Source organism: Phaenicophaeus curvirostris, chromosome 1 (genome assembly GCF_032191515.1).
Source record: "Phaenicophaeus curvirostris isolate KB17595 chromosome 1, BPBGC_Pcur_1.0, whole genome shotgun sequence".
Taxonomy (NCBI): Eukaryota; Metazoa; Chordata; class Aves; order Cuculiformes; family Cuculidae; genus Phaenicophaeus; species Phaenicophaeus curvirostris.
In genome coordinates this window covers 111,678,641-111,822,819 of record NC_091392.1, presented here as the reverse complement: position 1 = coordinate 111,822,819, position 144,179 = coordinate 111,678,641, and the positions used below count along the sequence as shown (strand labels likewise).

General features: G+C 42.3%; 3 protein-coding genes across 7 annotated transcripts in view; 1 reads left to right on the top strand and 2 right to left on the bottom strand.

The window, feature by feature from the left end:
- The window catches only part of HUNK (hormonally up-regulated Neu-associated kinase), a 58,673-nt gene extending 9,275 nt beyond the window's left edge, over positions 1–49,398 (bottom strand). For both annotated transcript variants that reach the window (XM_069871081.1, XM_069871070.1), the window contains exons 1-8: positions 49,153–49,398; positions 29,400–29,692; positions 20,858–20,913; positions 15,277–15,412; positions 13,338–13,465; positions 7,844–7,979; positions 3,125–3,293; positions 1,958–2,041 (exon numbers count right to left, since the gene is read on the bottom strand). In XM_069871081.1, the coding sequence (XP_069727182.1) occupies positions 1,958–2,041; positions 3,125–3,293; positions 7,844–7,979; positions 13,338–13,465; positions 15,277–15,412; positions 20,858–20,913; positions 29,400–29,692; positions 49,153–49,398 (1,248 nt within the window). The remainder of the gene's footprint in view (positions 1–1,957; positions 2,042–3,124; positions 3,294–7,843; positions 7,980–13,337; positions 13,466–15,276; positions 15,413–20,857; positions 20,914–29,399; positions 29,693–49,152) is intronic.
- A 30,309-nt stretch (positions 49,399–79,707) lies between these two features.
- Positions 79,708–130,456, top strand: SCAF4 (SR-related CTD associated factor 4). 4 transcript variants are annotated; one of them, XM_069871028.1, is made up of 21 exons: positions 79,708–80,058; positions 91,520–91,603; positions 93,022–93,066; positions 93,941–94,102; positions 98,890–99,025; positions 101,436–101,575; positions 102,120–102,303; positions 102,633–102,723; positions 103,227–103,274; positions 104,386–104,494; positions 104,845–105,012; positions 106,485–106,570; positions 107,774–107,964; positions 109,792–109,892; positions 110,924–111,037; positions 112,482–112,638; positions 114,162–114,316; positions 120,160–120,322; positions 120,450–120,530; positions 120,627–120,815; positions 128,637–130,455. In XM_069871028.1, the coding sequence occupies exons 1-21, from the start codon at positions 80,029–80,031 to the stop codon at positions 129,470–129,472; spliced, it is 3,270 nt and encodes a 1,089-aa protein (XP_069727129.1). In that variant the 5' UTR covers positions 79,708–80,028; the 3' UTR covers positions 129,473–130,455. The 4 variants fall into 4 exon arrangements, with proteins under 4 accessions (XP_069727129.1, XP_069727145.1, XP_069727138.1 ...); XM_069871055.1 differs by having other exon boundaries at positions 79,733–80,058; positions 102,120–102,296; positions 102,623–102,723; positions 128,637–130,456; XM_069871044.1 differs by lacking the exon at positions 103,227–103,274 and having other exon boundaries at positions 128,637–130,454.
- A 2,988-nt stretch (positions 130,457–133,444) lies between these two features.
- On the bottom strand, positions 133,445–139,078 carry SOD1 (superoxide dismutase 1). Its single transcript, XM_069871015.1, has 5 exons — positions 138,918–139,078; positions 137,734–137,827; positions 137,177–137,246; positions 134,857–134,971; positions 133,445–134,038 (listed from the first exon to the last, which is right to left on the bottom strand). Exons 1-5 carry the CDS (start codon positions 138,990–138,992, stop codon positions 133,928–133,930), a joined length of 465 nt encoding a protein of 154 aa, XP_069727116.1. The 5' UTR covers positions 138,993–139,078; the 3' UTR covers positions 133,445–133,927.
- Positions 139,079–144,179: the final 5,101 nt, after the last annotated feature.

The window sequence follows — 144,179 nt, the reverse complement described above, 5'->3', positions numbered from 1 at the left end:
CGCGGGAGTGAGGCGGAAGAAATTCAGTCAGCTCTTGAAGCTGACCAGCTCTACTCTCCCTGCTATTCCCATGGCAACACACAGCTACGCTCTCAGTGCAGCGTCTGCCCAGGGACCAGTGCCTCCTGTTCCTCTCTGGAAACGGAGGATGATCATGAACCAATCTGAGCTTATAAAATCCCTATCCCTGAGTCCCAGTGGGCACCAAATGACCCTAGTAGCATGAGCTAGACACTAGCAGGGCTGTGTCCCCATCCACACGAAGGCATTTTCATAGAGATGTCTGCCATGGTGACAAATGGCAGTAGCATCCCGGGGTCTGTATTCACCCACATGTGCTGCTTCAACTGTCCTGGTACACTAAGAGTAACACAATCCCCTTGTGTAAAAACAGCTAAAGTGATACAAAACATGCCTTGTGCTCAGTTATGCCCATGCACAAAGAGAATATACTCTATTATTATCGCAGTGTCTGCACTGTGATTGCATCAAGGTAACTATTTCAAGAAAGAAATGACACCCCCTCATCCTCTAAATAGCTACACTGTGTACTCTGAGTGCAGGAGAGGCTTGGGAGGAAGCCTTTACCCCTAAGCATGTCTACAAACCCAACTGGGGTTATACAGTGGCACTACTGTCAGTTTTCAATTATTCTTCTGGAAGTCAAATGCCAGTTTCCTTCTAGGGGTGTGGGGACTTTAGGGCTGCCACCAAACCAGACCACGTGTTTCTCTCTTGGCTACATGCGGGTGCACAGTCAGGCCTTGCTGCAGACTCCCCTGCACTGGACAGGTTCACAGAAGCTGTAAGTTGATGCCTTGATGGCAGGCAGAGCCACCCACAGCTCTCTGTACAGAGAAGTGACACCAACAGCTGCAAGAAGATGGCCCAGAAAGCAACAGGATGCCCCATGTGACACCTACAGCATTCACCTCCAGGTTTCCAGGTGAAGGTTGCCTTGCAACAGCTTGGAGTAAGCTGTTAAAGAGTATTTTGAAATACTATAGTCATTGAGTCTACTCACTGTTTTAAGATAAGGTGTATTTTTAATTCAAACAATTAGAAGCAGTTTGCCCTGATATTTTCATCTGGCTTGCAGTTCAGCTTGTCTTGCAAGCAGCCTTTAAAATAAACAAAACTAGCCATGATACAAACCTGCTCCTGCAATTAGATCATGAAGAGTAGCTGAAGAGTAGCTTTTGAAATAGGTAGACTCTTCAGGAATATTGCTCTTCGCGTTGGTAGGTAAGACTTCCACAGCTCATGCTACTCTTGTAATTTTAGTATTTGACAAAGAATCAGGCAGTGAAGAAATATCCAGCCATGAGAAGACTCCTATTATTTGACATGTTTTCTTTTAAGACAAACTACCTTCTCTGTTTGCAGGCAAAAAGACTGGAGACCAACAGAGCAAAAGGTACTCTGGTTAAGTCTTTTCTCTAGCCAAGGGCAGTCCCTCATAATGCAGTGGACTAGTTCTGCGTCACTTCTGCAATGAAGCAAAAAATACTAACCTGGGCAGAGTTTTACGCTAATCAGTTTCACTGTTCCTGGTAATCAAGCCAGGGCTGGCCCAGGACACCAGGAACACCAGGTGACCAGGAAGGGTCACCATGGCTGTCACTCAGCTTTCTGCCCTACACCACCACCAAGGTCTTGAGAGTCAAGGCAACAGCTATAGTCTTGTTACAGCGTCTGGCTACAACTTGTACCCTAAAATGAAACCACAAAGCCCCCTGAAGAAGTCTGCATTATTTTGCAAAACAGAGCTTCTAAAACTTTCATTTCTTCATAACAAAAAAGAAAAAGAGGAAATTATTTGTCCTGCACAGGCAAGACCACAGGCCTTTTTTTTCCATCCACAGGTCCAGAAACCCATCGCCTTAATCACAATTGCCAGGGATCATCAAATTCAATCTGCTTTTGAAGTACCTTAATGTGCTTCAACAAACTTTACCTCATAGGAGTCTTTATTTGCCTTGTATTTTTCTATCTGGTATAGCTGGTTCTTGTGGCAAATATTGTCCTGGCCTTCAGGCTTCTGTGGAGAGAGAAACAGGGAAAAGTAAAGTATGTAAGATAATTAGAGAAAAATAACATTCAATTATTGTTTAATGGACTCTATCCACAGTTGGCATTCAGTGGAGGTGCATCACCTTACAGAGAGGGTGAATTTGGCCCACTACATTTTGAATGTAATTGATGGCATCATCATTAAATCAAGCTTGCTAAAAGAACTGAGAAAACAAAAAAACTAAGAAGCTGTTGTCAGAATGGAAGGCCATTGGGGATAATTTCTCCAAGAAGCAAACACATCAAGAAGAAAGCTCCATACAACCCACTCTCCTGCCCATGCAGTCGCGTAGGAGCCTACAGACCCTTAGCCAGACCACAAGCAGCTGTGTGGAGAAGCCAAAGGAAGGGAATTTGCCTTTGTGTGCTGTGCCAATCTTGCTCTCCAGCAAGTACCACGCAAAATGTGGCCTGAGAAAGCAGCTCCCTGAGATGCACAAGGAAGAATGACATGTGGCAGTGAACTCCTGGCTTAGTGAAAGCTGCTCGGCAATCCCATCAGCAGTGTTTCTGACCCGCAAGCCATACTCAGGGGCCAGGAAGGCTGGCAGGAGATGAGAAGACTTCATGTTCCTGTTTTTTTTCATGTAAAACTTTCAACTAAGTTTTCATTTAAAAACTAAATAAAATCTTAATAGCTCTTAAGCTTCCTCTTGACTTCCTGTATCAAATTACACTGTTATTGATATTTCAAGCAGTAGAATCGTCTCAACATGCGGTCACAGTATGTCACTAGTCACAAGGCTCTGCTTGACAAGAGTTTGCTTTCTACAGGGCAGCTGTCTAGCTGGAGGAGATCTCCTATGGAAGCAGGGACTTGTGAGACATAAAGCCTATCAGCAATTATCTCTGCAACCTGACATATTCTTATCTGAAATACTGTTATTAGTTTGCAAGGAATACTTCCCATTCATGGTTACTCCTATAAAACTACAAAAAAAAATACCTCAGGTAGAGCCTTTAAGTCAAATGCCATCCAGCAGGGAACATTTTAGAACATTTTTATCCTCCTCCCCACTTGTCCAAAGAACTGGCATCAAGCAATACTTACTCTAAGGCTTGCCAAGTAGCGCTCCAGCTTCTTATTAAGTAGAAAGTAGATGGCAAGCGTGTGACTTGCCCTGTTTGAGAGCACAGTGTTGATTACATCGCTGTTCTTGTAGCCGAGCTTCTCAGTCATATGGAGCAGCACGCTTTGGCTGAGGTCCTCAAGGTGAATTCTGCACGGAGAGAAAGGCAGAGCACGCCATTCGTATCATCTTCCCAGCGACAGAACTTAGTCAGCCACAGAAGACATGGCAGAGAATAAAGAAGAGGCCTGAAAGGCTCAGTAACCCAAGTGTGATTCACTTTCTTCTCTCGTGACCAGGTATGAGAAGGACAGACTATTTAGTAATCACAGGCACTGTGGAAAACTGTGATAGATGAACAAACAGCACATTTCCCACCAAGTCAGAGGGACCTCACAGTTCTACCTGACCTGAAATGGCACCATGCTGCTCAGGATGCTGCCATTTGTTACCCTGCATTTGACTGGTGAAGACCATCAAGATCATCTGGCTGGTTTTGAAGGAAAAGAGGTAAAATCCAGCTGAGGTAGCTATGTTTTGCCTTCTGAAATGACCTTTTTCTTGTGATCAAACACCACAGCATTCAGCTTCACCTCTTACCTGTTGCACAATGTTCTTGCACTAAGTAGCCACAGAATTTCATCCCAGAGAAGGAGGACATACTGTAAGGGTTATTACAGCAGCTTGCAAACTGGTAGAACTATTCCTATACTTGTGTCAGTTAAAAGCACAAATACAACACGTTTATATATGTGCTGTCTTGTAAAGTCTGTAACAGACTCAGTCAAGGCAAAAAATAACGGAGTACAGCAGCCTTGTGGAAATGGCCAAGCACCTTCTCAGTCTAAGTTAAAAACAGATTTTCCAAAGAGCTCTGCTCCTATTTAGACCTCTAAATGTGCTGGCCAGCTTCCCAGATGTGCCCGTCAACTCTCATCCATCTCCAAAGAAATGCTGGGTTTCATTTGGTTTCTAAAGGATATTTGTTGCTCCTAATATCTAGCTAAAGCAACTTAGGGGAGCTTAGGTTGTGGGCTTTTTTTGCAACTTCCCCCTTCAAAAGGACCATTCTCCACTTTTCCCACTCCTGCCCTGCTGTCCCCCTGTCCTGTGCACCGGTGATGTGACGAACGGCTGTCAACAGTCTGGGTTGACGTAGAGGACTTACACAAGATGTAGAACAGTCTGGAAAATCTCAAGTCTTTCCCTTTACTCAGTATGCTTATTAACATTCATTCTGCAGCTAAGGAATGCTTGAGGTTTTCTTGAGTTCAAAAGCAAAACTTATCTTGGCCATTGCACACTAAAGCATCTGGACAGCAAAAGAAATTCAAGCAATTTCTACTTCGAGCGCTCACCAAAATGGGAAATTTTTGCTTGCCTTTGGGGAATTTCTTTAATAAAAGTAAGCTTATAAAAACCCTAGGAGGATATTCTCGTGAAAATGCAATTTCTGCTGTTCTTCTGCCTTGCCTCCATGCTCTCCCTTTTCCTACCAAATTCTTGTCTTGGGAACAACTGGTGGTATGTCCAACATAGTAGAAGAGCACTTCAAGAACATAACACAGCTTCTTGCTGTTATAAATGTATGATTGAGAGAAGAATTGATTCTTTGAAGATTCCATAGTACATTTTTTCAGAACTATTTCGACACATCTTAGCCAAATCTGGACACCAACAAAACTTGAAGAAACTTTGTTGAAGTTGACTTCAGTGGCACTTCTTGAGGCATGCTCAAAACGAGCCTAGCAATGCCATTAAGTAGTACAGATTCATAAAGTATTTTCCCTGTTAGGCTCCAGCGGGACAAATTCTAGCTAGGTTAAGCCTGTGGCATAAACTAATTAAGCTAAGGAAGTACTATCCAAAGAATGAAGCAAATTATCAAATCTGCATGGCTTTTATCCTTTACAGTTTCACATAAAACCTGGGTTTGGATAGAAGGAGTACCTACTTTTCTCTTGTTTTCAGTCAAAATCATGACAAAAGCAGTGCAATGAAAAAGGAATTAAAAAGTAACTGTTTTTTTTTTTTCAAGAGCAAAACATACGTTTCCACATTGATGATCCCTTTAGAAGTGCTCATAACAGGAAGGAGTTATTACTACTACAAAGATGATCAGAGGGCTGGAGCACCTCCCATACGAGGACAGGCTGAGAGAGTTGGGCTTGTTCAGCCTGGAGAAGAGAAGGCTCTGGGGAGACCTTATAGCGACCTGCTAGTGCCTGAAGGGGCTACAGGAAAGCTGGGGAGGGACTGTTCACAAAGGCTTGTGGTGATAGGACGAAGAGGAATGGGTATAAACTAGAGAAGGGCACATTTAGACTAGACATAAGGAAGAATTTCTTCACCATGAGGGTGGTGAGGCACTGGCAAAGGTTGCCCAGGGAAGCTGTGGCTGCCCCATACCTGGAGGTGTTCAAGGCCAAGTTGGATGGGGCCTTGGGCAGCCTGGTCTGGTGGGAGGTGTCCCTGCCCATGGCAGGGGGGTTGGAACTGGATGATCTTTGAGGTCCCTTCCAATCCTAACTATTCTATGATTCTATGATTACCATCACCATATATGTATCTACGCATGAGCAAATATACACCCTCTCTACAGTTCAGTAATGCATGTTTTTCTGTTCTTCCATTTGATTTGCTTGACTTTAGGAGGGAATGATTAATGAGCACTCCATAAATAAAGAGCACTGCACAGCTATTCCACCTAATAGAGACCAGCCTCTTTTGTAAAGTACCTACCTAACTGCACCAATAAGCAGGTTCTAGAAGGGATGCTGCCACCACAATCTGACTAAAGCCAGACAACTGCAAGCTAAGAAGTCAAAACCAGAGGAAAGAAAACATACCTGCAAGAATTGTGGAAGCACATTAAAGCTATATTTCTTTCTCTTTTCCTCTTTTCTGCAGATAAGACTCACACAGCAAAAAAATTACCCATAGAGCTCTCAATTACACCTACATTCACTTAACAGATGCCACCTTTAGTAGACTGATTAGACTCATTATGACAGTGATTTCATTAGCTTAATGACTCATTCAGTTTACACTTGTTTTCCCTTTCTTTACCATACAATGTCCATATGTACTATACTTCAGCACAGTCCAATGCACCATGGAAACTCAGATCTCCTTTTGTTGCACAGCATGCTACGCAAATTAACTCAACTGCCCTTAAATTTGGGGCAGTAATGTTGAGATAATGAGTCTGCCTGTTCTCATTCTTTTTCCTTGCAAAACAATTGTTCATAGGGGCTGTTTTTACATTCTGACCATGTAGGTCTGGGGATTGCAGGCAGCTGGACTCACATTTGCCCTCCCTGTTTCAGTAGATGGCTCTGGATGCCTCTAGGCATCCAAGCTGCTCAACATCTACCCAATACTATTTTGAGAGTGGGAGATATGTTACTCTTCTCAGGTCAAAGAAAGGCATAGTCATAGTGCTTTCCATGATGTAATACTTAAAAGTGGGAGACACTGGCAAAGCTGTGACCTGGGCTGAATACTGAAGGCTGGCTGTACGCATGGCTTGAGCATGCCTACGGGACCAAGCCCTGCCAGGCACTGACACGAAGACATGGCTGGTGAACACCAAATCGGTTTTGGGTGGAGAACAGTGGCTCAGGAAATCAGACAAAAGTAAGTTGTCATGCCTCCAAGCACACGCTACATCTGGTATCTGAGTAAACTGCAGAAGCGAAGTTAGATCTAGAAGCTAGGACTGAAATTTTGGGGTACTATCAAATTTTAAGCACAAAGATTAGTTTAAGCTGCTGTCTTTGCCTTAGGATCTTGGCCTGCAAGCTACTAACTCATACAGCGAATCCTTCAAAGGTACTAGATTGTGTATGAGACACAGCTGGAGGGCTTTGATACCGGAAGGAGGTTTTATCTGATCAAATACAGACATATGTTTCTAAGTGAGTTGCCTGAGGCTCCATTTACAGTCACAAGAGAAAAACTCGGATCTCCTGGGCACAAAGTCATCCTATTGCAAAATCAAAAAGAATCAGATGAATGATTCCATAAAAAGTGCCCTTATTTCTCTCCATTGACTGTAACAAGAACCCAGACTGGCTGGCTCTCATGTCAACTCTACACTGCAGATGTTTAAAGTCAAGCAAGATTATTTCTAATCAAAGTGGACCACAAGTATCTTTCTTTTCTTTTTCTCTAAATAGATATTTGACTGGCCATGAGATTTGTTCTCTGTTTGCATTTAGTCATGCATTCAGCATTGCACAGATATTCAAGATCAACAAACAACAAAGCAAGATCATTTAATTCTGACTTTTCTTACCACAGTTTGCATATTTACTTAATTCACATATCCTCACTTACACATGACTGGAAAAGTAGCTCGGCTTTTACTGACAAACAAGAAGATCAGAACTGATGATCTACTTGTCACTCATATCCGTTCCAAGGTCTGGAGCCAATTAATATGATCTGCACCCCAGACTACCCTGCAAATAATGCATCGCATGCCAACTTCTAATGCAAAGTATTGGTTTTGGCCATTTTAAGCAACACATACACAATGCCCAATTTCAACAACTTTTAGGATGGAGTCCCAAAAGCATCCCCCAAAATGCAGTGGGATGCTGTCACACAAGTAATAAAACTACAATGCCACAGTCATGTATATGCCACAATGTATACGTGCTCTAGCAGGCTTTCTCCACTACTTTGCATAGTACCTGTTTGGATATGTGACATTAGGTGGTGCTCTCCCAGGGTAATTCTCATTAAGCCATCGATTTGCAAGTGCCTGCTGGATGTTGGGTCTCTTTGCAGGATCTGGCTCTAGTAGAGATCGTAGAAAGTTTACGGCGGCTGTGAAGAAATCAAGAAAAACAATAGTTATGTTGTATGCTTTATGACTTAACACGGTAGCTGAATTACTACAGGTGCGAAGCTTGATCAAGAGTACACTAAAAAAGAACATTTTCTTTATGGTATGTTCTAATGTACTTGAGTAAAAGGAAAACCTGATAAGAGATCAGTAAGTAAAATAAACAATGATTTATAGTCACAATGATTTATAGAGTCATAATGGAGAGGAGAAAAAGCACCTTTTGTTCCAAAGCTTGTTTGAAGTTTCAGAGCACGTTAGCCAAAACTTAGTTTTTGTATGAGGACAAGAGGCTGGAGTCAGGTCAGGGCAAATCACTCAATCTGTGTTTAAAGCAGAAGGAGATGGACTGGGGGTGAGTGGAGAGAAGGGATGCAGAGCCGGGAAGAAAGACACGGAGAATTGGGCTCCCTTTGACATTATAAGGACAAATTCTCTCCTGGCTTCCATCCAAGCTACAGTTGTGGGAGGTTTTAGCCAAATTAAAAGAGTACAGTACAATTAACGGGCTTCGTTCTGTTTTCAGATACTGAACTTTCATCTTCCGGTGACATTCAACCATCCCTTGGGAGTTTCTTGCAAAAACCCTCAAAAGCACTTTTCTGAATATTTTTAAATCATGTGCTTCTTATACAGTTAGGAGCAATGAAATAAAGTAATTTGCATAAAGACTCACAAGAAGCGCTTATCTGAGCTGAAAATACTCTGTTTTAACAAGGTCTGGTCTTTATTCCTCAAATTATCAAGGCTAAATTCAGCTTATCAGCTTTAAGATAGCAAAGAGTCAACTATGTTCTCTAAAAGTTCCTGCATGAAAGATAAAGAAACCTTTATCTGGGAAAACCAAGACTGGGCTGATTTTGTAGAGGAGATAAGTCAAGTGAGATGATGCCAAGTGAGTCCCAAAAGAAGTCAACAGCAAGCAAGACGCCGAAGTGATTATTGCAGCACAGTTTTCTCAAGGTAAAATGGACAGGACTTTGGGGGCTTTTTTCCACCTTATCCCACAGCAGAACTGTGGTGTCCGTCCTATGCTCGGCACCACGCCACCCCCTACTCTGAAGCAGAGCAGCCACAATGTGTCTTCTCCACTAGCAACAGAGCAAAACCCTTGTGAATCCCTGTTCCCATATGCAGTTTAAGGAGAATAACACACCTGCTGTTAAGGCCACGATATTCTCATCTGTAAAGGGCATCAACCTCAACCCCCTTCACAGGTTCCCCTCTGTGAGACCGCTGCCCTCCTCTGTGTTTGCCTGACTGTCCTCCTCAGCAATTTTATCTCCCCACACCCACCCACATTTCCCCTCATCCAGAGTACGTGACAGGGTAGCTGTGCTGATGCACCGCAGCAGGGCGTCAGGCAAGAAAGGGGGAGCTCCTCCTCAAATAAATCAGGGTTAAACCCAATAAGTGCCAACTCCTAACAGCTTGGGTAACCTCAGTGTTCAACATCCTGCAAAGATGAAGTATCAGCTGGAGAGGGCTCTGAGAGGCTATCGGTTTCAACACAGAAGCTTGGATGTGGAAGAGACAGTGTCACAATCATGTATTTACTGGTTCAGCTAGGCATCGGCTGGGTTTTTTTCTAAGCTTTCTCTTTTCAAATAACTGATTTATGTGAGATATTTTGCTTAAATCATCCCTAACATTTTTGTTATTTTTCTACAACAGCAATATTGTGGAAGCAGGAGAAAAAGCCTATATCGAAGTTCACAGAACTGGTAGAAGTGTCTGCTCTCTGTGTGCCCCGAGTGTCCCCCAGTCATGCCTCTTGGGCATGGAACCGTCCATTATGGCAAACAAAAAAACACTTGTTCTTCCATTTTATCTTCTCTTTCTCCAACACCTCCTATATCTCTGTGTTAGAAATCACATGTAGTGCTTGAGAGCAAAATACATGACCTCGCCCCAAACTATCATTCTCCCCCTCCATCACCACCACCTCAGTCCCCAAATCAGTGACTGCTGCCTTAAAAATCTTAAAATTTTTAGCCAAGTTAAGAGAGTAGAGTAAAATTAACGGGCTTCATTCTGTTTTCAGATATAGAACTTTCAACTTCCAGTGACATTCAACCACCCTCTCAGCAAGAGGCAGGCTATTTAAGTGAGGCTTGTGAAGCAGCACAGAGAACACAGACCCAGACTAGGAGAAATTAATTCTAAGGAGAAGAGTCCCCTGAGGAGGGTCCCCGGCCAGGTGAACCTGGGCGATGCAGACGAGATGAGTAACAGCACTTTTGCTGAGTTGAGCTGTCAGATGGTATGAGGAGGAGAGAAGACTTTCCCAGTTAGCCCTGTGGCTGCAGGACAGCAAAATCAATCCCCCGGGAAGCAAACATGAAGCTGCCCAATCAATTGTTGGGCCCACTGTGCCCGAAAACATTTTTCCTGCTGCACCAAGCAGACTGGTGAACAAAGGGTGCTGTGAACCACTCTGCCAAGGCCTCATTATGTGAGACCTTGTTTACGATGAGCTGGAGGACAACACTAATCTAATTAGCCGATGACCTGTACTCAGTGGAATTTTGTTCCCATGGTGTAATTTTGGGGCAAACTTTGCTCTTTTGATAAATGTGAGACCAGCATCGTGAGAAATTACGTTTCTCTTAACTTCCCTTGATGTATAGAGCCAAGCAATGACCAGAAACAGAGCATGCTTCAACAGAGCGTGCTTCAATGGGGATTACAAGACCTCTGTTGTCTTCATGTTTCTTGGTATGAATGACTTGAACTTAGTGTCTTGCTCTGACTGTGAGGGTGTGCCTGGTTAAAATGAGGAGTACGGGTGTTGCTTACAAAACCAGCTGGAGAAAATGCAATGAGGTCATTTCACAAGCCATGAGCGAGCTCCACCTTACACAACCCTTCCTCCAAACTACAGGTATGGACAGACGATGGCTTTTCTTCTCATTTCCATGTCATTCCACTGCCCCAGATAGAAGAACATGAACACAAAGAAGCGGTAAATTGAGGATAAAAAAGGAATGCGTGCAAGGTGACGACCAGCTTCCTGAGCAACTGAACTCTGGCCACCTAAAATCAATAATCGCATAGTTGTGCTGTTTAAGAAGCTTCACGAGAAACGTTTTCCTAAATGGGAAAATCAAACACTAACTCCAAATTTTCCCTGTTGCTACACCGTTGCTTTGAGAGCTCTTGGTCACCCAATGTTTTAACTAATACAAATAAACCATACTCTTACTTAGTGATAGGACTGGCTACTTTTATGATAGGATTGTGCATTCAGTTACTGTGAAATTAAATACTGAAAGACAGTGTACTAATGAAGCAAAACAGATTCCTGCAAAAGATCTCTACTCTATATACAAATTTACAGAAAAAGAAAACTTGATTAAAGAAAAAGATACATAAACCTAAGAAGTTAATGAACAGAGCAATTTGCAGAGCAGAGGAACAGAGTTTCTATCTACTGAACCAAAGCCTAACAATGGCAAGAACAAATGTCACCTTAAATCACAGTTTGCCATGTCAGTGAACACACAAGGCTGCTGACTTAGATCATGAACTAATCTGCACCTTTATTCACAGTGAGTAAAGGTTAACATGTTTAAATCCATTCCATTAATTTCCCATCATCTCTGAAAGCTGAAGCTGCTCTAGTTCTAACAGGATGAACAAAACACCATTTTCACTGGAAACCATGGTGTCAGTGAGCTACAAATGCTACAGACATGAGTTTGTGCGAAAAATTGACCTCCATTATAAAATGGTAGGATGAATGAAACAGTAAAATGAAATGTGTCAAATGTAATGTTATCTTTTTTGCTATCCAAGGTCTGGTCGTCTACAGGACTTTCGTGGGTGATTCAGCCTCAAACACTTGAGTTGGCCCAGTGAGGTCGGTGAAATCTCCCACTTAAAGATGACTGAAAGAAAACAATGACAGGAGAAACTGTCCATTGGTTCAAAGAAACTACGCTGCCATCATGTAACTGCTCTTTATTGGTAAAAACTTACTCTAGGAGGTAAGTTTGGTAAATTTTTTTCCAGACCTTGCAAATATTGACTATGACACGCAAGTCCCTGAATTCAAGAGTAACTTTGCAATCGATGCAGGATTTGGCACCTAGATCAGTGCAGCACAAAGCAGTCTGTATAATCTTTCTTTTAATTTACCCAGCGGGGCTTTGGAACACGTGCTAGAACATTAGAATACCCATTTTGTGCAACTGAATCCTATTGGGAAGTCTCCAGAATGGACTAAATACATCAAATAGACAGAAAGGCTTGCAGCATCCCAGCTCACTTGTAAACCTACCACTTTACATCATGCCAGCAATATGAGCTGCTGGCAAGAAAAGTGTACTTCATGCAGATGCTGAGTGAACAAGGAACAACACACTTCACTTGATCCACAGACAATCTGTGTGTGAAAACCCTTAGCTACCTACTTCTTCTGTATGCAGGTAAATCTACACTTGGAGAATTCATCTTCTGACACAAACTCCAAGGATTTTCTCTTATCCCTCATGACAGTAGTCACCATCCTTAGTGTACCGAGTGAAAATACATGCTCTGTTCTATTTTCTCTACTTGCAATCTTTCAATTTTATGGAATGTCCCTTGTAAATAGTCTGCCAGATAAGGAGAACACAAGCTCTCCACGAACAACAAATTTAGCATACAAAAATAAAACCCAACTACAAAACAGAGTTTGCTCCAAATGCCCATAACAATCTTGCTATAAGCCGAAAAATTATTCTGTTGCCTAGTGACATGGCTTTGAGACAGGAATTAATATTTCTGATACTAATACAGTAACAACTTTGCATTTTGTGAACACACAAAGGTTATCACAGGTCACTGTCCCAAAATAACCCCCTGTGCACATGTCATAATAAATGTTGAGTGTTAAATAATTTTGTTTCATAGATACTAGGTAACAAAATTCTTTAACAGTGAGGTGATTCAAGGTAGCTTATCATTCAACCCTAGTCACGATAATGCCCAGGAATTTTCACTGCAAAATAACATGTTCATGTATTCTTATCCTACGCTAAAATTTTCTGAATGTACAGAACCTACAGAATCTACTCTACAAAAGCAATTTCATAGATTTTCAGATTTATTCCTCTCTCATATTCAGCACAACTTTGTGCTTCCCTAGATTACTTACAGAAGTCAAAGTAAAAGAAGCTACACTAGAGCAAATCCTGCAGATCTTCTGGAGGCTAAAATGAAAAAAAGAAAGAAAAAAAAAGAGTATTTTTCACTATTAGCGTGCCATGTCGGCAGCATGACTCACAATCCAGAATTCAATGCACTGGTTCTGACCAGCTGGATCTGAACAGGTCCCAGCACACCCCCTTGATTACCTGTAGAGAGCTGAGTTGGAAAAGGGTTCATTTCTTTGTCCACCATTTTCTGGTATAAAGCTCTCAAGCTGAATGGCTCCACGGTAAAAGGTAATGTTCCAGTCAACATTGCGTACATGTTCACCCCACTAAAAGAAGACACAGAGAAAAAACCAAAATTATCAGGAACAAACGAAAACTTAGGTTTTAGCGACTGTACTTAATGTTTAATGTCTGACAGCTATTAAAAAAGACGTGTTGCAATGATTTGGGCAAGAATTCCCAGAGGTTTGCGCATGGAGGGTCACACAATGTGTAGGACATAAGCTGGGAGCTGCAGAACTGGGCCAGCTCTTAAGCAACTCTCCTGCTAAATGCCGAGCCACAATTAAGTGTCTCCTCAGGCTGCATAAACACGCTGCTTTTGGAAGCCTTGTCCTGGTGCTGCCCTGGGTATGGAATGACTGCCCACTCCAACGGGGACAATTCCAAGTCCTGCTTTAGCACTCAAAGATAACCTCCACAGCCTCCGGTGCAGCCAAACATCACGTGTGAACTCTCATTACTCAGAGCAAGAAACTTACTGCTTATTTATGCCCAGCAAAGTCAGTGATGAAAAGAGGGTTAGGCACTCTTGTTCTTTTTCCTCTTAGAAGGGCTTTTAATTCAATTTGAGTGGTATTCCTCCCTTTTGAGAACTTGTTTCCTCGATCTGCTGAACGTATGTGAATAGAAAGAAACTAAACTCCTGTGCTATCCTGAACTGTGATCACAGCAACCATTTGTTCAGCTATGAGGAAGGGTAAGAGTTAAATGTGATTTTTTTTTTCTTTTGATTAAAAACAACAGCAGGACATTATTGCTGGAGAAGTTTAAAAGGTTTACAAAAATGACTGTGCTCTGTTTGCCTGCATTCCTCAGAGCTGGTACTATTTCCCTTGATGTGGTTGGGTAGCCCACTGCTGGAGTGAAAAATTCAGTAGCCCTACAACCATTTAGCTGAGAGTCCCCTCAGATGGCAGACTGCAAATTAAGCTTCAGCGGGGCAAGTTAGAAAGAGCCTTGAAGTGCAACAGGGGACCCATCGGGTCAAACTGAAAGATGAGTTTGACCTAAGTCCTAGTCCAATGCATAAACTCTGGCCAATTTTTCTTAGAAGTAGTAGTAGTGCTTATACAGTGCTTCAAATTTTCCAAGCACTCAAAGTACTTCGACGTATAACTTCTGTTATTTCACTGAGATTTATATAAATATTGTTATCCCAACTTGGTAAAGGCAAATCTACCAATACTAATGGAAAAGCTCAATCTCAATTAATTGCAGCAAATTCCTTTCCAGGACTGACAGGGATAACTGTTACAATGTCCATGGTCAACAGGAGGGTAGTGGAGTTGAACAGTCTAGAATAGTACTGCAGAAAAATTCACTGACTCGAAAACATCTCCGTAGCCTCCTCTACCTCTGGCAATGGGGACTTCTGCCTGTTCTTTTGCCTGAACACTAGCAACCTCACAAAGGCTCACAGGTTTTCTGGCCACTTTTGTTTCCCCTTTAACAACCATGCTTTCAAAGCCATGACATGATTCGATATCACATTTCCTGCCAGATGACTGCAGATAGTGCACAGAGCCCATGTGAGGGCCTGAGGATCCTTTGATGAAAACTTAAGAAGCTGTTGACCCTCTTGTGCCTCAGCCATGTCTTCTACTGTGTCTGAACACCATTGATCAACAGTTGTGCTTTACTGCAGTTTCTCCATGCTGTATGTTCCAGCAATCTATATGCAGGTACATAAGTGATGCAATTCAGAACAAAATATCAGCGCAATTTAGTTCAGAGAGTCATGCTAATTAAACAGATTTTCTTGCTCAGAGTAGCCAAATACCTGAATAATGCTTCTCATTCGAGGAGTGCATAACAATGACAGTAATAATGACTGTGAACTAGAGAAGTAACTCACATGGACCAAACGTCTATTTTGGGCCCATATTTTTTCCTTGCCAGAAGTTCAGGGGCTGCATATGCTGGGCTCCCACACTGGGTGCTGAATGGATCAGAATAACCCAAGATGCCTGCACAGTTGCTCAATCCAAAGTCTGTGAAAGGCACAGAGACAGAGTTATGAAAGAGACAGATACAGTAAAACATCACTAGAACACAAGGGGAAAAAAAAAAATCCACTTTTTTTTTTTCCAAAAGCTAAGCAATGAACTGCCTAAGAAAAAAATGATCCACATGCAAAAAATTTCTATAATTTGTTTCTCTGATGGGCTACATAACTAGAGATTTCCACAAACAACAAAAAAGTCTTAGAATACGCACAAGTACCTATTTCATATACAAAGAAACTGCATTTCACTGGGTACTGGATGGCAACAAGCAGAGCTGAGCTTGTACCAGGTACTACATGATGTGCATGGGGCAGAAAGCTACCTTGGGCTATCGTAGATTCCATACTGCTGCAGTATGTTACCTAGAGGCCAAGTGGTATTTCTTCAGCACTTTCCTCTAGATTGTGTAAATGAGCCATCAGACGTAAGGCGGGCAGGGGGTGTTGCTTTCTGGGACTAATACAGCGATGCGCAAACGCACAGGGTTGCAGAGTCAGCATTTCAGCTCCTGGAGCAAGGAAGGGAATGTGTCAACTTGGCTTCCCCTAACCAATTTCTGTCTTGAATTACTGTATTTCTGGCCCCTGGGTGCATCCGATGCTCTTTTGCTGGCAATAGTAACGAGGCACTGGCAAAAGCTGGCACCACGAGTGGAACAGAGACCAGAGGCAGCCTCTCTGCACCAAAGAAGGCTGCAGTTTCCCAAGTACTCTCAGCCAACCCAACCCCAGGCTGGCACCGAGAAGGGTGTTCCTGCAATCTCATCTGCTCCAGTGATGGAATGGCTGCAAGCTGAGCTGGGTTTAGGACCCATGGACCTTCAAAAACAAACCACTAAGCAAGGGAAGAATGGCAGAGAGAGTTGCACCAGTGGCAGAAGCAGCTGGGGGCAATGTGCAAGGTCACCCTGCCTAGGAGTGGGAGAAAGCAATTAAACCACAGCCTGAGAGACGACATGGGAAGGCGAGGAGAGGTTGCAGGGGGTCTTAAATGTGAAGTCAAACAACTTGATGTGATAAAGGTGAAAAAGGCAAGACAAGCTTGCAAGGGGGAGAATGACATGGGCAAAGCTGGCAGGCTGGAAGAACAGACTTTGCTGCAGGGACACATATCAAGGAACGGAGGATCTAGAGAGGCCACAATCAAACATGTTCACAAGTATTTATAACTTGTTATTGATGACAGCTGGAACAACAAAAATACTGCTATTAAGAACACTGACATCTGTTTTGTTCCTCTCTTTTTCTGATCCAGTCTTCTTATAATTTCCCAGAATGCAGGCATGTTTAAAATGAAAATTGCCTTAAACATAAACAAGGCAGTCAGGAGAAGACGACTGCTGAATCCTCTGCCTATAGATTTCTGTCTTGCATCCATGTGCCTCATAAAAACAGCAGCTTTCTGGGTGTGCTACCCACCTGCCTGGGTGGGCTAAAAGCCTCACATCTTGCAGGACAAATATAGCAGGCAACAGTTGAGCCCAGAGTTGACTCTCCCTCCACAGAGTCATTAACTTGGGTCTGTCCCCCTTATCCGCCTACTTATTTGCACAAGACTTGAAGAAATAGCCTGTCCTTTAGCTAAATTTGGCTGAAATCAGACAGGAGCTCCTCAAAGTATTAGAAGTGCCCTGACAGGGTGGTCACATAAGCCTTGGTCCTTTACAAAACCGGAAGAAAAAAATAATGCTGCTTACAAAAAATACAATTATAAAGATTGCCACGTGAGCTGGAGCGCCCAGCTGGCTGCACAACATTTTCCACTCGACTGCCTGCATCTCTGAGAGTGAGAAAAACACCAGAGACAAGAATCACCATATTTAACATCCGAAGAGGCTCAAAGGGGTTTTGCTGGAGAATAATCTCAAAACTGAAGGTAGGATCAAAACAATTTCCTTGCCTCTGATGGAAACCAATTGTCTCTGGACATTACTTAATCATCTCTGCTAGGTATGTATTCTCCCTGGGTCTTATAAAAATATTTCCAAGTATCCATTTACTTAATTAACATATTTATTAGCTGTGTCCAGAGATGTGTTATGTCAACTGTAAAATACTTCTAAAAATTTCTACAAATAATATCTCCACACAATATTATTCATGGCCTTTACCCTACCCACCTCAAAGTTACTTGATTGCAATATAAAGTTTTACAAAGTATATAAGGACTATATTCTGAGATGGCATAAATCAACATCCCTTTATCATTATCAGTGGAGGTATATTCTGGCGGAGGTTTTCATTAGCTCATTTGCTTAAACTATAAAAATTTATTTCACTTTTTTCAGCTCACTTATTTAATCTAGGCTGGTATACTCTTTCTTGTGCCTGTTGAAAAGCAGAATACGTACAAATGCATGCATCTTAGGGACAGTGATTTTACTGCAAAACAAATGGGAATATTGTTATTAAAACTGTGGTAGCACATCATGATCACAGCGTGATATTTATTAAGGATGCACTGCAGATCCTGATAAGAATTTTACTGCCATTCCTGCCTATGTCTTGGGCTTCCTTTCAATAAGCTGAGCTAATTACAGAATTCAGATCAAAGGCCACACTTGGTTTTCCAAAGTAAATATTATGACATGGAAATTCCACCACCCCCACTGTTCATAGTATCGAAGTATCGCATTACGCTACTACTCTAACGCCTCCAGGAAATCAACAGTAGGCTATGGATATATGGCTATGTCTGAAGCTGTGACAGTTGGAATAGCAAAAGAGTTATTTACTAACAGAAGCCTTAGCGCCAAGTTTGTAGACCGGTTTGACCAGCAGAGCTCCACAGAGCTCAGCAGAGCTGTATATCGGCAGGATCCTTTAGGAGCCACAGGTCCTTAAGCAGGATGTCAAGGACTTCACATGGCCTGTGAGGGGCTCTTCAACAAACCTTTATCAGACACCTACCACCATGGGCTGCTAGATGAAGAGAATTGAGTTATTTCCAGCATTTCCAGTCCTGATATTCTTAAATTTGAGATTTAACAGACAGCTAAGAAAAGTGCATTTAACACAGAAAAGGGAATTTTTCTAATAATATTATCTAAAAACATGTTATGAACCAACTTGTCACGTAGCTAAAGGGAGCAAGAAAAAAGCAAGGTGCCATTTAGCAGCTGGGTGAAGAAAGGGAATCAAGGGATTCAGTTCTCAATGAAATGCATGAACAAGCAGGGACTTTCAATGTCGCTCCCTGGTACATATTTAATCTTCATTTTATCTTTTCTTTTTCCTTTATGTTGGGTTTTCTTTGTCTCACAGTCACTACAAGAGCGATATTTTTATCAGATTCTAGTGTATTTGCAGCTGCATGAGACATGGACACCAATCTCCCACCCCAAAGCAGTTAATGGGAGCTGGTTTTGTAGCTGAAAGTCTCTTCTCCCAAGCATGAAAAACAGCACATAGTTCCTCAACACATGTTCTTCAATCCTGAAGAACCTTCCTTTACAGGATATGTGATGACACAACCAAACCATCTCATTTCTAGAAAGACAGACTACATAAAACATTGTATTAAGTGCTGAATGTGAGTGAGGAAACAGGCAGGGAGGAGGAAGGAAACTAAATTATCTGGTCTATAAATCATCTGGTCTATTCTACCAGCCAAAGATGAGTGCTGTAAACTTTTCTTTTTCCTGGGAAAAGCTGGTGGCAATGGAAAGCTGCGTGGCAGTTCAAGTACTACTTCTGCTACCACCTGGAAAATAGGTATCGGTGAGGAAAGGTGGCCCAGGGACCTAAAGCCAGTTTTCAAAGCAAGCACAGTAGACAGAGCACTAAGAACAGAAGCACCACTTCTTCAGGGTGAACAGCCAGAGCTCACCAGCACCACTAGTGACATACAGCCTGAGCTGACTGCAATGTTAAATCTGGTTTTACTTACAGCAAAATTATTACTAATAAAGCAACCTTTATTTTTCTATAACATACCCAGTTGGACAGTGGGATTTAATTGCTTTGTTTTCAAATACATACTGTGTACAATCTGCTTTGCTCAAAGCATCACGCTGCAAACCTAAGGACAATTTATTTCAACACTAGCAAGGCTATGGGAGATCAAACTGTCTCTTTTGTCTATTCTTCCCACACCACCCCCTGCGAGGAGACCTTTCTACATAACCGAAGAAAATGAAGCTGCAGGAACAGTTCTGAAGTAATTTTTTGGCGTGCGAGTTTTAACTGTACACGTATCATCTGATTAGGCCTGGGTTCGGATGTCAGTTCACATACAGTTGTGTAATCAAACTCCAAGAAAGTTATAGAAATTCTTTAAATCTATCAGGTGTTCATACAGCACTGTTGCAAACCATCTGGTCTCACTTATCTGGCTAAATCAAGATAACGGGTGGTATCCATCATTACTGATGAATGATTCATGGTAACATATCGGTCTCCTCTTGACCCGTAGCTGAGGTAATGCAGAGTTCTCTTTTGCTATTATTTTCCCAGAGTCAGTTGATTTGCTACAGAGCAATGACTAAAAGTCCTGGTAGTATTTCCAAGGGTTGAATTCCTTAAGTAAACTTTGAATATTTCAGATTTCACTAACCATCCTTCTCTTGTTTGTTTGGAGATGCATGTGCTTTATACGTTACAAGAATGTCCATTTGACCTGAATGTTAAGTGTTTTTCAACACTTTCCGGATCTTGAGACCTTCTGATGAAACAAAGCCAGTCGAGTTTTTAAGTCTGCAACCACAGACACTGCTGTAGGCAAAAGGGTAAGCGTGGAGATAAATATAAACAGACATTTGCGACTTTTTTTATGAAGGGCATACTTTCTTTTCAATGCCCACATTAACATTAGTGGGAGTTACGCAAAGGCAATGAGAGACTATATCCGCTGATGATTAATCTAGAATGTCTGCATAACTTCAATGAATCAAGCTCTCCGTACAACTGATACCCAAATACAATGAAGACTCTATCATTGATCTTTTTCATATTTTAACAGCCCTCTAAACCAATTTCGTATTGGGTGCTGGAAGCAAATGTAACAAATATAAATATAGGATCAATTTTTGCCAGCTGCTAAAAATGTGTGTAACTCCCACTGACTTCAGCAGAAGCATGTGCATATGGGGGCAGAATCCAACCCTTAGTAAATAAGAAATTATCAAGATAATAAAATAAAATAAATTACTTCTGTGATGCCAATTCTTTAATTCTTTTTAAAGTTCTCGATTTGCAGATGAAAACTGTTGGTTAAAAGATGAAGGATTATGCCCATACCCAGTTAAAGCTGAATTATTTGGAACACTTTTTTCACAAGATGCTGTCAGGAACAGCTTGATTGCTATCTATATTCTCTCAGCTCCTCTCTGCAGCAACATTAGCAGTTGTCACATGAAGGCTGATGAAGTCTCAAAAACTCTGTATAAAACTACCAATTTTAATTACTGGAATTGACAAACTGGTTTCATACCAATAAGCTTGATATTGTTGTCTTCATCTAGCAACAGATTTTCTATCTTCAAGTCTCTGAAAGAAATAAAATATTTTGAGTGAGCCTCCAAAATAATGAAGCAGCTTCCCATCACTCTCATCTGTGTATTTACAAGATTCATGTATAATAATGCACATAATGAAAGCAGCATACACAGTTCCACATTCCAAGCAGAAAGCCCTGTGCATTGTCTCCCCTCCAAAATTACCAGTGCTTTCATATACAGTTTCACAGGTACAAAATAACTTTATAAACATTTGTCAGTATATCCTGTAATTAAGCAGGTTCTTTTTCTCACTTACTTAAAAGTTTGCAAAAACCTTATACACTGGGAACATTTCAAACATATGTTTTTGGAATTGAAGGTCACTTTCTCATTACTTTTCACAGCCAAGGGCTCTTCACTTGCTCTAGCTGAAGAATAAACGTGCTTCTGCAGAGATTTGAGGTATCAAATGTCTGCCTTCTGCTACTGTCTACATGGGAGACCAGAACCAACCTTCACTGGGGTGAAGCACTCAAACTCCCTACAGAGGTGGTCAGCATCAGTATTCCTGTACACCAGAGGTGAAAATTGAGGCTGAGGGTTTGAAATTACTTGCCCAATGCCATCCACAAAGCCAGTAACAAAGCTGAAAGAAGAAGCCACGTTGAGTTTTCTGAGTGCCATGTTATTGCTTTGTCTACTGTGCCACCCTGCCAAACCCCACAGAGCCACAGCACAGATCGGGCCTGGACCAGTTCTAGGAAAGGGAGGATAAAATGAAAGTGGTCTCATTCTACAAGATGACTAACCCTCTTTCTGACGTGTATGTCAGCACATCATCCACTTTACACGTGCCCATTCATCATTTAAGAATATGGTTGTGCTTTCCTAAATCTCATTCCACCCACGAAAAATAACCCCGAGATTACACACACACAAAACCACCCCAAAACCCCCAAACTGTACAGACTATGCATTAAGTATAACATGAAAAAATCATTTAGATTGTTACGTGACTTGTCTGTGACTTCTACCATTTGGTTTCTATCATTCTTCATCACAAGAATGTTTCTCCCATCCAGATATAAAATACTTCTAACAGTTAGCATGCCAGGATACCAATAGCTCAGGCAGTGATGCTTCTCCCAGCATGCTTTGGAAAAATCTGGGTAATAAAGCCATCAGCTATAATTATGGGAAGTCTGAGACATCCATGGTATTTTGCCTTGGTAAAGCACAGGGAGTAATGAAGGATGCTTCTATTACAGATGAAGATTTAAACTTAATAAAACAAGACAAGTAAACCAACCAAACCAAAAAAAGTACTTCCACAAGAAAGGATCTAGGAAAGAAAAATAAATTGTTGTGACCAACTCCAAGTCTTTTTTAAAATGTTCCTCTCCATGCTGTGGTTCAAATAAACCTGAGGCAGAAGAGTACTTGCAGATAGGACGCCACTCACTTCATCAATAGGACCACAAGGACATTGCCCAAACAGATGTTTCCACACCGCAGTGAGCATTTATTGCAGATTTTCCTTGCTTCATATGTGAAAAGAAATAGGGGAAATACTACATAAATCTACTGAAGGAGATTATTTTACAAATTTCAGGTATTCCAAGGTGACATCCAGGCTTTCTAGGGTGTCCAGCTGAACACTTGCTGAGGAGAGATGCCTTCTGCACCACTCCTCTTTGCAGAGAAGCAACATAACTCAGTCAATAACACACCAGCCTGAGAGGTGAGCACCGGCTTCAGGCCACGCACCCCATGAACCTAACTGGCACCCACAGCACCCTCCCCATCCGTGGGAGATTTCATGTGCTGCGACAGCGCTGCAGAACCACCGCCCTGCATGCTCCAAAAGGAGCTTCCCTTGTAGGGCAGCTGCCATCGCCGAGAAATGTCTTGGTACAAGGAGGACGTGCCCTGCCAGATGGATCCAGATCAACCCACTTCTGCTTCCCTCTTCTGCCAAAAAAGGGCTTATTTCTTCATGTCTCACGTCTTTATTGCTTGCAGGTGGAGGTTTTCACAGACAGTGCGACTGGCCTCTAGGAAGACACCGGGGCTGGGAATTTAACAGGGGAGACTGCCAGAAAACACTATGGAAAGAGGGAAAAAAACCAAGAAATCCCTCAAAAACTAAAACTAAAGTCAAATCAACAGAAGCACATGGGGCTTCAGGTCATACACTGCAATGCTCAGTATGACATCTCAAAGCGAGGACAAACGCCACTAGGAAACTGAGTATATTAAATATTAGCCAAGAAGAGGTAAGACTTAAAAATAAAAGCATAAGAACACAAGGATGAAAGCTATTAGCTGAGGAGACAAGACACACAGGCAATTAGAATAATAAATGAGAGACAGGATGGCTAAAAATAAACACAAGAAAAGGTATTTAAAAGGATTCGAGGTTAAAAAAATAAAGCTAAAGGTAAATGTTACAGGGCATTTTAAAGCTATCAGAGGAAAAATATCCAAAATTTAAATATAGCCTCACTGTAGAGTACAATCAGACTTGGATAATTAAAGATATTTACCCAAAAGTCTATTCTGATCAGTTTTGCTGGTAAGTGGTAACTGATTTAACAGTCCATATGCACCATACTTCTGTTAATCATGTCAATATGAAAGCAGTCTTTTTGGTTTGACACCAGGAGCTAGAACAACAGGTTTTTACTCCTTGATACAACCTAACAAGAAAGTTCCACTTGAACCAGCCCTAGGAAAGTGAAGCAAAAGCCGGATGAAATCAAACCAAAAATACCCAGATTAAACCAACCTGTGCCTGCGTGTCTGGACAAGATCCACATCCATCAGAGAGAAGGGTTATGCAGTGAATACTTTAAGAGACTTACATAATGCACCAAATTACACTCTTTAAAACAAAAAGTGCAGTGGTACAATCCAATTACATATCTGCTCACCCTACAGAGAGATAGGACCATTTCTCCAAGGTTCCTCAATGCTTTCTTATTATGTCAGTTCTGTCCAATTGAAACATTAATTATTTTTTACAAAGAGGCGCTTATCCAAGTTGCTGCTTTGTCTCAATGTTTGGGATGGAATGGAATGGAATGGAATGGAATGGAATGGAATGGAATGGAAAAAGTAGCACTATTGCACCTGAAAGTGCTAAGGAACCCTGAATTTTATGCACTTTACTATACTACTATACTACTAAACTACTATGACCCAGCACTTGAATCCTTCTTGAAGTCAACGGGAAGACCCAAAGCATTGAACACATCAGGTACACATGCTGGTCCCTGCAGACTCAAGGATTCTCATAATTATGCACATGGCTTGGACTTCTTGACAGGTTGCTGAAGATGGATGTAGCTGCTTTGCAGCTGGAAAGGCTGGGCGAGAACTCCCTTACACACCCAGCAGCACACTCCACACTGCGTGGGACTGAGGGAGGAAGAAGAGACACAGTTGCTGGAGACCTTGAGTTTCCCTACTGGAGACAAACCTGATCTTGTTCCTTGCTGTCCTGGCACCTCCGGAAATTAGACTAAAGGATTATTATTTTTAACTCTTAAGCAAATTTTTGGCATTCATTGTTGAAAAACTTCAAAGTATCAGAGCACAAACTCAGTGACTGAATACCAGAACAAAAACTTTTACCTTTTTCTGAGGGCTTAGTTCCATGACATGGGAGAGTCTAACTATGGTACACATTAGTCAAATCTATGAATAATGAAGACACTCAAGAGATCAAACTGCATTACCACAATGAGAAGAATCAGCATATATTTATGCCTTGTCAGCATGCAAAGCTAGTAGCATGCAGTCATCATTCCCTGTATTTGAAAATACGCCTGCTTCATGGGATGGTTTATTTGGGATTTTTTTCTTCTGTGGATGGTGCTGATCTTTCTCTGGCTTTGCTTAGAGCTTCACAGACCACTTTGGGAACCCCAACTTCAGCCAGTGATTCCACCAAGCAACATGAGCCTGATACGCCAGGCTTCAGCTGGCAGCTCAGCATGCTTTTGAAAGAAGCTTATTCGGTGCCATCAGACAGCGAAATCGAAGTTTTTGCATTTCACATGTTCTTTCTTGTCTAGGGGAGGAGGGATGAGAAGGAAGATTTTACTAGCAAGCTGCTGCAAAGCAGCATTGGTCAGCTGCTGTCTCCTGCATCTTACTTTTAATAACAACAGCATCATGAAAAATTACTCCTTAACTACCAACCCGCAAGCCAACTTTCCAGCCCCACACAAGAGCTTGAAGTGAGCTGGGAAGGTTGAAGAGATTTGGGTTCATCATCAAAGGGTTTGTTATCAAAATATTATTTCCTAAGCCTGACACTTTCATCAGACATGATATCACTGAATTCAATGCAGCTGCCTCTGTAGAAGAGGAATTCAGTCCATTGTGCTCACTAAAACAATGTTTAGTTTGTTTACAGCAGAGTACTCCAGGAGAGAATGCCCGAAGGTAATTTAGAAATCTGACATAAAATAGAAAGACAAACCAGCTTTGCACTTCAAAAGGAGACTTCGTTCTGTAGTGCAGGATCTGTCATAAATATTGCATCAGCAGCCAGAGTACTTAAAATTAATAGGATGGAAGTTATCAAAGCCAACATGTCAAAGCAGCAGGTACCCAGGCAGGAATGCTGTAGCACCCTGAGCAACTGCATCATTCGGCACCACCTTACTCTGCTAGGGAAAGAGATCAGGGAAAAATAGATAAACTCTGCTCAAAACCTCAGGGGGTTTTGTGTCTTTCAAACTCCTGCTCTGCTTTTAATTACAAAATGGCAGTGGCAGGTATGAATATGCTGCCACGAAGAAAGAAAAAGGGGGAATACAGAAAGCTATCTTTGCTACCAATATATTATTAAATTCTTTTCTTTGACATCCTGACAGTAATTGCACTGAATGGGATTGAATTTTGTTAAAATTTCTTTAAAAGGCTTGTTGAGAATTTCCTGTGGGACACAGTGGCAAGCACCAAGGCTTTCACTTCATATTCTCTCTGTTGTCCTTACACTCCCAAGGGGCTTATTGTTCATCCTGCTTTTTGACAGCATGAAGGCCTATGTAAACACCCTCTGAAAAGAGAAAGCTTCACCAGATACTGCCATTTGGGTTCATTTTCCTCTGTCAGAGGGAAAGATAAATATTCCTACCTGATTCACAGCTGAGCTTGTTATATTTTTAGCAACCACCCCGCTCTTCTGATAGAAGGAATGAAACACAAATGATTACATGAAATTATATTTAGAATAGCACCATTTCTTTTTTCAGTGAGTGGCCAAGGAGTTCTGAACCCTGGACACCCCCCAACAAAGATTCAGCTCCTGCACTCGGGAACTTGCAGCCTTCATCCATCACAGGGGATGAAATATTTATAACTTAAGATACATCTAAACAGTCAAACATGAGGTTTGGGGTTTTTAACCTCTCTAAATAAAATTAGGTTTCTTGCAGTTTTTTTTTTTAATTTCAGGCTGTTTGCACATCAGTGCCTCTTAACAGAAGCATTTCAATTGAATTCTGGGTCCCAGCTCTTATCCAAAGATCAGAGTGGTTTTATGTCATGCCAAGACTTGACTGTAAGTCATGAAGCTTAATGAGTAATACTAATCAAATAATGTAATCAAATTTCATGCAACTTATTTCATTGGGCTTTTTTTCATCCTGAGTTATAGAACAGTGCAAGTTGTTCATATTATTCTCTGAATAATTCAAACAAAAAAGCTGGTGACTTTTATAATAAAACAGTCGGTGAATACTTTTCAATGTCCTGCCGCATTCAATGTGAATGATGAATGCATTTGGAGAGAGACAAACAGTAGACTGTTTCTGCCCTAGGATGCTGTGTTTTGTTTCATGCGCAGTGAATGAGAACACCCACAGATCACCACGTAGATGAAACTGCTGTTATTTTTACCTGCTTTAAAAATAACAACAATAACAACAACAGAACATTCCCATTCCATCCAGGGTGAGAATGAATCAGACTTCTGTGCTATTTTTTTCCCCCCTTTTCAGTTGGCGATTGAGAAGTCTGTTTTTAGAGTCGCCACGGTCAAAAGCCCAGATGCTGAAGGACAACTCCTGAGGTAACTATTATTTTTTCTCCCTCTCTTGCTCACAGAGAGCCAGCAGAATAAACCTGGATCACGCTGCCAGTGTTTTTCCTGCATATCTATGCTGCTCTGCATACCTTGCTTGCAGAAAAAGTCAAGACATTGAATGGCCAAGCTAGAGAAAATACTTGCAGATTTGCTGCCTGTGATTGTCAAATTTTATCAGTTTAAGTAGAATCGGACCTGCACATTATCCAGATGAAGACTCAGAAGGATGAGCTCCATGCCATGGTTTGAGAAATGAAGTGGATGGATTACGCTGCCCTTGGGGTAAGGATTAATCTTACACCACAGGGTTGGATAGAGAGAGTATTTCCATGTCAGTATTTCCAGGGTTGCTTGCTCTCTCCACTCACCAAAGTCCCTCACACTTCAGTCTCTGTGAGCTGTGCTTATGTTCACAGAGACAGCGGAGAGGAAGAAGAGGTGAGGGCCAAAACTGCTGTGAGCACACAGCACCCCTATGGGAACTCATGCTCAGGCTCCCTCTGGACCCCAAAGCTTTGCTTTCTTCCTACCACAACAGCTTGACGACTCTAGCTCACACTAGCTATTTTGGTACAAAATCTGGGTTTGAATCCTCTCTGAAAAAGAAGGGAATCAAAGCCAAACTGCCAACCCCTCAGAAGCGGTTCAGCCACTGTGCAGAGAGTAAATTTTTCAGAGAGAGAAACTGCTGCTGAACTTAATAGTGCTGTTAAAAGCTAAATGTGTTCATCTTGTTCCTGACAGGCTTTCCTCAGCCTGTTTACATTCATCCTTCCTCTCTCTCTGAACACACTGGATAGCAATTGATCCTTTCAAGCAATAAGTAGACTTCTTCCTTTTCCACGCCCCAAACTGTGGGGTTAATAATTTAAAGAGGTCAACAGTTTAGCTGCTGATAAAGAACCTGGCAGAATAGACCTGGTGGCCGCTCAAATATTTATATTACAGTGATACCAGAAATTTAGCTCAAGATAAGACCTCAGTACACCCAAGGCTGTATATGCACATAGCACCTATCCCTAATGGATCACAGGGAACACACAGAGAGACTGAAGACAAAAAAAGCAGTTTTCAGATCGCATGGAGTTCTACGAAGCCAGACACACCCAACAGCATTACACAGCGGTAGGCAGCTCAGCACACAGCTGGGCACAGCTGGAGAAGCTGGCTGTCGGCTGCTTTAGGCAGGTTGCCAGCTGCCTGCACAGCAGTGGACGAGTGTGTACAACAGCTCTCCATCTTTTACAGAGTCATTGCAGTCAAGCAAATTAAGACCCAGATCCTCAAAAGTATTCAGGTGTCTAGCTCCTACTATGTGACTACATAATCTAAGAGGACGGGGCCTACACAACTTGCTCAGCATCATACGGGAAGTACGTGGGAGTCCAGACTTAACACCAGTTGCCTCAAATTTAGAAAGTGGAGCATCCTTCTCAGACAATACCCTATAAATACACCGAAGAAAAGAAAAGGAGACAAACTGGCTCAGACCAGAGGTCCACGCAGCGCTCCATCCTCCTATCTCCATAGCAGCCAAGAGCACGTAAATGGAGAAAGGTACAGGGATAGGCAAACACGTGTGATTCCTCCACCTGCACTCTCCCAGCCTCTACCACATGCTGCTCAGGGACATCAGGCAGAGGTAGCTACTCCTGATTCAGCAACCATCCACAGACTTCTCTCTGATGAACTTATTTCCCATGGAGACAAGGTAAACTTCTAGTTCCATAGCATACTCCGGCAAGGAGATCCACACCCTGCTTATTCACTGGTTGAAACAAGGTCCTGAAGAAAGACAGCAACATATTGCAACAGCTGTGGATCTCTCCTGAGAAGATTCCACGAGATGAACTGACCATCTACATACTTTGCATTGTAACTTACAGTTTTCAAACTTGAGGAGTCCTGTCAAGGCAATATAACAAACTGAAAGAGCAGAGTAGCAGAAGAAAGGGACTTCCATGGTCCCATTCACGCTTCATCCCAGCTGTGTCACTGTAAGGCTTAGGGCAAATCAGTTCATCTCCCTATACCACTGTTATTTCCACCATTAAAACAACAGGCACAACCACCTCCTCAAAGAAAGAGGGAAATGATTCATTAGTCGATGTTGGCACAGAGCTTTTAAGAGGCAAAACAGTGTTACTTGCAGGGAAAGAGCCTTAATTTTGCCAAGCACGGGCTTGTATTTAAGGACATGGAGTCAGCATGGTTCCCATGTGCCAACCTGAAGCTACAAACTTATTTAAGTGATTTCTGCAGATACTTTCTAATGTATCAAATATGAGCATCTAAACAATATAATTAAGATTAGCTAAAAAAAGCCGTCAGGAATATGTTTTTATAAGGAAATCTCCTTACTATACAAATAAACACCAAAATACCACCTAGAGTCTCCGAGATAAATGTTACCAGAGAGTATTTTGAAAGATTACCTGTGAACCACTCCTGCCCGGTGAAGATGTTCAACTGCCAGGATAAGCTGCCGGATATATTTGCGCGCTTCATGCTCCTCGAGTCTTTTTTTCTCATAGATCTTGTGCATTAAGTTACCACCAGGGCACAGTTCCATGACAAGGTAGTAGCTGTTTTCAGTTTCCAGTATATCCAGCAGCTGAGCAATATTGGGGTGGCGGATCATTTGCTGGATCTGACCTTCCCGTCGCAGATTCTTGGTGACATAGGTGTCCCTTTTGGCTCTTTTCTTGTCGATTACTTTCACTGCCACCTAATGAGAAAACAGAGGAGAGGGGGTTGTTAGCAGTCACACCACTGAGTTACTGCTTTAACCTTGTATAAGCAAACTGAAAAAAAACCCAAAAAAACCCCCAAAAGGATGCGATTTTCAACTATGGTTGATATATATATACACTATACACTATGCTTTCAGGCACAACTGCCCAGGTCAGAAAAATAGACATTTTTCTCTGACCCACTGACAATTTCATTCTTTATTCTTGTGTACAGTGACACACAAAAGCTATTGCAAGGAAACTGGTTACAAAGGAGAGGAGATGATCTTATTAACCACACCAAAACACTTTGTACATGTAATGCTGGGCATTTGTTTCATCCATTTTCCCAGAAAGTCTTCAGCCTGGTGTTTACAAGATTTAAGTGTCATTGTGGCTTTTCCTGGCTGTGGATATAAAACTTGAGATGATATGTTTCCATGACAAGTTTCTTAAACTATAGCCAAGTGTTAGTTTTGCATGATTAAACATAATAAAAACATACTAAGAAAAACAGAATGATTTTGGTACTGCTCTCTTGGCACCTTTCTTTTTCCTCTTTTAAAATGTACAGGAAAGATGATCCCCTTATGACATTTAGAGCCAAGAAACTCAGCAAAATCCACGGCAAAACTTTCTTTTTCTAACGCAAGTTCTCAGTGGCACACCTGCTTACAGCTGCTCCAGTCAACTAAAGTCCATCATGAGAGTATTTATTAAAACTAAGGAAACAGCCTACGACACAGCACGTGCTAGCACCTATCCAAGTCTTTTCCTTATTGCTGGTGCAGAATGCCCCGTGAGAACAAAAGGATGAGACCGGCAAGGATGCAGCTGTTTTTCACTCTTAAAAGTACCTGGTTCCTTTTACTGTTTTAATAAATTCACTAACTAGTTGCAATAAAAGTACCTGCCTTTTTCTGCCTCAAATTTTATAGGCACTTATTTATTTATTAAGATTTCTTATTTAGATTGGGTGCTGCAGGCTTCCAGGTCATCTGCACCAGACAAAGATTAAACAGCTTGTGCCAGGCTGAACAACAAAAGGCACCATGAAATCCTCCTCCTGGGCTCCTCATTTCCTCTGAGCTTTGCAACAAAGGAAGTCCTTCACTGAACACACCAGGATCCCACAGTTTGCCCATTACTACCAAAGTGACAGCTGCTTCTTTGTCATGATGAAAGGGAGGGAAACACGGGCGCTTGGTATTCCTGTGTGACACTGAATTTTACATGATGCAAAAGAGTCTTGTTTGCATGGGTACAGGTCCAACAAAACACACAGAAAATGCCACATCTCCTTCCCCGCCACAGATGGAGAGACAAAGATGCTGCATCCGCATGTTTGCTGTCTGCCTTGATCTGGCCTTGGATGATCTCCCGCGTTATCTAATTCCTACAGTGAGAAGGAATATCAAATGTGGGGAACCCCCTGGAGTTTTATTTACCCTAGCCTTAACATCCAGACAACAGCACAAACCCAACAGGCTTCCCTCCATCTCCAGCTCATACAACATCCCTCCTCACAGGCAACTAATTTATTACTCACAGCAAACTCACTTCCAATTATGGTCAACTACATTGTGACAAATGCGGGCTGGTGGGCTTCAGCAACAGGGAAACAAACTTATTCAAAATATATTCTAGCCACCTTCCTAGCTTGTGAAAGTGTCAAGCCACCCATCAAGAACATGACAGCTCCCAGTCTGACTAGCCTTACCTTTACTTTTTCTACAAGTTAAGGAAAGGTAAATTAGCAAATGTTTTGGTTTTCCTTTAGAGAACAAAAGCCACAAAAAATATGGTCTGGAAATATGACAACAAAACCAGATCCACAACTTTTGACACAAACACCTTGAATCAAAGTCAGGTTTTATCAGCAGAGGCCGTGAAAAATAAAACTACAGGAGCTGGGGCTTCATAGTCTGTTCTAAGAGCCAGAAGCCAGTATCGCCGAGCATGTTATTAGCTGGATATGTTTCTGCTGGTAGAAGATCATTCTGATGAAATAACCTTCATAAAGAGATAAGGCTGAGCCTCACACGTGAGACAGCTGCCTGGGTGAACCCCAGGGCAGCATGAGGACCATAAATGCCTGGAAACTACATTCCTGACTAGTCACATTACAGAAAGAACATTTAGTTGTAAGATAAAGCAACAAGTAAATCAGAGCTTAACTTCACTATTTTTGAAAGCCTCAGGTGATTCACCAAGGAAACTGTTTTAAATTAGTAGGTTCTTATAGCTGATGAGATAGAACTGAGAACATAGAGGTTTGCATGGATTAGACAGTAAACCACAAAAGTTATTCTGGTGAGGACAAACAAATTTATGGGTTACAGAAATATGAGATGCCAGATTGTTTGCTGGCAGCACAACACAATCTCTGCAAAAACTAAAAAAACACAAAATTATCTTTTCCACAGCTGCAGGATACAAACATGGAGCAGTAACAGTATGGAGCAGTAATCTGTTACCATATCAGTAAATCATTCCCAATTCATTGACCAAAACCCAGCACAATACTACACGTGTGCACATCTGCTGCCCAGGCTGAGCACAGCTGTGCAGACACAGCCAACTATGTGCCTACTTGATGACTTTTTTACTATCACGAGGATTTAGCTTTCTGTGTATTTTCTGTGCCCTAAGGACAAATTCTCTCCTCTGTTTGGACAGATCCTTGGTCAGGCATCCTACCTACCCCAGCAGACAAGCAAAGCTGCTCTCAGAATCACCCTTGACTCTGAGCTACCTTCCCCCCTCCAGGCCCCTTGCTTTGGGTTTGAGATCAACCAGCACAGCTGACAGAGCTGACAAAGGTGGAAACAACAGGGTTGTTTTTTTTCTGGCAACAGCTTTGCACAGGGGAAAGACTGAAAAAAACAGGCAAGGCTATGGCAGACTTGCACCTCCATCTCCCACACTAGGCATGAAACTAGCTTTAGTGTGATATTGATCGCTCCCAGGACAGACATGAGTGGAACCTTGCTTCCTCTCCTAGGTCTGTGCTGCAGCACAGGGCACCCACAAAATATCTCACTTCTCCCCACTCTCCACCTCAGGGGCCACTCAGGCATCAGGGTCTTTAAAAAAAACTCGATACATTCAAAGAATATAAATTGTAGTTGACCCAAACACACAAGCAGCCTACCAGCTTTCACAGAATCACTAGGTTGGAAAAGACCCACTGGATCATCGAGTCCAACCATACAGATGGTCTCCATAACAGCTTCTAGCTTTTGTTCCTCTCTGTTCCTCTTGGGTCTTCTTCCTTACTACTCCTTTCATAGACTCACAGAATAGTTTGGGTTGAAGGAACCTTAAAGATCATCCAGTTCCAACACCCCTGTGATGGACACCTCCCACCAGCCCAGGCTGCCCAAGGCCCCATCCAACCTGGCCTTGAACACCTCTAGGGATGGGGCATCCACAACTTCCCTGGGCAACCTGTGCCAGTGCCTCATCGCCCTCATTGTGAAGAAATTCCTCCTTATGTCTAGTCTAAATCTGCTCCTCTCCAGTTTATACCCATTCCCCCTAGTCCTATCACTACAAGCCTTTCATTTATTCTCCTGTTCTCTAATGCCCTTTCTCTTGGACTGCAGTTCTTTTTGCTTGTGCTTCCTTGCCGGACCACTTTGCTTTCCTAAATTAAATGCACCTCATGGTACAAGGGTTGCGCAAGGGGGTCCACACTCCCAGGCAGAGCTCCTGTAGGGGGTGTTTACATTTGTTTGGGTTTCTTGGATTTTCCTCTGATTTACAATTTATTCTGAAGCATATAGAGAAAATCTAGGGATCAAACTCTACACTCAGTTACCCCAGGGCTGACTTAGCTAAATATCCCCCATTTTGAGCTCACACAGAGTTAAACCAAGGTAAGTGAAGACCAAATATGCCCCAATGCATTTAATATACACAGCCTCCTGTATGGTGTAGATGTGTGTGCATACACCTGAAAATTTCATTCATGCAGAAGGAAAAAGCATTCAGTAGAGAAAATGCTGTAGATGTTAGATAACCATAAAATAAACACATTCAAACTTTCACACCCTATTCAAGACATGCCAGTTATTCAGTTTTACTTCCCCAAGTTTCAAGTAAAAGCTCTTTGTCTTTGTGTAATACCTATCTCCTAACTTGAACTCTCGGCCAGTACTGGCATAGAAATAAAAAACTAAATTATCAAGCAAGTAATTACTCTGAATATGTAGCAACAGCGGCTCTTGACATTCAACACCGCTTTCGGCTAAACCTTTGCTGTGTAAACAAATAACTAGTTTAGGTTATTCTGTGTTATGAGATACAAAGATGAGTAATAGGCCATATTTTTGGTTCCTGAGCCTTAGAATTACACTGTTGGAATGAATTACTTTCCTGAAGTTTATGGTGTGACACATCATATGAGCAACTGCTGCTTCTCTCCATCGTTGCACTAAAATAGTTCAGGTTGGGCTAGAGCAATGCAGAAGCAGAGGTGAGGGGGAAGCACAAGCACCACTCTTCTCCGGGGCTCCTTGGAGGAGATGGTGACATTGCTTACAGAACCAAGCAGCTAAAACACCATCAGCAAATATAGGCACGTGTCATCACCCAAACAAAGGCATGTGTTTGACACACACGGGCTGAGGATTTTTGCCAGCTAGTGTTTTAGGAGGGTTTGTGAATCTGCAAGAGAGAGGCGGGGGTGGGGTGGAGCTGACTGGCACCAGACTGCACAAAAACAGTCACAGCAAGGCCCTGAGAAAAAGCAAGAAGAATCATAGAATCATAGAATAACCAGGTTGGAAGAGACCCACCGGATCATCGAGTCCAACCATTCCTATCAAACACTAAACCATGCCCCTCAGCACCTCGTCCACCCGTGCCTTAAACACCTCCAGGGAAGGTGACTCAACCACCTCCCTGGGCAGCCTGTTCCAGTGCCCAATGACCTTTTCTGTGAAGAATTTTTTCCTAATGTCCAGCCTAAACCTCCCCTGGTGGAGCTTGAGGCCATTCCTTCTTGTCCTGTCCCCTGTCACTTGGGAGAAGAGGCCAGCACCCTCCTCTCTACAACCTCCTTTCAGGTAGTTGTAGAGAGCAATGAGGTCTCCCCTCAGCCTCCTCTTCTCCAGGCTAAACAACCCCAGCTCTCTCAGCTGCTCCTCATAAGGCCTGTTCTCCAGCCCCCTCACCAGCTTTGTTGCTCTTCTCTGGACTCGCTCCAGAGCCTCAACATGCTTCTTGTGGTGAGGGGCCCAGTTTAAAGGATTAAGCATTGCCTGGAGAAATCTAGGAGCCAGGGCACTGGTTGCTAGATCACTGCTGAGTCCAGAGAAAATGCATTTTGCATCCTCTTTGTAAACAGTCCTGCCTCAACAGAAGAAACTGCAACAAAGCACAGAAGGTGGCTCACACACATCCTAATCATGCCCCAGCATAGCATCAGTATGTTCGTGCCCGAGGCACATTTCGTGTTGGGCAGCTCCACAGACTGCTGCCCTGACAGCACGGTGAGCCCGCGGAGCTGGCAATGGGTCTCCTGTGCCAGGCAGGAGGAACCTCCAGGTGCTCACTGGGCAGAAGTCAAAGTCATCTTCTCCCCTTTTCTTTTTGCCAGCTATTTGTAACCCTGACAGCAACACTTGGAAAAATAATGGGTCAAAAAGTCGTGCTTTTGTTACTGAAGGAAAGATATTTGGTTTAGTATTTGATAGGTATGGTTGGACTTGATGATCCGATGGGTCTTTTCCAACCTGGTCTATTTAGACCATTGCCTGACTACTCAGCACCAGTGTCATTTGATCAAGACTGCAGCTCAGTCTTACTAAGATTTGTGGATTTTTTCCTTCAGACCAACCCTCCATAAACACTCCTTGGTGCTGGAACTCTCCTTTGAAAACTTATATTTTTCAGCTTCTGTTGTGCTTCAGTATGAAGCCCAAAGCATGGTATGCCTACAGTCTACTGCTGATGGGAAATCAAATGTTGGATACCAGGATGAAGCTGAACACAGAAACATAATAACATTGGGGGTGGGGGGGTAGAGCCAAGCCTGCTGTACAGCCTATTTTCAACCGCATACAAAACTGATGGAAGGCAATCAGCCTTCTGGTTTTTGGTTGGTTGCACCCTACCTCCTCAAGCTGCAAAGAGCTTTACTCAACCCACGGTTTTACATTAAAACAATCTATTCCTCTACCTATTTTTACCTGGTGAATCTCAAGCTTCAACCAGTTAACACATCATAATCCCACCTGAATAAAAAACAAGTAACAACCATATGACCGGCAGTGACTTCAGTCACACAGAACATTAGCGCTCAGGGAACCCAGGTCTGAGTTCAGCCTCAGGTTTCTTGCTTGCCAGATTCGATGTCTTTGCACAGACTGTTTCTTGGCAGTGAGATGCACCTCAGTGGCAGCAAGCCTTCCTGTTTGCCGGGAAATGGGTTTTCTCAATGGCCTGTTTGCTGAGTCAAAGTCAAGAGGTCTTGAACAATATTCATGTCAGATGCTTGCAATAACAACTAGAAGAACAGTTTCATAGTCAGGGCCCCAGCTTGGCAAATAATGTTATAACATGTTTAACTTCACAAAGAACAGAAGATGGCATATGACCTTGCAAAATCAGGGTATGACATTTTAAGGACTTCTGAAGAGTTCCCCTCACTTACCCAACCACTTGAATTGCTTCCTTCTGCAAATTCTCTCCTAACTTTAAATAAGAGGAAGGCAGTTCTTGCAATCCTCTGCCAAAGGGAGCTGAATTGAGAGGAAACTGGTTTGAATAAGAATCCAGCAAGCACTGTGGGATTTGGCCAGGAGACCAACATAGCACAAGAGAAGCAACTTCAGCTATTGGAGGGACAACCCCCCTACTCTGTTCATTCTTCTTATTATTTTTTTATTCTTCTGTTTTTTTGCCAGAGTCTACTTCAGGAAGACCTGCTGGAGATGATGCCAAGCCAGGCAGGAGCCCCAACTCTCAGTACCATCCTGGGCCATAGGCCATGCACCCTGACCATTCAAATGAAGTTCAGAGCCACAGGCTATAGGCTGCAGCTGGAGGGACAGTCAGTGGGAAGGCCTGAGACTTGGACTTTTGCACCTAAATTCACAAACCTTTACTGACTAGTTTAAGCTTAGCCAGGAGAATAAGACGAAAAGCCAGACGACGTAGATATTTTACAGCCATCAGCAGCGCAAGCCCATCTCCAGCTTTTTTTTATTTTTATTTTTTTTAAGTGCCCAAGAATGTTCATGCAATGAATTAATTTTCTTTTCTTCCTTCCTTTCAGCGATAGCTGTCTGGCATCACTTGTAACTTGCTTTGTATTCACCACTGTTCTCACCACAAAAATCTGAGCTTAGTTTTCCAAACCAGCTGGTGATTTTGGGTGGCCAATTCAAATCATATTAAACAGATCTAACTTTGAAGCCTGCACAATTGTCAATGCAGTCCTGAAAGCAATCCCTTCAAGGGTATCTCAATTTGGCCAACCAACCAGCCAGGCATCTAACAAGTTGCTTTTCACAACTGAATCCAAGGATTTGAAAATGCCGGTTTCATTCACTGGGTGGTGTTTATTCTTCCTTTAGTTGTTACCGCTTAGCAAATTTTACAGTGTTGCAAAGGAGTAGGGGTTTTTTTAATACATCAAGTTCCAATACCTTAAGAAATAAAGCATTAAGGAAAAGGGTCACCCAAGCAAATGCAAACCAGAAATCAATAAACTGTACACCTTCAGGAAGGACTACACGTGTTCCAGTCAAGACAGAGAGAAATCACCACTCTTCTGTTAGGACAGTCAGACATGGATTGCTCAAGACACCATCACAGAGACACAAACTTAACTTTCACCATCGGACTGAACAAAATGAAACTGTAAGAAAGGTAACATGCTTGCTGTTAGGCATTTGCCAAATTACCTTGCTCGTAGCATCCAATTCAGAGACAGTCTGAAAAAAAAGGCTCCCAGCATGGCATTTTGGGAGACACTTGCTTCTGCTGTGTTCAGTCTCTGACAATTTTTGTTACTGTACTTTGCAGGACAGCTGAATATGTAGTTTTTCTTTCGTATTTGTTCTGATATTAGTAAAACTGACAATCATAAAAGGCATAGAGAAGTCAATTCTGTTGAATTCACTTTTCTTCTGAGGCTCTGACGGCGTAAGCCAGTTTGGGGCTTAGCAATACATAAAACCAGCTGCTGTAGAGACGAGTACAGATAAATGTCTCAGCAGGCAGAAGGCCACTCTCTCCGTTAGCAGACTAGACACAGTCAAGAAAGCTTGAAATCAGCCCCTGAATAAATATAAACTCTTCCAAATAAGAAAGTAGCTCCAAATATGCTTATGCATATACTTCAGTGTCAAGGTAGTTTAAACAAGAAGAATCAAATTGCCAGGGGATAAAAAGAACATCTTACCATTACCTACAATCCAAAGACAACAGTATCCAATAACGCAGAAAAGAATTCAGGAGTACTTTAGATAAGCACATGAATGCAACCCCTCTTGATGCCACGGCCAAGTTAAACGTAATCCCTAAAAACATAAGCAGGATGTATTAGTTAAAGCAAGAAAGATATTAATTACACCTGTCCAAGGCACTGGGGACTATTATTAAATTACTGTATCCAGTTGTGGTGCCAGTGATTAAAAAATTATGTTAAAAATCTGGAAACGGTTCTGAAAAAAGCTTTGGGAACAACCTGAAGTTCAAGAACTCTTTCATAGCAACTGACTGAAGCTAAAAATATTCAATTAGGAGAATGTTAGGCACTGACTTGATGATTTTCTGCAAGGACCTACACGAGGGAAAGATTTCTGATAGCACAAAGTTCTTTAATCTAATAAAATAAAGATTAAGTTCCCAAAAGGTAAACTGGGCAAACTCAGGCTATAAACATGATCCAAGATTTTATTTTATCTTACAGATATGAATGCAGATCTTGAATTTCCCTCCCCCTCATCCTTTAAAAGTATGCAATGGCTCAACGTAACATTGATACAGATGCTCCTGATGAGATCCTCCTCAGGCTTGGATGATTGCTGTGATCCCTTTGGGCTCCTTTGCCTGTACATATGCAAAGAGTCTCCGGTCCCTACAGAGAGTGATGAAGGACAAGGCATGACACAGGAGGATGGGGACTGACCTAGGCAAGCTGCTCTGGGAGCTGTCGGCAGTCACATCAAGGGATGTAAATTTTGCAGGCTCTTTCTGACATTCTTGCTGGAGCTCCCCAACACAGAAGACATGAGGTGTCATGAGGAGTCATGCAAATATTGATGCTGCTGCAGACAGCCCAACTCGCCCACGGCTCTGCTGTCAACCGTATCAGTGCAGTTAGATTAGTGTTTCCATGGGGAGACAGAGTTTTCACGTGTCAAGACACTGGTGTTATTAAGGACATACTACGGGGTTGCTCCGACTATACTAAGAGCAAGGGCAGACCACATGAAGGTTTCACGACAGTCAACATTGCAAGGCTGTGTGCACTGACTCCTCAGGGCTTCCTCACGCTCTACTTTAGCACCTATCCACATGGTACAGCATTCCCCACACTTCTGCAGCTCTTCCTTCCCCTTCCCATTTACTTCAGTCAGGAAAGAAGGAAATAAAGGGGAGGTAATTGCTAATCTAACACACAACTAATGCCCTGAGTGTCGTGGTCCATTTCCATAGAGTGGATCAGCTTCACTGACAGAGAGCCATTCTCAGCCATATTTCTCTTCAACATGCTTTTTACTTCATGTTTTATTTAAGAGTAACTTCTTAACACATTTCATTGGCAACTATTGTCATCTGGACATACTTCTGCTCTGCTGTTTCCATAAAGCTGGCTGCCCCTTTCCTACTCATCTGCTTCACTCCCTTTTCAAAGAGCTGAAAGAAAGATACATTCTTATCTGCTAGTGTCTCTGCCACCTGAAATGGCAAGACCTTTAGAACAGAGTGACCAGCAGGAGATGGTTTTGAGGCAAGGGAGGTGCCGTAACACTGCCCCTATCCAGCCACTCTGAACAGAACCCCCTATGAATCATTTTCCCTCAGTGCTGTGTCCAAAACAGGAGGATTTGTACCACAGGCAGGTGCCAGAGGGTTGGAGCACATCCCTGGAGTCTCGGGAGGAGGAACCTGAGCACCTACAGTACAGTCCCATCCACGGGAAGGAATGCAGGAGCTGTCTTGAGCCTGTCATGGAAGGGATCTGTCTCACCTTTGGCAGAAAGAAATCAATTCCAGAGACCTTTCAGTGCTCTCTTGGTCATCTAATTAACGGAGCAGCCCTGAGGGAGAGGAGTACATTTTTACCTCCCTGGCTTCTAAAGATATCTACACAAGTCAAGAGAGATTATGCAGAGACCGATGGAAGTAGTGGCAGCAGAAAGCCAGATGCAGAGATATGCGAGGATGCAGTAAGGATATTCCAAAAGAAATCCTTAAAAGCTTGTCAAGGCCAGCCTCTGCACTGGAGAAATCTTCTGCAAGGAGAAAGTGTGTCTCTGAATGCCTGGAATGGCTGGGTTTGCCTTGCAATTGACATGTACAATATTCATCAAGTATCACTTTCCAAATATTAGCTGTTTTTCAGAAAAGGGCTTTTTGACCCCTGTTCATAAGGTAAGGCTGACACGCTGAAACACTACCTTATCACTCAGTATGAAAAATCTTTTGAGCTCAAGGTATGATCAGCTCACGGGACAAGTATTTTTCAGGGCTTGCCACACAATCACCTGGGGACCACTGACATGTAGTCGCTGCAGCAGATGGAAAACCTGTTCAGACTACCAAGGTCCTTACTTCACATGAATGGAAGCTGATGGCTACTCACAACCCCTCACAGAGGAGGTCAGCTGGAAAACAGGAGGTCCTCTCCACCCAGATGTGTCCCTAACAAGCTGTCAGGACAAGAAGCAGCCACCAGACCCGAGGCATGGCAAGGCACAGTTGCTGCAAGTGAACCGAATCCTATCCAGCTGTTTCTGATAAACCATAACTTGCCTTCCTAATGCTGAAAATTTCTGTCACAGTGAGATGGATGAAGATCTCAGGTTACATATGGGGAAACAAAAGCAGAGGAGCAATACCAAAGGACATTCCTCCAACACCGATCCCTATGGAAGAAACCTGGCGGCTCGTGCCGCTTTCTATTTTCCTGATCACGAACTTGTAATGTGTTTCACATTAGATAGTCCCCACTTCACATTTTAGTGATCAAATGCATAACTAGATTTACAGAAAATGAAGTGTCCCTGATTTAAAGCACTTTAATGCCAATCTAGCTTTAAGGAACTAAAAAAAAAAAGAAAAAAAAAACCCCAAACAAACCAAGAGCCACTGCTTTTGAGGACCAGGTAATACCCTCCTTTGTAGTGATTTAAAACACAGTAGATAAAACATTTACAACTGTTGGGAGCCAAGAAAAATGTGTCTCCAATAAACTTATCTATATAAATGATATGTTCTCTTCCTTAGCTCTGTCGACATTATTCACAGAAAACAAATTTATTCTCTGAAAAAAAACGTTTCCATGACAATCTTCCAAACAGGCAGAGAGCAAAGGGACTTTATTATATATAACTTAGCTTTTTTTAGTTCTCTTTGTTGCAGTGATTTTTCTCAATAGTGCCAGTAGCACTAATCTTGCACTGCAAATGAGAAGAGCCCTACTGGCCCTAGCGTTGAAGGTGCTGGACCCAGAGCTCACTAGTGCAATACCAGAGCAAAGCGCTGATAGAAAAGGAGATTTTGGTCAGGGCAGCGCCAGCTTTCTGTTAATTTTTTGCTGGTGGTCTCCCTGAGGGACTATGGTAACTCCTCCCAGACTATTGCCATGAGGATAAGCACCGATCCTAAACACAGATCAACACACAGGTTTTGCAGTGTCAGCTCAGAAAGTGGTACCTCTGTTCTAGCATGGGCCTTAGAGTCATGCTTGTGATAGTGGCATCTCTCTTACTGCAGTAAAGCTTACTGGTAAAAAACTACCTGTTCTCTTTATCAGGACAACCTCCATCAGCCCACCACAAACAATGGCACCACTAAGTTCATACCCCCAAGGAGATCAGCCACCAGACAACCCATCAGGGAAGCAGAGCCGAAGTTTTACAGAGCGACAGAATAGTGAGATTTGGGATTTTTGCTCTTCAGGTTATCAGAAAATAATAGCTAAAACAATCTGGAGCTAAAGTAATTTAAAGAAAGACTATACTGCAAGCAGGAGAGTACTCAGGATGGTCTAAATCTAGCCAGTTTTACTCGATTCAGTTGTATCCCATGCTGCTGGATGAGCACCAACACCGCAATCCACCTAATTCTTCTTCTGGCTGGTATCTACACAGCCATCGGCTTTTGATCATTTTTAGATGCTTCTCCATAACCTTGAAGAGTAGTGTAGTCAGCACATAAACTCTCAGCTCATTTTTATACTGTTGTTCATACAACACAACAGCATGGGTTTTAGGCAGACTATTACAATTCAGTTGCCAGGTTTGTCATAGCATCTCATGACTGCTTTCCTTCTGGGGTTATATCCTTGTGAAGAGTAAGTGCTGCTCATTAATAACCTCCATTTTCCCCACTGCAGGCAAAGAAAAAGCTCTTGAGGGCAGAGGGGCAAAACTGCCTAATGTGTAACATCCGCTGAAACGCATGGACCTGTGGTGTAAAAGGAGACAGAGCAAACTGCAAGATGTAGAAAGCAAGACGTGTTTTAATTACCAAGACATTTATAGGTAACACCTGCCTGCAAAAAACAGGCATACAGCTTTACATGCCATTAAATATGTTAAAAACACAAACTTGCAAGAACAAATACAAGGATCCAGATGTGAGCATCGCATAAGAACTACACCTGGTGTCAATTCAACCTAAACACTCTATTTCCCTCCATCCTGCATATGCCACTAAAATTATAACAGTCTACATGAAAAGTAGCACATTGCTGACATGCACTGTTAGTGACATTCTTTAAAGTGCTGAATGCAAACTTGAAAGCAGATTATCTCAAGAGGATAAGCAACTGCCACATGTGCATCAATTCAGCTCATTGCAGACCGACTTGCAAGCTACAGCTGAAAAATGTTAACGTAATCTTCCTGGAAGACAGACTGCACTAAATGAACAGGCTCTCTTGCCTATTAAAGCCTATTCCCGCTTACTCCAAGTATGCAACCTAGACAAGGGTTAGAGGGAAGAGCGTGGCTTTATAACAAGTGCCCAATGAAACTAGCTGTTCTCCAGATGAACAAACTATTAGTGGGCGAAGCAAACTGAGCAGGTAGCACATCAGCAGTTTGCTATATTCTGCCTTATGCTCAAATTCTTGCATGCTCCATAACACGCACCGGGGAACATGATGCTGACACAGCATCCTATCTTCTGGTTCTGTTTCCAGCCAATTCCTCACTGATACCACTGCAACCATGACACCATCCTTCAAATAAGTTTCTGAAGTATGAGATGTTAACAAAAGCGTATGTTTAGTAGCTTCAATACACACCACGCATCTGCAAACCCATAAACCTCTGTGAAAAGAATAGTGTCAAAGCTGTGAGAGAGAACACTTAGAAGCAAGGAAATGTCAAAATTCAGGCTGCAGAAACACCCTCATTTTATTCCCTTGTGGCATATCATACAGGTGCAACAGTGGGCAGCTGTTAATAAAAGTGAACAGCAACCTGAGAGAAAGCCACTATGCAGATTTTCATTTAGCACTTCTCAAAACAAGCTTCGAGATAAAATCTAAGAATATGTAGACAAATAGGTAAGAAGGGAACTATCAATTAAATCCTTAGAGTGGGGAGACAAACACATCTAGGAAACTGATATATAAGTACCACTGGAGGAAGAACATAAAAAAAACAAATTAAATTTCAAATTTAAATCCTGCGCCTTTACCCTCAGAGCCACTGAAAGCAATAAAGGCATTCCAATATTCACAGTTTTACCTGCAACCTCCCAACATTTTGGGGAGGAAAAAAGGAAAAGTTTGAATTGGAAGAACAGAGACCACCTAAGAAACTCAGCCTTTGTTTGCAATGAAGTAACCTCCCAGACCATCTGGTTGACAAGATGGCTTGAAAATGAACCCACACATACTCCAAAACCCCAAAACTCGGAAATCAGATGGTTGCTAGAAGATAGAAATTGTGCAAAACAAGTCACTCCAGCCTTTGCTTCAGGTAACGGCTCCTGATGGGCTGAGATGAGAGCTGCCTCCTCCATCCTACCGGAGAAGGGGATGGAAGGATCCTGTGAGAGGGAGATTTACAATGGGAAAGGTGGGGTACAGGGCCAGGGGCCAGTACTGCCGCACACAGACTTCTCTATAATCTCACTTACCTCAACACTGCTTAAACTGACAGCCTGTGCTTTGTCACAGGAAGCATTTTTAGAGGCTCAGCTGATGTTGAGCAGTCACATAACCTGAGTGCCGCTCCACCTCACACGGACTCCTTGGCAGTGGCTCCATCCCAGTTGCTCCACACCTACCAAAACGACTGGGTAGGCGCTCGTTGTGCTTATCAAAAAGTGCTTCAGAAGGTGAAGGCAGGGCACAAAGTTTACACGGAAACACGCCTGCTATGCCAGTGTATAATTTTGCATAATGCATGCGGCACAGCGTGCCACTTACAGGCAACAGCCATGCAGGCACCCTCTGGAAACACCTCTCCCATCCAAGGAGGACCTGCTGGGGCAAATGAGGCATTTGCAGCTCTCTGTAGTGAGGCTGCTTTGCCCACCCACCCACCCCAGCACCTCCAGGGTGCCCAAATACACCTTTTTATTATTTTTTTTTATTATTTACCTCTTTAATACTGAAACACATTCTGAACACGAATTCTCCTGACAAAAGGCCATTTTTAATATTAATTGCTTTGCCTTCATTGAAGAAACTGGTAAACTGTATTTTTAGCCACTGCTTCCCACTGTTGCAGAAAGCCACTTGACTAGCTGTAACTAAAAATGTACCTTCTCCGTGCTTAACAATAGCACTGAAGAAAATGATAAACAAAATTTTTGGTGGATGAGAAATCAAGTTATAAAATTTGACTCTTTTTTTGTAGTGCTAAAGATTACACTTATAAGTACTTGTATGTCATCTCCGTTCAAGTTTGGTTTTGAGAACTCTGGTTCAACATAATGTCAGTACACTGCTACTCCACAATGCTATATGCAATTATCTGGACATTTCATAGGGGTCCACTGCAGATAACACAATCTATTTGGTCTGCTAATAGAGCCTTATGCCACTGCAGTGATGGCAGCACTCTCAGCTGTCTAAAAATGAAAAAAATCCATTATCTTGCACTATCTGCTTTTGCCCAATTCCCATGGCCCAGCGACTGACCCTTCTGAGCCCCAAGCAGAGGGTTTGAAACAATCCAAGAGCATATTGTGCACAGGCTCCCAAAGTTAGCTGAATACAGCTAACTCAGCAGGGTTTCAGAACCACAATTTAAAGCTAAATTGCCTTGCTCTTCATAGAGGAACTATGTTTCCTTAGGATTTAGCAATAAAGACTGCCTGAGCTGATCTGACAAATCAGCCTTTTACCCCAAAATGTCAGATTATAGGCTGTGATACTTTATTCAAAAGCAATGGAAAGAATAATCTGTTCGACATTCTCCAGCACTCAGCTAAAATACACTTAATTGCAGCAGGCTCTCCCAAGCATTTTTCAAGCCCAGAAAATAATAACGTGCCTGACATTATAGCAACATAAACCGCAAGAAGTACTGTAAAAGGGCTTGATTTGAAGTCAAATGCTAAAGACATTCATAGGGAAGGTTTAAAAATCTCACCTTAGCTCACCCTCTCGTGCTTAGGTGCTTGTAGGAGCTGCTGATTCCCCTCCCACACAGCTCACTCAAAACACATCGTCCATCAAACTGCCCTCAAAGCAGCCAGTCAAATAACTAGCGTTTGGCCCACGGCATAGAACATCCCATGCTCTCTTGAAGACCTCTAGCTTCTAGCAATTTCAGGGTGAGGTAATGGCAGATTTTTGGCATTTGCTCCGCATTGCCTTGATTCTGTACAATGCATTGTGTCAGTGCGATGGATCCGAGCCTGGCTGGGGACTCATTAATCCACAGATTTCATTTCTAAACACACAATTTTCCAAAACAATAATGTGCATTAACCCCTACAGAGTTGCTAAAGTCTGCTGCAAATCAAAATCTCTGTGGGCCCCCCTTGCTGAAGTCAGATATTTCAGTGACCATAAAGGTCCAGGCTCTGCGAAAACAGTCACCAGACCCCTTAGTAGTAAGACCCCTACTTTACACTATCACAGCAGTTTTATTGAAATTTAGGTAATGCCAGCTTTACAAGACAAAAATCAGATGTCAATTTATTTATTTAGTTTTTTTCTTTCAAAATACATGCAGGCACTAATCCTGGAATAATAGGCTCGTAAAACATCAGCTTAGAAAAATGCAGCAATTACACCGATCCAGCGAGCTGTCCATGGGAGACGGCTTTGTTTCCACATTTTGCTTTGCTGAACTCCACTTGTGAGCGTATTAAGCATACGCTCCTGCAGATTAACTTTTCGTCTGCAAGTGAATGAACTGGAAGACTATACACGGCTAATTTCTGGCTCACCCCATGGAAGGAGGGACAGCATCAGGCCCTTACAGAGCAATCTTCTCTTCTAGCCTCTGGAGGAGCAGGGTGTCATTGTTGGGGAATTTTCCGCAGAGACAAGTTTAGGGATGATAGTGGGTAGGGAGAGATGACAAAAGGTAACTGTCATATAGAGCACTCATGTAATATCTCAGACAGTTGTTAGCAACAACTCGACATTGGCCACCTGACTTCCAGAGGTCTGTGCCGAGTGTCTTTGTCACCTGGGCTCAGATGCTGGTGCTGTCATACCTAACTCTCCTAGAATGCAAGCTATATTTATAGCTTAGTCAACGGATCTGGCTCTTCACATATTAGGATGCTCTGGTGGAAAGACTCTGCCATGGGAGCAAACCATTTCTTATCTACAATGTCCTTTTACCACAGAACCTCCTCCTGCTGGCCACACTAACACCATCTCATGCTTTTACTCCTGATCCCACTCCCACCCTTGCCAACCTCCTCTCCAACACAGCCTTGCACTCCGAAAGAATGGAGTCTAGGTAAGCAGATGTTTTTCTTTTCCTCATATCACAGGCAGAGCTCAGTCACCCGTGGTGGGCTCCATGTAGGCAGAGCTGCCGGCAGCTCTGAGGTAGAGCCAGTTTGGGCATGTTTCAGCTGCCTTTGGCTGAAGGCCACGCTCAAGCTCAGCAGAGGATTGTGCCCAGAAGAGCTGAGTGTCCATCAGCTCTCTATTCAAGGTGAAATTCTCACATGGGGTCACGCGTGGGATGGAAAGCATTCGGTCCTCCAGTTAGAGGGGGGAACCTTGCTGAGATAGGACCTCACCTGAAGCAAATCATTAATTACTCTTAGCTCCTATCCATTAACTCAAACTGCTTATTCATAAATACCTGGAATTAAATGGGTGGATTTTCTGCAAAGATGGACCTTTGATTAGTCAGTCTGAAACTATGCAACCTATCCTTCACCCTCTGAAGCTGAGAGCAAGAGCTTCCTTTGATCCCACGGTACATGATCAGGTTAGATGGAGCTCAGAGATCATCATGCCTGTGCACAAAGATGGACACAGCAGCTCAGCAGGAAGGAAGTGCGATTCCTCTAGAGTTTCTGCTTGTCACTTTGCCACAGCGTGTGTTATTCAAGACACTGAGGGGAAAAAAAAAAGGCAGCAGGCCTGCGAGCTGAGACAGAGGGGCGTGTGATGGGTCTTTTTATTTTTTCCCCCTCTTAACAGACTGAGATAAATCTAGCAATCCAAAAACGTGGAGGTGGGAAGGACGTGTGTGTGCATGTGTCTTTTATCAACTAGAGGATCATTGGATGCATCTGTTACCAAGGAGAAGCACATGCTTGGTAACAGAAGAGAGCAAAATTTTTTTTTGCATTCCTATATGATAATAATCACTAACCGTATCATTTTTCTCATGATGAAATTCAGAGCCCGATATTATATTTCATTCCGTGACAAATCTACAGGAATGAAAAAAGAAAAATATCCAAGAGTGTAGGAATGCAAGCTACTATGATGCAACTGTAACAGCAATGCATTTACAGTGCTGCTAGAGCTGGAGGAAATTACATTGTACTTAGCTCCATTGGTCCAAGGAGCTTTCAGTAATTATAAGGTGTCCCGCTTTGGGAAGCCCTCTGCTAAGGATCTCTTAAAAGAGAGGCAGAAGTCAGATACCTCAAACAAAAGCAGCACAACTCTTCATCACAGGGCCCTAGCAGGCTTGTCCTTGCTCTGTTTGCCACCCAGTCAAGCCCCTGCTGCTCTTTGTAAAATTACAACATAGCCTGATGGGTAAAAGCCTCCTCTGAAGGGTTCTGGATAACAAACAAAAAGCAGAGATCCTCCGTGGACTTTCCTTCCCAGCATTCTCGGGAAAAAAACATCTGGGGTGCATCTCACACCTTTTGTCGCGCAGTGATACCAAGAACTTCTAATCTCTGAACTGTAACCCCTCATAGAGACACACAAAGCATCTCCCATCACTCTGATGAGTACAAAGTACATAACTACACACTACGCGTCGCAACTAGACAGCACACAGGGACTGGTCCTCAGCAATACAAGTCTCAGTGATACAAGAAGCACCTACTATTACAAAAAGTGGAATATTTTTGATTTAAGTGAAAGCAGAGTCAAGTTTCAGCTAAGTATTTTGTTGAAAGTCAGACAGAATGCCCCTCTGACAGCGTGTTTTCTTTCAAACGACTGTTTCTGCAGGCACGGTTCATTTTTGGGGGGCTGATAACACCCTGTGTGCGCAGTGTGATCTGTGCTGAGCGGCTGGGGCTGCTGCATCCCCTCTGTCTGCAGCCTTTCCCCAGATCAAACGCGGGGTCAGGCAGGGCTGGAGCCGGCTCCGAAGCAACGAGGGATCCGACTGATGGGAAATTCCTAGTAACATTAAAAATCACCCCTTGGAAAGTAACGGATTACGCATAAAACTTCTGGGAGAATTGATCCCTGCGCATGTGAGTGGGAAATCCATCCTGTCCCAACTGTGGTCTGGATGGAGATCGCTCCCTCGTGCTGCCCAGCCTGGATAAAGGATGCTTGCTGTCTAAAACTCCAAAATTAGTCTTAAAGAGAGTTTATCTGCCGGCATTTTTGGTACCATCAGCATTAAAAACACATTTCACACCCCCACCCCAAAAAAAAAAACACCAACAAACCAGCAGGAATTGAAAAAAAAAAAACCAAAAAAACCCCAAAAAAACCCAAAAAAAAACCCACTGGTCCGTGGAACCGAAGCGTTTGAAGAGGCAAGCCAAGTCACAGGCACTTAGAGCTCCGCAGGCGAGGGGCAACCGCGGTTTGGGGGGGGACCCGCACCCCCGTCCCCGTCCCCGGTACCTTCTCTCCGGTGAGCACGTGCAGCCCCTCCCGGACCTTGGCGAAGGAGCCCTCGCCCAGCTTCCTGCCGATGAGGTAGTTGCCGACCCTCTTGGTGTGCTGGAAGTCCCGCAGCCGCTCCCGCGGCGCCGCCGCGCTCAGCCAGGCGGCCAGCAGGCTGCTCTCCGCGCCCGCCGCCCGCCGCGCCTCCCCGCCGCCCGGCACCGCCGGCTCCCCCGGCAGCCCGTCACCCGCCGCCGCCGGCATCCGGCACCGCCGACCGCCCTCGCCCCGCTCCTGCGAGCTGCTGCCCCTGCTCCTGCTCCTGGAGCTGCCCCGGAGCTGCTGCCCCTGAGCTGCTGCCCCTGCTCCTGCTCCTGGAGCTGCTGCCCCTGAGCTGTTGCCCCTGGAGCTGCTGCTCTTGATGCTCCTGGAGCTGCTGCTCCTGATGCCCCTGGAGCTGCCCGTGCTCCTGCTAGTTGCCCCTGATGCTCCTGGAGCTGCCCCTGCTGGCTGCCCCTGGAGCTGCTGGTCTTGATGCTCCTGGAGCTGCCCCTGCTCCTGCTACCTGGCCCTGATGCTAGCTGCCCCCGATGCTCCTGGAACTGTTGCCCCTGGAGCTGCTGCTGCCCCTGATGCTCCTGCCCCTGATGCTCCTGGAGCTGTTGCCCCTGGAGCTACTGTTGCCCCTGGAGCTGCTGCTGCCCCTGATGCTCCTGCCCCTGATGCTCCTGGAGCTGTTGCCCCTGGAGCTGCTGCTGCCCCTGATGCTCTTGCCCCTGATGCCCCTGGAGCTGCTGCTGCCCCTAATGCTCCTGGAGCTGCTGCCCCTGATGCTCCTGCCCCTGATGCTCCTGGAGCTGCTGCTGCCCCTGATGCTCTTGCCCCTGATGCTCCTGCCCCTGATGCTCCTGGAGCTGCTGCCCCCGGAGCTGCTGCTGCTCCTGCCCCTGTTGTTGCTAGCTGCTCTTGGAGCTGCTGCTGATCCTCCTGCTCCTGGAGTTGCTCCTGCTCCTCCCGCTGCCCCTAACGCCGCTGCTGCTCTTGCCCCTGGAGCTGCTTCTGCTCCTCCCGCTGCCCCCAACGCCGCCGCTCCCCCCGCCGCGGGCTCGGCCGCTGCCCGGGCTCGGCGGTGCCGGTGCCGGCGGGGCGGGGCGGTCCCCGGGCGGTCCCCGGGGGCTGTCGGGGCCCGGGCTGGGGCGCGGAGTCCCGTCCCCGCCGCCCCTCGGCTCGGCTCGGGCGCCTCCCCGCGCCGGGAGGAGGGGAGGGAACGGGCTCCCTGCCTTGGAACGGGCGGTAATTCAATCCGCTCGCACGCGGCGGGAGCGGACGCGAGCCGAAGCCGGGCGGCCCCTCCTTTTCCTCCCCTCCTCCCGGCATCCCAGCCCGGGGGGAGCCCCGCATCCCTCCCCGGGAGCTGCGTGCGGCGGCTCCGTCGTTATCTCCGCCCGGGGCTGCCTTTTGTGCCCCTTTCCCCCCCCCACCCCCCCCTCACCCCGTGTCGGGGAAACGTGCCGCCGCCGCGCGATGGTGACCGCCCCCCGCCTCCTTCATCCCCCTCTCCTCCATCTCCCGCCTCCCGGCTTCCCTCTCCCGGCTTCCCTTCCTCCCGTTCTGCAGCGAGGGGTCCCCTGGCAGAGCGCAGCGCCCCAAAATCTTCATATTCCTCCCCTAAACGCCCAGGGGACAGACCTTTCCCTTCCCGATCCCCCGCACCCCGTGCAGAGGGAGAGGAAACCGGGTCTCCTGCTCACCCGACAGTTAATTCATCGCAATTCATCACGGCACGGAGGAGTCTTAACTTAAAACCCCTTATCTTTTGCGTGGTATTATCAAGAAAGCAGTCAAGGACTCCCATTTATCTACGCTTGGAAGTTTTGCAACGCGTAGTCGTGTTAGTTGATAATAGTTGGGGAAGGATGGGATCACGCGCGGGCTGGCAGATGCAGGCCGTGTCAGCAAAACCTCCCAGAAAGATGCGGTTGTACCTGATGAGAACCGGCTTAGAGCTTTGCTGCAATCACGCTCCCCCCCATGTGAAGCTGTTTTTCCCACTAGAGGGCTGGCTCGCATGGCTCTCCCCGCACACGCTTTGTAAGCTCTACTTTTACTACTTAAAAATGTCAAACCGATTTTACGCCACCCTGCTGTTCGCTAAGCCTTCGCTTCTGTCTCGACTCCGCTTCTATCGCTTCGCTGAGAGAGCTGGGGTTCTCTGGTCTCTTCCACTGGGATGGTCTAACCGCACCCCTGATGGGATCTGGGCTGGTGCAACTGCTGGTGAGCCACGTGCTCCTGCCGTACCACCTTTCCTTGACATCAGTGCTCGTAGAACTTCCTAATTTAAGCCGGAGCTGAGCAACATCGTGCTTTTACCAACTGTAATGGATTTGTAGCCTCCCCTGCGTCAGTCAAGGCTTCCCAAGCAGCTGATAATCAGATTAAAAGATACCCAGGTCTGGCTGTAGGCAAAGGTGGGAGGCTGGTGGCGAGAAGCTGTGGGCTGCCCACATCGGAAGAGGTGTTGCCGCTGGAGGCACTGAGCCTTGCAACCTCCCAGTGGCCGCATGGCTGGGGCTGGGGCTGGTCAGGGTGCAGCTGGGGTGGGAGCCCTCTCCAAGGGCCCTCTTGGCCGGAGTCACGCTGGTCTCCTCCTGTATTTAGGAGCAGTCCCTACCCAGGCACCTCCTCTTTCCTTGCAGGGGTAAGAAAGCGTCTAGTCTGCTGGGAAGATGGAGTGACCGGGCGCCCCTGCTGCGGGGAGGCGGTGGCTGGTGGCTGTGTGGGATGAAGGGCCTTACTGCAAGGTAGACTACTGAGAAAGAGAACCAGGAAAGCAGACTCACACTATGGATTTCGGGAGCTTGGCTGGCCACCTCCCACCGCCTGACTTTAGCTCCCTGAAACTTTTACTGACCCCTCCAAAACGTATTCCCTGTGGCTAAATATGGAGCGGTTCCATTGCTGAGAACCCTGGAACTGGCTCTGCATCACCACACTCAATGAAATATATGTTTTCAGATGAAATTTCAAACAAACAGAAATCCAGTGCTGTCCCAGTAGGCAGATACGGGAGAAGGGAAAGCTCCAACTCCAATAAATAATGTTTTCGCTTTAAAATATACGCTCTTCCCATGCTCTGGATACAGAATCACAGAATCACCAGGTTGGAAGAGACCCACCGGATCATTGAGTCCAACCATTCCTATCAAACACTAAACCATGCCCCTTAGCGCCTCGTCCACCCGTGCCCTAAACACCTCCAGGGAAGGTGACTCAACCACCTCCCTGGGCAGCCTCTGCCAGTGCCCAGTGACACTTTCTGGGAAATTTTTTTTCCTGATGTCCAGGCTGAACCTCTCCAGGTGGAGCTTAAGGCCATTCCTCTTGTCCTGAAACAGAAGTCTGCGCATTCTCTGACCTACCTCTATCCTGGGAGCAGTTCAGTCCCCTGTGGGAAGGTATGGGGACAGTGGACCATGACACGGTGCCTGAACTGATGGTTTCTGCGCTGAAGTTGTGCTCCTTGTAGCTGGGGTGCACTTTGACATGATGCGCCCTCAACAGCAACACTGGTCTTGCCCCTGCTGTACCCCCCAGAGTAAAGCTATGGGAGCATGTTTGCGCTGCTCTGCTACAAACAGGGTTAGTGACTCGATCCAAGCTTTGTAGAAGTACCATGAAGTTTAAGACAACTTTACTGACCTGGCCGCCCAAGAAACAGAAGTGGAAGTGCGCAGTGAGGCGGTGCCAGTCCCTCTGCACCACACTGTGCTGTACAGATGTTGCGCTCGGATAAATCATCTCTGTTACAAGACCTTTCTGACCCTCCTGAATCAACTGGGATTGACAAATCTGCCTGCGCACAGATCTGAATGGTTCAGGAGTGGACTTTATTGATGCTTGCTGAATCAAAGCCGGAAAAGGGAAGGTGCCAGGAGCATCCCTGTGTGTTTGCAGGGATGGTGAACCAGTCCTTGCACAGGTCAGGACAGTGGCAAGGTGAGACCATCCAGTGGTGAGCCTGGGGTTCTCCAGTTAGCATGGTATGTGTGAGAGTTTTAACCACGTTGTTGTGTGGGGTGAGGGAGGAATGAAAAATCTGTACTGCAGACAGTCACTTTGGAAGAATAAAAAGTATATGTTATTTTCCAGTTGTGGAGAAGCTATATTCTGTATTATTGAAATATATGACTGCACTAAGAGGGTTTGAAACTGTATTTGCTGTATAGCTGTTTTTGTAATGGGCAAATACATGTTTCAGAGAGACAATGCGAGAATTCCCAAGTGTCTCCTATGCAGAGAACTGGAACAAAGAAGTAGGAAACGTGTCTGCTCAAGAAAATGCTGGAAGATATGCCTGGATGAAGCTTCTGGCTAATCCTAATATGCATGATGGAGCGCAGAGGAAAGGCGTAGCCCTGTTTCAGCAGTGACAGTGTCTTCCTTGGGCAGGAAGAGCTGTAAGGTAAAGAGCATGTTAGTTAGCATCGGGAGATTAGCTCGTAGTTTAAATGGCAATATGTGCGACGCAGCAAGAGATGGTTAGCATGCACAGGCCCACATCTTCCTCTCCCTGGCTATAGAGACCATCTCAACCACCCTACACCCCACACCAGCCTTGGCATCTGTAAGTACGGGTGCCCAAAAAGGGGCGAACATCAGCATCAGTAAATCCTTGCTGGCATAGGAGAGGTGAGCTGAAACCACGTGCCTCCATCTGCTCCCCTGCTGGTGCCACCCGGTATGGGGGAACCTCAACCACTGCAAAATAAACCAGACCCTTCCCTTGTGCAAAGGGATGTGCTTTCAGACAGACAGGCAGAGGTATGTGCTTTTGTTTAGGCTTACAGCTCCCACTTGGCTAACAGAGACATCGTTAGGGCCACTGTGATGATTCAACAGATGTTAATGGTATTTTTCAGTCAAGCACCTGAAAATCACCCTCTATTAAAAAAAAAAACAACTGGCAAAAAATGGACATTGCAGCAAACATCAGAAGAGCTCTGAAAGAACTCAGTGAATATATTTTTTTAATTGACTCAACTTGAGGACTTAATGAGTTGACAGTATCCTTTTAAACAGGCGAGACCGCTGCCTTCTTACGATTTCTATCCTGTCCAGCTGTGCCCATCAGGGTGCAGTCTGGATGGAAGGGGGATCAAAGGCTGCATTCATTTCTGTCCGTGCTTTAATTTAAATTTAACTCCAGTGTGCTTTATTTTGAGCTGCAGTCTTTCTAGGTAATGACACCTTCTGATTAACTGTTGAAATTACTGATGAATTAAAGGTGGTAGTCTGTCTTCGGGTTGCAAAAGCTGTAATAACAAGCTACTAAAAATAATTTAGAGCTTGATTTAAACCCATGAAAGTGAAGAAATTCAGAGTTACCCCGACGGCATTGTCCTCTGCCATCCTCAGCATTTTAAAATATCGTAGTAAAGTGTATTATCGGCTTGCAGACTGGGAATTTCACAGCCGTGAGGAAGACTGAGGCCCCTGAGCCCAGTCCCCAGTGTCAAGGTCTACCTGGGCTAAATCCTTCGAGAAGTCAAACACCGCAGCTGAGTCCCCAGGCTACAGTGCTGTGTCCAAGGAGGGTGTGGGTGCTAGGGACAGAACTGAGAAATGCCGGTCCAGCAGCAGAACACGGCATTGCAAAGGAAAGGTTTGTGAGCCTGACAGCCCATCAGCAAAATACTTCTCCTTATCATGCTGCTGCCTCTTCTGGTGCAGCTGGTGGTGGCAGCTTCCCAAGCACTTCTCCTGGAAGCATGGGGCTGTTGCCTGGGATGCTCGATTTCTCCTTATGCCTCACCTGCGTATACGATTCACACTAATTGCTCTCACTCATCCTTCTGAAAAGATGCGAGGTCCTTGAGTGAAGGAACAATGAAACCTAATCTCTTTTCAATGGTACGATGGGAAATGAAGAAGCAGGTAAGCTTGGAAGTATGCTGCACAAGAGCAGCGAGTAAATTCTGTTCTGGTAAAATTAAAAGTGGGTTATTTATCGTTCACCTGCCGCATCACCAGGCCTTTTGAAGTCAGTGGTTAACTACTGACTTCAGTCAGGTTGTAGGAGAAACCCTGGCTTAGTACTGAGAAAAGTCATCCTGCTGTTGCTTACAGTTTCTGTTTTATTTTGTTGTGCTTTAAAATAACTGAGTTTTTTTGCATTTGTTTTTTTGTGACAGCTGTCTCATTTTCTAATAGTTGAGTTTCAGCTATTACAGGAATATTATTTGAAACCGGTTGGCTTTATTGTCTTTTTAGAAGTTAGGATGTATTTGTATTTGTTGTTAAGGGATTTATCAGACATGGGGTTTTACACTGATTAAATCCTTGCCCGAGTTCTGACTGACAAGAACCTTAGTCTACTGGCACTTCCACAATAACAGATGATGTACCCTTTCTCCGCTGCGCTGCAACATGGATAGCAGTGAAGACGACAGCCCTTTCAGTACGACAGTGGCATCCAGCATCAACTGGTAACGTTATGACTTATGTGCCTACACATGTGTACTGGAGCTACCATCCAGCTGACAGTAACTGCGGTATTTCCAAATCCATACAGTCTTGTAATCATAGAGAATGGATGTACTTTGACAGTTAAGCTTTCATAAGCTTAAAACTTGTATTTGAGAAATATTGAACAATTTTTGTCCTCATAAGTATCCAGAAAAAATATATATATGTATATATGCCAAAGTACCTAAGTAAGCATTGAAACTATTTGCTGACTTTTACAGCAATACATTGGCAATGGGGTTAACTGTTGCTTTCTCTCCAAGCACCCAAAGCTCTGCTGCTCCTGTGCTCCCACCAAAATCTCCAGTTTCTTCTCTGCCCTGCAGCTTCTGTAATATAGTTCTCTGCAGCCAACATATAAATTGAGAGCGTGTGGTGACTTAGAGGTATCATAAACCAAATTGAATTTAATATGAAAGTAAATAGCAGGGGGCTGCTCTATTGATGTTGTTATTCTTTTTCACATTTCGTTAATGAAGTTCAATTTTTGAATTTAAATTAAACTGCTGTGAAACCCTCCTTGCAGTGCATAATGTCATAAAATTTAGGACCTTGGATTTAAGTTTTATTTACATGGGAAAGAACACAAGAGTATTGTATAATTATGCCTATATGAAATACTTCGTATTTTCAGAAGCCTTTATATATTAGTGGTGGGTGAAATGTAAAGAAAAAGGAAATCAGACTTCTATGAATCTCTGGAATTAGAATCGTGCAGAAAAGCTGTGAGGTGTTATGAATACTGACAAAGTACCTACAGCGGACTTCTTGGGTCATGCCATGATGTCACGCTGGCACACTGCTATCGTGCTCTAAGAGTGATTTAAATACATAATGAGAATGAAGATGAGTGTGTATTTGAAATAAAGCTTTACATTTGAGTAGGGACTGATGCTAGTCCAAACAATCCTGCCAATGTCCTGCCAGACACCATTCAAACAAGTAACCTGTCACAATGGAAATTCAGAATCAAGATGCCCTCAAGCTGTAAGGTTGAACCTCCTTATTCTTCTCCCTTTTCTTGGTAATAAGTCAGGAAATATCCCAGGATCACAGAGTATAACACAAGACTGGTAGTTTTCCCGTTGTTGCTGCAGGCAGAGCACCATCAACCCATACCTGTTGTGTGCTTGCATCTTCAGTAACTGTTGTTTTTTCAGTCTAAGAAAGTCAGCTATTTAAATGCTTTATTGCAAGAAATGTTTCAAACACCTTGTTTATGTCTATGCTAAAATGTGAACAAACCAGCGATTCGTACCTGAACTAAGACTTTTATGTCTGGCTTTAGCCTGAAAGAATTTTTGATGACTGAATGAATTGTTGGAAAGCAGAGTGGTAAAAGTGTCTATTATCACAAAACTATTGCAGATACATACTCTATACCTATGGGCTATGGGTGGGCGATTACTTAGGAGTAGGATCTGAGGTTATCAGCAGCTCCACACATCTCCACTTCGGCTCAGACTTCCTCCATTCTTAATAGATGCAGACTAACAACTCCTGGCCATACTGTCAGTAATGAGGTTCCTATAGGCTCATAATATATGAGATACGTAGCCTGTTGATTTGTGGAACGCTTCAGCTACAAAAAAGCATAAGAGGAATGATACATGTTTCCCATTGCATAGTATGGCAGGCAAAAACAATAAAAAAGTCCAGCCAGCCATCATTCTGACTGTTGCACACAAATCCCATCATAAAACTGCTACAAATACGAGTCTTATTAATATGTTTAACATTAATTAGAATTTGGGAACCCTTATGCATTTAATCCAATTAAAAATCTTGAAATGAATGCAGAACTGTAATAAGCTATGAAATTTCATCTTGGTGTTTTGCAACTGGAAACATTAATTTTCCAAGTGTCTTCTTTTGTATGTGGATAGACTTGCTGCATGATTATTGCAAATCTCATTTGCAGATTGTGGTTAACTCACTGCAGTCATGTTTCTGGATGCAACTTTCCTAACTATTGAAACCACATCAAAAATTCAGAGTTGGGAAACCCACTTTGTGGGTTTTTTGCACTATGAAGTGCAAAATTTTTTACAGGTGAATACTTTCAGGACCTGGCATAGCCCTGAAACATTTCTGGAGTGATATTAGATTAATAATAAATTAATTACAATTCAAATTATGAATACTGATTGTGTGGTTTTACCTAGATGGGACTCAGTCTCTGAAATCTCTATCGATTCACAATTAGTATAAAAACCTATGTGAGTCTATTCTTAACTTGCAAAAAGAAAGGGGCACACCTTGTTCTGTAATTGTGAAAATAAGTGTGGGATGAATTCCCAGTTTCTTTATTTATAGGTTTCGTGTTTTAAAAGGACAGATCATGCAAGTAAAGAGGCAAAGATGTAGCTTTTCATCCTTGCTTCTAGAGCTCTGCAAACACGGAAAGACTGAAGCAGGTGTAGAGGATGAGCAGTGGAAGCAGAAATAACGTAAGGAAGGATGTGATGCTGCCGCACAGGAAACAGGCAGCTGTGCTGAGCATCAGTGAATGGAGGGGTGACTTGGAGGAACACATCCGATTTCAAGTGGAAACAGATGATTATGCAGACTCGGAGCTGTTTGGTTGGAACATAGTATGAGGTCTTTGTGATCTAAGGTACCTTCTAACAGGTTTTTGACGTCTTCTGATTCCCACCATGCTTTATATCTATGGCAGAAGCCTCCGTAAGTTGATGCGTACCTGTTTTCTATTGTCTGTTTAGTCCATAGATATTTCAATCAACAGGTATCTCAGCTTGATCCCAGGCTTGCAGGTTTTTTCTTCTGCCTGGTTGAAAGAAAGACTAGCTGGACTAAACTGAGAAAAAAATATAAACCAAAAAAACCCAAACAGAGGAAAGAAACGTGTTTCTTTTCTACCTTCAAATTCTTTCAGCGTTAATAAGGACTTTCTGTCACATGGTCTTCTGTTTAATGGCTCAGTGTTGGTTTAATCCTGACCATATAATATGTGCCACTCTATTGTCATGGAGGTACTTGTGAGATGCTTTCTTTGCAGGATCAAGAATGGGGAAATCCTCCTTTGGGGAGGGATCCCTTTCTCATTCAAACATGAAGATCCCTCATAGCAGTGTTACAAAAATCTGAGGGCTTTACTTATTTCAGTACGTTTATTTATGGTAAAATGCCTGTAAGGTATCACCATTTTGTTCTATTTCCCTGTAAAAGTCTGGATATATATACATTGTTGAAAAAAACAGATACATCCCAAGCTGGCCACTGTTCATCTGCACACATTCCCACAGGACACGTTAACTGTGAGCCTCCCTGCCAGACCCTCAGGCAAAAATTTGAGAAAACAGATTGTGCCCTGAAGGTCAATGGACGACGGCTCTGCTTGGCCACTGGGAGAAGTAAATTCCTGAGCTGAGGATGTTTCACAAAGAAAGCAGAGCTTACACTCTCCAGATGTTCAAATTCAGGGTGTGTCAGCAAAAACACTCTGGCTGGTCTCAGCTGTCAAGATAGCGCTTAAAGGAGGAGAAGAGGAAATTCCTCAAGCAGCCACAGTCCAAGCTACGCTGTCTCTCTGGTCCAAACTGGCGTTCATTAGAATTGATGCAGGAACCAATGCCTAGAAACAAACAGAGCATGCAGGGACTGTGTATTTCATAAGGAATTTCTCTCTTGATAGCGTGACTAATGCACCATATTGTTGTGTAATTATTTCAAGAATTCCTTGAAAGTTTCCTGCAGTATGAATTAATTTTTTATTTGGTCAACCCTATTGTTTTTGTTTTCCTTCCAAAAGCTCAGGGATGCACTGTACAAAGCCTTCCTTCCAAAGCTCATTTGTATCCCACCCATGCTTTCAGTCCACAGCCATATCTCTTGATGTTTCATGGTTCCCTTTCTGCAGACATCACCCTCAAATCCCCTCTCCTGGCTTGGGAGTCTGCGACTGCCACGCCGTGGCAGCAAAGCAGCAGCTCCTCCAGAAGCCACCCCCAACTCCCTCAAGAGGAACTTGGCCAAAACCAGCCTATGTGAATGACGTTCACTATATGCTCAATGAGATGTTTTCCCTGTTTCTCTCCTGGTTATTTTTTCTTGCTTGCTTATTCTTCAGTCTCAGAAGCATTAGCAATAAGCCCAAGTCCCCTATAAGGTTCATTCAGGCAAAGAACACAAGAGCAGGAGCTCTAGGACTACCAGTTGTTTAGAGCATTTGCCCATGTCTCCAATTTGCCCCTCAAAAAAAATTTTAAAAATACAACAACTTGGTGAAATAATATTTTCCCAAAGATTTTGTTGCCCTTTCTCTCACTGGTGTCCTTAGTACAGAGACGGGTTTCTCACTCCCACTTCATCTGCTGCTGCAACCTCTCTGGTCCCAGTGATGCAAGGGGAGGATTTGCTTCAAATGCTTAGGCAGAGAGAGGATCGGAATTGGCCGGTGTTAACAGCAGGAAAGTTGCCCAGACTGTGCAAGCGGCTGGCAGACTACCAAATTGAGCAGAAAAAAGAGCAGTTTCCTCAACAGCGGCGTGCCTGGCAGCTGTAGCTGCAGCGGTTCAGCAGGACATGGTGCTCAGCAGCTGGCACTGTGCAGCACTTCCCTGCCACAACTCTTGGATCCGGGTAAAGTACCTGAGAAGCCTGAGATCTGGCACCACCACTACATGTGTCTTTTCAAACCTCTTAAAGATGGGCAGCTGATTCCGCCATCAGACAGGGGATGTCCAAACCATCTTCATAATCCTGGGCACTCCTGCTGCAGTCCTGAACTCCTGAACTTCATGTGCACTGAGACAACTGCTTTGGAGAGGAGATTTTTTTTGGCTCTGGTTTTGTCTCCATATGAAGATCCTGAAGCTGCAGACTAAAACTAGCCTCTTAGCACCATCAGCAGGGCTGGGTTTTGCAATCTTATCTGATTCCTCAGCCAGCTCACCTGCAAAGTCAGAGCTAAGAGGGCCCTCATTCAATAATGCTAATCCAAGCATCTAGAAATCATTACTCGTGCCTTCAAAAACCATGAAGCTGGCTTGAAAATAAGACTTAGCTCATTTTGTCTTTCTCTTCTGGTTTCCGGCTTTTTTAGGTTAGTGTTCTATAGGTCGTTTAGTCTAGCCCTAAGCATGTGTGATTTCTCAAACATTTGTTTACACAGGTAATCCATGCTCAAATGAACATTCCCGTTTAACAAAACCAGACTAGTCCAAGTGAGGAAGTTTTAAAAATTAGGCCCTAAACATGATGGAATGACCAAATCCATTTTGGGCGTAGAAACTGCTATTTACAGATTCTCCGCAAAGAGGGTCCAGACCACACATCCAATGGAAAACTGGAAACCAGTTCCTGCTGGGTCCAAATAAAGCTTTAACATTTTTTACTGGTAGACTTCCTAGAGAAACTGAGAAAAAAACATACAGATTAAAAGAACAGTTCTGGGTTTCTGTATTTACATGATTACAGCGTCACTCAAAGACATGGATAAATGTGTCAGGATGTTAGGTTGATTATTACAAAACCAAGCAGGTTATTCATTTTTGCACCTGTTTCTATAGTAAACACATACTTTCTCCATTGAATCAGCGCTGATTTATCCACCTGGCTGATGAACACTAAATATCGTGAAAGATTTGGCAGGGAAGGGGAACTACTCAGGAAAATTTTGGCTTTGGTATCATTTTCAGAGCCTAATACTCCCTGTCTGCTCTTAAATTGAATGGCCAAAAGAGGTAATGTGACTGAGGCACTAGGTGGGCGTTTCTGTCTGTTAAAAATAACATCTTAGTCCGTTTAAAACATGGCCCATCAATACACGCGCAATGGAAAAACAAGAAGGAATGAAGTAAAAAGCTGCAAATTTTAGAGTATTCTGCAGTCCTTTAACTCCATCTAGAAAATCGTATCTGGTTCTGCTCTCCACAATTCAAGGAGTAAGTCAGTAAACTGAAGAAAATTCAGAAAAGAGCTGTGAGAGGGAAGAAAGACCTGGATAATTCACTTTAAATTGGAAGAACTTGGTCCTTGTAAGCCTAGCAAAGGGAGGGGTTGATTGCTTATAGTCTGTATGTCTCCGTATGAACACACGTTCACAGACAATGCTATAATGGGATCCAGTGCTTGAGAACTTATTCTAGACAAATTCAAGCTATAAAATAAGACACATTTTTAACACTGTGGGTCATTAACCACCACAGCAACCCAGCAAGGCATTATGGCAGTCTCCTTCTTTGGAATTGTTTAAATCAAAATCAGATGTTTTTCTAAAAGACATTGTATTTCAAACAGGAAGAAGCCTGATATTGTATGTCAAACAGGAAGGCGGGCTACAGCATCGCAGTAGCCCATCTGGCATTACAAATCATAAGCTGGAATTATTCTTTTATAATTAATCCAGTTCTCCAGGGAGAATAGAGAGAAAGTTTTCACATCAAAACTGGAAGTTAGGTTGTTGGAACACAGAGAGTGGAAAGGTGAAGCAAAGCGTAATTTATAGGGAGAGACACCCTGTTTTATTCTATAAACTGATATTGTCTGATCAGCTGTCAGTAGCTTGTCTGGAGGTTTTTTTGAGCTATATCCATTCATCTAAGAAAATATTTTATCTCCTGACAAACCCAGCTTCACTTAATGTGGAAGATGAGTGAAGGACTAGTCACAAGCTTGTCATTAAGGAAAACAAAGGGAGAGGACAAACTGGAGGTGATTCTGCCCCTCTGTTCCTCTCTTGTGAGACCTCATCTGGAGTATTGTGTCCAGTTCTGGAATCCTTAACACAAGAAGGATATGGAGCTGTTGGAACGGGTCCAGAGGAGGGCTACAAAGATGATCAGAGGGCTGGAGCCCCTCCCATACGAGGACAGGCTGAGAGAGTTGGGCTTGTTCAGCCTGGAGAAGAGAAGGCTCTGAGGAGATCTTATAGTTGTGTTTGTGATGTGATGAATTCAGGGATATATTTAAAAATCTAGTGATTAGGTCAAAATACAGAAATTCTTGGTTTACTCATTACAAAGGTGCTGAGCTCCTGAGTGCATGGAGAATTTGGCACAAAATATTAGAAAAGTGACAATGGGTTAATTGCTTCATCTACCTTTCAGTTAGGGGTATCTATCTCATTTATGGAAAATAAGAGATCTAACCTGTGATGACCTTGTGCCCTTCTTCTCTTTAACGGTATAGTTTTCATATGGCATCAGAAGGGACAAATTGGCTGCTCACCCTCTTTGTGAAGTAACTGAAGTTTCAGAAATCCTTAGATGCAGTGACTTCTGCAAAACAAGCCACCAGACCATGCAAAGTCCTAGCTGAGCGAAGAGGTAAATGCTTTACAAAAAGAAAACTGTGGATGGCTCCGTATAACATAAGACACATTCTATTTCTCCAAGGCAGACCGTTCCCCCACATGCATTGTATTGTGTGAGATTCTTAACCCTTCAGGATGGAGGCTATCAGGGCTTAAAATTGCTGCTCTGGCATGAACCATCAGTCACGAACTTGATTCTGCAGGAATGTTTCATTGCAGGACCCAGGGCACTGGCAGCTGCTTGCTGGCTCCTGGAGGACCAAAGATGGAGCGGTGAGTGTGGTATGTGTCCAGTCATACTTCTCATCATCAGTTTGCTTCTGATGCCAATAATCCTGGCAAGCTCCTCACATAAATAACAAAGTATTTTACTGTTCCAGACAGTCAAAGTGGGTATGAAAAAACAATCAACTGACTGACAGTAAAGATTATGTAGCAAGAAGATTATAATGAAGTACCTTGTAATTAAGTACACTGCAGCATTCTGAATCACTTACAGTTATAAGTGATCCTTTATTCTGTCCCCTAAAATACAAAAATCTAGGATAAGAAATAAGACAGATAAAAAACCATATCCTTATCTTGAAACAAAGAGAAAAAGTAGTTTTAGGAGGAGCAAAGCCATACACAAATATATTTATCGGAGCTGGAATTGGAGGGGGGGAAGATTTAGAGTAGACATTAGGAAGAAATTCTTCATGATGAGGGTGGTGAGGCACTGGCCCAGGTTGCCCAGGGAAGCTGTGGCTGCCCCATCCCTGGGGGTGTTCAAGGCCAGGTTGGATGGGGCCTTGGGCAGCCTAATGCAGTGGGAGGTGTCCCTGCCCATGGCAGGAGGGGTGGAACTGAGGGATCTTTAAGATCTCTTCCAACCCCACACATTCTTGATTCTATGATTTAAAGCATAATTTCAAAAGTAGTCAATTCTTACAAAAGTTTATTTTTAGAAGTAACTCTAGTGAAATAACAGCATGATTTTTATATATAAGTCAGTGCGTGTATATATATGTTTGTGTGTATGTGTGTGCATGTAAGCTTGAGGAGTTTCAAGGTTTGGTCTCTCAATAGCCAAGGTTTTACACAGTTAGCTAATCATCAATGACATATGTAGATGTCATCCTGTGACCAAATTAAACCCTTATTTCCCCAAAACACAAAAATGTGTACAAAAAGCACTATTATATGAGCTTCATTTTCTTTGTATTCTAAACAAAATGTTAACAAACTTCAAGGTCTTTCAAAGCATAATATACACATCTTCACAGTCCATGCTAAATGTATCTCATTTCCAGTTGGCTGATTTCCAAAGAGTGGAATATCAAAAATATAGGAGAGTTCTAAGAATCTTTCCAACACATCAGAAATAACTGTTTCTGAAGTATGTTCCAGTCATTACATTTGAATAAAATATCTAAATAAAAAACTTATCTAGAATGACATGTATTCAACACTAATGTTTCCAACTATGCCTGTATGCTTACAACAAGATGTTTTTCCTAGAATCCACTATAAACTTACTTGTTTACAACATATCTCATATTTGTGGATATAGATTAATTACAAGAAAACAGAATAAGGTAATGAATATATTGGAAACTGTCTTCACAATGCAGGTTTCTCATCACAAAAATTCCCAGGCATGTAAACATTAGGCAAATTAAATGCATGCATACATAGGTGCAGTAGAAGTATCATGTTAATGAAGGCACCGTGGGTGCAGCTAACTTATCATTACAGACCTTGCAAACAGATTAAAATTAAAATATAGAGTTATCCATTTATTCTGTTTTAACTTTAGGATGTTTCATATATTGTGCTCTATTTACACGGTATGTCAACAGGAAACAGTGCACCGATCTCAAATAAATAATTCCTTTCAGTTAATACAATAAGAATGCTCCTTACCAAAACCCCTTAGTTTTATTCCAGAGTACAAATGGCACCTCTAGAAGTACAAACGATATTGAGAATGGCCTGAAAAATGATGCCACAAGCCAGAGACCACCTGGAAATGCCAGCCAAAATGCTTTGCTCAAGGAGATGCTGGAGAGGGAAGGTAGCTGGTCCATGGGGTACCCAGGGGTGCCTGTCACTACAGTGCCAACCACTGCTTTCCAACAATGCTGTTCTGATTTGGGGGGGGAAAAAAAGCAAAACAAAACAAAACAGGAAAAGCAAACAAAAAGTCCCTCTGCTATGAAAGACACTTTTCAAAGGCAGGTACAGCCATCAGGTACAAAATTGCCATTGACAATAGGAATCAACTGCCTTTGAAAATCCACACTGGGGACTGTGCTGCCACCAAAAGGACGGCCAGAGAGTTTATCCTTTCATAGAATCATAGAATCACCAGGTTGGAAAAGACCCACCAGATCATCGAGTCCAACCATTCCTAGAAAGGTTGCCTTACACACCATAAAACCACACTTAGATTTCACAACTGTTTGACTCACCCATCTACTGTCCCAAAGATTTTTTCTGATGTGGCCTTCTAACAGAATCACAGAATCACTAGGTTGGAAAAGACCCACCAGATCATCGAGTCCAACCATTCCTATCAACCACTAAGCCATGCCCCTCAGCACCTCATCCACTCATCTTTTAAACACCTCCAGGGAAGGTGACTCAACCACCTCCCTGGGCAGCCTCTGCCAGTGCCCAATGAGGCATTCTCTGAAAAATTTTTTTCTGATGTCCAGCCTGAACCTCCCCTGGCAAAGCTTGAGGCCATTCCCTCTTGTTGCATATAAAGGCTCATCACACAAATCTTTGTCCATGCTGTTATTTTCTGTCCTCGAGCATTTTCATATTTTCAGTAAGTGAAGACAACCTTGTGGCAATTACGTCCTGTCTTCATGTGGCTACCCCATCCCTGGAGGTGTCCAAGGCCAGGTTGGATGGGGCCTTGGGCAGCCTGATCTAGTGGGAGGTGTCCCTGCCCATGGCAGGGGGGCTCGAACTGGGTGATCTTTAAGGTCTCTTCCAACCCAAACTATTCTATGACTCTGTCAATATTCACTTCTTACACATTACTTAATACCAAACACCATACAGTAACTCACTTCAAGCAATATCAGAGGCAGGAGATGGGCAAGGAGAAGGCTGGTTGCAAATAGTCACATCACCAACTATAGCTGGCACTAATTTCCTTCATGTTAATATCACCCGAAGAAAAGGTCATGCAAATTGCTGTTGGTGGTTGGTCGCATAGCAACAGCAGAGCAAGTGCAGAAGCCCAAATATTGCCAGAGCAGAGAGAGCCACGGCAGCATCTCAGACAGCAAGAGAGTAGAAATATATAATGAGTCTGCAGAAGAACAGCATAACAGTGAAACGTTGCTGTCGTAATGAGGAAATTAAAAATGAAAATCCTGAAAAACTCTAATGACTTTCATTTCCATGAGATGTGGGGAGGTTTGGCTCTAAATACCACATGCAATCATAACCATGGGATGAGTCGGGTTGCACCCAGCCAGGAGTCACAAGAAGTGTTCCCCGGGGCTCAGTTTTGGAGCCGATTCTATTTAGTATCTTTATCAATGATCTGGATGAAAGAATCGCATGTACCCTCAGTAAGTTTGCAGGCAACACCAAGTTAGGTGGGAACGTTGATCTGCTTGAGGGAAGGAAGGCTCTACAGAGGGATCTGGGCAGGCTGGATCCGTGGGACCAGGTCAACTGTATGAGATTCAACAACACCAAGTCCTAGGTCCTGCACTTGGGCCACAATGACCCCATGCAATGCTACAGGCTTGGGGAAGAGCTGCTAAAAAGCTGCCCAGTGGAAAAGGACCTGGGAGTATTGGTCTACAGCCAGCTGAACATGAACCCACAGTGTGCCCAGGTGGCCAAGAAGGCCAATGGCATCCTGGCTTGTATCAGAAAGAGCATGGCCAGCAGGACCAGGGCAGGGATGGTGCCCCTGTGCTCAGCACTGGTGAGGCCACACCTTAAATCCTGTGTTCAGTTTGGGGCCCATCAGTAAGAGAAGGACATTGAGGGGCTGGAGCACATCCAGAGAAGGGAACAGAGTTGGGGAAAGGGCTGGAGAACAAGTGTCACGGGGAGCAGCTGAGGGAACTGAGGTTGTTTAGCCTGGAGAAAAGGAGGCTGGGGGGAGAGCTCATCACTTCTCACAACTGCCTGAAAGGAGGGTGTAGTGAGCTGGGTGTTGGTTTCTTCTCACAAACAACAAGTGACAGGATGAGAGGAAACAGCCTCAAGTTGCACCAGGGGAGGTTTTAGACTAGATATTCTGAAAAATTTATTCACTGAAAGGGTTGTCAACCGTTGGAATAGGCTGCCCAGGGAAGTGGTTGAGTCACCACTCCTGGAGGCATTTAAAAGATATGTAGAAGTGGCACTTAGGGGCATGGTTTAGCAGTGGATTTGGCTGTGTTAGGTTTATGGTTGAACTTGATGATCCTAAAGGTCTTTTCCAACATAAGTATTTCTATCATTCTAGGAGGGCAATGGAGGGACTTTGCAGCTGCACTTCCACGCTGTGTACAGAGCTGTAGGTGATAATAGCAGGTGGGTGGCACTGGGACATCTAATGAGTGTCTCTTCCCTGGATGCCCCATCTTGCCTCCCTGCATGAAGACACTAGCAACAGACATTAGACATTATTTGACTACTTAGTTCCTGTGGACTTCTGTGGGACAGAGTCTTCTGAGTGCTTTCATGGCTTTGGGAGATATTTTTGCTTTTCTAAGTCTCTGCTTCTTTTTGACAAGAGATTTGACACTGCCCTCAAAAGTAAAGTTTGCCATCCCTGTGAACAGCAAGCGCAGCTTAAGGGCATCCTCCAGAGTTTCACCCTGCAGGCATGACCATGCTTGAGAGCTTAATGTGCTACCACTTAGACTCAGATGGCTCCCTGTAGTACCTCCACAAAGTAACCAAGGATCACCCTACATTCTTAGTAGGATGCTCTTCAATTATTTTAGGAGCTTCAGTGACCAACAAACCACCTTCCTAACTAGAACCTTCTGGCCATCTCAGCAAAGTACACAGGTTAAATTTCCCCCTCAGCCATGGTGACAGGACACCTAGGTGTGTTATGTGACACACTGGAAGGAATTTATGCTGACATCAAACAGTTTACCTGTTTTCTGCAGAAAAACAAGGGGCTTCCATCTGCACACCTGATTGACAAGCACCCTGCATGAGCGACTGCCAATTTCACATGTGCACAACGGGATTTTTTTGTGTGTTTAAGTTAAAACAACCTACACATTTTGTAGGAAGCTATATAACTAACTGAAAAATTCACCTTAGTGGTACACTGCTATTTTGATAGTCTTAATTTCAGTTAATGGGTTCAGAAACTGCTTTCCTCCACCCAATGAAATGTAAACATAACTCACAAAACACTAAGCAAAGTCAAATGCAAACTGATATGCATTGATGTTTCATGCCTCCTGCTTGCTTTGTAAATGCTAACCTACATGGGACATCAAAGAACACCGATTTCTCCTGAGAGGCACCATCACTCACATCTTACAGAAGGGATGCTGCGGCCAAGCGGCTGTGCAGCAACACAAAGTTGCCACAGGATGGTTTCAAAAAGAAGCCAGGTCTCGCAGCTCCCACAGTACCTTTATGTCCAGATCTCAGTTATATGCAATCTGGGCTCTTACAACACCCCTCTCTTCATAGTACTCCATGTTTTTAGAGCAGCACATGAAACAACGTACCCTTAGTACAACTTGTTTTCTCTCTTTATGTAGGGGAAGATTCACACATGCAGAGTAACATTTATTTCGGCCGGGTCTGTTTTGCTAACTACTTATATTTGAAATGACTGTATCTCTACTTTGCCAAAAAAGAAAAGCAGTGAATTTTGCAAATGAAGCATTTAACAGTTGAGCTAATAGTTCATAGTCAAAGAAGGCACGGTATTACACGTGCATTTAGTAGCAGATACACTCACACTGCCAAAAGCTGCTTGAAGCCTATAACCCGTGCAGTCGGACAGCGCAAAACAGCAGCAGCAGGTTTACATCTCACTGCCAAGCACCTCAGCCATCCAGTCAAAGAACTACTGAGACTTGGTTTCCACACAAGAAAAATAAATGAAAGCATGCAGTCTGGATAACAACTGTGCCTCATTCCAGCCAAGACCCTGTTCTGGACCACTGGCGAGCCAGGAATCCAGCACTTAGACCACAGCCTCCCCATGGCTGGTTTGGATGCTACTAGCCAGCCCACCCCTAGAGCTCCTTGCAGTCCTTCCTCCTTTCACAGCTCATAGTCTTTAATCTCCTGCCAGTGGTCAAGTATTTGATGTTGAAATACAATTGACACCAGAGGTATTTTCCAACTGTTTTCCTGTTGATTGCAGTTTTCAGGCTTCACAAGGCCCAGGAGCCCTTTGGATTGCTTAAGGGCTTAGCACTTGAATGCAGATCTTCAAAGATTGGACTGGGGTTTTATTTTACTTAATTTGGTCTTGAATCACAAAAAAAAACTCACACCAGCAGAGCCAGGGGACAAACCCTCCTCTTTGCAAGAATCCTTCTGCATGCAATGCAGAAAGTAATGTGGTTGTTAGTGGCTGTGGTGCAATATGTATGTACATGTACGTGTGCGTGTATGATGATTTTCTTACCAAGAGACGTCTGATGAAAATGCAAATGAAATGCTTTCAACTTATTCTCACTGTTAAGTTTTCTGACTGAAATAGGATTCACAGCCTGAGGAACTTTGGATGCAGGCTGGCTTTCTCCACTATAATGCTTACTGCTTCTATAGAAAGCAAAAGGTCTGGAAGTAAATCCCAACAACAAATCAGTGATAAATAAAATAGTAGTGGGAAGCAGACTGTGGGCAAGGCAGGTGAAAGGGACAGGAGGTCACGAGGGGTCAGTAACTGTGGCTGTTGGTGTGATGAACTGGGATGCATCAATCCCCTGGCGGATCTTGATAAAAGGTTTATTCGAAGAGCTGAGCTATAGAGGCTGGATCCTGACTCTGCGAGAGCACCACAGGCATGAATCCAGGGACTTTAGGCAGCACTACCCATGCACAGCGGGCCAAACCACTCTAGTTTCTGCTCCGATTTCAATGGGCCCCATCTTCTGCACAAAAATACGCTGACAGCCTTGGGAAACTGCCTGGAGGAATTGCAGCCACTCTATATTCTCCCCCTGCAATCTCTTGTGTGCAAGTTCAGTGCTCCATTCCTTTAAACGTGGCTACACAGAACAGCTATATTGTTTTAAGAAGAATAGTTAAGAGCAATATCCCTGATGTTTGACAAAGTTCTACAGGGATGAAAGGGTTCACATTCAGATGGCTTATCACAAAGTGGTATGGAAAGTTAGTTATACTGGAGAAGAGTGCAATTCAGTCTCCATGAAGAATAAAAATACACCGATTTGAGGAAGAAGGGCAAGCAGAAGTACAAAAAACCTAGGCAATAAAGCTGTTCCAGGGGGAAACTTCAGACAAGGGCTTATTGTGCAACACAAAATCTCAGCTGCAATTGAAAAAAGCACTAGAAACTGTTCTTATAGTATTATCCTCATAAAAAAAGCAACAACATACAAAGAGTTTTGTTTGATGGTTGCCTTCCAAATTCAGGGGCAAATCATATCCTTATTACTGAATAAGGAAATAAAGAGTTTCTACGTGGAGTAACAAGTTCCAGGACTTTGTTCTCGAATCTGTGCCCCTCATGTGCTACAAGATCAAAGTGATCTTTTATCCTGCGAGTTATTATTTGCCCAAGATATGCACTACCATTGAAAAAACAATTTCAGCGAAGGATGAATTACATTAGCTTCATTCACCCCTTCTTAGTGCGTACATAAGTGCCATCTTCTGGCCACAACAGGGACTGTAAAGATAAGTGGTAAAACTCTTAAGCCTGTGTAAAGAAGTAAAGCCTGCGAAGAATTCTCTGCTCTGGAGTCAGTAGAGGACAAAGAACAAGTGCATACAGATTTAATATGAATACATTTCATCTAGGGGGTAAAAGTTTCTTGCTAAGCTTCACAGCTTCCACATTTGTGAACATCTTTCTGATGTAGGTAGAGTGGGGAAGGACAGACACGCAGCTCTGCTTTTACGTGTGTTTTAATCAGGTAACGTCATTTGCCTTAGCTGGAAGCAGCTGCAATCAGTTGCCCACAAAGTCCTCCTTGTTCTGTGTTCCCAAGATACACATGCTGAAACCTGAGAAGCTAACTAGATGCCGCAAACAAGGGTTGTGCCAGTGGTACTTCTCAACGATACCAAGCAAAAGTGTTCAAATCCCTTTTAGGGCATTTCAGTAGAGTTTCAGAGAACCTGACATCTGTCGCCCCTGTACTGTGCTGTTGGCCCACAGCAGCACCACAGAACCCTACTGAAAACATGCACCTCAATCAAGCGCATCTCAGCAATCTGTCCATGCATCTTCCATGACAACTGACACACCTACCTATTGCCACATCTTATAAACTTAAGCAAGAATTGTTGTCTCTTGCACAGGATTTATTTCTCCTCCCTCAAGTATCATCTCATTTGAAATTTTTACCAGTATATTGCAAAAAAATAATGTTTAAGAGTTAATTAGTTACATAGTCCCACTTAGTTTAAGTACTTCAGTCAAATTTTACTACCAGTACCTGGAATTTTACTGTATAACATAACACTTAGCTGCCTTAAAATCCCATCTTCTGAAGTAGCAGCTACATGACTATATGAATATCTTGATGTTAAAGAAAAAATACCTAACTTTCTCATGAGTATGAGGAAGAAACACCAAAAAAGTCAGCTTTCAAAAGCTAGAAAGCAAATAATTACAAGATACATGTCTACTGTTCTTGGTGATTTTTAAGTCTCACTCATTACAGGAGAGGAAAAAAAGGACCAAATGTGTTTGAATTTTTTTTTTGAACGCATGACATAGACAATATGAAATAAGGCACTTTAACACAGGTTCAGTAGAATGGGTTACTACACACAAGGATTATACCACCCAATGCAAACAGATTACACACAAATAAATAACACTTTAAAATTCACAATCCCTTTTGCCCTAAGTAATATGGGGAGGGAAGGAGAGAGGATAAAAGGAATCGTAGGGAGCAATTTATTGTTTGTGTGGAAGATGTTTGGCAGAAACTCTTTTGAGACCTAAAGTAAACTTGATGGGTTTTGTGATAATCATGAAGGACAAAGTCCCCAATGCTTCCAACCTATTGATACCAGTAGGAGGTCAAGCACAGAGTAAAGGAACTGAGGCCTGAAATAACATTATCACTGAAAGCCACTTAAACCTGTGGAAGTTTTAGATCAGTGAATTTTCAAAGCACAGAACTTAAATAAGCACATCAGGGTTTGATCCTATTTAGAACTGATTCTGAAATATAGACACCAGCATGAGAAGAAGTGAACATTCCCAGGTCTTACTTACAAGAAACACAGCAAGCTGAAAGCTGGTTTCATAAATGCAGCATTTTCTGCTTTTCTTGACTGTGTAACCTGATTTTTCTTCTCCTAAATAAACAAGCAAATACAAAAATCAAGGAACATAATTCCTATCCAATTGGACACAAAAGGTTTTTCTGCTTCTTCTCTCCTCACTCATAGTTGAGGGGTGGGAAAACCCCTCTGAAGTCAAATCACAAATTCAAAAATTAAACACAATACTTTGTTTTAAAATACCTAACAAGAAAGGGGATAAAGAATTAGGACCACAAAGTTACCAGGAAGAGACAGGGGTTGTACAAGTGGTGAACAGTTTCTCATTTCTAACATTTCTATTGCTATTGGCTTACCCACACACCTGGATATTAACTCAGCCTAACAATGGTGGCTGCCTTAGAATTGTAGGTGCTGTTTTTTCCAAAAGATTTTCTAAAATATGTCATTTGTGATTCCTAATTAATAACAAAACAGTTGCTTCCTATTATGCTGTTTTTTTAAAGCACTGAATAATTAATTTCTATGTGATGACATGAACACATCTATTACGGTTCTTGTAAATCCCATATTCTACTAGACAATTAACCCTCATACATAGCATGTATTTCTATAAGTTTCCTTGCTCTGTGTCTTAAATTCCCTACGTCCAGATCACCTCTTGAGCTACAGTTAAACACTGAACTTTTCAAAATAAATAGTCAGCCTTTATTTAACGGCTGTTGGCTCTCAGCACTCTCTGCGCCTCTGATGGACAGCAGGAAGAGCAGTACCACAGTATTACCAGAGAAGGAAGTAATTGCGGACATACTTTGATCTTCACTCTTGCACCTACAATAAAACCTTGTCTGGTCTTGTAATCTCGCCAGCCTCCACATCAGACCAGAAGAGGCTGGCAATATAACTCAGAGGAGCAAAGTGGGAAGTCTGTTCTCATGTGTCTACTGCCAAAAGCGAGTCTAGATTGCACAGAAAACCTAACTAGCAGTTTGTATTCTACCAGGTTAATATTCTACCTTTCAAACGCAAAACCTCCATTCACTTAATATGGAATTGTACAGAGACATTGCAAAGTGAGCTCCTTATTATTATCCTGTAGTACAATGGGGAATCTCTGTAAATACTGGGGTACTATTCCAGATCCACTGGAGGCAGGGCAGTAGTGGGCAAGTCCCATTTCCATGGTTATCCAAGATATTTTGTTAACAGCAGAGGCTTCTTCCCGTCCACAATTTATTTAAATAAATGGTTACACTAAGCATCAGATATAGACAAGCTATACCCTCAGCAGTTAGATACCCATGAACAGCAGCTTTAGGTATCAGCTCATCAGTAGTTGGAAAAAAACCCAACAAGTATTCTTCTAACACTAAAACCAAGTCAATAACATTACTTAGTTAACACTAAACCCAAGTAAAATCAGGTCAGAGCATAAAAATCTAAATGCTCACACAAACAAAATCCATAAATTCCCACTCGAATGAGTAGTTCGACAGTAACTCCCTGATCAGAAAGAAGTATTTTATACCGGACTCCAATTTTGGTATTCCTTGAGAATACAAGAGGAAGTTCCACAGCTAGAATGTCTTCGGTGCAAACACCAGTCCCAGCTGCTGGCATCAGAGGGCTGCCTGCAGAATCACCTTGTTTTACTTTGGTCACTCATATCACTCCAACAGTGCAAAAGAAGACAGTCAATGTCTAAGGTGATCCGCTGTTAAGCTTTACAAGGTTTTCTAGGTTACAATCCAGGACCTTAAACTATATCTGAATACTTCAGGTGGAACTTAAAATCAAATTGAAAGCTATTTCTGCCCAAAGCTTCTCCACACTGATTCACTCCACAAAGCAGGCAGGCAAAACATTCCCTCTCCTCTCCCCTCAAAGACCTACTGATTTCAAGGATCTGATTTTAGCATGGCCTGTATTTGATGCCACCTTTTATAGAATTATAATAAATCCCTCACCATGACGTGAGGTAGGTCTACCCAGAGTGCCAATTTCTTTACAAATATTTATAAATCACAGTAAACATACACAATATTATTTTAATAAAGAATATAAAACATATTGAACACTGATGGAAAATCAGCTTTGCTTTCTATAGAACACAAGATTCCAGGAAATTCTAGGGGGAAAAAAGTTGCCTCATAAGTTAAATTACACCAGTAAATTAGAGAGTGATAACATGCAAGCGATAACTAATCCTTATCGAATGAGTCAGAGAAACACTGATAGACAGACACAAGATAATCAAAGAATAGGGAATACGACATTTTAATGGATGATCACTGTCAATAATGATGCTAATAATGATGTAGGAGACTGAGCGAAATTTAGGATTCTTAACACCTTCAAAGAGCAAGATTTAATGCTATTGCAAGAAAAAAATGACAGACATATCATTATGTAAAACTCGTTAAATTATTATGCTAACCGAAATTCAGTTAAACTTGTATTTCATTATGTATAAAATGACAAGGACTGTAGCGAACTCAAAAACATTTCAGATTTCAACCAGCTTGAATAAGACTTGCACATGTATTTCATCAGCTGGTACAAAACCAAAAAGAATCATTACATCAAGTAACCATAATTTGTTCTCAATGGCAACTTCCATACACTGGTATGCCCATTTATTGCCCATCTGTTAGAAACAAAAAGTAAGCGAGCTGAACAAACAGCCCATGTGCCAACACAAGTCAAATTTGTTAAGACAAATGTAATAATATGGAGCAATATTTTAAAATATATATTACATGAACAATTAGAATGATACTAAAAGCTCTATGAGCCTCACTGCACCGTACGGTCTCTGAAGCAAGGACCATCCTTCATACTGTGTAAACATACAACACGATGCTAGGCATTGTACACCATATTGTGTGTGATGAGAGCTCAAGTACCTGCAAACATAAAATTGACCAAAGCATGACGCAAAGAACATGCTTTTCCTTAAGTAATTATATGATCGTCTTTTCTCTCTCAAGGTACTTGTAATACAATATAAGAAACAGCAAATTTTACTTCAGAATTACTAAGCATGTTATCTTGATTAAACAAAGCCACAGCCTAGTAAAACCCAAACTCAAGTCTAAAGCTGCAGTAATTAACCTGCTTCACCCTTTCCCACCTCCAAAATGCTAACATTCAGCCCCTGAGGAATCAGAAATTAACTCTCAATGAACAAAAGTTGCCAGGAGTAATCCTGCCGACCCTAAGGATTTGTCTATACTGCAGGCAGAACCAGAACCATATCACAGCACAGAAACAACCCACACAGACTTCAGTGTGGTGATGAACAAGCATGGAGCCTAGCACACCAAGGTAAGCACTAACACAGCTACCACAGTGCCCACCACCACACTGCAGCTACCTGTGCTTATTCTAGGTAATCCTGAAACACTTGCGGTACACCTGCATTATTTTTTCCACCCTGCAGATTACGTAAAATCCAATTATGCACAAAGTCTGATGACAAAAGCAGATATTAAAGGAAAAAAGATGATTCATAATAAAACATCATCTAATCCATAAATAGCAATGAGGAAAACCGTAAGCATTTTGCACTCAGGTGTCAACTCTAGAACCTGTAGTCACCACCTGTGAAGTGGAAATATAAAATATAAAAAACTTTAAAAGTTTTAAGAGGCAAAGGAACTCCCACATTTAATGTGAATCTCCAGAACCACTGGCAGCATTTCTTGTTCTAGGAAGCGTTTTTTTTCTGTACTCTGTATAAGCTACTAGCAGTGTATATGATGAAGCGTATACTGAAAGGAACATAATGTCAGATACTCAACATTATAGAAAGAGCTGTCACCATTTAACATCCAGGTTTCAAACCTGAAAATTAATCACCAATGCAGGAAGTTCAGTCCCACTCATTCTCTCTCCCCTAATCCAAGAGCCCTCAAAGAAATAATTCTTACTTCTCAAAAAGCTTTCTAGCTGATGCAAGAACTGGAAAAAAGATATTTTGTATTTTTTCAACTTTTTACCACATACTCCTACTTTTGCTGTTCGTATATTTCAGGTGGCAGAACAAGCTACCTTTTGTGAAATTTTGGACAGTGACGTGACTAAGAACAAAGGTAAAAGATACATAAAAAGTAATTTATCATACTGAAAGTGGGGAAAAAAATCACAAAAAGCAAAGACACTGGCACAATATGGGCAATATTATCCTCTTCCCCCACCCCCAGCTTGGCAGCCTTCTTTAAAAAAAAAAGAACCCTGAAAGCTAGAATTTTTTTTTTTCCTTTCTGATAGAAGACCAGTCTATGGAAATTTCTATAGACATCAGAAAGAGCTTTCCATTCGCTACAAGAACCTATTTTGAAACTTATAGCGAATATCAGTCACATAACTGCACGCAAATTCTTCTTTATGCATTTCATAATTTGTGTAGAACAAGAGTTCTTCTTACTCTGTCAACTTTCTTTGAATTTCAGAATATTTGCTTTTCATAGAGAACTAATTGCTGGACAGTCATATATTGATGACAAGGAGAAAAGACTCATGAGAGTAATCTGTATTTGATTAACAACTCAAACACCAGGCACAGTTTAATAGCAGAACGTAAAGCCAAATACAGTTTCTGTGAGATTTCTGTAACAGTCCGAGTCTCCCTTTATCCTATTTACTCCCTTACTGATGTGCTGGACTAGAATTAAACAATGAAATTGTGATTTAAACAATGAAATTTTGAACATAAAATATCATACAATTCACTGCAAACCTCACATTGCTGGCTTGACACCAACACCAACACATCACACTTGACAATGTACTTGATAAAAGTACTTTTAAACAGATGTCTACAGCCAGCTGAGATCTCCACGAGACCACACTTCGCAGCACACATGCAGTTTTCTCATGAGCATTAGTTCACACTAATAAATGCAGTTGTCTATTGTTTTCTTTACCAGTTCAAAATGCTCTAACTTTATATTAAAGCACGCATCATGATTTCTTCCAGCGTGATGGCACTGGCCATGCTAGGTGTCACGGTTTAGTCTAGATCTGGCTAATTTCGGTAGATAAAACCATGCAGTTAGGCTCCCAAATCCCTTCCCACTCCCCAGGGAAAGGAAAATGAGAAGAAAAAGACTTGCAGGTTGGAAACTAAAGCTACTGCTTTAACGAAGTAATAATAATAATGAAAACAATTAGAAACCAATAAAATATATACAAATACATGATTTCATGTCCCCACCCCTTGATGACTACATGTCATCACAAATACTGTGGAGCAGACACTGGAGAGCTGAGCTCAGGAACTGGATTCAGGAACACACAGATCTGGGATCAGGACCAACCAGACAGACAAGGTCCTCACTGGACATTGGTCACCGCAGAAGAGGACGAGACCCTCATGATGTCTCAGTGTATGCGGTATGTGGGATGGAATGTTCTCTTGGTCAGTTTAGGGTCACCTGCCCTGTCTGCCGCTCCTTGAGACTGCGGCCCTTTTCCACCAGCTTGAGGATAGCCTTGGTTACTATAGGAATAAGTATAAGCCTTATAAGTATATATATATAAGTATATATACTTATAAGTATATTGGCCTTTCTGCATAGCAATATCCCATGTTATCACTTCTAGAGAGAAATATCTGAAAAACATGCAGTTAGCTTTCAGAGAATGAAGTTACTTAGGTCAGACTGAGTTAGTCAGAAACCGATCCCAGTTTAACTCAAACCACACCATCAGGTATCAAACCCGCTCCAGTGCTGGCCCTTTACCCTGGTCACAGCAGGGTTTCACACGTGCTCAGCATCACCTGCGAGGCACAATCATAGGGAGTTAGGAAAACATTGTTTTTTAAATGTGACCATGGAAGTGAGTACCTCTTTCGCCCCAGCCTCCTGGCCCAGCCGCGCACCCTACCCCACAACCACCCCCAGGGCAAGAGGGAGCTGAGCCACCCCAGCCCCACCACAGGAGCCGCAGCCTCCTCCGAGTGAACAAGCCACAGGGCCTCTGTGCTCACACAGCGGCTGAAGAGAAGAGGCTACTAGCCCCAACATGCTGCCACAGCCAGCCCTGGGCTGCACTGGGGTAGCTGGCTTCCTTCCTTCCTTTCCTTCCTCCCTCCTTTCCTACCTTCCCTCCCTCCCCCTACACTCCTTCCCTCCCCTTCCTCTCTTCCCACCCCCTACCCTCCTTCCCTACCTTTCCCTAACCTCCCTCCTCCCATTTCCTTCCTCAGACCCTCTCCTCCCACCCCCTACACACCTCCCCTAGCCTCCTCCTCTCCCTTCTCTCCCTGCCTTTCCTCCCACCCTCTACCCTCCATCCCTCCCTCTCCTGTCCTCCCTCCTTGCAATTCCTCCCTCCTTCCCTCCCCTTCTCCTTCCTTTATTCCGTTCCGCTTCCCCTCCTTCCCTCTTCCCTTCCCTCTCCTTCCTCCCCCTCCTCCCCTTCCTTTCCTACCCCTCCCCTTCCTTTCCATTTCACCTTCCTTTCCTTTCCCTTCCTTCCCTCCCCATCCACTCTTCTCTTCCCCCCTTCCCTCCCTTTCCTCCTTCCCTTCCCACTTGCCTCTTCCTTCCCCCTCCCCATCCTTTCTTTCCTCCCCCTTCCTTCCTTCCCCATCTCCTCTTCTCTTTCCTCCTTCCCTCCCTCCCCCTTCTTTTCCCCCCTTCCCTCCCCACTCGCCTCTTCCTTCCCCCCTCCCCGTCCTTTCTTTCCTCCCCCTTCCTTCCCCATCTCCTCTTCTCTTTCCTCCTTCCCTTCTTCATTCCCTCCCTCCCCCTTCCCTCCTCATCCCCTCTCCCCTTTCCTTCCTTCTTCATTCCCTCCCTCCCCCTTCCCTCCTCATCCCCTCTCCCCTTTCCTTCCTTCTTCCCCTTCTTTCTCCCCTTCCCCCTCTCCCTTCCCCTTCCTTCCCTCCCCATCCCCTCTTCCCTTCCCCATCCCCTCTTCCCTTCCCCCTCTCCCTTCCCCTTCCTTCTTCCCTCCCTCCTTCCGTTCCCATCCCCTCTTCCCTTCCTTCTTCCCTTCCCCTTCCCTCCCCTCTTCCCTTCCCCTTCCCACCCCATCCCCTCTTATCTTATCTTCCCTTCCCCCTTCCCTCCCTCCCCGTTTCCTCCTCATCCCCTCTTCTCTTTCCTTCCTTCTTCCCCTTCCTTCTTCCCTTCCCCTCCCTTCCCCTCTCTTCCCCGGGGGCGGTGGCTAACCCCAGTCCCGTGTCACGTGATCCTCTCGCTCCACCCCCCCGGGGGCGGGGCCAGGCTCCCACACGACCGGGCCCGGCGAGTAAAAAAAAAAAAAAAAAAACGCCCCCCCAACCCCGCGCGCGTCACGTGGTGCTCGCGCGCGCGCTCCCTCCCGTCTCCTTCCTTCCCTTCCCCCACACCTCCTTCCTTCTCTAGTGGGTGGCGCGGGGCCGGGAGGCCTGCGCTATCCCAGGGTGCCGCGCGCGGCGTGGGCTCCGCCATCCCCGCTGGGAGAGACGGTCTGTGCCGGGGCCCTGCCAGCGAGACGCCGCAGCGGGCCGAGCGAGCGGGGCGAGAGACGCAGAGCGAGAGCGAGAGAGCGGGGGGGGGGGCAGAGCCGAGCGCGCGCCCGCCCAACGGCCATGCCCGCGCGCGGGCCCTGAGCGGGACCGAGCCGCCCCGCCGCTCCCTCCCTCCCTCCCTCCCCCGCCCGCCGCAGCCGCCGCCGCCGCCATGGAGGCCGTGAACGCCTTCAACCAGGAGGTGGGAGCCTGGGATACGAAGCGGGGGGTGGTGGGGTGGGGGTGGTGGTGTCACGGCGGCCGCCATCGCCGCTGTCCCCGGCCCGCGCGGCGCTTCCGGCCCTGGGCCGCGCGGGGCGGCCCCGCCTCAGGCCTGTGCGCCCGGAGGGGGAAAGAGCGGGGGAGGGGGGGCCGGGGCTCCCGGGGAAAATGGAGGCGAGCGGGGTCAGCGCCCGGCCTGCCGCCTGCCCGGGGTGGGCGCTCCGGGCCCCTTCGCTGCCGCTCAGCTGAGGGGAAATTCGTCTCCCCTTCCTTCTCCTCCTCCTTCCCCCCCTCCCCCCCGAGTTCTTCTGTCCGAGCCGCGATCCCTGCTACGAGGCGTTCTCCCTGGGTGCGTGTAATAACTAGGGGGGGGAGTCGAGTTTCAGGGCGCTCCTGGTTCCCTCACAGAGCTGGCGTGTGCGAACAGGCGGCGAGCGCGATGGGCCGGAGGGTGAACAGAAAGGGGGGGGAAACTGCAGGGCAGAGCTTCTGTTCGAGTAGAAACGTTCATGGGGATGGGTCTATAGTCCATCTGTAGTTCGTTTCTATAGAAACCACGTGTGAGGTTGGGTCTGTATTCCATCAATAGTTCGTTTCTATAGTTCGTATACAAACGTTTGTGGGGATGGGTTTAGAGTCCCTCAATAGTTCGTTTCTATAGTTCATATAGAAGCCACGCGTGGGGATGGGACTGAGGGATCAACTCCAGCACTAGCGACATGGGAGGTGGGTTGGAAAACACAAGGCATTCAGTCTCCATGCTACACAGAACATCCCTGCCTTCTGATGATTTTCTTTTTTTTTTTTTTTGATTCTTTAGTCAATCAGGTGCTCAGAATCGGAAACAAAATGGGCCATGACTGTTTTTTGCATAATAGATAACAAAATATTCCAGCTTCTAATTTATAAAGTTTTTGACACATAACTTAAAATGATTCGTAGATTAGCTGATGCTCCTGCCTCAGTTTGACAATTTGACTTTTGCAGATCACAGATGGCATCTAGAACATGCATATTCTTATGGCAGATAATCAGTTAAAGCGAAGCCAGAACATATTCAGGAATGTTTAATACATTTTGAAGGTTAGGTTGCTGTGCATGTTTGCTGAACAGAAACAGGAAAAATGGCAGACTAATCTCATGTGATGAAGTCATGCTGTGTAAAGTTCACTCCCTGCAAGTGCCTGTCATACACACACACACAACTGAAAATCTGCTCATCCTTAACAAAACTAGAGAACTGCAGACTGAAAAATAGGTAGCTACGCCTCCTGTTAATAGTGTTTTATTTTTATTTGCCCGTATTGTGTGTGTTATTGTGGTGTTTTGAAGCAGTGGTGTGAAAAGGCACAAAGCAGCCTTCCCAAATATGTTAAAATGGAATGGCATACATGCAGCATTTCCAGTTTTCAAGTAAACAGAGAAAAGAAATATTCTTACCTGCCTAAATGCAAACGGAAGTTCTAGCATATGATTGTTTTCACTCCATTCATTTCAACATGTTGCTACCTGATAAAACTTAATTGTACAGACAGTGCTTAGTGTTTCTCAAACAAAACACTCTTGCTGATCTGGTGGTGAAAGTATGTGGGACTCTAGAGCAAACAGTGTTTCTTGGTAATCTGTAAGGAATTGTTGTTTAGAAATGGGCATGTTTTATTTCATATATCTTCTCTCAGGTGTAGTAAAAGCGTGATGCTTTTGTTTGATACGATCGGAAATACTAAGTGAAATTCTGATGGCTGTCTGCTGGTAGGTAGTAAAACACTAGGTTTCAATTGAACATCAGAAAACTGTACGTGTTAGAACCACTGTTCTGCAACCTATGACTAGTTCCGTAGAACAGCTTATGTGTAAAGCTAGCATGTTAATAAATCCAGGGTTTGTGTAATTTCTGTCCTTCTGTCAGAAGTCATGTTCATGCTATTAGCTAAGAAGATAAAATCCAGTTCTTTAGACTGTTCTCTTTACTGTCCAGCATAGTTGCCTGAAGCTGTGCGTGCGAAACAATGCATAGTAAAATAAAGTGTGAAACATCTCAGACATTTTGTAGAGAGGAAGATTTACAGTCAGATATTGTTCAATTTCTGAGATTTCTCAGTGGAAGCGGAGAAAGTGAAAGAGCCATTTTACAAAAGGTCTTAAAGTTATTCACAGAGTGGTGGGAATAGTGCAGGCTAGTGAGTATGTGAGAAGTCATTTTGTCTGTAAGATCGCCTTATAATGTGTGGATGTTGTGAGGACTACAGAGGTACCAGTCTCTGCTCACTGAATAGTTAATTATTTTGCTGAGAGTGGAATAAATTCAACAGCCATTAGAAGATCAGGGTATCTACAGAATACCCTGGAGGTCAAGAATTCCTGAATTTGGTGGCTGTACAATACCACTGTTGGCAGAGAACTGTGGTTTTATAATGACAATTTTGACTTTGGCAGCTGTGAGTTTTGTGCTGGACTTCCCATCTATGCTAGAGGTGATATGCTTCTGGCTTTACTGTCTCTTCTTTTGTGGAGGTGGCAGCGGGTCAGCTCTTTGCTAGTCTACGTGAAGGGGGAGACGCCACTTAGTGCTTCATGTGATACGATCATTTGGGATTTTTTGGGGTGGGATTTGTGATGACAGCAATTTCTTGAACAGTGGCAGATCCAAGTTCAAACCATGACTGTGAATTCGGCATCCTCTACACTTTTAGATTGGTGTCCTCTTCGCAGACAAAGGAGCATAGGAAGGTAGAGAAAAGCACTAGCAACGCTTGTATTTATGCAGTTAGAACCATTTTATTGCAGCTGAAGCTGTTCACCTAGTCCAGTAAAAATCATTAGTAGTTTTGGCTAAGTTAGATTCCAGTTCTACTCGGAAGTTCAGTTTCTGTCCTTTGGGTTGGAGGCTTTTGAGGTATGCATGATTATGTTGCAGTGAAGTAACAAGGTTCTGCCCCTCAGCTAATTGAGATCAGTATGTGACCTTAACTGCCCATCTGAATTGTGAGGTAAAACTTAAATGTAGAGGTTGAGCTAGCGTGTTGCACTTAGCAATTGTGGCAAGCTAGGAAGGAACACTTAGAGTCAATTAGTTTGGCTCTGGTAATGGGTGGTAACTTAGACGGGTTGCGTAATTTGATCAGGTTTGGTTGTGTTGCCCGTTCCCTTAGTCCTGTTCTTTGTACCTGTATTTTGAATGTAAATTGGTTTTGCTGCTTTATTTTTGTCCAGCTGTACTCTGAGTAGCTGTTGCCAGCTGAATAGGTTCAACAGTTGTGTATTATAGTTTATTTTCCCTGAGGAAATTGGGTCAAACTATCCCAGAAGAATGAGTTAGAATTTATGTACTGTTAGGTGTATGTGTTGTCTTAAATTAATTGTACTGTGTAAGTAAGTCACAAAAGATAACCTGATAATGGTGCAAAACTTTGATGTGGTTTTTTTTTAAAAAAAAAAGCCAACAACAAAACCATACACCTGCCATACTGTGTAAAGGTTTTATTCCTTGTCATGTTTTAATTTAGGGGATATGTGTTTCCTTTTCTTTACTCTGAAAATCTTGAGGGATAGTTTACTGGTTATAAAAGTTAGAACTAGAGATTTCTTCCCAGTCTTGCTGCTGGAAGTAGAATAAAGTCAAGTTTCCTATTTTGTAATCATATATTTGTATTGAGCAATGCAGTGTATTCATGTAATCATGTGTCTCAGGCTGGTAATGGTTAATCTGTACTACTGAAACAAGTGATATCCCACTTAAGCATGCCTAGATCACAAACAGTATAGATACTTTGTGGGCTGTTCCTTTAAAGTTAGAGCTGCAGCTTTCTTCTTTACTATTTATCCATATTTAGTGAACCGGACAGCTGTATTTTTGATGTAGTATAGCTATCTTGTGCTAATAGTAAGACTTCATTTTGCATGTTCTGTTACAATCTGTTGCTCCCTGCTCATCCCCCTCCCCAGGTCCTGTAAGTAGAGGCTAGCAGGATACCCTTCACAGTGTTTCTTCAGCAGTTTCTGGAACTTTAGTTAGATTCCCTCTGTTGTATGGCGAAGCAACAAGGGTGTAACTACCAGTATCTGTGATTGAAGGAGAGATTAATGTAGCCTTTTGTGCATTTTGACATCTTTTGTCTCTTTAAGAAAACAGAGAAAGCTGGTACCAGTTGTAGCTGCCTAAAATGATTCCCGTATTCCAGTAGGTGCAATAGTCTGTATTTTTTTAAGTCAGTGCTGCCTCCCACAATTCGTGGGAGAGTGGGTAAGCAGTAGTTCCGATGCTGTTTGGATGGGGAGGAGGGGGAGAAAGGTAGGAGAGTGCTAGTTTAGTTTTAGTGTGGGTTTAGTCCATTATTTAAACTGTGAGATCCGTACAGAAATTACCACAGAACTAGCGTGCAGCTCTTTTGGGATGCAAGTGGCTTTGTTGTTTTTATGACTGTGTCATGGTAATTGAAGGGTCATTGTCGCTGTGCTCCTGAAAGAGCTGTGTCTGTTGCTTCTGGACTGAACCGTTTCCAGGAATATTGAAAGCTGTGGCGTTCTAGTAGAGATTCTTGCAAAGAGGAGAAACAAGATGAATGGCTTTTCAGGAGACATGCTGGACTTAGAGTGTCGGCACTGATCCTGAGAGGCAAATAAGTTAAAAAAAAAATTGTATCAGGAACAAAATTCTGTTCTGTGTACTTTTATATCAATTTTACATGAGTGTCTTTGTGAAGGTGCTTCTGCCTGGTGAATCGGAATTTGTGAATGGTGTTTCTGGGCCACAGAAGTAGCTTCATTGTTGAAGTACTATTTAGCTTCATCACCTGGGGGTCATATCTGATCAAATGTAAATCTCACTTTATTTTCCAAAGAATATAGCCTGACAGCCATGAATTTTATGGTGGTCTCTTACCTTGAGCAGCACCTAATACTTTGTATGCTTCACAACTGATGGTCAAGAATTTGAAACTTAGATTGATCCACTGAGTCACAGATTAGTGACAGAAATATAGAAGCCATCATTATCTTTTTCCTTTTCTTAGTAGCTCAAGCAAGAATGGGGTCCTGAAGGGGAAAGGAATCAATGAGTTTTACAGGAGAAGGAAAATGTATGTGGCTAACAGATTTTCTTTGGACCCACGTGCATTTTTTAAAAATCTGACCTTCTAAAGATCTGATCTCACACTAATAGTAATGGTGTTTTGTAAAGAAAATAGTACAGTATCTGTGCTGGGTAGTCATGTCTTCCATCATCCTTTTTTTGTTTGTTTGTTTTCTGTAGGCTTATGAACAAATAACTACAATTATACATCTGTAAGTGATTTGTAGTTTGGCTGTATCAGGTAGTTTCTAAATACATAATAAAATACATTTCAAAAAATAATGAATGAATGTACAGAGTGTCTGTGATTGTGTCATATATGTGTGTGGTGCCTGCTTAGAGAAATGTTCTTAGATGTGTAAGACTTGATGAAATTGTTGAGGGTGTGTCAGACTGCTTTGTTAAAATTGGAGAAGGGAAGATTAAATGAGAATATTTGTAACAATGGCGGGAGTGCTTAATATCCACAAATTGCTAACACAGTTTCTTTCAGTCGATCGTGCTTCTGTCTGTGCTGCTTTTCTGTGGGTTTTAATTAGTATATAAAAAAGGGCTGAACCACTTCATTTGTACATAAAGAGCCCTTCTTATGGCCAAGAAACTTCAGCAAAAGAGCAAAGTCAGTTCAAGTCTTAAAAGGTATTTTTACATTCCTACTATATTATCTCATGCTTAAAACAGGTAAATAGATTTAAGATCATACGTCAAGCTTGCAGCATCACAAAGGATATAAGCCTGATCTTTTTCCTTCTGTGCCAATGGGATCAGACTTACTGGAGGGCTCTTTCTCATTTCTTTCCTTGTAATTTAAGTTTTGGAAAGTGTATGAGCTGCCTTTTTCCTTTGACCACGCGTCTTAGATTTTACCCTTTACACCCCTGTTCCTTCTCTGTTGGCATGCATACATCACTGTTTGGCTTTGCTTTTCTTGTAATGAATTCAGTAACGAGGTAAAGCTGATAGCGTTCCTACATTTCAACTTGCTCTTGTTCTGGAGGCACCCTGTTCCTGGACATGCTATCTTTTTAGGATTCTAAGGTAAGGCCGTGGGTAAATTAGAAAATAGGGATTCTCCCCTTTGCTTCAAGAACCCGTAGTTCTCAGGTTTCTGTGTAAAATAGACCCTCAAAGGGCATTAATTGTAGAATGGCAGAAATTAAGTGTTTGCTTTTTGAAAGACTGAAAGCTAAAAGCTATCGTTCTGTCCTTCTCTCGTTATCCATCTCTCCTAGTGGGTTATGAACTGGAGCAGATTCTGGAGTTTGTTGGAAGGCCGCCTTAGTTCACTATTGCCACCTGTTTTCTATAGTACTTCTATATTTTACATTGAATTTTAGTTTGGGGGTGCTCTTTAAATAGCAGGCAGTATGGTTGGTCTCCCTTTTGCTTTCTGCTATGATTTAATGAGTGGCTCATCTTTGTTATTTAATTGCATTTATTAGCCTGAAAATGAGCAGGTAATTTTCCTGCCTTTGCAGTTCTTGGCTTTTTCATTATTATTATTTATTTTATCCTGTACTTCCATACTATTGTGAAAAGTATGCAGAAATACTCTTGTATGTGGCTTGCGTTTAGTAGTCTTTGTAATCCCTCCATATTTTTTATTGTACATGGGTTGATATGGAGCGGCAAAGAAATTATTTCTCTTAAAAACAATGTGCTTTTAAAAATGTGCAGCTACAGCACACAGACTTTTAAATACAGGCAGGGAGGTTCCAGGAATGGTTGGAGATCCCTAAATTGAAATTATATCCTAAGCTGTAGCTCATGTAAAATTCAGGTGTGGTTTTGGTTTTTTTTCATACTGCTCTCAACAGGTGAGACTATTATAATAGAAATAGGAAAGTTTTTCATATGACTTTAATGATTTTTATAGCATTTTGTGGGTTTTCTACTTTAGTTTTTCCTTGTGTATGAAAGAATCCACATAGACAGCGGGAGACAATTCGTATTAAGCTATTGAAATTATCAAAACTGAATAAACATGCAAATCTTCAGTAGTACTTGGATTAATTAGTTCTTACCTAAAAATAAAATGTCACTTCATTTTTTTTTCCCTGCTGCCTCTCCGCCCTGTGTATCACCCCCGTCCTAGTGAATGGGATGCTCTGGTTTGTCTTCATTGCCAAATGTGAATGGTTTGGAAGCAGTGGGCAGTAGAAATAGAGGCAGACCTAAGCAGCTGCTTTTTTTTCTGTAGTCAGTCATGTCACTGTATGGGGAAGGAAAGTAGGCAACAACTAGGAGTCATTTTTTCTCCCTCCAAACATCCAGTTTTGATTGACAGAATAAACAAGCTCTTTCCAGCAGGTCAAGCCTTACAGGGCAGAGCATTACAGGGACCGTCTCCTGTTATGAGGTTATCGTTGCCCTTGTTGCATTCAGCACATTTATTTTTTAACTAAAGTGTAATTTTTTGTTTAGGATGTTTCTTGAGCTAATCATGCTGCCCTTTGAGGAATTAGATGTATTATTAGAAGGATGGTCCTCTGAAAGTAGTGTTTGTTTTTTCATATATTGATTTGGGAAATGTGTATGAAAGAAGATCCAAGTCTAATTGAACATATGCAAATGTGAAATACGTGGACATCTTACTGAACATTCCTCTTATAACAGTGAAAATCTACAAGGAACGAGTAAGGTTGTTAAATTTGAGATTTACCCATCTTTAAAACACAGTTTTGACACATGTAACTATGATACTGAAAATTAAATAAAAATCAGCTCTAAAATAGTCACTTGGCATTCTAAAATCTTACGAAAATTTTAAAAGGTAACAAAGTTTTGCTGTGCTATTCCAAGAATGACAGAGGTGTGGGCAGGATACATAGATATGTGCACACGTATATGTATATATTTATATATGTGTGTATGTATATAAAAATATTTGCATCTCAGTTTGATGCATGTTTCAGCTGTAATTCATCCTGAAATGGGAATGTCTGTGTATATTGACCTCACTGGTTTTACTGTGTTTTCGTTGCTCTTGCCCAGAGTGCTGTCTGTCACAGCAAAGGAACAATTTACAGTGATCTGCTCAATCCTGTTCTTCCAAAGCTCTTGTTTATTTTTGCCTTATTAGACTTAAGTTTCAGCCTCTCATGTTCTTTAATTAATGACTTCTCCAAGCTACCATGTTCTTCGTTGCATCCTCCCTGGCTACTTCAGTGCATCTAGGTGTTTTCCCTTATTCCTGCCCTCTGGCAATTATTTTCTCCTTGGTTTGTTTGGCGCTTTGTTTTGTTTTGTTCTTTTTTCCCTCCATTTGTAACCTCATTCTTGGGCTACCTTTTAAGATGCTTTTTTTTTTTTTTTGCTGTCACTTGTGTATGGTGATCTTCTGTCCTGCTATGAGCTCTCGCAGTTTCCTGGTTGTCTCCCGTTGTGTTCCTGAAATATGAATGCTGAAGTGCTGCTTTCACCCTAGTTTCTTTGTTCTTTTCATATGGGGTTGGCTTCGTTTTCTGGAGGACCAGTTGCTTCTTGATGTGTAAAGGAAAGGATATGGAGTGTCTGTCTTAATGTTGGCTTCTTTTTTTCCTCTTCCCATCTCATTTTTCAAGCCTTCTGGTGGTTTGTTTGTGGGTTTGCTCTGGAAATTATATTTTATTTTGTCTTTCATTACCTTTTAAAACAGATTTTCCTGAGTTTTAATAACAGCACTGACTTTGTTCATGAAGAGTCTTTCCACTTATTCTGGAAAAATGTGATTAAAAGGTGAAATTGAGGGGTTTTTTTAAAAATAAACCCGAAACAAACTAACAAAAACAACCACAAGTAAACTCAACCATTTCTCCTGTCTTCTATTTGACAGCTTTTATCTGTCTGTACTGTGATTTCTCAGCAAGCCAGGGACATTATTCGAAGTGCTTTTTATGGCTTTAAAAATCAAACATTCTTGCACTAGAACTTGCCTTTTATGGAGGTTAGTAATGAAAAGTCATGATCTTGACTTGATGTTGGTGTCGGAAAAGGTCTTCCCTGTCTTGAAACACAATTTTTTTTTTTTTTGCATCTCCTGGAATAGGAATCAAATTAAGAAAGTAAATACCTTCTTGCCTACTCTTTGTATTTTATTGGTGTAAGGGTTTTATTTTGCATTGCTGAAAGTCATTCTACCATGTTGCCTTTTTTTAGCTTGTGCGTTTTTTCCTTAACTGACACGATGGATAAATCTGTGTGAACTGATAACTTCACAAGTATCTTGGACCTTCAAATGAATAGGAAGATAGAGATACATTTTTAAATGACATCTTACTTTCCAGTACACTCTTAAATGAAGATACTTTTATTCTCTTATTTTCCTTTATGGCAAATAATTGATTACATTTTTGGCTAGTGTTCAAGAGCTCTATTGCTTCTTTATTGTAAAGAGCAAAATCAAATTGTGTAATGCAAACCCAATTTTTCTGTGATTTGTGGGGAATATTTCAACGTAAAAATGATTGTGTGTGTAGGAAATACTGAAGATCACCATGTTTTTTTTCCTACTATTGAAATCATTACAATATAATGATTCTACTTTTAGTAAGCCAGAGCTAATACAAGAGGTTAAGCTTATGGGAAGAATAGAAAATAATACTTAATGAAGCAGAGCACCTAACCATTAGCTGTGATATAGAAGGAGGAATGAAAGAGTAATACTGGGATGTCCTGGCTTCTCTTCCTGCTTGGAAGATGGGAAGAAAGACTGGAGAAGAGAGAATGGTCCTGAAAAGCCAGTATGGATTATACTTTCAGGTCTAATGACTAATGGAACAGAAGCATGCACAGTACACCATAAAATCATAGTGCAGCATACAGTGTAGTTTTCACAACTGGTTATTTTACAAAGTGAAATTACAACAGTGTTTTATGGAGTTTGTAGAACTCGCTGTAGATCCAGAGCAGGCAGAGTGCCCTGGAAAGTGGCGAACGAGTATTGGATTTTTGGTGTCTTTTAGTGTGTGCTCATGCATGTCTACAAGTGTCAGAAGTAGTGTAGGACTGTTACTTAAACAAACCTCCCCATATCCCTAATTTCCCTGCTCTTGTAAAATGCTCTTCAGGAAGCAAAGTATAAGTGTTACGCGTTTCAGGTGGTGTTGGGGTCCCCGGGGAAAATGTATCCCTCTTCCTTCAGCTTTCTGTGTTCAATCTTTCTCTGGTGTTTCATCAGCTCTGATAACTCTGTGTGCAAGTTTTGGTTTCTCTCAGTTTCTGAAATGTGAAGCTAATGCTTACTTTGAGAGTTATGGTCAATACTAGAAGACAGAGTGGTCTTTCCTGAATGCCTAGGATCAAGATGACTTCAGTGTTTTGTAGTCAATTTCCTCACATGTGAGGTGTAAGTCAAGGTGATGCTGTTTGTAAAAATTAGGTTTGGGTTTCTTTTGCTTGGAGTCACTCTTTCAGATTTGAAGAGCTGAACATCCTACCTGTATTCTACATGTTTTGAATATAGAATATGCTTTCTGTGAATTCAGACTTTAAAAGAAAACGAAGGAGTATTTAAATGTAGCACACGCACATAGAATGTCTTTCTGTGCTTAATGTTTTAACAGAATAGCATTCTTCTTAACCTGTGATATGTTTAAAAACTTTGAAGTAGTGTACCTGGGCTGTGTTTATAGAAATGAGATCAGAATTACTCTGTAAGTTGGCTTCACAGTGTACCTCAAACTGTCATCTGTAAAGAGAAGTAACTTCTGAAAACTTTGCCCTTGAGGAAATAACTTTTCCACTGGGTGCAGAGGATTCTCCGAAACAATTAGTGCAGTTAATTTTGATAATATTATGGTGAGGTCACATCAAATGAAATGGTAAACATCTCTATTAAAAACATTTGCAATATCTGTATATGGTGGGATAACTTGAAAACTTGATATTGATTTGTTCACCATGGTGTATGAAAGTTGTCATACTTATAAGCACATTATTTTTAGACTATAGGTATCTGTAGGGCTGCCCTAATATTCCTATTTGGTAAGCAGACACTCGGTCTAATTTAAGTCAAGCTGCAGTTATTTCTGACTTATACTGTTTTTGTAAAATAGCAAGTTCCCGTACCATAAATTAGCAGTGTCTGTACCATAAGTTAGCAGATACTAATTTTTAGCATATAGTAATTTTTAGACATAAATGAAACTTTGATACCAGCTTTGTCAAAATCTGGTAAATGAGTGAACATGGATTAGTTTCACAAGGAAGACAGCCTTGAGTATTGTCTAGAAAGATCTGTCTGATAGAGTCTCTGTTTCAAGGGCCAGCCAGCATTGTGGTCATACGTAGTGTGGCATGTCAGTAATCACTCAGTTGTCTGAAATGTTGTCTTTTTTGTTAACTTCTTAAGCTTCAGAATACATTTTTAATATTTGTTTTCTCTATTCAGCTCTTTTCACTGATGGAGATGAAACCTCCTATTTCCCGAGCAAAAATGATTCTCATCACAAAAGCTGCCATTAAAGCTATTAAGGTAAAGTACAATAGAACAAACACGAAACTGTAACGGTAGCAATTTTTTATTATTTTACTTCTAAGTAACTGCATCTCTGCATTTCTCAGCCTTAGCTTCATGAATGTTTTATTCTAGTTGGTGTTAAGAATGTTATCTAGAAACAAGTGGGTGGTGAATATCATCTCTTGGTTTTAGACTAGTAGCATAATGCCAGCTTGGTTTTCTTTCGATCATTGCTTTGTAGTGATAAACCCAGTGAGGTGTTGTGATTTCTCTGTGATAAAATTTTAAATGGTGCAGGATGCAACTGCACCGTAGCATATTAAAACATAGCAGACGTTCTTATAAAGTAGATCCAGAAGTGTATCACTAATATTGATACCGAAAATGTTGGCAAATAGAGCTCTCTAAGACTTGTTTTGGAGTTTTAGAAAGGAAGCATCCTTTATCAAGCTTGGGCAACGTGTGGGAATGATCTCCATCAATCATGTGCAATGAGACAAAGGCTAGTTACAGAATATATTTCCCAGTTACATGCATATGTATAAATTTTCCCAGAAATCTTACGCATATTCTATTACTTTCCACGGTCTAATTTTAATGTTATGAAACTTTCCAACAGTCAAAAGTCTTGCTAATTTAGAGCTGGCTCCAGCACTCTACTTGACCTTGACTTCCATATTAGTAAGGATTCCAAACAGAGGTTACAGAAGAAGAGACGTCTGTTTAGCACAAATCGTTCCTCACACAATACGTTACCATTTTCAAGGAACAAACAATGTCTAGAAAACACCATTGTAAAGAAAATCTGCTGTCAGAGGGACATTCTGTATAACTTTCAAAAACCACAACTGCTTAGACAAAACGTAACTGTAATTTAGCTTAAATCGAAATACTCCTCTTTGAAATATTCCATGTATTGTATCAAATCCCTCCTTTTCATTTTGGACCTTTGATTCTCATCTAAAGGTCCACACCACCCTTCTTCCCACAGGATAGTAGGCAAGGCAGAATAACACCAACATAGATTATCTACATCTATTTTAGAAATGTGATCCCTTTTCAAAACTGTGTTTTACACAACTTCGTGCTGAGAGGACTATCCCTATTACAACAGTGATTAACACTACAGTTTGTGACAGGGAAGCCAGCTACCCAGTCAGTGACATTTGAATATGTTAGAAGCAGTATACCTTTTGTGTACACACTGACATGCTTCTGACATAAAGGATGGCTTGTTTCTGTCTGTCCCTCCATGAAATCTTTTTCTCTGTGGTTGATTGACTTGGCTTGGTAACACACTTCTCTTTAGAATGTGATTACAATATTTTGTAGTCTTTCCTTAAATGGTAGTAAGTACAAAGAGTTATAATACTTCTGAATTGATGCACCAGTGTGGAGTAGATAATAAATTAATCTATGTATTTATTTTCCAGCTCTACAAGCATGTTGTCCAGATTGTGGAGAAGTTTATCAAAAAGGTACAAACCTACTGATAAAGATATTGTCCATATTTGTTACTAGACATTATTAATAATGCTAATTAGTAACCAAAAAGGCTTCTGTTATTCAGGGATTGAGGGAAGAAATTATATTTTGTTAGGGTTTTACACATTTGATATCCCTCTATGTAATCTCCTCATATTAGCTTTCTGTAGTGCATTAAGAAGGGGAGAAGAAAAATTGTGAAATTCCTCCTTCCTCCTCTATGCAGCAACAAAGGAGGAAACTAGAGTCACTGAACCTCAAATTAATTTCACTATCTGAGATAATACATATTTTCAGAAAATACAATTTTCATGCTTGCCTAGGCATATAGAACGATAGGCTAGTATTTAATACTTGGTAAAACCAAACTACAGTGCTGCCTAAAGTAAGTTCTTCTGAGTGAACAGCGGAAGTACTCTGTCATTCAGAGTCCCTCAAAGGCCTCCAAAGTAAGGGATTTTGCATTACGTTCTGGAGAATAGAGTTAGTGGAAGTAGTTCCAACATGCTGAGTGTGAGTTGGCTTGATATCAGTTGTTGCACTGTACTGTAATGTAGTAGACCTGTTGTTGCACTCACGTGTTGTCAACTTAAAGGTACTTTAAAAGCAGTAATTTAGAAATTAAAACCTACTTCAGGCTATGCATGTATTTATTTACTCTCTCTGAAAATGAAAGCATGAAAGTGTGGTTTTGCCCTTTCTTTTCTATAAACAAAAGTAAAGCACTAGAAGAATTGTACATGAAACAAATGAACTTTTTTTTTTCTACTAAAGTGTACTAAATATAGATTTTGTGCAAGGTTATAAGGTGAATGCATGTTACCTTATTAGTGTCACTGCATAATGGAAAATTATTTTTGTTTTCAGTGCAAACCGGAATATAAAGTCCCTGGATTGTACGTTATTGACTCTATTGTTCGTCAGTCCCGTCACCAGTTTGGAACAGACAAAGATGTTTTTGGGCCAAGATTCTCTAAAAATATTACTGCCACATTCCAGTATTTGTATCTCTGTCCATCTGAAGACAAGGTATAATTACAAATTCTCAAATGTAGTTGTGAACAGTGCTACCTTGGTGTTTCCACTTATGTGAAAGTTACTTTGGTGATTCTCTACAGCTGCAGTAGTGAATGTTGTTATATGAAATGGTAAAACATGCTAAGAAAGATTGTCAAATGTGATAGTTAAATAAAAACTCTAGTTAAAGTATTTATTTTGCCTAACTTCGTGTCACAGTTTAGCCCTGACCTGGCTAAATTTCAGCAGCTAAAACCATGCAGTTGGGCTCCCAAATCCCTCTCCCTCCCACCCTCAAGGGAAAGGGGGGAGAGAAATGAGAGGAAAAAAACTTGTAGGTTGGAAACAAACTACTGCTTTAATGTAATAATGATGATAATGAAAATAAACGGAAAGTAATAAAATATGTACAAATATATGAGATTGCGCTCCCACCCCTCAATGTCTGTAAGTCACCACAAATACTGTAGAGTAGACACGAGGGAATGGGTTCATGGTAGGAGGGAGCTGAGCTCAGGAACTGGATTCAGGAACATATGGATCAGGAGCAATCAGACAGACAAGGTCCTCACTGGACATCGTCTGTTGCAGAAGAGGAGGAGACCCTTGTGATCTCTCACTTTCATACCGAGTATGACGTATATGAAATGGAAAGCTCTGTTGGTCAGTTTAGGGTCACCTGCCCTATTTGCCCCTCCTTGCAGGTGTGGCCCTTTTTTGCCAGCTCAAGAATGGCCTTGGTTAATATAAGTATAAGCATTGTCCTTTTTGCACACCAGTGCCTTGCATTATTACTTTTAGAGAAGAACACTGGCTCAGAAACATGCAGTTGGCTTTCAGAGAGTGAAATTACTTAGAGCAACTGAGTTAGTCACAGAAACTCACTCTAATTTAGCTCAAACCACAACACTTCACCAATTCTGTTTTGCCTGCACAGATACTTCAGCAGTGTGAGTGACTATGCCAAAACTTTCTTCCTGAGGCTCCTTCAGGAAAGCTTAGTATGGAAGGTGGTGTCTCTCACAAAAAAAGGGTCTCTAGGAGAGGGTCTGGTGGGGTAGTCAGTGAACGTTCTGCTCCCAAATATTTTGTAAGAGTATCATCATATCTATTTCTTCAGTCTTTACATATCACATAGTCAAGAATCTAATTCCTGTTTTGCGTTGTCAAGACCTTGGTTTAAAGTCTTAGTTTTCTTAGTTTTGCTGTACCTGCTGATAGAACAGAGGCTCAGAAAGTGTCCTGAATGATGCCGTCCAGAAGATGGCTTTTATGCCCTATGTCAGAACATTTTTGAAAGGCTCCCAAGATAAGTGTGTTTTGGAAGTTGCCAGGTTGCTTACCTGCTCTTTTTCTTAATTGTAGTGCTATAAGAGCAAAATAACTCTATCTATTTGACTTTCCCCCTAACTTTCTAATTAAGCTTTCGAAAGGCTTTGATGCTCAGTAGTTTTCTAATGTGGAACCTTAGGCCTTTAGGCCTCAAATCTCATATTCTGAAGCTTCTGGGTTAATACCCTAGTAAAATACAGCAGTCTCTTCTTTCTGTCTTTGTTGTTATGATTTTGTTTGTATAAATGAATTAAGACTATCCATCTCCTTTATGGAACTACCTGATACCTCGCTGCTAAAATAATTACAGTGCTTTCCGCTAGGGGAGTAATACTATTTATAACATGCTTGCTTTAATGAATTTCAGTACCTAAACAAAAAAATCGATCTGCAGATACACAACAACCATGGTTGATATCCAAAGAGAATTATACTTTTTTTTTTGTCAGCCTTTCTGTAAGAGTAATATGTGGCTGAAAGCAAGACTATTAAATTTATTCATTTTTTGGCCTTCATATTATTTTCAAGTCTTCTGAAAAGATAGAATACACAAAGTCAAAAAATGCTGCTGTTTTAAACTTAGCTGGTTTTGAGTCCAAAATCTTACTCAAAAATAGCCATTTCAGATTTCTCTTTAATTGATCATATTGTAGAAAAAGTTTCATGAAATAATTTAATCACTTAGCTTACGGAATTATAGGTGGATTTGCATGACTGTATGTAACTGTATGTAACTGTATGTAACTGTAATCTTGAGACATGAAGGAAGAGAATTGATTCATTCTTAGCTACAGCAGAAGTAAAAAGTACTTAAAACATTTTCATGTGCAAGTCAGATGGACAGCTACTTCAATATAATATGAATTCTGACTTACCTGCTTGCATGTTCCAACTGAAGCAGCACGTCTTGTTAGATATTATTGTTTAGTACTGTGCTAAAGAATGAAAGACTAATTTCCAGCTTGCTCCTGAAAATTTCATTGTTCTTAATGTGAAAAAAAGAAATGTGCTTAAAATGACAGCTGACAATCAGAGGTTCTAATTTAATCTTTCTGCAGTGATCAGTTAGAATGCTTTCCACTTGCTTTCCTGGTCTTTTTAATAATAAAGGAGATGAGCTTTCTTATGTCAGCATAGGATTGGTTGGGTTAGTAGAAAGAAGTTCAAGCAAACAGATCTTCCAGCTTTAAAGTGGCTAGTGACAGGACGCGGGGAAATGGCCTCAAGATGTGCCAGGGGAGATTTAGGTTGGGTATTAAGAGGAGTTTCTTCACTGAAAGAGTTGTCGGTTATTGGAATAGGCTGCTCAGGGATGTGGTTGAGTCACCATCCCTGGAGGTGTTTAGAAGACCAGTAGATGATAGAATCATAGAAGAGTTAGGGTTGGAAGGGAAATTAAAGATCATCTAGTTACAACCCCCATGCCATGGGCAGGGACACCTCCTACCAGACCAGGCTGCTCAGAGCTCAAATCCAACCTGGCCTTGAACACCCCCAGGGATGGGGCAGCCACAGCTTCCCTGGGCAACCTGTGCCAGAGCCTCACTGCCTTCATGGTGAAGAAATTTTTCCTTATGTCTAGTCTCAATCTGCCCCTCTCCAGTTTATACCCATTCCTCCTCGTCCTATCACCACAAGCCTTTATGAATAGTCCCTCTCCAGCTTTCCTGTAGGCCCCTTTCAGGTACTGGAAGGTCACTATAAAATCTCCTTGGAGCCTTCTCTTCTCCAGGCTGAACAAGCCCAACTCTCCCAGCCTGTTCTCATAGAAGAAGTGCTCCAGCCCTCTGATCATTCTTGTAGCTCTCCTCTGGACCTGTTTTAGCAGCTCCATATCCTGGTTATTTTGAGGATTCCAGAATTGGACACAGTACTCCAGATGAGGTCTCACAAGAGAGGAACAGAGGGGCAGAATACCCTCCCTCGCCCTGCTGGCCACCCTTATTTTGATGCAGCCCAGGACACGGTTGGCCTTCTGGGCTGTGAGTGCACATTGCTGGCTCATGTCGAGCTTCTCATCGACCAGCACCCCCAAGTCCTTCTCTGCAGGGCAGCTCTCAATCACATCATCCCCCATCGTGTACTGAAATTGGGGATTGCCCCGACCTAGGTATCAGACCATGCATTTGGCCTTGTTGAACCTCATGAGGTTCTCACAGACCCACTTCTCCAGCTTGTCCGGGTCCCTCTGGATCACGTTCTGTCCTTCTGGTGTGGCAGCTACACCACTCAGCTTGGTGTTATCTGCAGACTTGCCAAGGGTGCACTCAATCTCACTGTCAGTATCACTGATGAAGATTTTAAACAGCACCTGTCCCAGTACGGACCCATGAGGGGCACTACTTGTCACAGATCTCCATCTGGACTTTCAGCCATTGACCACTACTCTTTGAATACTACCACACAACCAGTTTCTTACCCACTGTACCATCCACCCATCAAATCCATATCTCTCCAATTTAGAGGGGAAGATTTTGTGAGGGACCATGTCAGAGGCTTTACAGAAGTCTAGATAGATGACATCTGTCGGTTTACCCGTGTCCGCTGCTGCAGTTAACACATCACAGAAAGCCACTAAGTTGGTCATACAGGATTTGCCCCTAGTGAAGCCATGCTGGCAGCCATTAGTCACCTCCATGTCCTCCAAGTGCTTTAGCATAACTTCTAGGAGAATCTGTTCCCTGATCTTCCCAGGCACTGAAGTGAGGCTGACAGGTTGGTAGTTCTCAGGGTCGTCTTTTCTACCCTTTTTAAATATGGGCATGACATTCCCCTTTTTAGAGTCAACAGGGACTTCTCCTGATTGCTATGACTTTTCAAATATCGTGGAGAGTGGCTTGGCAACCACATTAGCCAATTCCCTCAGGCCTCTGGGATGCATCTCATCAGGTCCCATAGACATACACTTTCAAGTTCCTCAGGTGATTGTACTTGTGGACATAGTCTAGTGGCAAAATTAGCCAGGGCTGGATCAATGGTTGGACTTGATTATCTTAAAGGTCTTTTCCAACTGAAACCATTCTATGACTCTAAAGCTTTGTTCTAGTGTTTTGTGGTCTAATTGCCCCTCTCTTCATTAGAGCTTTCCAGCTCATTTTCTGTGTCTTCTTGCATTTGTTATTTGTTTCACCTCTTTATGACTGTCAGTGTAGAAATGGTGGGGCTGATGGTGACTTCCTCTGTTGTATGTCAAACCTGGCTTTTTCTGACTGGGCAGAACAGTTTTAGAAAGATTGCACAAGCTGTTTTTTATTAAAGCAGATAGCAACGTAAGTTGACAGTTTTTGTCTTAAACCACTTTGAAAGGTTTTGCTGACCTATGTGACAATGTAAGGCTTGTTAAATAGGTGTGTTGTGTGTTGAACTCCTATAATGTTCAAACCTTTCTTCTCAGTGTGTGGTGGATAAATTTGGAGTTTATGAATTAAGAAAGTATTTAGCATTGATGCTTACTTCTATTTCAACAGAGTAAAATAGTCCGTGTCCTGAACCTTTGGCAGAAAAATGGGGTATTTAAAATTGAAATAATTCAACCTCTTCTGGATATGGCAGCAGGGACTAGTGCCACTGCACCAATGACAGAAAATGCTACTAATAATGAAGGTATGAATGACTTTATAACTTCTTTCTTTCAGGAGGGTGAATGGTAATAGCTTATTTGCTTTCACTTCCAAACACCTACTATTAATTCCAATAGCAGCATGTTAATAAACTTAGCTTTGTTGTAACAATTATGTGGAGCAGCTGAACTCATTCTAAATAAATGCTGATACTGTACTTCAGAAATTATCGGAATGATAACAACACTTACTTGCAAAATATCTGACATATATATTATGTGCATGCATATGAACATAAATACGTGTGCACTTTACTTACAGATGACTTCAGTGTCCCCTCTGTAAAAAAATCTTTAATTTTTTTTCTTTTCATTTGAAATATTTTTCTGTTGTTTCTCAATTTTATAATTCTGATGTAATTTTTTTAATGTTAGTCTAGATAAGTAAAGTATGATCTTACGTGTTAAGAGCTTCCTCTCTGAATCAACTTAGTATCTGAAAACAGCAGCTGTCAGTCTCTTTCAATGTGCAGCCCTAAAACATTTTAACTGGTGTTTCAAATCCTAATTTTGAAGGATAAATGTATGCCTGGCAGTAGGCTTTTACACAGGACACTGCTTGAAAACCACTGATCTAAAGAGTAAAGTAATGGCGGTCTGCCTACGGTGTTTTCAACGACGTATTTTATGCCACATAAAAAGCTGGTAGTGAGGTTACCAGATTGTGGATAAGAACTAATTCTTATCCACAATTCTCTTTCTCCAGAGGGCATTCTTTTGAGATTTTACTCTGTAGTTCAGACTAAGCTTTGGTAACCTCTGTATTTATTGTATTCATGTATGTTGGAGTAGACTGGCAAAAAATGCAGTGGATGAGTGAGATGTGGTGATGGACAAGAAAATAATGATGTGCAATAGCAAAAGTGAAATAGTCTCCAGCGATGCTCAGGAAAGCCTGTCCTATTTTAGTGGCATGGCAGGGGCAAGGGGAGGGAATGTCTTGGCATTTGTGCTTAGCATCTGGGTGCAAACTGATGGAGCGTGGCGTTATTTTTCCATCTTTGTCTCATCACTGGTAGCTAACAGGTTGGATCCCTTCTCCATGTACAGAATTACTGATTTCAGTAAGATTATTCAGATGCACCAGAGGGGATAATTTGGCCCTGAAATAAATATGCTAATGAATAATAAATATATTAATGCATTATATGAAATAGAATCTGTTTAGCTCATAATGCTACAAAGTCTGTTTAGCTGAAAAAGAGAGCAAGAAATGCAAATTTTCTCCCTTGGGCAAGCAAATATCCTTCTGATTATGTACAGGAAGTAATTTGGGAGTTAATTCATACTTAAAAACAATCACGTATCTTTTTGCAGTATTTCTATGTAGCATCTGACTTTGGGGAAAATATTCAACATGTTTGTCTCTGCTTGCTGCGTGTCAACACTGCAGTTATTTAAACTGCAAACACATGAGTGGCTTTAAAGAAGTTGCTATCGTGAGGCAAGCATTTACTTAGTGTCACAAACTAAAAAATATTTCTATCTGTGAGGGGTTTTTTACCTGCATCTCCTTGTACAATTTTATAGGAATCCATTAAAATACCTTTGCTAAAGAGTAATTACTTGCTCACAGCATGTAGGAGTAGTGGTTTTACTACTCATGTACTGACAAAATGGTTTATTTAAAAAACAACTTTGTAATCTAACACAAAGAGAATTGGAAAGCTGCATGTGTAAGACAAAGCTGATCGCATGTCTTAAAATGCGATCTCAGTGTTGGTAAAACTCAGTGGAAGTGGGAGTCTTTTCCTGGAAGAATTAGTAAAAACTATTTTTATGGTAGGAGGATTTATCTATCAGGTGGAAGTTTGGCTTGTGCCTGTACAAAGTGACATGTAAACATACCTTATCAAAGCAAAGAAGTTGCTTGTTAAATAATTTTTTGAAACCTCTAATTATTACCAGACATACCAGCAGAAGTTCAGTTACTGCTAGAAAATAGAAAATATTATGAGGAAGTCCATTAGATGATTAACTTGAAGTAGTCGTGCAACAGAACGAGTCCAGAACTTTGTAGCCAGAAACAACATTTTAAGTGCATTGATACCCTTGTTTAACACTGTTGGACTAATAGGTTTTTCTCATAACTTTCCTAAACTTGTACAATTATAAACATGGATCTAAAATGCCATGATAGACTAGTTTTCAAATAGGCCATTTTTCTTTGTTTTCTTTCTTAGTGTATAGACTATATAGATGTGAGCAGTGTATGGAGTGGTTAAAAGACAAAATACGTAGAATATGCAGTTGGGGTAGTTTAGATAGGACTTTTTTTAGTTAAATACGATATTGTAGATCGCCGCTTGTTTTGAGGAGGTAGATATATGCACAGAAGCGTAAGTTGAATGTTTTGGAGTAACACAGTGCTTTCTTAATTCCTATGAAATGCAGGCTCGCCGCCCCCTCCAGCAAAGGTTCCTTCGGAGCCCCCTCAAGTTACTGCTAACTCTGTACCCACTGTGCCACAGTTGCCCAGTTCTGATGCCTTTGCAGCCGTAGCTCAGTTGTTTCAAACTACACAAGGACAACAGGTAACCTATTTATATTTGGTTCCCTTCTAACTTCAGGTTTTATGTTAAATGACAGAGGGAAATTGGTAGAAGTAATATTCTTGATTTGAAGCAAAACAGAAAGCCTCCCTAAGGTCTTCCGTGGAAAATTTAAGAGTTAAAGTTAATATTTGAATGATCTGTGGACCTTTTATCAGTTAATTAAGGTATTTGAGTAAAATGCAGTTATATATTCCTAAATAATTAGTTCTGAATTGATGCAGTTACAAGGTTTTGAGAACAGGCAGAATATATCAAACAAAATGTTGAATTTTGTTTGGTCCACTTAAACGTCTGCAGTGTTGGAAGGCCTGAATACTGAAATCTTGGAATCTGCTGAATTTTGCCTCTGAAGTTGTGAAGTGCCTTTTAATCTTGCTGGAAGTTCTCCGTAGTTCAGTCGGTTTGTTGGTGGAGTTCTTCCTGTGCTGTAGTCTGATTTGATGTAAAGTTTATATTCTACAGCTGTTTCGGTGCTATGTGTGCATGTAAGAATATATACTTAATACTATATATGCTTTTTTAGCTTCAGCAAATTCTTCAGACTTTTCAGCAGCCTCAAAAACCCCAGTCGCCGGTCATAGATAACACTGTGATGGCTCAGGTTCAAGCTATTACTGCTCAGTTGAAAACTACAGCAGCACAAGCACCAGAACAAAAAGCAGCTTTCCCACCAACTGAGCAAAAGACATCGTTTGACAAAGTAAGTAGTAGTTGTTCTCTGCATTTAACTTCTTCTGTTCAGCAGACTTTGATGGATGCCTCAATGTCGTCTATTTGTTAGGAGAAGAATGGTGCAAATTTTTTCTCCCCTCTCTGTTTGGAGGTTGGCTTCCTATTTTTATAGCCTTTGCCTTTTCTGAAGCTGAATAAAGCTGATATTGAACAGTTTCTGATTCTATACAATCTAAACTTGTTTTTAATTCCAGAGCTGTTAGATATGTAGTAGGACTTCAATAGCTGTGATATTTTGGCTACCATATGTTTAAGATACAGAAAATATAATTGGCTCAATGTAATTTCTTTCAGAAACTGCTAGATCGCTTTGACTATGATGATGAACCAGAAGCAGCAGAAGATTCAAAGAAAGAAGATTCAGCTCCTTCTCCTTCAGTCTCTCAGCCAGCTTTGTAAGTTTGGGGTCATAATAATATTAACAAATCTTTGTTCTAAAAATCTAGAAAGCTGATTAAAATTCCAGGCTACTTCTGTGCTGTCATAGTTCAAAGTGAAATGTTAATAACAGCTTCTGGTGGGAATTCTTTTTGTCTTTTTACTTTACTGAACCGGTGTAGGTTTGGCATGTTGCGTCGTTGGTTGAGGAACGTGTTCTGTAGAGAAAAGCTCAGGTTTGGTTTCAAGATGAGGTCCATGCTTTTATTGCACAGCTGAGTGTGTCAGGGTGTCAAGGCATTGTTAGTAATCAGCTGGATCGCTTTGCTGGTTGGGGAAAAGATGCTATTCCAAACACTGTGGTAGTTCTAACAATTTAAAACACTAAAATTGGCTTTGCAGCTTTTTATGTTCTCAAACATTAAACATCCACCAAACTAACTGGGGCTCCTATTTCCCTTTTGATATGCATTATGATGAAGTCTTAAATTACATGGTCACATACTAGTTTTTTCCACAGGACCCCTCTCTCATTCAGTGCACAGGCTGGATGGTGCTCAATACCTGGGTTAGTCAATATTTTTTTTCCCTGGTTCAGTATGTGGCCCGATGTCTTATTTTCTGTATGCGCCATCCAAACCCTACTACCTAGACTAGAATCAGTGACTTTGTCATTAGCTTTTTTGCTGTGTTTATCACCTTGAGCATTTTAATGTTCCACAACTATTAGATAATTAAAATGCCTTTGAAGTAAATTGGTAGTATTTTCCCTGTCATACAGATGGAACTCTGGAGTACAGAAAGATGGGGTAGGTGAAACATAAGGACTGTTTATGTGTGCCCAGCTAGAGATTGTTGGACTAGGCTTTCAGCCTTCGTCGTTATTACCGTATAGTTGTATAAGTCGCCTCTGAAGATTGGATTCGATTAGTCTTATTTTGGGCACACAAAATCAGTAGCAGTCTGTATGAAAAACTGATCTGTCCAGAATAGCTTAAGAATTGTATGGCACCTATGTCTTAAAATGCTGCCAAGTTCCATTTCACATCACTGTGAAATTCCTTTATCTTCCTGCAACCCTGTTTGGTTTCTTACACAAGCCACAGCCTACGAACAGGTCCTGTTAACTGCACAGACCTCATTAATTCTCTGAGCACTGTCCATTCTGTGTGTTGAATCAGGAAGTGAATGGCATTCCTATAATCTTTATGTGATATATGTATCACTTTCTCAGATGGCCTAAATTTCTCCCAAACTAAAGTTTTTTTTACAGCAAAAGTGTGGCACATTTATTTTCCTTGAGAAAAAGGTTTACTTTTTTTTCCCGAAAGAGGAACTCTAAAGGAAGAAGGATAGCCTAAGGCAGGCAACCTTCAAATTTCCATAGACTAAGGTCTTCAGCAAGATCATATATAAGTATTAGGGAAGGAGAAGCCTGAACCTTTATGTAGCATTTCTTTAAATGTTACAGGACTACTTTTACAGTGGAGAAAAGATAAGGAAGCCCCTCTTTCTTGGTCTGGTTTTTGCTTTTAAAGATGGAATGGGATCATAATAAAGATATCTTTTTCTTTCTAAATTTGAAGCAAGAATGTGTAAATGTACATAGAAATATGTAAAATAAAGGCAAAAATCTGTTTGTCTGCTGACTTTTCTCACCAAAATATTACTGGTTTTAGTGGATTTCCAGGAGAAGGTATACAACAGCCAGTATTTCCTCAGCTCCCAAATATGGATCCTTTTCAGCAGCGAATGATGGGAATACAACAAGATCCAATGCGTCACCAGGTAACTTCAGCATTTTCCTTTGTCCCTCTTTTGTGTTATGTTTTCTATCTTGTTGTCTTTGGTGCAGAAGTAAGGAAGTGGTGTTAGTGAAGAGTGAATGTGGCTTAGACCTCCAGTTTTCCCAGGAAATGTATTTTAGTTCTCTGTTCTAGGCAAGCTTTGAAGAACAAGATTTTTATTTTATATGCACTTTATTTTATAGACACTTAACCTGCTTCATCTTTCTTGGGCTTCTGTTGCTCTATTTTGACCTGGGAGCAAAGATACAATTTTACTTAAGCAAACTGGGAAAGCTAGTGTTTGGGTTATTTTCCCTAACTGGAAGTTTTTGTGTTTTTATTTCTCCAAAGGTTCCACTTCCTCCTAATGGGCAAATGCCAGGTTTTGGTCTCCTGCCAACCCCACAGTATCCACCCATGGCTCAGCCTGTGATTCCGCCAACAGCACCTGTGCAGCAAACTTTTCAAACTCCTTTTCCAGTACAGAGTGAATCACACATGCAAAAACCTCATCAGCAGGTGAGGACCCCTTGCAGTAAACAAACTAACTTAAATGCTCTAATACGTGTCTTTCTCAAATGTGTATAGTTTGTTCAGGAAAGGAGATTCCATGATAACTGTGGACAGAGATGACTGTGAGGGTAGCTCATCTGAGAGAAAGTTGGATAGCTGCAGTGCTACGTGACAAATCTGGTATTTTGGAAGTCCAGGAAAACCAGCATATGTATACTTTATGCATCCTTTTGTGAAAGATTTTTGATTATATTTTGTTCTTCCACTTCTCGCTTCCCCTCATCCTGCCTTTACTGTCCCCATCACGCTTCAGGAGTATTTTGTTCCATTGATGTGTGACAATGCAATCTCATTCTGGAGAGAAGCTATCTGGAAAAGTTAATTTTTAAGAGCCTGGTAGGTTGCTAATGAAGTGGAAATGGACTCAGAAGTCTGTAAAAGTTCTTAAAAAAATCCAAGTGTATGTAAACGCCTGTCTTGTTGCTAAGATTTTGGAGGATATAGTTACTTTAGTAACTGTCTGCTATTAAGAAGTAATCAAAAAGCAAGTCTATTTAATAGCAAGTATTAAAAAAGAAAAACAAGCAAGCAAAAAATCAACAAAAAAGTTGAATGTATTTGCCTCTTTCATTCCAAGGAAAGGAAATCCTAAAATGAGAAAAACAAGATTGTACCAAGCTGTCTTTATGAGGTGACATGTGATATCACAGATTGTAGAAATATGTTCTTGCTTTCCACTTGGAATAAAAGGACAGTTCTCAGAAATATCTTTGTAGTTAAATTTTTAGTCTTGAATTCTGTTGAATTGGTCCATTCTGAGGGATTGCTTGTTTGGAATGTTCCCTGCCAGGGTTGCATCATGAAGACTATTTAAAGTTTAGGCAGGATGCAATATGTTCTGGAGTGAGAAGCTGTAGAGGATCTAGGGTAGGAAGGAAGATTTTTTTTTTTTTTAAGCAGGTTCTTGAGTTTTATGTATTATTTTCATGTCTTAGTGCTTAATTCTTCAAATTTATTGTATTGTAATTTGTTTTATTTATATGGCTTAACATGGTTTCCTGTAACATTTTGGAGCAAAGTTTTCTAGTAGATCTTACTTTGTGTATGATTTTGATGACAGAGCAAGATCCATTGACTTTAAGGAATAGAATCATATTCTCTGGAGAGATATGCAGTGCTGAAATTGACTAAAATGTGGAAAAACAACAATTCCCAAATTGAAAATGAGAAGTTTGTGTGAATTATTTTTACTGTGTTTTTGTTGTGGTTGTATTAAGTTCATTTAATACTGGACTGTCTCCCTATTAGTGACTACAAAGTATTGGTGAAGCTTCTGGGGAGAACTGCATTGTATTTAAATTTCATGTGTGTGAATATTCAATGTAATTTTAGTGCTGTTCTGTAGTTTAGTCTAGGTGTAAAATGAAGTAAAATGCTTGTGATACTCACCCATAACACCAGTCAACTTAATATTTTAGGACATGGAAGTGGAGCAGCCTCCTGTTCAAGAGGGAAAACGGCACGTTTCTGACAGCAGAAAATCAAGATCTAGATCTGCATCAAGGTAAATAGTGAAATTTCTTTTAGGAGGGGTATATTTTATATCACATATGGGATTTTAACGTAAGGAACTTCAAGTATATCATGTCCAAAGACTTGAAAATGCTTTAGTGATTCTGTACAATTACTTAGGAGAATTATGCTGATTATCTGTAGCTCACTGTGGGGGTGATAACTTCTAGCTGAGATGACAGTTAATAGCTGAGAGGTAGGCTCATTCCTTGAGCGATTGGAGGTTTTCAGTGCCTTGGGACATAGTCGCGTTACCTGTATTTCAGCATACTTACTTTGAGGTTGTGTGTTCTAAGTGCCCAGCTGTGCTGTGCAAGTTGCATTCTGAGACTAGATGCCAGAAGACACATTTAGCAAGAGTCCATTCCAATTTAACCTAAGGATTAATTGCAAGAAATTACTTTCTCTGTATTATTTTCTGATTGGACCATGCTAGCCAAATTCCTTCATAAAGAAAAGAACTGTCGAGGGCTTTTTTTGAACTCCCCTTCTGGAAGAGACTAAAAAAAGAGACACTTTAAATGTCTTACCTCTTAGGGCAGTTGTGTTTAAATACAGCTAAATGTTGTATGTGCCTCAGTGTGATGGAAATGAGGAACAGAGTAATAACTTAAGACGTGTGAACATCAAAGTGATCTACTTTCTAAGGAAAATTGGGTATCTATAGAGTTCTCATTGTTAGAGAGTAACTTCCATGCCTGTCAATACTGAGTAAATTTTAGGGAAGCAAAATACAATAGTTTAATTTTGCCTGTGCTCTGAAGACACTTTTCTTATGAAGAAATCTGTGATCCAGCGTACTATGGGACTTTGCCTGTCATAGAGGCCGTATTTCACATATTTCACATGAACGAGTGAGTCTGTCTCCAGTAATTAAAGCAGAGCTGTCTGCTTGGTCGTGAGTCTTTCCCTTTGCCAGCTTTCGCATGATATCTTTGAAGGTTTACTCTTGTCTTCTAGACCTTGAGTGGTATAGAACTTGGGTGTGATGTAATTTAAAAGAATCAACTATTCAGCTGGAGTGTATTAATAAGCTACTGTAATAATTTATTCTAGTTCTAAATGCATCTGAATGAACTTGAATTTATCTGTTTTTTTATTGACTGAACTCTTGCCTATTTATTTAAATAGATGCCTGAAATGGTTATCTGTCTGCTGAAAGTATTGAACGTAAATGGTTGTTGGTTTGCATTAGGTCACCTAAAAGGAGACGTTCAAGATCTGGCTCCCGATCTCGAAGGTCACGTCATCGTCGATCTCGATCTCGGTCCAGGGATAGACGCCGGCACTCTCCTAAGTCTCGGTCACAAGAAAGACGTGAACGTGAGAGAGAGAGAGAACGCAGGTCAAAAGGTCTTCCTCAGATCAAGTCAGAAACTGTTAGTGGTAAGTTTATTCTTTCTCTTTTTTGTTGATGTAACTCTGCAGATTCATGTAATACCGTTTTTCAGGTGTCCCAACATCTTCCTGTTCCATATGTGGATTTTTTTGTCTGTGCCTAATATTTTCCTTTATGAATTTTAGAGTTCTGTGAAGTTGAAGGTATTGCAGTAGATCACATGCCTATCTAAAATGGAATACTAAGGTGACAAGCAGATATTTTAGCAAAACTGTACATGTCAAAGAAATACACTTCTTGTAAATATTAGACTTGTTTTTTCATTTATCATTGAGGAGAACACTAACCTTTGATATGTATCTGCTCAGAACATCAGTGTATATTGGGTTTTTTATTATTTTTTGTTCCTTTTTCTTGGGTTTAATGCTATTTGATGTAAATTCCAACACTCATTCAAACAGAATAAAAGTAAACTGTTTAGAGATTTATTTTCTGAACTGTTGTAAAGCTGGTAAGAATTAAATTCACCTCACATCCTTGTACTTGTTTTATTCATAGCAGAGAATTTGGCATTTTTAGAATATCTCACAAGTCAGAAGCGTTTTGGCTGTAAAATAAGGAAAGAAAAAGCTGAAACACTATATTTTTCTTTTCTTTCCTTTGAGATACGAAGTAAGTAAAGCAGATTAAGCAGCAAGAAGTTGAGCACATTATTATGATTTTTTCTAATGATGCAGTGTTCTGTGTGTCTCAGACCTGGAGGGGAGCTTTGACTTGGAAAACACACAGGCTAATGGTTAGATTTAAGAAGTAATCCTGGCTTTGCATTTGTTTATAGTCAAAATGTAATAGTTGTCTTCTGAATATTCTAGTAGTTGTCTTCAGAATGTTCCTAGGGACTGTGGAATCTTTTCTGGAGTCATCGGATAAAATGAGAAGGTTCTTTATAATAGAAGAGGGACAAAAACTAGAGTTTTAACTTGACAAAATCTTATGAGTGACAGTACTGTTAGTTTGAAAGAACTGAAAAAACTTAGTAGCTGTTCATTAAAAGCTTGCTGGCAGTGGTGTAAAATGTGTGTTTGCCAACACCTGTCCTAGATTTGTCATATAATGGTTTTACGTTTGTAGTTTTGTATCACTTAATGGCAAAAACATAGATGATGTTGCTGTGGTAGTCTTCGGCAAATGTGATACTTTAAGCTCAACTGCTATTTTATTACTCTGGAGCATGAAGTCGGAGAAGCACATGCTACTTACTCTTTCCTGAAAGAGAAAGCTTGTGCCAATAGTTTTTCACTTTACTGTAGAAACAAATAGCATTGGAGAGGTTGCTAGAGAGGTTAAAAGATTGATTGCTTACCAGAGTTGAATTATCACCACATTCTGGAGGAAAATCTTGCTATTGGTGGGTATCACCATAAATAATTAATTACCGTCTTGCCAGTAACTACCATACATAACTTGAGATGATAGCCCGTAGTTTGGATTTCATGCTAAACAAGAGTGAATTACCTTGTTGTGAGATATTCGGTGTATGTGTTGGGATACTTCATGGATCATTATTAGCAGCAAAGCGTATTTTTCCGCTTCGTGACGATTTGCAGAGTTCGCAGGCATCAGAACTTGCAGGTCACTTCAGTATTTTAAGTAGAGAGCTGCTTAGTGAGTGCCTTCAAACAGTGACTGATTGTCGCTGTGGTTAACTGTTAATGCAGCTCCAGGCAGGCAAGAAAAAGTGGTTTCTGTCAAACGCTCCTAAAGGTTACAGATTTTTATTTAAAAACCTAACTATTTTAAAATTACTATTTTGACATTCTGGCTAGGGAAATGTGTATTTCCAAGTAAGAACAGTCTGTGTTATTTCTTTGTAGTTTGTAGTACTACACTTTGGGTAGGACAACTTGACAAAAGGACAACTCAACAGGATGTTGGAAGTCTTTTGGAGGAGTTTGGCCCAATTGAATCAATAAATGTAAGTATTAATGGTACCTTGTAAGCTACTCTGCCTTGGTTACAAAGTCTTTTCAGACTATTTTAAGACAGCTTTGTTTTTGATATATTTGAGAGTCAAGAGCTCTCATTTCCTGTCTAGTTGTGTTTTTCAGTGCGTAAACTCAATCCATTTGGCTGCTTTGTAGACAAACGGGAAGCCAGTTGCTTTAATTTCTTGCAATTTAAAGATGTTTGGACGTAATACAGAAGAGTAACCCATTTTCATAAGAGTTGTGCTTTGTTTAGACAGAATTGAGTGAGAAAGGGCTATGGAGGAGATGAGTACAGAATTACATACTATGCTGCTGAGTTCCTTGTCTGCTTCATTTTGTTTGATTGTAGAAATGAGGACTCTCAGCTGGTGTTCTTCTTTCTTTTGCTTGTTTCTCTGCTGTCATTTTAGGCATAAACATGGAGAAACATGTTATGCTTTGCTTTATTTAAGTATTTTTTATGTATAAACAATAGCTGTTCTGTATAATTTCATTTAAAGAAGCAAACAATAAGAATTGACTGCAATTTTCTTCCTATTCCCAAATTTTGTAAAACAAAATAATTTTTTTTCCTCATGCATTACAAGTAATAAAAATCATTACAAAACTACAGATAAAACTGAATGTAGAGGTGCAGCTGGCAGCTTGTGATAAATGGAATGAAGTGCAGTATTAGGGCATCTTGTTTCTTCCAACAAAGTAACTAATTGCCGAACCACAGCATTTGCATGAATACTGTTTAACCATTTTAAAGATTAAATATACAACAGTCATCCATATTCTCGCACGGAATAGAATTTAAAACTTTGTGCATAAGAAGATGCTTTTTATTTACTAGACATTTGTATTTCCTTAAGGTACTGGCTATCTTGACCTTTTAAACTATCATTCTGTTATACTTCCCTAGTCCTTTTTGATATATGCGCTGTTCTTCTAGCTTACTGTAATTGAATACGTCGTTCATTGCTTGGTTTTGCTCATACTTTAACAAACTTTTTTTTTCTTAAAATACAAACAGATGATACCGCCTAGAGGATGTGCCTATATTGTAATGGTTCACAGGCAAGATGCTTACCGTGCCCTACAAAAACTGAGCCGAGGAAACTTCAAAGTCAATCAGAAATCTATAAAGGTACTTCTTGGAAAATGTCATGCTCTTCTAAATTTATTATAATTACTGTAATTCTTACTCATCTATTGTAGACTTATAGGTATTTTAGACTTCTATGTATTCTGGATATGGTATGCTGTAAATTTACGTGAATGGACCACGTTTTAAGTCATAAATGGTCTTCCGGTTCTGTGATGTGACTACTGGAACTTGTGCCAGCTTCCTTGGAAGTTTGCCAATAATTGTCTGTTTAACACACAAAAATGGCATCCTTTTAGTCATTACAGAGGACTAACTTTGTCTTGTTGCTGTTACTCTGTCTTATAACTAGGTCTAATAATGTATGATAATCGTAGAATAGTTTGAGTTGGAAGGGACCTTAAAGATCATCTAGTTACAACCCCCCTGCCATGGGCAGGGACACCTCCCACCAGACCAGGCTGCTCAAGGCCCCATCCATCCTGGCCTTGAACACCTCCAGGGATGGGGCAGCCACAGCTTCCCTGGGCAAGCTGTGCCAGTGCCTCACTGCCCTCATCGTGAAGAAATTCCTCCTTATGTCTAGTCTAAATCTGCTCCTCTCCAGTTTATACCCATTCCCCCTTGTCCTATCACCACAAGCCTTTATGAGTAGTCCCTCTCCAGCTTTCCTGTAGGCCCCTTTCAGGTACTGGAAGGTTGCTGTAAGATCTCCTTGGAGCCTTCTCTTCTCCAGGCTGAACAAGCCCAACTCTCTCAGCCTGTCCTCATGCAGGAGGTGCTCCAGCCCTCTGATCATTCTTGAAGCCCTCCTCTGGACCAGTTCCAACAGCTCCGTATCCGCTTTATCTTGAGGATTCCAGAACTGGACACAGCACTCCAGATGAGGTCTCAACAAGAGAGGAACAGGGGCAGAATCCCCTCCCTTGGCCTGCTGGCCACCCTTATTTTGATGCAGCCCAGGACACAGTTGGCCTTCTGGGCTGTGAGTGTGCATTGCTGGCTCATGTCGAGCTTCTCATCAACCAGCACCCCCAAGTTCTTCTCTGCAGGGCAGCTCAGTCACATCACCCCCATAATTTACTGAAATCCTGCAGAAAGCACTGATAAATGAGGAAGAACTCGTTCTTTAGTGAAATTCTTCCTTTTGTAGACTATTGTACTGGAGTGTGACGCTGCCCTCTGAAGGGAAATAGAGCTAATCTTAGTGACTTTTGAAGGGGAGTATTTGAAGAAACTGCCTTTATGCATTTTTGTAAGTTGTGTGCAAGAGTCAAACCAATAAATGGCTTACTTTAAAAAGTCTGTTTCCTAAAAAGAACTTTTATTTCATAGTTTTGTAACAAACCTATTTTTTTTCCATTTAGTGTTATTTTTTCCATTTTAGCCTCAAATGGTAATGCAATTTTGTGAGAACTAAATATTAAATCCATTAAAATGGAAACATTTTACTGACTAAATGTATCTAATTTTTTTCCCCTGCAAGATTGCATGGGCTTTGAATAAAGGAATAAAGCCAGATTACAAGCAGTATTGGGATGTAGAATTAGGTGTTACTTACATACCGTGGGACAAAGTGAAACCTGAAGATCTTGAAAGTTTCTGTGAAGGAGGAATGTTGGACAATGAAACTCTTTGTCCAGGTAAAGTATTGCTACGCTTTTAAATGGATTTTAGAGCTTGTTGTTTGTGCTCATGTGCTGCAGTTGCTGTGGCTGTTCCTGACTCTGGGGTGCATAAAAGAATCCTTTAAATGCAGCATGTGCAATACAGGGATTGGAGAGAGTTTATAAGTGGTTAATGACAGTCCCTCATCTGGAGTTGTGCAGCTCTGTTACCAGAGACTGGGCTAAAAATTCATCTGGATACCAGGTGACCTGTCAGCTGTGCTGCTCTTTGCCCTTTATGGTAGTGCATGATGCAAGTGCATTGTATTTGTTCATCCCAGAGCCAGCCAGGTTGTTGTCATCCCCTCAGCTCCCAGTTTCTGTGAGGCATTCCTAGCAAAGTAGAGTGCCTTTGGAGTACTTGTGTAGCAACTGAGCTGATAGCAACTTTATAAGTTCTTAAGAGGTGCCTATTGTTTTCACGCTTCAATGTGGAGTCACTAGTGTGCTGGTGTGCTGGCTGTTGGGATTTTAATAGTATTATATGAGTGCAGTGCTTAAAAATTGAAATTGCCTTAAGTTCTTTGAATTGGTACTCTAGACTACTGTGTTGGTTTTAACCATTGCATCATGTGCTGTCTAGTTATTGAAACTTTATTTCGGGGTCTTGTTATTCTGTCCAATTTGCCCTAAATAGATGGTGTTTTTTCTAAATAGTAGCGTCTCTTTATGATGAATACACAAAAATAAGTTGAGTATGTGTTTTAAATGGAAGTCTGAGTGCTAAACATAACCTCTGTGTGCTCCAGTTTCCTTTATGTAAGGCCTGTCTACCGATTCCTTTTTTCTGTTTATCTGTCTTTTCCCAGGAAGGTCTGACAAACGATAGTAGTCATGTTTCTTCTGTAAACATAGTTTAAAGCTGTATTTGATGTTTCACTTGTTTTGCTTTTGTTACTTCAAGATTTAAAAATGTTAGTTCTTCAGAAATGCCTTCTCAAATTAATGAAAAAGGTGCTGCCTTCTTGCTCTAGAACAGTGAATTGAATCCGTTGAAAACTTGTCCCAAAACAGCCTTGCTGGTTTTGTTACAGATAATGTGTTTCAGGCTCCTGGACATGTATGAATGCCCAGGGAGGTGGTTGAGTCACCTTCCCTGGAGGTGTTTAAGGCACAGATGGATGAGGTGCTGAGGGGCATGGTTTAGTGTTTGATAGGAATGGTTGGACTTGATGATCCAATGGGTCTTTTCCAACCTGGTGATTCTATGACTCTATGAATGCTGTCAGTGCAAAGGATTGATTAATAACTGATGAAAGGGATGACTTTACTTGCTTTGCTTCAGTGATTTCCTGTATGTTGTTTAAAGTAATTTGTAGTCTTTATTTTCAGGAATAGATTTAAATGTTTCTTAGCTCTGTGCATCTCATTATCTAAATAGTTTTTATTACATCATTTTTGTAAACATCACAAAGCATGGTAGTTTTACATGGCAATACTTGCCTACTTGTCCGCTTCTACTGAGCTGATACATGTATGTTTGGGGTTCTTTTGTATAGAATGGAAGGGGATCCCGAAGAAGTCAGAAAATGAAGTAGCTCAAAATGGAGGTGCAGAAGCTACGCATAATGAACCAGTGTCACCTATACCTAAAGCTTTACCTGTTCCGATTCCTGTTCCCATGCCTGCACCAATAACAGTACCTCCTCCACAGGTGAGAGTTGCTTCTCATTTGCTCTAGATATCTAAACAAAAGCTGACTTTAAGTAATAATTCAGTATGACAATATATAAGTTAAAGAGAGGGAGGAAATACAATGGATGATAACTCGCTAATTTTGTGTGTGTATGTGGTGATGTTGTCCCTCATTAAAAATGCTCATTAGCAGACTAGCTATGGTGTCAATTTATGAAGATTATGAACTTTTCCTGTGCCATAAATCACTTACGCACCTGAAATCCATTACTTGAGCTTCTGCAAGTAAAAAAAAATACAGTCTCATAGAACATTCCTTTTCTGCTAAGTCACGGTGGCAATGGAAGACTTGGAAAAAACCAAACCCACTAGGGTTTGGAGCATGTGTTTTGCCCAGCAGGAGCAGGGCATCTGGTTTGATTTCCCTGAAAAGGAATGTGCTTTGCATGTACCAGAGTAGCCTGGGAACTGAGTCAGCATGTGATTAGTAGGAATGATGGAGGATTTGCTCCAAAACCTCATTGCTGCTCTAATGCTAATATAGACAGAGCATGTGTGTGTCTACCAGATATTTAAGTATTGTAGGACTGTACTTCTAGTATCTATTCTCTCTGTCCTGAATAAATTATTGCAATAGTTTCTTTTTATTAATGGGCTGAATTGTATCCCCTCAGTTTTAGGATTGCGTTATTTCTTTTTTCTGTTTCCCTAATTAATTTTCCTTACTGTTGGTTATGTGTATACTCTTTTTGAACAGCCTTTGGGAATTTAATATAAAAATTTTCATACTGTTTCCTTTGTTGTTAGAATGGTTCTTCAGTCCAAGCTGATGTTGTATGTTCATTCACAAAAATAACCCTCTGAAATTTTACCATTAGTTTAAGTAGCATGTAATAATAATTACTCTCACCAGTGTTTTATATTCTTATTTCCTTTAGCTTTGCTTGATGACAGATGTGTTACTACTTTTTAAGTAATAGTTCCTTTATTGTCGCTGTTAAAATAGTAGTATACCTTCTCCCAAATGGGAGGAAGTGTGAATAAAACTATTTTACATCTTGAGAAAATGTGATTTATGAACTTCGGTTAAGTAGACACTCAGAAAAGATGAAGAACTCAAATTATTTGAAGATATATATAATTTAGCCAATTATGTGATTTGAGAACATACCATGTTGAATCTTATGTTGTTTCAGCACAGAATTTCTGGAATGCTGTAAGATATTATTAGTTAATGAACACATAGGTCAGATTTCTGATTTGAGAGTTTTAATAACTAGTAACTATACTAAATAGTAGTGATTTTGTTTATTTTGCTTAAATCCATGCTGAAAAAGAAAATGTAAAGAGCAAAACAACCAGTTTCAGAATATATTGAGTGTACTGATAGCTTGTCTCGGCCTCATCAGTGTCAGAGTTTTTTGCTATGGCAAAGAAACTAGAGACTTTGCAGATTCAGGCCAGGTTCAGAGAACTATATTTATTCTTCATCTTTGGTTTAGCTATGAACGTTTTTCTGCTGTCTTGTACTCAACCAATTCAGTTGTGTTCTCTGGCCATAAAATTACAGTAGTTTAAGCATTTGTAAATAGTTCTTAAAACTTACAAGTAAGTTCAGCTATGATGATGGTAGTGGTGTTAGTAGTAAAAGTAACATGTTTTGTAATATGCAAATGTGACCTAATACCTAAAGGGAAACACTTATATCCCACTCATTTTGTTTAAATAACTTTGTAAAGTGCCACTGCATTTTAATTAGCTGATGTGTTTTTGTCCTCTGATACAAGCAGAAGTGCTTTCATTTGTATTTGGCTTTGGTGTTTGGGACTCTAAGAGGTGGGGAGGGTTTTGAGTTCAGGGTAGTTGCTGATGCTGTCCAGCCGGAATGGGCAGTGACACCAGGTTGCTCGATCCGTCCGTCTGGCTGCTCCCCTGTTAGCCATGGAAAGCGCCCTGCCCACCCTGGTTCCTCTGACTGAAGAAGCAGGTTTGATGTGTGTGGTATGTCAGAATAGGCTTTATGCATTGTCCTGATTCAGGCTGCAATGATCAAGCATGGGGCTGCCTGACACATTAACCTCTTAACAGCTCTGGCTGCATGATTCCAATAGCCTACTTTCTCTTTTCACACTTCTTGACCTTTGTTTTTGTTGTCCTTTCTTCTCCCTTTCTCCACTCCAGTCTCTTCCCAAGCAAACAGCTCTTAATTCTTTTTCATGTTGGTTCCGATTTTGCTGCGTCCCTACCCGTATTTGCTGTTAACGATGCCATTACCTAAGTAATGTTGTCCTGGTATGTTATTGCTGGATATGGTTACTTACGCACTGTTGGCCTCACAAGGTGCTTTTCCCTGTAAGATCCCAGGTGCTCCTTTCTGGTTACCTTTGAAGTTTGGCGGTTGTTCATGAAGCACCCTGTTAACCACCTGCAGAATCCAGCCAGCTCTTATGGCACTCGCTGTCTGTAACCTGTCAGCTTTGCACATTATCTGTCACGTCTAGCAGTTTCTTGTGTTGTGTCCAGTAGTTTCTCGTGCTTTCAATGTCCTTTTCTATGAAGCTTAACTTCAGGCCAGGGTCTAGTCAGCAGGTTTGCGGTCTGCCCGCTGCCTTAACAATCCCATGCTTAAAGGTAGGATGGAAAGGAGCTGCATCACTCCTTTCTCTGGTGGAGCCTGAATATGCTACTCCCCCGGTGTGGGCTGGATACGTAGGGATGGAGCCCTGCTGTGCTGGACGTCACCTGGGAGCGGTGTAACTAACTGTGGACTGACCTCCTGTTATTGCCAGTAACACCTTGATGAGTGAATGGTACATTTGTATAGTAAGGCAGTTAAAATTGATAATGTTCTTCAAGGAGAGATATAACCTATGTAGGCAAGTCCAGTTCTTTGCCCTCAATTGCACATACAGCATCTTCTCAGCAACAGTGTCCTGGGTTGCTGCCAAGATCGGTGGAATACTTCTGCAGTGTTGTGTCACTGGAGTGGGCCCTTTTCTTGCCTACAGATTCAGATATCTGAGCTGTTGCTGAACCTGGTCCCTTTCCTTCAGGTCTGAGTAATCAACCTCAGTGGTCTCCTCTGATGATAGGTCTGTGTTTAAGTCATATTGCAATGTCCAAGATCAACTTAAGTCTCTCTCTTGGTTATTGAGTTTCAGTTAACAGCACTTGTGGTATAACTTGTGTTGTGCATTCACTGTGTTTTGGGCACTTGGTGTTCTGTTCTCCTGGCAAAGCTTGGTCCTACACTACCAAAACTGCCAGACTTTGCCAGGGTTGTACATTGAAGTGCAGGGGTTTTGCTGGGGCCATCCTTCCCACAAGTATCCCAGTCCAACCCAAAGTCCCTTTTCTTCATTTAGCAAGTTTTCACCAGAAACCAGAGTCCAAATTGAATGTATACCTCCCAAATTCCCTGAGTTCTCAGTTCCACGTGCTCCTGCTCCCTATAAGTAAATGTGGGAGTTGCATGTTGGTTCAGTATCCATCCTGTAGTCCTCCAATTGAATGAAACTGGCAGACTGCTCCTTTGCAGTCTTCCTATTGGAGACTTCAGGTGTGTTTAAATATATATTTACTTGTCATGGAGCACTATAGGTAGACTCCGCTCCTTTAGTTTACAAGGCCAATGATTCTCCTTCAAGTCACAATCTGAGAGGTGTACAGTACGAAATAGTTGTACCTGGACACTGGCCAAACCTCAAGACGTTCATTGAGACACACCTGGCAGTCTGCGTTACAGTTACTGAGAGATTAGTTATTCCGGTTTCCAGTGTTGCTAGTAATAATACCTGATTTTCCCAATGTTTGTCTCCCAGTTAATGAAGGATCTCCCTAGTGGCATTTTTGTTAGTTTTATGCAATTCATTATCTGTCATTCTGAAACTGTTCATCAGTCCTCTGTCAGCGTTTATTAGACATTGGTTCCATCCCTTTAGCAGAGAAACTTTGTGCTTCAAATTACATTTTAAATTGGATGTAACATTTATGCACAGATTTTTTACTTCCTTTTCTTCTTTCTGCTTAAAGGAAGGGTTTTAACGTGTTACTTACAGTTATGTATTAGAGGCTTAACTTAATAAAAATGAAGTACAGCAGTTAAGCTTGGATAATTGGGTATGACTGTCCTCTAACATGTGTCTGAATCGTCTTCCTTTGTTACTTCTATGCTGATACCATCATAATAGTTTACTACTCACTATACCTTCTCAAGTCATTACATACGTGTGCTTCAACCACAGTTTCCTCAGCTTTTAGCTACTTAAGGACTGGCACTAAGTTTCCCCTCTTATGAACCTTTTGCCTTTTTGATAGCCCTTCTCAGTTCCTTCAGCTATGTACACACTCTGTATGTGAATGCTTCCTTTGCAGAAAATTACTGCGATCAACAGATCTGTTGCTGTCGAGGTGATTTTGTTCTTCGAAAAAGTGCCCTGTAAAGCAAAGATCTACCAAGACTATTAGGTTACTGTGGTTTTGGAGCACTTTGTCTAAAGCTTTAACTGTGATTAATGGAAACACCCCTAGGATTACTCAAGGTTAATGTTCATCTAGGTAGTCTTGGCAATAAATGGTACTTCTAGATACTCCTATCAGTCACTGTCGGCCTTGCGAGCTCCTAGTCCCCAGAAGGTTCCCTGTGCTTCTTTCTGCCTCTTCTCTAAAATTTGGCTGCTGTTCACTTAACACCCCCTTAACCACCTGCGGAAACCAGCCATCCCTCATGGTGCCTTCTGTAACCTTTGTCAGCTTCTCATATCTGTCACGCCTGGCAATTTCTCATGTCCATCCAGTAGTGCTCGGTTACCTTACTTCAGGCCAGGGCCTAATCGGCAGGTTATTATAAACCAGCAAATAACCAATTTAAAACTAAAAACTGGTCATCTACACTTAATGAATTAAATCCTACTGTAATTAATTGATTTTAAAATTCTGATAGTATAAGTTTTAGTGTACCTCAACTCACTAACCTAGCCATCGATAAAGAACTTGGAACAGAAGTTTGGAGTGTTGTTGAGTTGTTGGCAGCTTTAGTTAGCATTTTCCCTAGGTTTAAGGAGAATACACTGCTTACTCTGGTTAAAAGCCACTTCTCTCATTACTGAGAATAAAACAGTAAAGGCTTTTCCTTCTTCACTGTAGAAATAAAAAATGAGTTGTGAAGGGTCTTGGTGTAGCGGTTCTGAAATTTTGATGGTCATGCAGTTGAGTCAGTTACGATCACTTGAGTCTACAGCTCACTTTTGCTTTAATAAGTCCATTTTAAATGCAGAGCATATTTTGATTAATTGCTTTTTCCTCTTGATTCCCACACATTTAATGTCATCTTTATAGCAAGCTCTCATAAATATGAGTCTAAGAACCAACTTAATTTTTTCATTCTTTTCATTCCAAGCTTGATATAAATCAGAATTTTTTAAAAGAGAAATTGATAAGGAAACAACAGTCACACTAATATAATATACAAACTCAGGTAGTTAAAAAAGAAAAAAGGAGGCGTTTTTAATTGCTCCAAAGTTGTGTGCGTTATAGTGTATCATGCTGGATGGTAAAATTAATTCCTGCTACTCTGTAAAGGGTTTATTTAAATGAGTTACCAGCATGCATTAATATTGATTGACAACAGAGAATATTTTTTTCTTTAAGAACAAAGGCAAACAAGATCAGTGTTGGTGCTTCAAGTTGCAGGAGTTCTTTGACTGCTAATTAAATAGTTATGTAGTCACCTTGTTGCAGAGTTATTTAAGATAGCTTATATTTTCTTGTTTTGATGGACAAAGTACAGAAGGTGGCAGCCCACAACTGAACAAAATCCATTCAATCCTGAGGTAACACATTTTCCCTTTCCTCCTTTCTTAGGTTCCACCGCATCCATCAGGTCCTCCTGTGGTTGGGGCACTCCAACCACCTGCTTTCACAGCACCTTTAGGAATCCCTCCTCCTGGATTTGCTCCTGGAGTGCCACCACCACCGCCACCTCCATTTTTACGGCCTGGTTTCAACCCAATGCATTTACCCCCAGGTATATTCATGTATTTTTAGGAATATTAAGTCCTTTTTTTAGCCATGCAGCAATTAAAAGCATTTGCCATATTAACTGCACGGGTGTGTGTTTTGAAGTCATAGTGCTAATATATACTTTCATATAGGCTTTCTTCCTCCTGGACCGCCACCACCTATAACTCCTCCAGTATCTGTTCCTCACACTCCAGCAGTAAACATCCCAAACTGTAAGTGTTTAAATCTTGGGCAACCGGCAGTAGAAGGTATTGTGTAAGCAGAAAAGATTACTTTTTTTTTTAATATGTTAATGCATCGTTTCTTAGCTACAGCAACTGGTGTGAATGAAGACACTACAAAAGATTCATCTGTAGGAAATCCCATCCCAACAGTCGTTTCTGGATCCAGAGGGAATGCTGAAACTACTGATAGTTCCAAAATATATGGGACTGTTCCGCCTCCTGTAGCACCTACTAATGTACCTGCTCCTGTCACCCAAGGTGTTCCACTTCTTGGTAAGTTAATTTTTGTATGTATTCTTCAGTTTATTGTTCCCTCAGTTCAAAATACGATTTTGATTTTGCTACTGACTTACAGTTTGTGGGAAAATAAAGTAGATTTTTCTAAACTTGAAGTTTCTGCCCTTCTGGTGGTTTTTTTAAAACAAATTTTAGAAGCTTGATTTTTGCACAGAAGGAGCAGTATTTTTTTTTTTTCTATTATTAGAGATCTGTTTTCCGAAGAAACAAAAAAGCTGTTACATTTAAGTTACAAATCAGGACAGAATGAAATGCTATCTGCTTTTAACGAATTGAGGTTTATGCCATATAGGAAATTAACTTAAAACACGTGTATGCCATGTGAACTGTATTTTAGACTCAACTATTACATGTATAAAATTAACTTATAGAGAAATAGTATTTTCTAGTATATTTTTTAAGTCTGAACATTTGTTATACTTTTTATGTATGGAATAAATTATTTTAATAAAATGGAAATCTAGAGGCTTTTATTCAGCCCTGTAGTATTACAGGTTCTAAAACCTTTTTAACTATGTTACTTTATTCAAATTTTACAAAATGGTATTTTGACTAGCAAAACCAAGCTAACTTTGGATCTTACATCAATTGCTTCTCATGATATGATATGAACTTGGTCAGATTTTTAAAGTGTATGCTGTTTAGTGTTAGAGGCCTGCTAAATACTTACTTTATGATGGCCTTTTATGAGTCAGTGTCAAGAATTTACTCAAGAGATTTGATTCTTACAAATTTTAATGAGATTATTACAGTTATGGGATTTCAGAACTCTAAATGAGAGCCTGGCAAGTAAATAAAAAAGTTAATTTTCAGTGTACACTAAAAGCACCCGGATATTGGTGTCCTGAGAGCTTACTGCTCTGTTGAATTTGATCGCTAAATTTTCCAGCCATGACTAGTGATTTTTGAATCCTTCATGTTGGGAACTTGAAATAAGAGCCTGTTAAGGCATTTGTCAAAACCTGAAATGCTGCTTCTCTCTCAAAATCGGTCGTCTTTGAAAAGCTATCAAAACAGATATGCAAAATGAGTAGGTAATTGTTTCAGAGTATCTCAGGCACTTGGCAAACAGAGAAAATCTTAAGGAAAATTCTCTGGTGACACAATGGGAATTTCGTAGTGATAAGGATTTATCAGACTACACATTTTAAGACATTCACATCTTAATGATGAAGTTACACTTTTTGTAATTGTGATACAGCATTACCACATTTTTGAAGTTTCCGGATGCTATGTCTTGCCTGGCATAACTTGAACATTTTATTCGTAGAATAAAATATTTAAATTAAAATTTATTCCAAGCTTTTGGAATGTATTGAGTTACTCTTCAGTTTGCCGTTTGGCTCTACACATTAGAAGAAGGTTTTACAGAATAAAGATTGGGGTGGAGTAAGTTATGTACTCAAGTTACTTGGACTGTAGCTTTTTTTATTCTTACAAGTTCAAGGAAGCTGAATTTGATAAATCTGAAGATCAAGAACTTTCCTTTGTTTTTTATAAACTTGCTCGCTGAGTTGTTGATGCGAGTGAAATTGTCTGTGTGGTCAATGTAACTTCTTGCAAAGTTCAGTTGCATTGACGAAGTGATAAGAGAGCTTTTTATTTTTAAAAGATTGCATGTGTGAGCTTACAGACTAGTCCTGAAGTAATAGCACAGAGATCTGTGCGTTTACTTAAGTAATAGTGTTTTACGTTGATCGGCATCTTATTTCAAGAAGATGATGTTTATCATCGAGGAGCTATACAAAATATTCCATCCTCACGTTTCGGAGTTAAGGGAGACTGTTCACAATCTGATAAAAGATACAAGAAAACTAGAAGGAACGGGTTGTGATATTTTACACGATTAAAGATTAATATCAGTTGTCTTTGCTTTTAAAACTTTTCACTAAGTTAATACAAATGAAACTGTCTTCTTGAAACCACTTCGAATCACTTATTAATTGAGTCTAGTTCTGCATGCAAGAGTCCAGATCTGGTCTTTCGTTAGATTGGAATTAAAACATGAAGGAGATGATGTCTTCCACCACTTAAGCTGATGTAGTTAGCAAAGAAGTATCCCATGAAGCCTTACCCTCCCCATCCTCTTGAGTTCAGGAGCTGGCCAGGCTGCATCACCGTTCATTCCTTTTCATTCTGTGTCAGGTTTCACACCTAGGGAGATCAAAGCATAGGAAATGGAGTTTGTCAGGGTTCTACCATGGGTGCAGACATGAGGTGCAGTCTACATGTGTGTCCTGGAGCCCAGAAGTACTTGCAGGCTTGAGAATTTAAGGGTAGCCTTAGTGTCTGACCTAGAGTCTTGTACCAGTCAGAGGCAGGTGAGCTGGGCAAAGTATGTAAGTCGGTACATCATCACCCTCAGGCAGCCAAGGGAAGGTGCAGACAAGGGAAATCAAATGCTTCAGAAGAAGGACCTCATGTTCACAAGTGTGTGGTTTAGCAATTTGAATGGATGACTGATCATGTGACTGGTTTCTCATGAAGTCCTCAAACTGCTCGTTACATATTCCCATGATGTGGCTCTTCAAGCTGAGATAAGAAGGTGGAAGAAAGATTTGTTTGACAGCATCATGAAGTATGTCATGAGGACTCTGCTTGGGGAAATAGGGATGAAGGGTCTTGAGTAGTGTAACGTGAAGAATGAAGAAATGTACTTCGGATATTTGGGCAGGATAGAAGAACTTACTTCAGCAGGCTGAATGCAAGGAACGAAGATCGCTTTGAAGTGACTGTCTTAGAAATCTAATCTTAACCTTGCCTGAGAACACCTTATGTAATCTGTACAAATGCAGGAGATCTTTTTTTTGTAATTTCAAAATGAAGCTTATCTACCTATCTGTTCAGTTTTTATGTGAAAGATATGTTACAAAGTAATTCTAAATTCATTATTGTAAGATTTCATATGCTCTCTTAGTGATGTAAGTTACGTTTTGTTTCATCTCCACTGATCTCATTCATTTCTACAATGTAATTCTTTCATCGCTTCCAACAAAGATGTGTTTGTGCTTCAGAGGACTGATCCCTTGTGGACATTGTGCCTGAATTTTTTTTTGTGCTTATTCCTGAAAACCACCCTTGGGTTGTTTTAATTTAGTTGTCCTTGGTCGTATTTGCTGCTGTTATAGTTTCTTGTTCTTAATTTGAACAAGATTATCCAGACTGTAACTGGGCTTGTGAGTGTATGCTCGTGTAATTTTTTAAATGATCTGCAAAGCAGATATTTTTGGACTCCTTTTACATGTGCATATTACAGAAAGTGACAGGTTTTTAAATAATTTTTGATTTGCCAACTTGTTTTTAGTGTTGAGCAAATGATGTAATTTGGACCAGTAATAAACTGCTGTTGCAGATGCTGTGTTTCAAATATTCAGATTCTGTGATCTCTTATCTTGATTAAATATGCTGTATTGCAGTTTGTAGGTTCTGATCTAGTGCTCTCTGCCAAAATTCCTGCGATGATAATTACATTCTATTCTACAAGCTGTTCTCAAAGATAACTGTAGTTCTCTTCAAACTTGGTATTCATTTCCTGTTAATGCATGCTGAATTATTATTCTTTTCTCCCTAGCTCATTTGTTCTTAACTAACCATGCAGTGTTTTTGTAATCTGCATTAAATTATGAAAGACAGACCACAATATTCTGTGAGCTCATCAGAGTGCTGCTAAATCATAAAGTGTTTACTTCCTTCAGGAAGGAAGGATGAGCTTTTTATTAATAGAGGATGTGAACAGTGATAATCCTAATACATTTCCAGATTTCATATGATAGCCCATTTTGAAAACATGACAAGCACTGCATGTTTACTAATTAAATATATGAATGTTGCTTTCATAATACTACCGAAATAGAATTCAGAGGTAAGGCAACATGAACTCTCGAGCACCATTCATGCAATTCATTTTGGCCTTGATGATTCTTTTGACCCTGGATCAGTCTAGTGTTTGTGTTCTATAAACAGGAATTTTAGAAGGTTTAATATCGGTAGCCAGCACTGTACACATAACATAATTTGACCTTTACATCTTTGTTTAAGCACCTTTACATCTTTGTTTAAGCATTTTGCATGAATAGGAGCCACCTCCTACTGTCTTCAGTGGTGGACGTTGACTACCGTGAAAAATGCTGGCATTTATGGCAGGTTACTTATAAGCTTTAAATTGATATTTAGGCTCTTAAGTTTAGGCTCCTTTCTTTACAGTCTTGGCCTGTCCTAGAGGGTTCTGTATTGAACTCCAGGAAAAAGATGCAACTTGTCCCTCTTTCAAGAATTTCTTGGTAATATATTATGTTCTATTGTTACGGTGCATGACTCCGCACTAGACAGCAGTAGGAGAATTCATGTGACACGCTAAGCATTGCAGAGTATCAGCATCAAATTCAAAACCTAAACCTTTAGCCTGTTCTGCGGGAACCGTAAGCTTTTGACTTCTTGTTCACATATGCATTTCCATCAGATTTGCAAAGGAGGTGTATTTGAAGCAGGCAGTCGTATATAGAAAACACCATTCCTCCACTTGCCTTCTTGTAACAGCACAGTTGAGAAGTAATTTAACAGATTTTAAAAGACACTGTAATCACTTACTGAGCAAAGTTCAGTTAAAAAAATCATAGGCTATGCTTCTCAATTATGTTAATGTTTGCAACACTCATAATTATCACAAGTGAACATGGGATTTGTCCAGGCAGAAGAGGAGATAGATAATAGGAAATGAAATTAAAGTGACATGGAAATCTGGTTGATTGCCTAATTTATCAAAACAATAAGGATGACTCCTGTGACCTCTCTGGCTAGAAGATGCTTCATCAGGACAGCTATCGCATTTGGAGCTGTGTCTTCCAAGTAAAGTGAAGTTATGAAACTTCTGACACTGTGTGACTGTTTTTGCACCTCTGAAACAATGCTTGTGGTTGGCAGTGGCTTTTCCTAGTACACTTGCATCCCTGTTCATCATAGCAAACACTCTTCATGAGTTCTGAGGACCTTTCACTATGCATCTGTGGTAAAAGTTGCAAATAAAAGTCAATTGTGAAAGCGGTCTCTATTTTTACACGTTTGAACAGAGTAACATATTAGGTGTAAGGTCTGAGGATGACATTGTCAGTTTTAAAAGCCACGTCTGGTAATAAAATCTGTCGTAGCCACATTGTGCAGAATAAGCAGTTGATCAGAAGGATGGTTGTATTTCATACCCCTAAGCGAGAAGACAAAGTTATCTACTACAAAAAGGCTTACAGTTATGAATGAATGAATAAAACACAGGCTGGGGCAGATAAATTCTGTCACTCATCTGCATGTGTATGAGATGGGCATTAAATGACTTTATTGTTCCTGTAGGAGCTGTGGTACTTCTCTTCAAGTTTGACAAACTATTAAGTTTTACGTACTGCTTTTCCCTATATAAGACATCACAGGGCTTTACATTTTGATAGATGTTGCATGCACAATCTGTGCCACTAATTTTACTGAGTGTGTTCAGTAAACTTGGATGTGTTTCTGGACAGCTTTTTGAGAGTAAATTTTTAATTAGTGCCTGGCTTGTCAGTACAGCAAAGAAACTCTTAATAATTCTTTCTACAGCCTCGGAATTTGAGTGGGCTGATTTAAAATAAAAAGTGTTCAGCAACCCTGCTGATACAGTCCAGATTAAAAGAGAATGAGCTTCAGTTACCGTTATACTGCTTCTGTGTGGCATTTTTGTGTAGAAATAAGGTTGAGAAATTAAATTACTTGTACTTGTTGCATTGAAAAAGACATTTTACGGTTACCTCATGTTCACGTTGTTGTAACCCTCGTAATCTCTGCTGCTACAGAGCAGAAGCACATGCTTATCCTCTTCAGCTCATTAAGTCTCAGTTATTCCTTTCTGCTTTATTTTTAATCTGTGGAAGAGTTTACTTATCAATAAAAATAGCCCCAAACCTCAGAATTCAGCAAAATTACATTCTTGGAAGACACCTCTGGCCACGTGTCTGTCTCGTTGGGTCTGTAGTGCTGAGTCCTGGAGGAATTTTAACTAGGTGACTTGCAGCCCTGGTTCTGAACAGCAGGAGGGGCAAGGCTGTGTGTTTCAATGTGAAATAAGAAAGAAAAGGAGGGAGGGAAATACACTGAAGCTGCTGGAACATTTCTTTCAAAGAGTGTGACCCATCAAGCTGTGTCTTAAGAGTGGCTGCTTGGAGGGGAAGGTAAGATGATGCCTTGAAGTGGAGGAATATTCACATTTTGTTACCAGAGTTCTAGTCAGCGAACAAGAATTTCCTTCTAATAAAATATGAAGACCGATCCGATAAGATGTTTCTGTTGAAGATGCTAGTAGCATAAGAAGTGGTGGTGAAAGGCCAATAAATATATTCTGCAGGCGGCTCAGGTGTAGTTGGGGTAGAAATGCTGAATATGTCAGTTGAAGGAAGAAGGGAGCTATAATATGTGAATAGAAGGTCATTCAGGATGTTGGCTCCACTTTGCTCATTAAGCTGAAATTCCAAGTGTAGTTTTCACCAGCACTGCCAAGTGTTTAATTCTGCTGTTAATAGACATACCTATTTGACATTTTATAGTTTCCACAAATATAAAAAGAAACGCAAGATGGATTAGGAGAGATTTATGCTTGTTCTGCTGGCACATGTCGATCCCTTTAGATCGACAGGTTTGGGATCTGGAAAAACGCCACGTGCTTTCTCAGATGTGGAACTTGTTTTCAGGTAGAGAACTGCTAGTGAGCAGAAAGAGCAGACAAGCCCAGTGCAAAGGCTGCAGAGAGCATGAGGCAGTAGCCTTAACTGGTTCAAAAAAAAGGAGCCACGTGAGAGGAACTGGCTCACGCTTATCAGCGTGGAGTCCTCATTCATTTGGGCTTGGGGTGTGGATGGCAATGAGCTATGGGCTGAGCTTCCCCAGCTGGTGTGCTTTGAGTGTAAGTGGTTTTAGTCTTATGAAAACCATGGTAAAAACAAGGAATAAAAATGGAAAACAGTTGGTGTTGGCTGTGTGCTATAGAGGATGGAAAATTATATTAAAAAAAAAACCCAGAAATTACCTATTGCATTTCCGTTTCTGTTACATTGCCAGGTTTATTCTGCCAAAATTAAACTCTGTGGTATCCCTTTTCTCTGGAACCATAAACTGAACTTCTTGCTCCCCAGCCCTGTTGCGATCTTATCTCTCCCTTCACAGCTTCCTCTCTCTGCTGCCTCTATCTGCGCTTTGCAAGTCTTGTTGGTGACAAGAAATCTCAAGCATTTTAGCCAGACAGGACTTTGCTGTTGTTTATAGTCATAGAATCATAGAATAGTTTGGGTTGGAAGGGACCTTAGAGATGATCTCGATCAACCCCCCCTGCCGTTGGCAGGGACACAAGGACAATAGAGGAGAAAGGTTTAAAAGCTGAGAAAAGGAGGCGAGATGTCTTTAATTAGAAGCCTAGGAAGCACGGCCTGTTAGGGAGGTGTCCCATCCATCGGTTGGAGGCGCTGAGCTGGAGATTGGGAAGAGCTCTTACCTACAAAATGGCAGTCAGTGGCTTCTCCACAAAAGGAGCCCTTTGGGATAAGTGATCGGCTGCTTCTGCTTGGATATTAATTAGTCCTGGCACAATACAAATTTATCTGTACAGTGTGTAAAGCAGCATGGGAAGCTTCGCAGGCTGCTCTCTGCATCCCCCCAGCACAGTTTTGGGGTCACTCAATTCACAAGCTAATTTCAGAATATTTTTGGAATTATGAAAACGCCTTTTTTGTTGTTTTTCTTCCACACCTGCCAGCCTCTGATGCACTTTGTGTGTGTTTGTTTCAGGCACTCAAGGAGTCGCGCCGCCCCCGCCGGCACCTGTTGTGGGCTTGCAGACTCCGTCGACCGGCCTCTTGGGTGCCCGGCCCGGATTGATCCCACTGCAGCGACCGCCGGGAATGCCGCCCCCTCCGCTGCAGAGGTTTCCCCTGATGCCACCGCGACACATGCCTCCCCACATGATGCACCGAGGGCCCCCGCCGGGGCCGGGGGGCTTTGGGATGCCTCCCCCCCACGGAATGAAAACTCCCTTCCCACCGCCCGGTCACTTTGTGAGACCTGGGGGGATGCAGGGAAGCGGGGGGCCGGGCGGACCCGAGGATAACAGAGATGGGAGGCAGTTTAGGAATGACAGACAGACGTTCACCCCTAACAGAGACCAGGAAAGGTTCGGAAGGAGATCGTTTGGAAATCGGGTAGAAAATGATCGTGAGCGCTACGGGAACCGCAACGATGACAGAGATCACGAGCGACCTGGTAATCGCGACAGGCGAGACTGGGGAAGAAGAAGCCCCGAGCGCGATAGACACAGAGACTTGGAGGACAGGAACAGGCGGTCCAGCGGGCATCGAGACAGAGATTCCAGAGATAGGGAGTCTCGTAGAGACAAGGAAGAAAACAGAGGCAAGGAGAAACCGGAGATGGCAGACAGGGCAGATGACGACAAAAACCACGAATCTCATAGTGGCAAAATGGAAGATGCAGACATTGTTTCAGAACTTGCTGCGGGAGAGTCTGAACCTGCAGGTGTGAAACCTGTCGAAGAGTTAACATCCGAGGCTACCTCATCTGTGGAACAGGCGCAAAAGGAGATGGGCTCAGTGGCGGAGGCTCCTCGCTAGAGACTGGAAGTTGTCGAAAGACAACAGTGACATTTGTTGGAGTGTAGAGCTTTAGAGTTGTACAGTCTGCTGTATTATATTCGCTTCTGCTTCTATCACAGCCCCGCAGTAGTCGGTGGGGAATTGTAAGCAATTTGATTGCTTCCCTTCTATTTAAAATAGCCACAACATAACACAAAATACTGAAGATATGATTCAAATGTTACCCATTTTTGCTGTAACTTTTTTAAAGTTTTGACTTTAAAAAGTTTACAAATCAGAAGTAGAAGTGCTTTCTATTTTTTTTTTTAATTTAAGAAAAGGTAACGGTGAAAGCTCCTCAAAAACCAATAGGGATGTGTTTTTAATAAACTCTATTTTCGTAACAAACTTTAACGTGTGCTATTCTTCCTACACTGCACTGAAGTGGAAAAGGAGTGTTCAACATCTTAAAGTTTGAACTGTTAATGCTGTACTGGAGTCTAAATTAGACTGTTTTGTTTATATTTGTTAAAAAAGAAATACATCTGTTTGTGTAGCTGTTCACAGAAGCAAATTTTTATTTGTAATAGTCATCTTGATTTTTAGATTGCTGCATTTTAATTATTACTTGACCATACTAGGTAAAAGGTAGTGATTTTAAAAATGTTAATTGAAGAGTTAACTGTTTAGTGTTTGCAATGCAATCAATTTTTTTTCTTTATATTTTTTTCTCTCCCCCCCTTCCCCCCCCCTCAACTGGTTCTGTGGTAAATGTTGCCCTAAGTAGCCTTTTTTAAGAAAAAGTGGACACCTTCAGGCATCCTCAGTCTGCTCTGCTTGTAATGTTATAAAATTACTGTGTGTGGTGGGCTGGGACGCTCACCGGATCAGCATCTTTTGTACTTGTTATTCATTGACGCTTTTTGGAAAGTGGGGTGAAAAGAGAAATCAAAAAGACACCAAAATACAATATAAAATGCTAACCTATTTTTATTAAAAGGAGGGGAGGGGGCTGGGAAAAGGAAGGGAGGTGGGAGGGAGCGGGAGGATTTTAAAACGCTGCCTCTTCCTTTACACAAATCTGGGCTCCTGCCCTTGGCTGTGTTAATGCCGTCTACCTCCTGTAATCCTGCAAGAGGTAGGTGGGAAGCTTTTACCTACGTAGCTATGGTCCTGGTGGACAGAAGAGCGTTTATTGTTTTTTTTCCTTTGTGTTTTACCATCTTCCCTCCATATCACTTAAGCGAGTTTGTCAGCTTTGAAGAGGGCAAACGCAGCCCTGGCAGTTTGGCCCCAAAACGCGCTGCCTCGTCCATCGGCCGCTCGCTGAGCGTGGGCAGCACCAGCCCTTCAGCCGAAGCTTGTTAAATGCTGGAAGTGTAGTGGGAAAATTGTATGAATCCTGTGCATATTCAGTTATTTTTCTCCTTGATATAGGTGTGTTCTACTTTCAAAGTTGATTTTTTTTCCCCTAAGTGAAGGGCAGCTGCTTTCTTACATCAGTCCTTTTTCAAAGCTGCTCTGCGGCAGAGGGATTTTTTTTTTCTGGGGGAGGGAGCGGGGTGGGGAAGCAAATGTAGAGTTGTGGACTGGGGAGAGGACATCTATTTTTATGTTCTTGCAATAGCAGAATAAAGAGAAAAAAAAAAACTAAACCGACCTGTTTACATACTTGTAATGAACTCAGCTTCCATGTCTTAAAACCTGTGTCCTTAATGTTTGTTTCTAGCTGGGCCAGTGGAACTAACTTTTTTCATACAAAGCCGGACAGTTCTGTCTTATGTTTAAGACTTGTCTTAGTAAACCTGCCATCATTCTATAAGGAGGTAGAGTTTGGGGTGGTTTTTTTAATGAATACACTTTGTTAAAGGATTTGAAGACGAGCAGGGCAGAGGCAGGTTTATCTCTTCACTCAAATGCCACCTCACATACTTTCCATTTCCTGCTTCACGAAATCAGAAAAGAAAGCCTAGGAAAATTTTGGCTGTTCCTTTGCAGGGCAGTTTAGCTGCTTGCTAAGCAGTAACTACATTCGACCTACTGGCGATGCAGCATCTTTACAGCATCACCAGAGCAACTGGATCCGACCCTTGCACAGCTACCAAATTTCTGGCTTTCATCTTCCAGTATAAACATATGGCTTGTCTTATTAGCTCAATGTAAGCGTCCATTACCGATAAAGGCAATACAGTGGTAGCAATTAACACGCTGGTTACAGGGCCTTTGCCTGCCACTTGCAGCGATTTGTGCACTTCCTTGGATGCAGCGCTGGCTCCCAGGCCCGTGAGCCACCGGCTGTGACCCAACCACAGACAACAGGTTTGACACCGAACATCTGTACATTCCAGGCTTTGGAAGCAGCAAGGCTCCGCGCCAAGAACAGCTGGAGAGGAGGGAAGCAGGAGCTGCCAGAGCACTCATTCTGTTGCTGCTCCTCCTCCAAGTGACAAGCTCTTTTTTTCCCCCCTCGGGGAGGAAACATAACGGTCTGAAAGGTGGCAGTACTTGTGGGTGTTCAGTGCTTCCCCAGCTGCTTAAGGAGGGAGCCGAAAGGCGCAGTCACTACTTTAATTCCGCTGCAGCAGCTAAACTGATCCACTGGGAAAGGTACAGGTGGGTAGGAACTGTGCACACAATTGATGGCCACCTGCGATGAGTGTTTATAAAGTGTTCGTGCGGCGTTCTCGCCATCCTACCAAATGCCGTTCCTTTTCTGTAACGTGCTACACTGGCATCGGGGCGTCTAGAACTACAGCAAACTACTTCCATGAATATCTCTTATGTACAAGATTAAGGAATGTTGATACAAGTCTTCATTAAAACTAATCATTTTCTCTATTAAAAGACTTGGAAATGTCTGTTTGAGAGGTACATACAAGAGAATAATGAAAGCTGGTGCTAGCACACAGTGATTACACTACTGAGCTTTATGACATCAAGCAGAATTTTGGCTCCATGAATCCTTTTTAAGGGAAGAGCCATTCCACACTAGACACCCCTGCATAGCCTGAAAGGAAGGAGCTCTCTTGAGCAGCACATCCAGGCTGCCACTGGGCACCAGCCCACACCCAACCTACACGGCCAGGTGGGGCGCCGAAGGGCACATGTTGGAACCAGATCATCCTACACGCTTGAGGCTTCCCCACCACACACACACTTTGCACTCACTGAGTGCCCTGAGCGTGACACCACCGCATTTCACAACAAGAAGCTCTTTCTGCAAAGCAGCAGCCCACCCCTCAGTACACAAACCCCTGGCTGCATCCCCACAGAACATGAGTTTCTGTCACAGAAAGACACAACAGTGTTTGTTACTCCCATCCTGACTGATCTCAGGTCTTACTTGTTAAAGTGACTGGCTGGGAGCAACCTCAATGCTGTTGGTGCCTGGAAATTAATCACTGACATGGTTCTTGTTTTTCCTCACCTGGAGTAGTGTCCAGTTCTGGAATCCTCAACGTAAGAAGGACATGGAACTGTTGGAACAGGTCCAGAGAAGGGCTACAATGATCAGAGAGCTGGAGCACCTCTAACATGTGGACAGACTGAGAGAGCTGGGGCTGTTGAGTCTGGAGAAGAGAAGGCTTGGGGGAGATGTTATAGTGACCTTCCAGTACCTGAAAGGGCTGCAGGAAAGCTGGGGAGGGACTTTTTCCAAAAGCATGGACTGATCAGACAAGGGGAAACGGCTTTAAAGGGGAGAGGAGCAGATGTAGGCTTGATATAAGCAAGAATTTCTTCACCCCAAGAGGGGTGAGGTACTGGCCCAGGGAAGCTGTGGCTGCCCCATCCCTGGAGGTGTTGAAGACCAGGCTGGATGGGGCCTTGGGCAGCCTGGGCTGGTGGGAGGTGTCCCTGCCCATGGCAGGGGGGCTGGAACGGGAGGGGCTTTAAGGTCCCTTCCAACCCAAACTATCATTCTATGATGAAGTCCAAGCCTGCTTTACATGTTAGCGAGTCAGCAGGGAAGGGTGTGTTGCCTTTTGGATTTTACAGACAGCAAGACCAAGGTGTGTTTGCCCAGCAAGTTTATTACACATGTTTTCAAACCTACAAATGCTGCAACTCAGCCCAGAGGAAGCCCCAGTACACACAGTGCCCGCTGCTCTTCAATGAAGAGTCTTGCTAGAGCTCGTAAGGCTAATCCTCCACATCACACAGTGTACTCCAAGTTCCCAAGTTCAGAATGTGATTGCAACTAAATATCTTCCAATACAGAGAATGGGAGTTCCAGTTAGTGAAGATTATACTTGGTGGCTACAGTAGATGCGTTAGCAGAAGATTACAGACACATTCCATCAGGGTCACTTTAATTGCAACATACATCGTACAAAATTAAGTCAGTCTCCACCAGTTTAAGTGATACTCAGAATGCAGAGTAGTAATGTGATTAAGTGATAAATCTTTTGCTTGCACAAGGAAGGGCAAGTACAGCATTTGCAATGAAATACAGACCATTTATCACAGTCATCTTAAGCATTTCAGGTACAGTACTTAGCTCTTCGCTATTCCAATTACACCACAAGCTAAGCGAGGTCCAGCATTTCCAGTCATTTTGCTCTCATTGTCTCCCCCTCTACCTAGGTCATCACGCTTTTCATGGACCTAAAAAATGGAACAGAATTGAAGATACCTTAATTCATCTTATTGCATAACTAATCAACATTTTTCACTACCTGCATCAGTAGGGGCAGCGACAAGCAGCATTGCCAGCAACCAGCAGGGTGTGTTACACAAGAGAACCCATGTAATTGTATAACGCTGAATGCCAAATTGATACTTGTGCTAAAAACTTAGACTGATCTTAAAAAAAAAAAAAAAAAAAAGAGTTGCCTTCAGCTGAATTTGCCTGAAGTGGAAGTCACTAAAACCCTGTGTTCAGAAAGAAGTCACTACTAGTCCAAGAGCAAGCCTGGCCCTGACATTGACCCCTACACCACCAGGCTGACCGCTGCACTGCATGCAGTACCTTGGCCACGCTATTCAGAGTGTCACACTACACAGCTCCCTACTCCTTGGGCATCATCCAAGCCCATTTCATGCAGGAGTAGTGACCTCGGCGGGAGTTGCAGGGAGGGCAACAAGACTGACAATGCTTATCTGTGGCCACTCAGCCTCTGCCTCCCTCCTTCCCCAGGGAGGCCACAGCACAAGCTTCTGCAGCAGCTACCAGAGCAGTGTCCCACAGTGCCTGTGGCCAGGCCTTTAGTGACAGCATTTATGCCAGACTGCCAGCTCCTGCCATACTAATACATGGAAGACTTTCAGGCAAAGCGTCAAAGAACTCGCAGGGCTAGAAATCTTGCACTACAAGCTCTCTAACAATCAGAAGAGAATGGCCTCCAGCATTAAAAAGCCTCTACTTGCTGGCAAGACTGCTTTAAAGCTCCTTAAAGCATCCCAGTAGGCACCAAGACACTTACCACCATGGTACGTCCAATGATGCTATGTGGTCCACTAAGAGAAATGATGGGATCTTCCATTTCCACATCTGCCACTCCTCCTTTAGCAGTCACATTGCCAAGGTCTCCCACATGCCTACACAAAGACACAGAGAAACCCACAGAAAGCTTGGTTAAATTTAAACCCCTTCTGAGTGATGGCCTGGACAATACAAGGCTCAGTTACTACACTCAAGTACACCACTAGCTTATCTTAAACAGCACCTGTGTCCTCATTTACCACCACCAGCCAATCTTGACCACTTCCACCATTTTAACTCCTTTAGTTCAAGGGGTGATTAAAATTCAAGGTAGAACTTGAAACTGGAAGGTTAATCAGCTTTGGGGAACGGAATGCCATTACTCCCCAGCAAGCCAAGCCACCAGTGCACAACTCGCACAGCTAAGAACTCCATGCTGATGGCATTTCCTCTGCTCAAAGAAAATCTCTCAAATTAGGTGAAATAACCTTTCCTGCACATGCAAGTTCTGGTGTAAGCACTGCTACAATTCTTAAGAGCTAATATATATCACAAATCAGCTGCTCTGCCAGCAGCTGCGGGCTTTAGGTTTAAACAGGATTAGCAAAAGCAGTCTGTCAAGTGACAGGTCAAAGGGGATGCACCAAGGGCTAGCTGAGTGCTAATCAGTACCAGAGAAGACTATTCAAGTTAGCTTAGTATTCTCCTATACAGCTGGCATTATACTCTACCACACAGTTTTGATCCGAGCTAGACCTCAGCTAGGACTTCCCTTAGCAATTAAGCCTTAAGCTGTTCCATTTTCAAGTGAACCTCCAGGCATTCCAGCCCGATTCCAGCTTATTTCCTGCACATCTGCCCCAAAATAAACCATTCACTCAAGTTGTTCTGCAAGACTTCTATCCCAATTCAGAACCTTGAAATCCAACTAATTTCTCAAACTCTCTATGTATGCAGGGTGACCAGCTCAGCTCACAGAATGCTGAGACAACAGCACAGTGCCGTTTCTACATTTTTAATGAAATCCTACAAAACCAGGTCATGGCAGTTTTCCCTTTAGGAATTTGCTTGATTTAAGGTTTCAGGGAGCTTCAACCCTTACACTTGATAAAAGCATGACCTAGTTCTTATACCATCCTAAGGTATTCCCCAGCCTACAGCTGCCTGAGCAGGCAGGTCACACCACCAGCAACATTTGACAAAGCAGAACCAGCAGAAGCTGTGATGTTCAGGCAATTCTGACCTTTTGCACTGGAGCAGTTGGCTGCCCATAAAGCATGCGAGCGCACCATTTCATGCTGCTCTGTCAGCCAGACAGCTGGCCAGGAGCCAGCTTGCTTGGCCTGGCATGCAACTGATCAGTCAGGTATGAATTTATCCATCACAGAAGGTGCAGTTATAGATAAATGTGAACATTCAAAAGCTAATCACAATGTCAAAGTTGATCGCAATGCTCATCCAGATCCTACCCGAGCAGGACCAGCTTATCTTTTACACTTGCTCCTAGCTCCACTCACTACCACACACCTTCAGCTTGCGTAGCCCTCTCCCAGTCTCCAAAGCCAGTCAGCATAGCGCTTAAAGCAATTGTTCAGACACGTGAGAGTTCTCTGAAGGTATTTGGACCATAAGACTGCTTCCAGGGAAGAACTAGGTTTGAGCTCCCACTGAGGTAGATCTATTCAGCACAAACATCAGACCCTGTAGTGACACAGGGTGCACACAACCCCCGGGGGCACATACTGTAGGCGGCACACTACCCAAGCTAACTGGCTAAGAACAGCCGAGCGCACCCAATGAAAAGCCACCTTGCTCAGTTACACACAGCTTCTATCCATCTTGCAGTCTCTCCCGAATTCTCAGCTCCTTCCACGGATGATCCTCATCTACCACATGACAAGACTGCCTACAGTTCAGCAACTGAGTAGTGGGCCCATGTTGTTAAAAGCTGGCCCCAAACCAGAAGTGAGTCGCCATTGAACATATCAGGATTTAACACATGAATTCCCCCACATTCACTTAAGAAACCTTCTCTCAGTAGGAGTCTACATTTCCTCTTCTCCCCAAGCTACATCAGAACCAAGAACATGTCCCAAAGACTACATTTAACTCACTCTATTGGAGCCAAGATGCCTAACGCATCACTGTATGGTTATCAGAGCTTTTGCTACGGAACCCCAGAAGTCCTGCTAGAATTACCAGTTTTGTTCTGGTATCACCCTAGGTTTATTAACAAAGCAGCTTCCCAAGCTCAAAGCAGCACTTGGGTGGCTGCTGCAGGGAGCAGCTACACAGTAAGAGGCCAGGCACACTGAACTCACCTTTCTGCATCTTTTGGTCCACCGTGCTGCTTGCCTTCAGGATTGAAGTGAGGACCTGCACTGATACATCCTGAAACACAACACACATCACAAGGGCATTTTTGCAGCAGGCAGTTTAAACATTTTCCTTCTAGAGTACACCAAGGCAGCCCTCCTATAGTCAGAGGAAGTAAAAGCTATCAACAATGAAATGACACTCCTGCGAGATGTTCTACTAATCCTTTGGTAACCTGGCACAGACTTAGTTAAAAAAGTAAGACTATACTTGTTCTAGAACACTCTAGGCTAGCTGAAAGCTTTCTTATTTCTTAACACTACATTATTAAAGTATTTAGGTTACTGCTTGATATGTCAGGTCTTGAACACCAGCCTAAACATACTCAAAACATTAAACAGTAAATAATTTGTTATGAAATGTCATCATTTCTCGACACACATATGCAGCCATGAGACCCAAGTATACTTGCACTAGTTGGTGCCACAACACTAAGAGAAGCTCTTTAAAGCTGAGCCATCACATTACAGCTGTAACTCATAGGCTTGGATAGCCATCTTACCATTTGTATTGTCCCCAAATTCATGGACATGGAAGCCGTGATCTCCATCAGCCAAGCCAGTGATTCTTCCAGTAACTTTTACTGGTCCATTACCCTTTAACAGAAAAAAATTCTCACCAAAATAACTACAGCACTAAATGGCCTCACGTCAAGAAAAGCTTCCTAGTCAACAGAAAGCACTAGAAGCTCCTTGACAAGTTCAGCTACTGGGACGTTATTACCTTCCTACACTGACTACACTCTATATGACAATACAGCATTTCAATGAATATTTCCACTTATTTAGCCAAATAAGATATACCCCTGGTATCAACAAATATACTGCTATGCATCAAAAAGCAGAAGGACCGCTTGCTTTTGAGAAGAATCACATGCTTTCATTTGGAAGCATGAGTTTAGCCATTAGGAAATATTTTTTCAACAAAAGGGTTCTCAGGCATTGGCAGAGGCTACCCAGGGAGGTGGTGGGGCCACCACCTCTGGAGGTATTTAGATATGGGGAGATTAGGTGCTCAGGGTTTAGCAAAGTACAAATACGGTTGGGCTCAGTAACAATAGATGTCTGAGTTGGAAGGGACCTTAAAGATCGTCCAGTTACAGCCCCCCCCTGCCATGGGCAGGGATATCCCACTAGATCAGGCTGCCCAAGCCCCCTTCCAATCTGGCCTTGAACACCTCCAGGGATGGGGTGGCTTCCCTGGGCAACCTGTGCCAGTGCCTCACCACTCTCACAATGAATAAATTCCTCCTTAAGTCTAGCCTAAATCTGCCCCTCTCCAGTTTATACCCATTCCCCCTCATCCTATCGCTACAAGCCCTTGTGAACAGTCCCTCCCCAGCTCTTTTGTAACCCCTTTCAGGTACTGGAAGGTTGCTGTAAGATCTCGGAGCCTTCTCTTCTCTAGACTGAATGATCTCAAAGGCCTTTTCCAACCGAGCGACTCTGTGCAGCCCTGAACCCGTCCGCCCTCTGCGGGCTGACCGCGGCCTCCCGGCAGCCCCAGCCCCTTCCCCGGGCGCTCAGGGAGGCTCTCTGTGTCCCGTCCCGCCCGTCTCCCTCCTCGGCAGCCACGATCACGCACGGGTCCTGCTCCCCCACGCACCAGGCCGAGGGGAGGGAGCCCCCCGCCGTGACTCAGCGTTCAGCCCCCGGGGCTGGGCGCAGAGGACCCGCCGCCGCTCACCTGCTGCTCGAAGTGGATGAGGCCCTGCACGGGGCCGTCCCCCTTCATCACGCACACCGCCTTCAGCGTCGCCATGTTTCCCCCCGTCCTTTCCTCTCTCTCTCACTCTCCCTTCGGGCAGCGCGCGCGCTCGCCCGGGCTCGAGAATCCGCTTCGGGGGGGTGGGTGGGAGGGATATCCGCCCCGCCGGCCGAGCCCCCCTTATATAGGGCGGAGCCGGCCAATCGCGGCTCGCCTCGCGCCGTCCGGCCAATCAAAAGCGGGGCGGGCCGACGCGCGCAGCCAATCGGCGGCGGCCCTCCCGTCGCGCGGCCAATGGGCGGGCGCGCGCGTTGCGTAACGGGCCGGGGTTGGGGGGGGAGGGCGGTGGCGCGCGGGGAGCCTGACCCGAGGGCGCCTGACCCGGGGGCGCGTGCATCGCGTCGTGTTGATCGGGGAATCCTAGAGTCATAGAGCGGTTTGGGTCGGAGGAGAACAGAAAGATCATCTAGTTCCAACCCTCCTGCCACGGTCAGGGGCACCTCCGACCAGCCCAGGCTGCCCAAGGCCCCATCCAGCCTGGCCTTGAACACCCCCAGGGATGGGCCAGCCACAGCTCCCCTGGGTAGCCTGTGCCAGGGCCTCACCGCCATCATCATGAAGAAATTCCTGCTTATATCAAGTCTAAATCTGCCCCTTTCCAGTTTATACCCATTCCCCCTTGTCCTATCACTATAAACCTTTGTGAACAGTCCCTCCTCAGCTTTCCTGCAGCCCCTCTCAGGTACTGGAAGGTCCTATAAGATCTCCTCGGAGCCTTCTCTTCTCCAGGCTGAACAAGCCTAACTCTCTCAGCCTTTCCTGATATGGGAGGTGCTCCAGCCCTCTGATCATATTTGTAGCCCTCCTCTGGACTTGTCCAACAGCTCTACATGCTTCTTATGTTGAGGATTCCAAAACTGGACACAGTACTCCAGATGAGGAGTTCCTCTCACAAGAGAAGGACAGAGGGGCAGAATCCCCTCCCTTGCCCTGCTGGCCACGCTTCTTTTGATGCAGCCCAGGATACAGTTGGCCTTCTGAGCTGCAAAGAGTCATTTGGTTGGAAAAGACCTCCAAGGTCATGGAGTCCAAGCCATACCTGCCCACCACTAAACCACATTCCTGAGCTTTGAGCAATCTCACATGAAATCTTCTGTCAGATTCTATGTTTTGGTCCTTCTGATGCCGTGATTTCACCCAGGCATAGAAAATCTGTTTTTATAGACATGCCCTGAAGCAGTGACAGCGGGGAAGCAGCAGCAGCACACGGGTTTGCTTTTCTGCAGACTTTTTTCTTGTGATATCTCTGCATTGATAAAAGAAACAGTTGCTATAACAAAAAGTGGAATGATATATAAGCTAAAGTGGAATTATGTCTCACCTAAGTAACTGTTCTTTGAAACTTAGATGTTCCTCTGATAGCGAGTTTTCTTTCAAACTGTCTCTCCAGACACCGGAGATGATAACACCCTGTGCACAGTGTGATCTGTGCTGAGCGGCCGGGGCTGCTGCATCCCCTCTGTCTGCAGCCTCTCCCACCCCTGGTGCAGGGTCAGGCAGGGCTGGAGCCGGCTCCAAATCAGCAAGGGATTTGACTGCTGTGAAGTTCATAATAACAGTAAAATTAGTCCTTGGAAAGTAATGGAATATGCATAAGTTTTGTGGAAAAATTGATCCCTGCGCATGTGAGTGGGAAATCCATCCTGTCCCAGCTCTTGTCTCGCTGCACACAATGGATGGAGATCGCTCCCTCATGTTGCCCAGCCCTGATAAAAGATGCTGCTGTCTAGAACTCCAAAACGAGTCTTAAGAGAGTTTTATTTGCTGCCATTGTCAGTAACAGCATCTGTGATGAGCCAGCAGTGACCAGGGTGGTCAAGAGGGCATCCTGGATTGGATCAGAAACAGCATGGCCATCAGGACCAGGATGGTGATTCTGCCCCTGTGCTCAGCATTGGTGAGGCCACACCTCAAATCCTGTGTTCAGTTTTGGGCCCATCACTACAAGAAGGACATTGAGGGGCTGGACCATGTCCAGAGAAAGGTAACAAAGCTGGTGAAGGGGCCAGAAAACAAGCCTTAGGAGGAGCAGCTGAGGAAACTGGGATTGTTTAGTCTGTAGAAAAGGAGGCTGAGGGGAGACCTCATGGCTGCCTACAGCTGCATGCAAGGAGGGTGCAGTGGTGGGTGTTAGTCTCTTCTCCAAAGTAACAAGTGATAGGATGAGAGGAAATAACCTCAGGTTGCTCTAGGAAAGATTTATATTGGATATGAGGAAAAATGGTTTCACTTAAAAGGTTATCTGGCAGTGGCACAGGCTGCTCAGGGAAGCGATTGGGTACCCTGAAGGTATTTAAAAGAAAGGTAGGTGAGGTGCTCAGGGATATGGTTTAGTAGTGGACAGGTATGGTTGGTCTTTATGATCTCAAAGGTCTTTTCCAACCAAATGATTCTATAATTCTATGATCTTTTTCCCTCCCCTGAAGGGTATTTTTGTGTATTCCTGTGGCTAATGTGTGTTGCATCCTGAACTCCCTGTCTAGAATTGGAATGCAGCTTTGAAGCGGCCTCTGAATAGCTTTGCATTTCAAAATAGTTGCCCTGCGTGGTAGATGTGTTGCACAGAAACTGTCAAAGTTACACTCTGAAGCCGGTGTTGCTTGGCTGCTGACTCTTCTTGGAGACACCTTTGTGTGTAGTCTACCCACAGTAACAAGCTGGGTAGGTATTATGCAGCGCAGAGCTCTGCTTAAGAGGGGAAGTGTCTTGGCGTAGCCATCAGTCACCCCCTGTCTGAGAGATGTATAGGGGAGAGAGGACTAAATAGCTTCTCTCCCTACTGATAACATTGACAAACTTTAGACTCCAAGGGAAGGTTAACACCGGACTGGGGGAGCACATAGCTCTGCTATTTTCTTGAAAGACCTGCAACCTTTAACCATTTTAAGAATGAAAGATTTCGTGTAAGTAATTCTGTTGGCAAGCCGTGTTGCTTGGTTTTTATGCTGCATTACTGATGGAGAAGTTAAATCACAAGCACAAAATGATTTTACAATACTAATAAATGTAGGTAATCAATGTATATGACTGAGAAACATATATGCCTTGAAGGCCAGGAGGTTTTAAGTCACCGAGTCAGGGAAGGTTGTACAAGGTTGGTTTCACACGTGAGACTCAGCCATGGCTCAGCTGACACAACTGAAATAAGCAGGGATTTGTTTGCTTGAATAGTATATTTTTCTGCTTGAGAGAGAAGAAGCAGCAGGGAAAAAACCCCACATAGATGGAGAATATCTGTCTAAGAGGCAGATAAAGGTTTGTAGCTTAATCTTGGAAAGAAGCTGAGAATGCAGGAGAGTGGGGCAGCTCCTTATCTAGGAGGCATCTTGACACTGTGAATTACACTCCCTAGAGTTTAATTCCTGATTTGCCTGGAGAGACTTTGTAAATTATGAGCAAACAAGTCTATACTCATGGCATGACCTGCAGCACCCTGAATGCTTGCTAGATCACGAGGAAAAATTCCAATGCCCTCAATGTGCATCTTGTTTGATTAAAAATTGTTTGTAAACTTAGAAGAGTAGTAGTGACTCATATTGCTTTCTGTCATCTTTGGTTTTCTATATCATTATCTTTTTTTTGCAGTGCCCTTTCATTAAGAGGAGCATCTTGAGTGCTGCGTTACAGTGCTTTCTCTTATCTTTAGGTCTATCTCCAAGGCTGTTTTATGTTTTTTTTTTATCAGACTGGTTTATTCCTTCCTTCCTGAAAGTAAGTTTTCAAGATCTGCCCTTCTTCATGCCTCTACCTGAATGTAGGACAAACTGATGGGTAAGAGCCAGGTGTGTTAGGCCTCTTAATATGTCAAGTGAAATAATCTGAAGTAATGATTTTAGAGATATATCACATTAGGCATCAATGTCAGGTTACCTGATGCTTAAGTTAGGCAGAATGCAGCTAACACAGCTAAGAGGCAGCATGGTGAGGAGACCAGCAGCAGGAGGCTGAAGGAGAGATGTGAATTTTGAGGACTCATATACAAGTGGTTGTATGACATGTGCAAAAAGAGACTAGGAATCTTTATGTGGGTCACAGCCTCACCCTTTAGAGTGTTTTCTATTATTCTTTTCTTTTGGAAGTACAATAGAAATATCAAAGTATTAGTTTACAGGCGTACTCTTTCACATTAGTCTTATACAAGAAGCCAGGGAAAGATTTTTTCCCCACATACTTCCTTTTAACACATTTGTTTTCTTAAACCTCACCAGTAGGTGAAAAATTCACCTTAAAGAAGCTGAACAGGTGTTTGATAGCAGTATCTTATTTTGTTATTTGTATTATCAGAGTCAAAGCAGAGAGGAAAGATGAATAAGTGTAAGGTGGAATTACGAACTTTGATAGCAGGAACTACAGTAAGACAGGATCTGGCAGGCATGAGAAAGAGTGGCATCTCTTATAACTGGCATCTCTCGTTTCACATCCCCCTTTGCCCCATACCCTGGTTCTGCCATGTCAGCTTGGAAGAAGTGTAGGGCTTGGGTCTGGCTCTATCTTTATAGGTAAACTGGGGATAAAGTGGGCTGGTCTGGCATCCAGAGGGTTGAAATGAGCACAGAAGGGACAGTCTTAGGCCTGGGTGGACGCACAGCTTTGTTTATTCACCTCATTCTGCAGCTGCCTGCAAAGCGTATTTGTTGTAGCAGGGAAGCGAATCAGTTTTTGTGTTGGTTGATAGGGTTGCTCTCACCACATAAGGGTATTCACACTGGGATCTCTGAAGAGCTAGAATTCAAGACAATCTTGGTTAGTTCCTAATTTACCAATTTAAACAGCAAATGAAATACTATGTGATGTAATTTAATGTAAGTCTAATCTGTCTTGACAGAAGCTAATAAACTTGTATGAAAAATGTGCAAAAGTAACAAAAAATCCCAAACCATTGTGTACTGCTAAAATTTGGCATGTATAAAGCGTAAAGTCCCTGCAGCACATTAACATGCTTCCTGGTCAAAATTTTGTATGGATTAAAAAATTAGAGGGAATTTTGAGGGTTGTGGTTCCCATGACAATCCTAACTCTTGTGCCTTGTGCAAATATCTCATATTTTCTACTTGTGAATACAGAGTGAAACCAAGATTGCAATGGTAAACGTCACTCCAGATCGCCCGAGTCTGTGTGCATAGGTGCTTGCTCGTCAAGATCATTGTCCACAAATCTATGTTAATGTAATTTTTTATGTTT

Coding starts and splice junctions, on each gene's coding strand:
- SOD1 (XM_069871015.1), bottom strand. CDS start 138,992: ATGGCGACGCTGAAGGCGGTGTGCGTGATGAAGGGGGACGGCCCCGTG. Junction 137,247..137,733: donor ATTTGGGGACAATACAAATG/GTAAGATGGCTA, acceptor GTTGTGTTTCAG/GATGTATCAGTGCAGGTCCT. Junction 134,039..134,856: donor TCATTGGACGTACCATGGTG/GTAAGTGTCTTG, acceptor TCCATTTTTTAG/GTCCATGAAAAGCGTGATGA.
- SCAF4 (XM_069871055.1), top strand. CDS start 80,029: ATGGAGGCCGTGAACGCCTTCAACCAGGAG. Junction 80,059..91,519: donor TGAACGCCTTCAACCAGGAG/GTGGGAGCCTGG, acceptor TTCTCTATTCAG/CTCTTTTCACTGATGGAGAT. Junction 120,323..120,449: donor CCCAATGCATTTACCCCCAG/GTATATTCATGT, acceptor ACTTTCATATAG/GCTTTCTTCCTCCTGGACCG.